At 36.0% G+C, this 139,781-nt stretch overlaps 15 protein-coding genes, 1 long non-coding RNA gene and 1 pseudogene across 23 annotated transcripts; 12 read left to right on the top strand and 5 right to left on the bottom strand.

Moving 5' to 3' along the window:
* The first annotated feature begins 13,082 nt into the window (after positions 1-13,082).
* Positions 13,083-15,332, top strand: LOC113764917 (exopolygalacturonase-like). The gene is made up of 5 exons (XM_027308961.1): positions 13,083-13,250; positions 13,554-13,874; positions 14,287-14,576; positions 14,739-14,955; positions 15,108-15,332. The coding sequence occupies exons 1-5, from the start codon at positions 13,083-13,085 to the stop codon at positions 15,330-15,332; spliced, it is 1,221 nt and encodes a 406-aa protein (XP_027164762.1).
* Positions 15,333-18,054: 2,722 nt separating this feature from the next.
* Positions 18,055-20,868, top strand: LOC113764815 (multiple organellar RNA editing factor 3, mitochondrial). The gene is made up of 4 exons (XM_027308821.1): positions 18,055-18,425; positions 19,374-19,471; positions 20,125-20,190; positions 20,294-20,868. The coding sequence occupies exons 1-4, from the start codon at positions 18,073-18,075 to the stop codon at positions 20,563-20,565; spliced, it is 789 nt and encodes a 262-aa protein (XP_027164622.1). The 5' UTR covers positions 18,055-18,072; the 3' UTR covers positions 20,566-20,868.
* A 1,348-nt stretch (positions 20,869-22,216) lies between these two features.
* Positions 22,217-25,666, top strand: LOC113765654 (uncharacterized transmembrane protein DDB_G0289901). The gene is made up of 2 exons (XM_027309888.1): positions 22,217-24,006; positions 25,226-25,666. The coding sequence occupies exons 1-2, from the start codon at positions 22,561-22,563 to the stop codon at positions 25,397-25,399; spliced, it is 1,620 nt and encodes a 539-aa protein (XP_027165689.1). The 5' UTR covers positions 22,217-22,560; the 3' UTR covers positions 25,400-25,666.
* A 2,220-nt stretch (positions 25,667-27,886) lies between these two features.
* On the top strand, positions 27,887-29,752 carry LOC113764824 (ethylene-responsive transcription factor RAP2-3). 2 transcript variants are annotated; one of them, XM_027308835.1, is made up of 2 exons: positions 27,887-28,173; positions 28,950-29,752. In XM_027308835.1, exons 1-2 carry the CDS (start codon positions 28,002-28,004, stop codon positions 29,552-29,554), a joined length of 777 nt encoding a protein of 258 aa, XP_027164636.1. In that variant the 5' UTR covers positions 27,887-28,001; the 3' UTR covers positions 29,555-29,752. The 2 variants fall into 2 exon arrangements, with proteins under 2 accessions (XP_027164636.1, XP_027164635.1); XM_027308834.1 differs by having other exon boundaries at positions 27,889-28,173; positions 28,944-29,752.
* A 4,017-nt stretch (positions 29,753-33,769) lies between these two features.
* LOC113765214 lies at positions 33,770-34,719 on the bottom strand. The gene has a single exon (XM_027309308.1). The coding sequence runs from the start codon at positions 34,604-34,606 to the stop codon at positions 34,031-34,033; it is 576 nt and encodes a 191-aa protein (XP_027165109.1). The 5' UTR covers positions 34,607-34,719; the 3' UTR covers positions 33,770-34,030.
* Positions 34,720-41,170: 6,451 nt separating this feature from the next.
* On the top strand, positions 41,171-54,226 carry LOC113765431 (phospholipase D zeta 1). 2 transcript variants are annotated; one of them, XM_027309604.1, is made up of 20 exons: positions 41,171-41,559; positions 42,288-42,389; positions 42,526-42,641; positions 42,746-42,887; positions 43,524-43,694; positions 44,346-44,519; positions 45,555-45,797; positions 45,885-46,001; positions 46,192-46,331; positions 46,466-46,615; positions 47,067-47,223; positions 47,299-47,823; positions 48,874-48,984; positions 49,827-49,973; positions 50,060-50,257; positions 51,177-51,278; positions 52,015-52,146; positions 52,416-52,481; positions 53,034-53,095; positions 53,168-54,226. In XM_027309604.1, the coding sequence occupies exons 1-20, from the start codon at positions 41,305-41,307 to the stop codon at positions 53,415-53,417; spliced, it is 3,360 nt and encodes a 1,119-aa protein (XP_027165405.1). In that variant the 5' UTR covers positions 41,171-41,304; the 3' UTR covers positions 53,418-54,226. The 2 variants fall into 2 exon arrangements, with proteins under 2 accessions (XP_027165405.1, XP_027165406.1); XM_027309605.1 differs by lacking the exon at positions 41,171-41,559 and having other exon boundaries at positions 42,298-42,389; positions 42,730-42,887; positions 53,168-54,212.
* A 93-nt stretch (positions 54,227-54,319) lies between these two features.
* On the top strand, positions 54,320-58,524 carry LOC113765449 (CST complex subunit TEN1). Of its 5 annotated transcripts, none has more exons than XM_027309635.1 (4): positions 54,320-54,649; positions 54,834-54,947; positions 55,540-55,690; positions 56,692-57,087. In XM_027309635.1, exons 2-4 carry the CDS (start codon positions 54,844-54,846, stop codon positions 56,794-56,796), a joined length of 360 nt encoding a protein of 119 aa, XP_027165436.1. In that variant the 5' UTR covers positions 54,320-54,649; positions 54,834-54,843; the 3' UTR covers positions 56,797-57,087. The 5 variants fall into 5 exon arrangements, with proteins under 5 accessions (XP_027165436.1, XP_027165437.1, XP_027165434.1 ...); XM_027309636.1 differs by lacking the exon at positions 56,692-57,087 and adding an exon at positions 58,430-58,524 and having other exon boundaries at positions 54,321-54,649; XM_027309633.1 differs by lacking the exon at positions 56,692-57,087 and adding an exon at positions 56,212-56,559 and having other exon boundaries at positions 54,328-54,649; positions 54,818-54,947.
* A 1,109-nt stretch (positions 58,525-59,633) lies between these two features.
* On the top strand, positions 59,634-62,529 carry LOC113765803 (probable protein phosphatase 2C 34). Its single transcript, XM_027310054.1, has 6 exons — positions 59,634-59,848; positions 60,779-61,047; positions 61,143-61,457; positions 61,579-61,696; positions 61,779-62,011; positions 62,174-62,529. Exons 2-6 carry the CDS (start codon positions 60,805-60,807, stop codon positions 62,393-62,395), a joined length of 1,131 nt encoding a protein of 376 aa, XP_027165855.1. The 5' UTR covers positions 59,634-59,848; positions 60,779-60,804; the 3' UTR covers positions 62,396-62,529.
* Positions 62,530-63,993: 1,464 nt separating this feature from the next.
* LOC113764722 lies at positions 63,994-67,221 on the top strand. 2 transcript variants are annotated; one of them, XM_027308696.1, is made up of 8 exons: positions 63,994-64,259; positions 64,368-64,498; positions 65,202-65,279; positions 65,372-65,416; positions 65,528-65,572; positions 65,680-65,731; positions 66,300-66,396; positions 66,691-67,221. In XM_027308696.1, exons 1-8 carry the CDS (start codon positions 64,001-64,003, stop codon positions 66,854-66,856), a joined length of 873 nt encoding a protein of 290 aa, XP_027164497.1. In that variant the 5' UTR covers positions 63,994-64,000; the 3' UTR covers positions 66,857-67,221. The 2 variants fall into 2 exon arrangements, with proteins under 2 accessions (XP_027164497.1, XP_027164498.1); XM_027308697.1 differs by lacking the exon at positions 64,368-64,498.
* Positions 67,222-67,319: 98 nt separating this feature from the next.
* On the bottom strand, positions 67,320-73,414 carry LOC113764721. Its single transcript, XM_027308695.1, has 7 exons — positions 72,645-73,414; positions 71,688-71,885; positions 71,333-71,605; positions 70,490-70,592; positions 69,611-69,729; positions 69,327-69,503; positions 67,320-68,346 (listed from the first exon to the last, which is right to left on the bottom strand). Exons 1-7 carry the CDS (start codon positions 72,945-72,947, stop codon positions 67,597-67,599), a joined length of 1,923 nt encoding a protein of 640 aa, XP_027164496.1. The 5' UTR covers positions 72,948-73,414; the 3' UTR covers positions 67,320-67,596.
* Positions 73,415-75,042: 1,628 nt separating this feature from the next.
* Positions 75,043-76,445, top strand: LOC113765220. The gene has a single exon (XM_027309316.1). It carries the CDS (start codon positions 75,237-75,239, stop codon positions 76,287-76,289), a length of 1,053 nt encoding a protein of 350 aa, XP_027165117.1. The 5' UTR covers positions 75,043-75,236; the 3' UTR covers positions 76,290-76,445.
* Positions 76,446-79,274: 2,829 nt separating this feature from the next.
* LOC113764916 lies at positions 79,275-80,327 on the top strand (annotated as a pseudogene).
* Positions 80,328-88,741: 8,414 nt separating this feature from the next.
* LOC113764915 (J protein JJJ2) lies at positions 88,742-90,287 on the top strand. Its single transcript, XM_027308959.1, has 4 exons — positions 88,742-89,179; positions 89,251-89,302; positions 89,396-89,463; positions 89,883-90,287. Exons 1-4 carry the CDS (start codon positions 89,033-89,035, stop codon positions 90,285-90,287), a joined length of 672 nt encoding a protein of 223 aa, XP_027164760.1. The 5' UTR covers positions 88,742-89,032.
* Positions 90,288-90,432: 145 nt separating this feature from the next.
* Positions 90,433-98,644, bottom strand: LOC113766858 (pumilio homolog 24). Its single transcript, XM_027311017.1, has 17 exons — positions 98,362-98,644; positions 98,007-98,060; positions 97,221-97,282; positions 96,978-97,059; positions 96,758-96,881; positions 96,474-96,557; positions 96,012-96,126; positions 95,429-95,579; positions 95,213-95,326; positions 95,010-95,081; positions 94,696-94,746; positions 94,554-94,604; positions 93,518-93,625; positions 93,205-93,384; positions 92,660-92,734; positions 90,929-91,176; positions 90,433-90,842 (listed from the first exon to the last, which is right to left on the bottom strand). The coding sequence occupies exons 1-17, from the start codon at positions 98,602-98,604 to the stop codon at positions 90,695-90,697; spliced, it is 1,962 nt and encodes a 653-aa protein (XP_027166818.1). The 5' UTR covers positions 98,605-98,644; the 3' UTR covers positions 90,433-90,694.
* A 12,639-nt stretch (positions 98,645-111,283) lies between these two features.
* LOC113766871 lies at positions 111,284-122,957 on the top strand. The gene is made up of 14 exons (XM_027311034.1): positions 111,284-111,554; positions 114,902-115,006; positions 115,782-115,931; positions 116,043-116,158; positions 116,621-116,775; positions 117,837-117,925; positions 118,062-118,608; positions 119,482-119,586; positions 120,081-120,244; positions 120,345-120,424; positions 120,682-120,793; positions 121,776-121,850; positions 121,940-122,096; positions 122,459-122,957. The coding sequence occupies exons 2-13, from the start codon at positions 114,917-114,919 to the stop codon at positions 122,075-122,077; spliced, it is 1,821 nt and encodes a 606-aa protein (XP_027166835.1). The 5' UTR covers positions 111,284-111,554; positions 114,902-114,916; the 3' UTR covers positions 122,078-122,096; positions 122,459-122,957.
* A 900-nt stretch (positions 122,958-123,857) lies between these two features.
* Positions 123,858-125,143, bottom strand: LOC113764914 (extensin-1-like). The gene is made up of 4 exons (XM_027308958.1): positions 125,022-125,143; positions 124,802-124,886; positions 124,338-124,724; positions 123,858-124,213 (listed from the first exon to the last, which is right to left on the bottom strand). The coding sequence occupies exons 1-4, from the start codon at positions 125,037-125,039 to the stop codon at positions 123,858-123,860; spliced, it is 846 nt and encodes a 281-aa protein (XP_027164759.1). The 5' UTR covers positions 125,040-125,143.
* An 8,266-nt stretch (positions 125,144-133,409) lies between these two features.
* Positions 133,410-135,327, bottom strand: LOC113765550. The gene is made up of 4 exons (XR_003467733.1): positions 135,140-135,327; positions 134,080-134,111; positions 133,844-133,940; positions 133,410-133,742 (listed from the first exon to the last, which is right to left on the bottom strand). It is a non-coding gene; the product is annotated as an uncharacterized LOC113765550 (long non-coding RNA).
* Positions 135,328-139,781: the final 4,454 nt, after the last annotated feature.

Genomic DNA, 139,781 nt, shown 5'->3' with positions numbered 1-139,781 from the left:
ATCTGATTATTTATTTTCTTTTCTTTCTTTTAATAATTCTGAATAATTAAAAAGTTAAAATCTAGAATCCACTTACGAGTCGTTTCAAATTATTCTGGTTTCGTCTATAATCATTTTTCAAAATTAGTTTATAATCTGTACATAGATGAAAGATTAACACAAATGGACTGAAAAATTGAAGTCGTCCAGTCTTCAACCGAACTACAAGGCATCCAATCCATTAGACACTTGTCATGTTCTATTCCACCGAAAGAGGAAAGACTCAGACCACCAAGTCCACCGCCAAGACCACGACCGTATAAAATCACTTTCCCTTGCCGATCAAACGGAATAATATAACCCTCCGGAATTAAATCACCAGGTGCCTCCCCCCTTTCACATTAGCTTTATGCCTTTGTCTCCCGGAATCGCCACATATTGGGAAGTGGGAATTTTCTCAGATTTTTCTTCCCACTCACTATGAGGTTGTGCTGCCAAAATCGAAACAAGGTGATGGGTTTTTTTTGGTTTTTTTTTGGGGGGGGGGGGGGGGGATAAAACATCACCATTTCATTAAATCTGCCAAAATCGAACCAAGGTGATGGCTAGAAAATGTAATAAGTTCATGTATACATTAAAGTAACCGCTTGCTAATGATACCGCAATGTGTGGGGTAATGTAACAAAGCTGTAAAACTGATGATAAAAGTTTTGTTTGTAGAAAGTAACTCATGAAAATTAAGTTGTTTTTTTGGACAAAAAATTTTAGTTTTATTTATTTTATTTTAGATGTAAGATTATGGATTTTATATATGTCGAACTGTGGTCTTTTCAATATACCTCGTTATAATTAGTTATCATATTTAATCATAGTTAGTTAATGAAAAAAAAAAAGATGTAGAAACAATTTTAAAAATTTGATAAAAGGAGAGACGCTGCAGCAAAAATGATAAAAATGTGGGGGCATAAACATTAGAAGTGATAAAAATGTTTGTAAGGTTGTGTTTGGATTGCATTTTTCAGAATTTTGTGTAGAAAAATTACTGTAGCGATTTGATGTATGTGAGGTAAAAAGGTGATAAGAAAATGTGTTCACAGAAAACGTAACAATTTTTCGACGGAAAATGGCTGTCCAAACACAGAGCTTACGCCTTGTTTGGATTGCGGTTTTCCGTCGGAAAATTACGTTGTTTTCCGTGATCACATTTCCCTATTACCTTTTTCCCTCACATACATCAAATCGTTACAGTAATTTTTCCATGAAAAATCATGAAAAATGCAATCCAAATACTTACAGAATCACGAAAGAAAAAAGATTAAAAAAAGAAGAAAGTTTGCAATTTGTTTCTGGCAAAAGCTTTGTTTGGATTGTGATTTTTTGCAGAAAAATATTTACATTTTCCATGAACATATTTTTTAATCATATTTTTACCTCACATATATCAAATCGCTACAATATATTTTTCCACCAAAACTCCTAAAAATCGCAACAGTACATCAAATTTGTAACTGGAAAATGCAACCATACTCAAAAGTTTACCAAGCTAGTGTTGTATGCAACAAAAGTATTACGGTGAGTTGTTTTGATCAGAAGAAAGACACCAGATCTCTCAGCTTCTATGAGTTGTTTTGATCAGTTAGATTTTGAATCCAAGCCTTGCCGTCCTGGCAAAGTATGCAGAGAAAATTACAATCTGTTGATTCATCGATATCCAATGGTATGTTTAGTATGGTATATTCAAAGGGAAAAAAGCAAAGAGATAAGCGAATAAAATGGATTTGCTTTATTCGTCGTCTCTGGATTACCTTTGAACAAGAAAATTGGGAAGATCGAGACAATAGAAAATTAAGGTGCAACTTAATTAACTGTCCATAGCCTTAAAGCTTAGATAAGTTTCATGTCCATCACAGTAGAAGAAAACGCAATGGCTACAAAGGGCATTTGAATGAGATTTAACGGGTGACTTCACGGTGAAAAAGCTCAACCTAAATATGGAAACTCGATTTGTTGGATAGCTAATTTAAGACTGAAAAAACTAACCTAGCTAAACATACTTGATAACAATTACTATTTGTTAGATTTCTTAAAATCAATTCAAACTTAAAACAGCCTGAGTTGGACTATTATTAGCTTGTCTACAATTCAGAGGGATGAGAGACTACTTTCGGCCATAGTTCAGCTCAGATTTGTTCAAAGCACGTAAAAAATCTTAGAAGGGACAAACTACACAATTTTAGGGTTTTAACAACCAAAAAATAAAAAAACAGACTGAAAATTTTCTTTTCTTGGACAACATTTTGGCAAGACCAAAAATGTTTTGAGGCTAATTATGGGCAAGTAAGTCTTGAGCACATTAAGCTAATTAATCATTTTTTTAACTCTAATGGTGATTATCTGAAAATATACCATTCAGTTTGAGTATATTACAAAGAATGTTGACCCAAAGCGCTTTTGCTCCCTCGCTCTCATTCAAGATCCATAACACGTCTAAATCACATCCCAAAGAAATAGAATTTGTTGAACTACATCACGAATTTGATGACGCTATTTAGCAGGAAGTTATTGAGCCAAGCAAAATTAATTAAGCTCGCATATGCATGAATTTGTCGATAAATGTGAAACTTATCATCAAACATTCTGAAAAAGAACGTGCTACCCAGCCAGGATGAACTTATAATGCGTCTAAATCTAGTTTCCATAAATTAAGTAGATGAATGAATAGAGTCGCAGTATCTGAATGTAATCACGAAATTTATCCTCGTTGGACCTTTTTTTTCCCTTTTTTGAGGTGGTCGGGCTGGGAAGGTGGCGGAAGGGAGGGAACGAAAGAGATTCAAAATTATATCAATAGCCTGCACATATTACAGATGCAGTACTTGTTACAAGTAGTTTTTGGTACTATATATGGGTAGTTATACATACACTTGCCCGAGTACCTTTAAATCTTTAATATTACATCTTGCAAGCCTGGCATATTATCAATATTAACCAGGAGGTACAAAGTACTGCCTTAAAACAAGCACTTTTAACATAAGCTCATACAAGAAGTAGCATACGATCAAGATTCAAGAGTGTCATCCTTAGGATAACAGATTAATTATAACGTATATGAAAAGGTGGCCCCTGATAATCCATCACCGGCATGTATTCGACAGACTTTACATATGCCTCGTATTGATAGCCGCTCACAACAGTTGCTTCTGTTGCAAAGGTCTTGTTTACTCGCACAGTATTGGATTCCTGGGGCCGATAAACAAGGTATGATTCTTGAGGTTGAGTTGCTTCTGTTGCAAAGGCCTTGTTTACTCGAACAGTAGTGGATTCCTGGGGTTGATGAACAAGGTATGATTCTTGAGGTTGGTAACGCTGGTAGCAAATTTGATGAGGATGATTTGCATGGAAAGTGGTGGCTGCGTTGGCAGCTGCAGGAGCCCTTTGTGGTGGTGGAAGGACTTGACGACTCGGCCTGCGTCTCCAGCCGAAATGTTCATCAATTATAGCAAAGCCCTCTTCGCCAATCTTAACAAGGTCTGGCTTGGATGCCATTGAATCTCAAAGGCTACACTGAAGAGAATAGTATTACTTAGCAAAAAGTAGTTGTGTGTTTGATTTCTGATGCAGAGGTAGGGAGGCAGAGGCCTTTATATAGAGGCTTTTTTTTAGATAATAAGGCTCCCCAAGTGGGGGCGGGGAAAAGTCGAACCATATGATCATGGCTGCTTCATGGAAACCGAAAACGAGATAACTTCCCATTAAGATTGTGCTTCTAAATAGATTAATTGACTGAACTTTGGATTGGTCTATCCTAGTCAGATGAAAAGAACCAAAGAAAAGCAAAAGGGAATTATCTCTTCCTTGACCGAATTTTCGTTATATCAATAAAAGATCAGTTGTTGTGTTTGTTTCAGTCAGAAGAATAATTCTGCTTACTAGTAATTGTGGCTGCCAAGCAAACAACCAGGCTTAACTAGGAGCTCTATTCATCTGATTATTTCTTTTCTTTTCTTTCTTTTAATAATTTTGAATAATTAAAAAGTTAAAATCTAGAATCCACTTACGAGTCGTTTCAAATTATTCTGGTTTCGTCTATAATCATTTTGCAAAATTAGTTTATAATCTGTACATAGATGAAAGATTAACACAAATGGACTAAAAATTGAAGTCGTCCAGTCTTCAACTGAAGGCCCCCTTTCCCTTGCCGATCAAACGGAATAATATAGCCCTCCTGAATTAAATCACCAGATGCCTTCCCCTTTCCCATTGGCTTTATTGTGCCTTTGTCTCCTGGAATCGCCACATATTGGGAAGTTGGAATTTTCTCAGATTTTTCTTCCCACTCACTATGAGGTTGTGCTGCCAAAATCGAAACAAGGTGATGGCTAGAAAATGTAACAAGTTCATGTATACATTAAAGTAACCGCTTGCTAATGATACCCCAATGTGTGGGTAATGTAACGAAGTTGTAAAACTGATGGTAAAAGTTTTGTTTGTAGAAAGTAACTCATGAAAATTAAGTTGTTTTTTGGGACAAAAAATTTTAGTTTTATTTATTTTATTTTAGATGCAAGATTATGGATTTTATATATGTCGAGCTGTGGTCTTTTCAATATAGCTCGTTATAATTAGTTATCATAATTAATCATAGTTAGTTAATGCAAAAAAAAAAAAAAAAAGATGTAGAAACAATTTTAAAATTTTGAAAAAACGAGAGACACTGCAGCAAAAGTGATAAAAATGTGGGGGCATAAACGTTAGAAGTGATAAAAATGTTTGTAACTTAGCATGGGAAGTTGTCTCGTTTCCATGAAGCAACCATGTTCATATGGTTCGACTTTTTCCCCCACTTTGGGACCCTTGCTATCTAAAAAAAACAAGTCTCTATATAAAGGCCTCTGCCTCTCTACCTCTGCATCAGAAATCAAACATACAACTACTTTTTTGCTAAGTAATACTATTCTCTTCAGTGTAGCCTTTGAGATTCAATGGCATCCAAGCCAGACCTTGTTAAGATTGGCGAGGAGGGCTTTGCTATAATTGATGAATATTTCCGCCGGAGACGCAGGCCGAGTCGTCAAGTCCTTCCACCACCGCAAAGGGCTCCTGCAGCTGCCAATGCAGCCACCACTTTCCATGCAAATCATCCTCATCAAATTTGCTACCAGCGTTACCAACCTCAAGAATCATACCTTGTTCATCAACCCCAGGAATCCACTACTGTTCGAGTTAACAAGGCCTTTGTAACAGAAGCAGCTCAACCTCAAGAATCATACCTTGTTTATCGGCCCCAGGAATCCTATAGTACTGTTCGAGTAAACAAGACCTTTGCAACAGAAGCAACTGTTGTGAGCGGCTATCAATACGAGGCATATGCGCAGTCTATCGAGTACATGCCGGTGATGGATTATCAGAGGCCACCTTTTCATATGCGTTATAATTAATCTGTTATCCTAAGAATGACCCTCTTGAATCTTGATCATGCTACTTCTTGTATGAACTTATGTTAAAAGTGCTCGTTTTAAGGTAGTACTTTGTACCCCCTGGTTAATATTGGTAATATGCCAGGCTTGCAAGATGTAATATTAAAGGTACTCGTGTATGTATAACTACCCATACATAGTACCAAAAACTACTTGTAACAAGTACTGCATCTGTAATATATGCAGGCTGTTGATATAATTTTGAATCTCTTTCATCCCCGCCCTTCCGCCACCTTCCCAGCCCGACCACCTCAAAAAAAAAAAAAAAAAAAAAGGTCCAACGAGGATAAATTTCGTGATTACATTCAGATACTGAGACTCTATTTATTCATCTACTTAATTTATGGGAATTAGATTTAGACGCATTATAAGTTCATCCTAGCTGGGTAGCCCGTTCTTTTTTCAGAATGTTTGCTGATATGTTACACATTTATCGACAACTTCATGCGTATGCGAGCTTAATTAATTTTGCTTGGCTCAATAACTTCCTGCTAAATAGCGTCATCAAATTCGTGATGTAGTTCAACAAATTCTATTTCTTTGGGATGTGATTTAGACGTGTTATGGATCCTGAATGAGAGCGAGGAAGCAAAAGCGCTTTGGGTCAACATTGTTTGTACTATACTCAAACTGAATGGTATATTTTCAGATAATCACCATTAGAGTTAAAAAAATGATTAATTAGCTTAATGTGCTCGGGGTTCCCTCGGGGTTTAGGTTTGTAAAAATTGACGTAAGCTCTTTGGGTTTCGAAAGAATGTGCTCAAGACTTACTTGCCCATAATTAGCCTCAAAACATTTTTGGTCTTGCCAAAATGTTGTCCAAGAAAAGAAAATTTTCAGTCTGTGTTTTTTTTTTTTGCGTTGTTAAAACCCTAAAATTGTGTAGTTTGTCCCTTCTAAGATTTTTTACGTGCTTTGAACAAATCTGAGCTGAACTATGGCCGAAAGTAGTCTCTCATCCCTCTGGATTGTAGACAAGCTAATAATAGTCCAACTCAGGCTGTTTTAAGTTTGAATTGATTTTTAAGAAGTCTAACAAATAGTAATTGTTATCAAGTATGTTGAGCTAGGTTAGTTTTTTTTGGTCTTAAATTAGCTATCCAACAAATCGAGTTTCCATTTAGGTTGAGCTTTTTCACCGTAAAGTCACCCGTTAAATCTCATTCAAATGCCCTTTGTATGTAGTCATTGCGTTTTCTTCTACTCTGATGGACATGAAACTTATCTAAGCTTTAAGGCTATGGACAGTTAATTAAGTTGCACCTTAATTTTCTATTGTCTCGATCTTCCCAATTTTCTTGTTCAAAGGTAATCCAGAGACGACGAATAAAGCAAATCCATTTTATTCTCTTATCTCTTTGCTTTTTTCCCTTTGAATATACCATACTAAACATACCATTGGATATCGATGAATCAACAGATTGTAATTTTCTCTGCATACTTAGCCAGGACGGTAAGGCTTGGATTCGCATCAATCTGTTTCTAAATATTAAATTGAAGATTTGTCCCAAGAGAAAACTCTTTAAGTGCGTGGCAATACTGAGCTGATCATGATTCATGATGATGGGTACCTTCATGAATGGCGATCAGATAAGTTTGCATCTCGTAGATTTAATTCCTGCGACAAGGTGGCATCTCCGGCTAAAGACGTTGGATATTCCCTTTGTGCATGAAAGTTACACTTCTTCATCTTCAATTATAACCCTAATTACCAGAGTGAATTCACACTGTTATTGAACCAGAAAAACCCAATCTGGTTTCTGTTTCGAATGGCCCCTGATTCCAGTACTGAGACATGTGGATCAAGCTGTCTGGAGTTGATGGCTTGATGCCACTGTAATTTATTTGCCTTCCATATGCACAAGATCATTCCCCCAGATAATTTTAATCTGAAAATAGCAAGTACACATATAGTTTATACTTGCGAGATTATTGGGGCATGCGGTGCGATCTTCTCATCCATTAATTAAGAAAGAATGACTTTCTTAGCCGCAATCGTATCTAGAAAAGAAAAAGTTGTGTGAAAAATCCCATATTTTAGTCTAAGAACAATGATTAGTGTTGTTTAATTACTGCACTATTGGCGAACCTTAAAGCTCAGTATAATACCATACTTTATATTCTGGCTTTGGTTAATGGATGCCTCTTTGATTTGATAAACTTTTGACGTCCTCGTACGCACAATAAGCAGCACTTAAAGCAAGGCACCAGAATCTGATTCGCGCTGTATTACTGAAGTAACAAAACACTGATACGGGTGATAATTTATTTAGATATATAATTGCAATAATTAATCTAAAAGGTTGGTCGACTCAGATTTCATGAAGCGGAAAAAATCATTAGTTTAGTACTTATAATTCACACATTAATTTATCCCACAAGCCAGATTTTCTTCATTATCTAACATTGCCGTACGTACTTCTACCAATCATCTAGGCAAATAATATATTGAACGATCTGGGTTGTTGAAATATTTCAAATTCCATTGACTTGTTGTAATTCGATACTGGATCATTTAAGGGTTATAGATGTTTTGAACCAGATGCTAAGTCGACAAACTAGTTCTAGTATTTTGCGTCATCACTTGTAGATTGAAACCAACGTGATTTCATATGATTGCCAAAAACCCCAGAAGAATGGACTAACTCACATACAATTCAGGGAATGGAACACGTACAGTTAGCCTTAGGTGTAATTGATCTGATTGTCGTGCTTCTTATCATGATTTGGTATACATTCACATAATTTTGTTGTATTTTATGATTTAGTGTACACTTATATAACTTTTATTATATGTCAAGAAATATAATAAAGTTACGTGAATATACACCAAATCACGAATAAAAAAAAAATACAACGATCATACGAATTGGCGCCTAAATAAATCTAGCCGTACCTGCCCGGTGATTCCCCCATTTTATGATGTACAACACATGAAAAAAAAAAGTTTCAAGTCATTTACCAAATTCATTGGCCTTCCTGAACCGTGAATATATACGTACAAACTGTAATAAAACATTTACATTGGATTTAATTTCAATGACTCTCAACACGTAGAATCTACACAACTTAAGCGTAGTACTAAGGAATATCTTCTAAATTCTTGGGTGATCAGTGATCAAACATTATCTCATCCATACTAGGTGGTGGTGGTGGTGGTGGTGGTGGATATGCATGTGGAAATTCCAGCAACTCTTTTACTTGGTCGGTCGACTTGGATATGAGATATAGGAAGCTCAAAATTCAGATCACCGAAAATTTATTTAAGATGAAGACAATGCTAAAGGAATAAAGATGTCAGTAGTAATTTCTTCTATGGATTCGTCCTGCTCAACAAGCTTCAAAGAATTGCAGATATAATGCTGAATCCATTTGGCAACTTTTACCGTTAACTCTAGAACACGCAAAATTACCATTTAGACGTCATTCAGTGTTACGTAATTCAATGACCTCATCCACCCTGTAATTATTGATTGACTAACAGAAAAAGCTCGAATTAGTGTTTATATACATTAAAAAAATAGTTAAAGAGATCTTAATTTACTGGCTAAGATTGAAATCATAGCCGCTTTTCAAACCTAACCCTTCTCCTATTAAAAAAAAAAAAAACTTAGAGAAAAAACTGCAAATTAAAGAGCAACGACAAAACAAAAGTAGAATGAAAAAATTTTTGTGGTATGTTTATTGTTTGGTAGATAACAACATTGAAAGCTACAACCGCAATTGTTAACTAGCTATTTCAATGAACAATCAAACTCGAATTGATCATTTTATTAATGTCAATCTATAGGCGAATCGGTATAATTTTTCTCTTTGGAGCTTTCTCCACTAATAAATTATTCACTGCCTCCGCGAAAACCTAAAGAGCCACCAAAGAAAGAATTTTTTTTTTACTCAATGTAAAGCCTAAAGAGCCACGAAAGAAAGAATATTTTAGTACATATTGCATAAAAACCTAAAAAGAAAGAATCTTTGACTCAATATCGCTCAAAAGCCATGAATGGTTAACCACACCCATGACCCAACTTGATTTTTGAACATTGAATATTGCCAATAATGAAGCTAAAACTAGCTAGGAAGTAAAGTACTCCCTCCCTTTTTTTATAACTGACGTTTAAGAGATTTACTCTAGTGTACTTTTATCTGTCGTTTTATTATTCCCATACAGTATTAATTATTTTTTCACAATTTTACCCTTTTATCTCTCTTTTCCAATACAGGGTTCTTAATTACTATTCCTAGTAATTATTGCTTCTTTCTTTGTAACAACCCTAGTAATTGGGTGAATTGAACAATTAATGAGGGTACAATTAATGAGGGTACAAAAGGAAAGTAGTGTACAGATTTAAGCAATGAAAAACTTTTCTTAATTGATGTGCAAAACCTTAAACGTCAGTTATAAAAAAAGGGAGGGAGTATATAGGCTACCATTGGCATGCAGGATGCGAGTGATAGATACTTTTTGGTCCTCTATATATAAGAGGTATGAATCCATTAGTTTTTGTACCAAGCAAAAGCAATCGAACTCTTTGCTCATCCGATCAGTATTTATAATTACTAGTATTCGATTAGCATCCAAATAGTAGTCTTTGGTTGAAATGGGACGTAAGAATAGAGCAAGTCTAGTGGAGATTGGCATGGAAGGCTTTGCGACGTTGGAACGTGAAGAGTACCGTGGTCCAACCACTAGGCCGCCGCCGCCACCTCGTCCGGAGCGTCAACAGCCTCAAGCAAATCGAATTCAGCAACCATTTTGGTCAAATCGAAGGTCCAACTTGCCATTGGTGGGTAATAACATTATTGATATTCCTACGAAAGAAAATGAAGCCATTGACTGTAACCAAGCTGCAAGAAAATATGGAGGGGTGTTGATTAAGGATGCTGGTAAGCGAAAATCACTCTTTGGTGTTCTCCGTGGCTGATTAATCCTGAGGTTTTCTTCTGCACCACTTGGGAAAATCAGACGAGTTAGTTATGGTACTCCGCTAGCTAGCTGCCGGCGTGAAGCATCAGAAGATGTCACTAGTTCTATACGTGTTACATATGCTTGTCTTCTAGTAGTATATATATTAGGTCTTGCATGAAATCGTTTTTTTTTTTGCTTCCTTCCCTTGTAATAGTACGTACGTAGCAGCGTGGTGTCTGGCTGTGGTCTCTCAAATCCACTGCTAGTTTTAATGGACTTCTAGTTTTAGTACTCTAAGAGAGCTCTCTATTTTTTCTAGGACTAACTCTAATTTGCATTACTAAGCTTATATCTTGTTTTCACTTTGCGCTCTAAATTTTAATTTTTAACATTTTACACGCCTAACTTCTCGCTTAAATCCAATCGTTAAAAGACATTAGCAAAATTACCTGTGCAAAGTGAAAGTTAATCTGCCCCCTCCAATAGCAATACAGTTGTTCATCATCCAGAATCTTAGATCCATTAGGAAAGTAATATCTAGATTTCAGAAAGTAATAAATTATACTTATATATATTTCTATGTATCAATCTTGATGAACCAAAGATATGCAAGTGTGTATCTCACAAAGATTTTCTTTTCATCTATGTTTTTTTCTTTATATCTTTTTGGGCGGCGGTGGGGTGTGGTGGTGGATACAGACATCTAAATTCCAGGACTTTGGAACTGGCCCACATAGATAAAAGTTTGGAATGTGAGGAAAGTTCATAAATCGGATCCAGCAAAATAAAGGAAATCCGATGTTTAAAACAGATAAAAACCTGACCTTCCTTGAAGTTTTTAAAAAAAAACACTAACCTCTCTTTAACTTAAAGTTTTGGTACCTAATCAGTCCAATTCAAAAAAGTACTATTAAAAAGTATTTTGAAGAGTGATCAGATGATAATTTTCTTCCATATACACCCTTTTCCATGATAATTGTCCTCAAGTTGTATTGGTAAAATTTGAAAAGTCAAGGGATATACGTAAAATTTGAAAAGATGTAGCAACTATAACCTGAAGCAACAATGGTCTCTGCACATAGCTAGTACAAATTGTAATGGCCATAATTTTTTGTCATTTGCAACTACACATAAAAGACACAACTAACTCTATAATGCTATTAAATTAGTAGTAGAAGCATCTGAATTTGGGTAAAAAATTAATCTTTTTATTTTAGTTGACGAGGTGAAAGGAAAAGTATTGGTGCAAAAAACATACAAGTCTTAGTCAACAAATCAACAACAAAAGGCATGAATAGTTTTGTCTGAACACAAGATTCAACAAAATAAGTCAATCAGAAAATTCTTCTATTTCTCTTGCTCATAAAATCTATTTGTGCAGATTATATAAGGTTGCATGTTCTGACCATTGTTAAGTGATATTAATCACAAAAATAGCGCCATCTTAGGATAGCAATTGATGTCATTTTTTTATTGTAATTATGGTTGCTAATTTGAGATGAAATAATCATTTTTTTGGTTTTATTAGTTAATCTTATTATTCAGTGCCCTAACCTTTTTTGTCAAATATCTATTTGTAATAATGCATAATGTGTTAGGGCAAAGTAGTATATTCACTATATCTTATATAAGTAATGGGTCCACATTTCCGACAAAGGAGGTTAGTATAATTTTTAAAATCTCAGAAGAGATTATTAGTGAAAGTGTCAGAAACCACCTCAGGGGAGATTTCCTTGCAATTATCCCCTTTTTATACGACATGGTTTATCCCTACATTATTCTGTTGTGCGAATAAATTTCGTTGATAATACACTAATTCGAAGTATGAGTACACTATGTCCGTAAGTATATGCCAGATAATAAAAAAAAAAAAAAAATACGACAACTCTATCACTTGTATCATGTTAATCATACTGGTCCCAATCCCATGATTATATATTTCCACCCAAGCTCCTTGTCAGAACAAAAATGTATATATATTGATGAGTGACGTATCCAAAACGCTTCCCATTTTTATGTCTACAAGATCAAAGAAGAGCAAGCTTTAATAGCCATAGTAATCATGAAAATTAATCATACATGCTCTTTGCATTTGGTTTGTTAATCCGAGCTTAATTAGCTGGGTAGGGCAACCGCAGAGAGGGAATTTCATAATCTCTCTGCATCATGTGACAATAGTCAACATATGACTTACCATGATCATTACTTGGTGACAGTCCACCACCATGTATGTGGCTTGAGACATGTATAATAAGGTTCTCAGGAAGTTAAAACTGGTGAGCGTTAATCTCAGTTATGGGTGGACTCGATGAAAATGAGAGGCGAGAGGTCAATTACCAAAGTTTGCGGGCGTGAGAGAGAAAGAGAGAGGTGCATGGCCCGGCGGCTAATAAATTAGTGCTATGTTTGAAGGAACTTGAAAGGGTGACTAAATAACAGCCCTCAATTTCGGAGGCAAGCCGAAACAAGAACAAAACGTAAACTTAAGGTCGTCCGCAGCGTCCGAACAGCCAATATACAGGCATTGCCGATAACCATGGAGTGTGAACAATGATTGCTTTTGAATTATAAAAAGAACCAAACACAAAGATATCGGAGAGAGAGATAGAGCTCTTGCCCTTTCAACATCTAAAATCCCTGGGGTGGGAGCAAACAAGCAATTTATAAAAACAATTGGAGGAGGAGACCAGTTTTTGAGGGTTGCTGCGGCAGGTAAAATGGCCATGGATAGAAGAAGCAGCAGCAGCACAATTGCTACGGTCCTTGTTTTATGTTCGGCTCTGGCTTCTTGCAATGCAGCTGGCGGCCTTCCACGGCCCGCCCCTCCTGCCGTCTTTAATGTGGTCAGCTTTGGTGCAAAGCCCGGCAATACAGATAGTGCCCAGGTGAATTATCGTATTCATTCATGCAGATAGTATTTATTTGGGTTGTAAGCTATGCATTTGCTATTGATTATGCAACTGGCTAGTGCACATCACCAATGATTTTCTGAATATTGGATTATGATTTGTCCTTTTACAGATTGCTAGAATAGAAAAAAAAAACAAAATAAATAGATGAATAATTTTCCTGCCCAACCATTACTTGATTGATGATGGTAATAATTAATGCATAATGTAACCATCTCTCGTTTTGAATTTATCCACATAAACTAGAGAATTAATGGTAGTTCCATAATTGCGTTCCAGCAGGCTTTCATGAGGGCATGGAATGCTGCCTGTAAATTCGTTGGACCAAGGGCAAGTTTGTTTGTACCTCCAGGGATTTTCACGCTCGGAGAGGTCACATTTGAGGGGCCGTGCAGCAGCCAAAGTCCCATCGTTTTCCAGGTTGCCGGAACCGTACAAGCCGTGTCTGATGTTTCTGCATACTCCGGTCAAGGCTGGATTTCTTTCGACACGATAAACGGCTTGGTAATTACTGGCGGAGGTACCATTGACGGCCGGGGCCAGAATGTATGGCAATACAATGACTGCAAAAATAATGGTGATTGTGTGCATTTACCAGCCGTAAGCACCTAAATAAACTCAGTCTTACGGGGTTGCAATTCTTCGTCCAAAAATTGTCACATAATCCAGCTCTTTTATATGCTATCCATAGAAAATCTCTCTCTCTCTCTCTCTCTCTCTCTCTCTTTTCAAAAAAAAAAAAAAGTCTTGATAAAATATTTTAGATCGTTAAACCCTACTACTAGTAATTTACTATTGGTGACAAAGAACTGACCGCAAATTATATCTGAAGAAAGTGCTGATAGATTTCAAGAAAATTTATCTTCATGGCCCCATATTATATCTTCGACCAATCATAGGAATTGGAAACTGAGACATTTGCATTTAACTTTTGTTGTCTCTTTCCCTTACTTTCCTCTGACTTTCCCTGCAAGAATCTCACATTTTATGTTTTTTTGATGAATTTGTGCAGTCTTTCCACTTTAATGGTGTGAAGAATGCAAAAATCAAGGGTATCAGCTTGGTAAACGCCATGGGATTTCACATGCACGTTACTAACAGCTACCTATTTAGAGCACATAGCCTCACCATTACTGCACCTCCAGATAGTCCCAACACCGATGGCATGCACGTAAGCAAATCTAACACTGTGAAGATAGCCAGAAGTGTAATCAGAACAGGCGACGATTGTGTCTCTATTGGACCGGGAGCCACTAATGTCACCATTAACAAAGTCACCTGCGGCCCTGGACATGGCATCAGGTACTTTTTGGCTTACACGAAAGTTGTTTGCTTAATGATGATTGGATCGTCGTGCGAATCAAAATCTAGCTCATTTTAGTGATTGCATTCTTGGTTAACAACCTTATTAACTTTTTTCTTTTTTTCTTTTTCGGGTTAACATTATTATTGTTCATGAAACAGCATAGGTAGCCTGGGCAAATATCCCAATGAATTGGATGTGAGAGGGCTGATTGTGAAAAATTGCACACTGCAAGGCACTACAAATGGCGTCAGAATTAAAACATACGCAGGATCAGGTCCAAGTGTTGCTGCAGGGATGCGTTTCAGCGATATTGTCATGGAAAATGTGTTGAACCCCATCATCATAGACCAAAACTATGGCGGATCCTCCACCCAGGTCGGTTAATCTCTCTCTCTCTCTCCAGCTGTGTAAACAAATTAAGCTACGGACCTCAATCAATGAAAGCCAATATGAAGTGATTAATCTCCCTTGTGAAGAAGAAATTAAAGAAATCCCAATTCTGATTTTGATTGTTTAATTTTATGCAGCCATCTCAAGTAAGAATCACCGATGTTGTCTATGAAAACATAAGGGGAACCACAAGCACAGAAACTGCTATCAGTCTAACGTGCAGCCCATCGGTTCCTTGCCAAAATGTGTATTTTACCAACATCAATCTCAGGAACACGAGGACCGCTAGACTTTCCTCCATTTGTGCTAATGCGCGAGTTATCTCTAGCGGTGTACAAACCCCTGCTCCTTGTGTATTATAGTTATATATATTTCCAGTAAAAAAAGAACAAACAGATGTGTAGGGAAAGAAGTATTTCTGCTTTCTAGAAGCTAAATCTTGATTTATTTATTTTTTTTTTCTGGGGATGGGAAGGGCTGATTAGGATATGGAGAACGGGGAGAATGTTGCAAGTGCTAATACACGAACAAAACTGAAGATCTTGCAAGGACGGAAATAGAGAAAGCATTCTTGTTAGGACAGGGAAATAGGCATCATTTACACAAAAATTATTTGTTTGTATCACAAACACATTTTTTACTACACATTTTTATTTCCCCAATCATCTTTTTATCTCACATATATCATATTCTCCAAATATAAAGTCGAATCCAAATACACTAATTTTAGATGCAATAGCTGCCCGGAAACAGCATGCTGCCCCTCATTAAATTTGCACATTCGCTCAAAAGACCCTTTTCGATCTGTTGTCTCTTATTGTTGACAAATTATATAGAGAGGCCAAAAAAGAAGGAACAAATTATGTCTCTCATTTCCATGCAAATTATGTGGACAAAGAATAGGCAAATTAAAACCAACATGGTTTAATGGATTGGTCCAAATAAACTTGGATTAATTTTGAGATTGAGCTGAGTTTGCTATCTAGTGCACATTTACTACATTTCTGTTCCCTCACCCTTTCATTGAAGCAATTTTCCCATTAATTCTTTCTATTATTATTATTCAGAAACTAACGCTATAGTTCTAAGTTCTAACATTAGTGTCAATTGGCCACTCATTATATAAATAATTTATTGCAAACCTATAAACTTTTTTATTTCCCATTCGTTGTCTTTCCACAGTACACAATCTCTTTCCATTCTTTTTGGTTTTCTATTCTGGGTCTGTTTGGTTGGAAGTAAAATGTTTTCCTTGGGAAAATATTTTCCGTGGAAGTAATTTTCCATGAAAATCATTTCCCTTTCATTATTTTCAGGTGTTTGGTTAGCTTATTGAAAATATTTTCTTACTTCATTTTTCTGGTGTTTGTTTAACTTTTGAAATATTTTCACTTTTATCTCTATCTTTACTTTCTACACATTATAACTACATACTTCTTCTCATGCAAAATAAGAAAATTTATCTCATTGTTTAACTTTAAAAAATCTTGGAGAAATGTATATATGAATAAAAAATATCTCCTTAAGCAATAAACAAATTGCTGGCCATTTAGTGTCAAATATCAATCACATGCAATGCTTATTGTGACATATATCTTGCACTCTCACTGCTGAAAGTTTCTCTAGAAAAGAATGTCCCTATTATACATAATTAATTACTAGCATAGGATGAGCAGGATGAGGTTTTTTTTTTATTTTGAATATACTAGGGGGAGGGTTGGGTTGGGTTGGGTGGTACGGGGGAGGGAGTGTAAGGAAGAGGTCTTGGGTTCGAGTCCTCCTGTTTACACTAAAAAAAAAAAGAACATACTACAAGATGTTTTGAGTAAGTTTGGAACATACTACAGACGGGATGCATGCATTTCAGAAAACAACTTCAGTAAGTTTGGAAGGGAAGTTGTTTTCCATAAGATGAGTGAAAATATTTTACATAGGAAAATGTTTTCAGTAACTTTTGTGCAACCAAACACGGGAAATTAGGAAAATATTTTCCTGGAAAACATTTTCACCCGAAACAAACGGACCCTCTGTCTAAGGGCAGTTTTCACATAAACCTTATTTTGTAAGAAAAATGTGTATGTGATGTGATCAATAATTTACTTTTAAAGAAGGTACGGTACCTAGTGTTGGATCCCTCGCCTTGTCTAATTTGGAAGAACAATTCAAAACATGAGAAGCAATTATACATGAACCAAGCTAAATGATGACATGCCTTCAGAATGTGAAAAAATAAATTCAGAAGACTAGTTTTAGCACAAATAAGCCAGGATAGATTAACCAAGCTACTAACTGCTACATGAATCAAGTTCAATTTAACACAAACTCATTTCAGATTAATCCGTTAACTTAATTAGATCAAATCTAAATAAAATTTATGCCTGTTAACATTTAGATTCGATTTAAACTTGATATCAATGAACACAAATTCATGCATTGATGGAACACTCCGATCAAATAGAACTCAAACTTATCCCAATAAAAAAGATAAAAGTTTGTATTCTTTATCCAAACTCCCCAATATTTTTAAGTCAAATTTACTCAGTGAAACTGTGCTTATAAACAATTAGTTAGTGTTCAGTATATACAACTCATTTACCTCCCTCATCAAAACAAAATAAAAGAACTAATCATTGATTGTCAAGCTAAGTAAGAAATTAATTATTGCTTATACACGAAAGCGTTCTACTTGTTTAAATTCAATTCTTGAAGTAGTATCAAGAATGAGTAAATGCTTGAAGTAGTATCAAGAATGAGTAAATTCAATTCTCGGTTGATCACGGCAAGCCTCCTTAGGAGCCGTTGTTCAGTCCTACCAGGGTTCGAGTCTCATGGTTATCGTGTTCGGGGGGATGGGCCTCTCCTTCCAGGCCGGTGGGAGATTAGTCGGGTCCGATTTATTTGATGGTCCGAATACCCCTCCGTCAGGAAAAAAAAAAAAAAAAGAGTAAAGAAAATAGCAGAAAAAGAACAAATCCAAAATAAAATAGCAGAAAAAGAACAAATCCAAACATGAAGGGCCAAAGTGCAATTTCTTCCGTGAGAAGATGAATAAAATAGCCCAACCATCTCGTCAATACTCGGTAGCCAGCAGCAGCAGCAGCCATGGCGCTATTCGCCTCCCGGCGCACATTAGCCACCCTTTTCAGCCGCACCGTATCATCTCCTTCTCGTGCCCGCCTCACTGTCCCTCTCCTCAATCTCCATAACGAAACCCCAGAGGCAGCTCCGATCCCGTATAACATCCTAACCCGGAACAGAACATCCGGGTCGGGCTACTCTCCCCTAAATGACCCGTCACCCAACTGGAGCAACCGACCGCCGAAGGAGACGATACTCCTCGACGGTTGCGACTATGAACACTGGCTTATCGTCATGGAGTTCCCAAATGACCCCAAACCCTCGGATGAAGAAATGGTTAACACTTATGTTAAAACCCTAGCCTCTGTTGTTGGAAGGTACAATTACTTTTTCTCGGTGGGCAACCACATGTTGCTTAGATTCTTGACATGATTATCCTTTTTATCCAATTATTTATGTTTTACTAGATTTGAACCGAGGCCTAGTAATTAATTTTTTGGAAAGAAAAATGAAAAAAAAAATTAGTTTAGCTTATGACGAAATTACAAGATTTTTTAGGGTATAATGCCCTTGAACTTAATTGATGTACTTGTTGTTAGTTTATGTGTTTTTAACTAATTGCTTGATGATAAATCGTTGACAAGAGAAAGGCAGAACCAAAAAAAAAAAAAGAAAAAGAAAAAAGGGGATCTTTTAATTCAGCTTGTAATTTTTTTAAATATACATTATGTGTGCTTTACTCAAGGGATTATCCTTGATATGCAAAACCCAAACTAGGAAATATTTATGATTGCATGGCATTGATTTTGTTGGAAAATCTTTGTATAAAGTATGATTCTTTAACCTGTTTACTTAAGTTTCCTCTGCATGTTTTTTTGTACTGGAAAGTGTGGCAAAAAAGAGGAATTCATGTACTCAATGGAGTTTCTTATCATACGTTTCTGGCATTTAGTTTTACCTGTTTCCTGTATGAATGTTGCTATACTTTTCCACTCTCTCATCGACGTCTACTAGTGCATGTACAATTTTCAGATTGAATGCATGTTTTTCGGTATAGGATGGTTAGATGGCATTTTGATGAATTGGCATTTCAGCGTACTGTAATGTTATCTGCCTGAAAATATAGTAAATGGAACTAATCATCAGTGTCAATAAGTTGTTTGTTAGAACTTCATGTACGTAACTGTGTGCTGCTTGGCACTAAGTTTTGGCCATTGGTTTTGGAGATGTTTCCCCTAGTTGCTTAATAGCCATAGTTTATCTAAAGGTTCAACATACAGTTGTTAATCTGAGATTGTGTCGGGTCTTGTTTGTTTATTATGCAGTGAAGAGGAGGCAAAGAAGAAAATTTACTCTGTTTGCACAACAACATACACTGGATTTGGTGCTTTGATTTCTGAGGAGCTCTCATACAAAGTTAAAGGTAATCAATGCCCCATGGTAATTGGAGAGATTTTGATATCAATAAAGTGTCATAGTTATTTTATGACTTGCTATGTCTTTTTGTGTTTATTTTTTCGGGTTTGGGTGAAGTTTACTTTGTTCTTGATCTTTCCCCTTTTGGAGGATCAGAGTTTGCTTTGTTCTAATAGTCTGAATTAGGAGAAGGAAAACATCATCTTCTGTAGCAATAAAATTCAAAACAATCATATGGCAACTTCTGTACAGAAGAAAATTGAAGAAGCAAGGGATGTCACATTGTGTTATGTATTCTATTTTTCCAACCTATTCCCACAGTATCAGGATCTTGATGGGGTTTAAAAGGTCTAGTATATGCTTATCATTTGTTTACAGTCGTAATTGTAGAGTCATTGCTTGAGATATTCAATTGAATGTACACTTATGGGAATTGTGTTCAATGTTCTACATTCTTTGGAAACTGTTGGCCGGAACAGTTATTTTTTGTTTCTATCTCCTGACTATCTGAACATGTTATTTGCTAATGTTCCTGGCTTAATCAAACTTTTGATTTATTTTTGCTAAAGTAATTAATTTGAGATTGGACAAAAAATAGCTTGTTCTAGATTACTTTTGAGGTTTTTTTGGACTAATTCCACGTTGCGTATCTTGAAATAGGTTTACCAGATGTTCTGTGGGTTTTGCCTGATTCATATCTTGATGTTCCCAACAAGGACTATGGAGGTTAGCAGAGTGGAAATTTAAATGTTTTATGTCCTTACATTTCCTCTATTACTTTTTCATGGTAATCAAACATTTCTTGGTGCTGTTTTTGGATTTGCTATAGGGGATCTTTTTGTTGATGGAAAGGTTATTCCTAGGCCACAATATAGATTCAATGAGAGGCAACAAACCAGGAACAGGCCTCGTCCACGGTATGATAGACGACGTGAGACTATGCAGGTTGAAAGGAGAGAGCCTATTCGAAGAGAGGCCTGGTCTCCAAGTCAGCAAGCAGCGCCGCAGCAGCCAACACCAATGAATGGCCAGAATGTACCTCAGAGTGGTGAGGGTGGTTATCAACCAAACCAGGGAGGGTTTCAGGGGACAAATGCCTGAAAATCATAGTTGTTGAAAGATGAGATTCCTCTGAATTTAGTTAAGCTTGAGGGATGGATAGTAATTTGGCCCGTCATGTATTGTCAAGTTAGCTGGTTAGGAAAGACTGCATGTTACCTGGCATGTCAGAACTCGTGTGAATATCCATTGGGATCTTTTGTAATTGGTATTTTACTTGATTTAGTAGAATGGCCCTTGAAGTAACTGAAACTTCAGCAGGCATTTTCTTTAACTGCAACTATAAGTTCCTTTTGAACCTTGAATTCTTGTCCGATTAATAAGAGATAGAACTGGAAATGGTTACGGTTGCTGTGTTTCTCGAGAAGTTAGATGGTGATGAACAACAAACATCTAAGTTATGTAGTCAAAACGGAAAAAATGCCTCTTCTTGCCTTGTACTGACTACAAATGTGTATTTGGGGATTGAAAAGCCTTGCTGCTCATCCTGCACCTTAAGGATTTGAAGAAGAGTGTCTCGAAGTGAAGCCGGTACGAATTGCAAGATATTCTTACCTTGCTTACTTTCCCCTTTGATGTTTTCGTTGCAAAAGTTGACAGGGAAAAATTATCTTTCAGCACATATGCTAGCTGATAGAAATACGATTGTCTTCTCTTTGTGACTATTCAGTAATATCTTGGCTACATTGTTCAATTTCAATGCTTTAAAAACTTCAAAATAAGTGTATATTTTCGTTTGTACCAAAAAAAGAAGTGGATAATTTTTGTGACTATTCAGTAATATCTTGGCTACATTGTTCAATGCCAATGCTTTAAAAACTTCAAAATAAGTGTATATTTTCGTTTGTACCAAAAAAAAGAAGTGTACAATTATGGTAATAGAGGATAACATCAACGTAAAAGCAACAAAAGAAGTGTATTTCATTTAGTTGGAGGTGAGATTAATTGCCAATTTCATGTGAGAAATGATAGTGAACCCTCATTTCGCTGCGGTTAGTCCATATATCAATCTTCCTGAGAGCTTAAACAGACTGCCCTAGAATTCTATCTGAATTTGAAAAGCGTACCTACATCTTTCTTGTAAATGATGGGTATTTCAGCTGCTCCTATTTTGCTTCAAAAAAAAAAAGAGAAAAAAAAAAGCAATTAGTCAATCACCTAACGAAACAATAAAGAAGCCTAATATAGAAAAACATTGCAGGGTAACACATAGTGATTACCCTGCAATTTTATTTGTTTGGATAGTGATTATTTATCAAAATTTATTTGTTTCTATCATCAACATATTTTTCAACCATCATTTTATTTTACATGCATCACATGAAAAAGTGCTGCAATACTTTAAAAAAATTATCTCAAATGATCTACTATTCAAACACACTCTTGAGATTCATCTGACATAAATGGAACTTGAACATGGTCAAACTACAAATAAATTGATGGATTTAATCCTTAAACACATCACTTTATGACTTTCGTGTATAATGGGAATCATTATTTAAATTGTTAAAGATCTCAAAAATAATTCCATGCAGATATTTACTAAACATTAACGGAAATTGTCATTTATGTTCAAGTTGCGTAGATGTACTCCTATAACATACAGGAGAAACTCATTGGGGGGATTTGCAAATTTTAAAAAATTTGTCTCAGTCGCTAAATTGGTAAACTGGATCAAACATGACAAATAATTAGCCAGCTCCTGCTCCAACTCGCGGTCCCGTCGCACTTCTTATTCCCTCCGACTTGGTTTCTCTCCAGCGGTGGCTCTGAGCTCCTTTCAGCCTTACGCGGTCCAAGCTTTTCTTTAACCTCTCTGCAAATTTCAGTTTCAATTCCAATTTTAACTCCATCAGGTATATACTGAGCCCATCCGAGATCCCTTCTTTCTTTCTTTCTTTCTTTCTTCCTTTCTTTTAGTAGTTCGTTGTTTGATCTATATTTTCGGATCATCTACGTTTAGTTTTCGTTTTTTTATCTGGCTTTGATTTGATTAGCCCAAACTTCCTAAACATAATTCACATCTAGAGGAGGAAAATGAATTCAAACTACGGAAAATCCAATAGCAAATCGGGATCCTTAAATAGTTTCGACTTCGATTTGGGTCTTGGAAAGTCGGGTTCTCGATCTCTTAGCGATCAAAAGAACCAGTCTTCTTCATATGGTTCATATTCATCAGCTCAGGCAAAGCCCAGTACGACGCCGTCCTGGACTCACCAGCCTATTAACAAACCCTCATGGACCCACCAACCTGCTGCTCCGGCTCAATCAACTCGGACGGGATCTCTATCGGGTCCCACTTCGATGGTGGGGGATATTTCTGGGAAGAGTTGGGGTTCATCTGCCCCAGCTAGCAGTTTGAATTCTGGGATTGGAGTTGTTAACAAAGATCCCAACTTGTTTGGTGATTTGCTTGGCTCGGCATTGGGTCAGAACAAGGGCAATAGTAATGTGCCTTTGAAAAATGCAGCTCCGGCGTCGAATAAGAGCTCATTTTCAATGGGGGGTATGGCGGATTCATTGCCCAAAACGGGTAATTCAACAAAAAGTAGCGGAAATTGGGGGTCTAGTGAAACTTTCGGGACTTATACGAGTGGATTTAGCAGTAACAACAGCGGTAGAGGGAATGTTAACTTGAATGGGAATGCTAGTAAAGGAACAAATCTTGGTGGTCCTTCTATGAAGAGTATGGCTGGAGGTGGAGGATTGGGTGGGATGGGTTCAAATAAGGACCCGTTTGGTTCCTTAGTTGATTTTTCGTCTAAACCGAGTGGTAATATGAAGTCAGAGAGTAAAGGAAGTGCTAGTAGTAAAGTTGGAGATGATGCATTTCAAAGTTTTCAGAGTGCTTCAAAAACAAGTGGAGTTGCACATCCTTCAGGTAGTTTTACCTCAGGAAACAACAACTCGACAGGATCAGGTGCAGGAGGTTCTTATTCGAATGTTGACGATTTTGGGTTCTTTAGTACTCCGTCCCAGAGTCAGCCAAGTAGTTTTCCTTCGGGGAACCATAATACTGCTGGGCCAGGTGCAGGAGGTTCTTTTTCGAATATTGATGATTTTGGGTTCCCTAGTAGTCAGCCTCATAGTCGACCATCTGGTCAGTCCACTGGTGTTGATAGTTTTGATGCATTGTTTACGACAACTCCAGGCAGCGGTGCTGAATTTAAAAGCCAGGATTCTTCTGGGCGCGATGACTGGGGATTCGAATCGGACTTCAATGGCCATGACACAGGTGGGACAACCGAACTTGAAGGACTTCCACCCCCACCTGCTGGTGTTAGTGCTTCAACTGCGAAAAATAAGGGATTAGACAATTACAAGCAGGGCCAGTTTGCTGACGCCATAAAATGGTTGTCTTGGACCGTCGTTCTTTTGGAGAAAGCTGGAGATGATACTGGCATCATGGACGTCTTGACATGCAGAGCTGCATGTTACAAAGAAGTTGGTGAATATAAGAAAGCTGTAGCTGATTGCACAAAGGTATATTATTTTTCTTCAAAATCATTTTTTCATGATTTTCGGTGCTTTTCCAGGTTGAATTGCTGTGCCAAAATAACTAGCCCTGTAATTGCACCTTCCCAAAATATAGCTAGTCTGAGCACTGAACTTCGTCAAGTAACTGGTGAATTTTGCGTTTTATCTGGCAGATAACTTCAAGAATTTTTATTTTATGTGAGTATAGGGGTAGCAGCTCTTGTTTCTGTGACATACTTAAATGTTGGCATGGCACTTCAACTGCTAAAGAAACTACTTGTGCAAGTTAGAGTTGAACCATCCCTCTTTCATAGACTAGCTCCCCGATATATTGGAGGACTAGTTAATTGGATCAAGAATTGTATATTTAGTCCCAAGTTGCTACAGTATGAAAACTGTTTTATAAAGAGACTTGTCAGGTATTTTTCTAGGAAGTTTTAGTCGGTCTTTCCATGACTAAATTTAAAGTTTCATACTTGATCAGCATGGATCAAACTACAGTCAAGACCTTTTAGTGAACAGTTTAGAGGTTGGTCAAGGGCTTGAACGGGGCATTGAGAGCCTTTGGAAAACGATACTGCTATTATAACACCCTTGTGTCTCACATTATTGAAATGGAAACTATTTAAGGCCCCTTTCCTTTGTATTTATTAATTATTATTGTTGCTATTGAGATCGCCTTGCCTAACTAGCCGCGTGGATCCATTCTGTTTACATCTATGCATGATACCTTTTGTTGGGGATTTTCGGGGTTTTTTTTCTTTGGTTTTTTTGGGGGCGGGGGGAGGGGATGTACGAGCAAGCTACTTAGGTATAGGCTTCAGACCAGGTCAAAGTTTTGTTGAACCTTTCTTTCTACACTTTGTGCTTCCTGTATAAGTTGATGTCCCTTCACGAGATCTGTATTTGCAGTTTATGGAAATAGTATGCAGTTGGCATAGCCACTTAGAGAAAACCTGTAATTTAAGATACTATTCCTTCTTCCCCTGGTTTATGCTGACAAAAATGTAGGTGGTGTTTTCTGGGAGCATCTGCAGGAAGGTAATGAAAATCCACGGGACACTGATGCATCTTTCTGTTTGTTCTTTTTCGTTTTTTTTTTTTTGAATATTAATTGGGGCTGGTGAATAAATATGCTGGTTCTTGTTTGATCTTTTAATATCGTGCTGAGGAGTTTTTGCGGTTCACTCCAAGTAAGAGACTTTTTGGCCATTGGATTGTGCAGGCGCTAGAACAAGATGACAAAAATGTGAACATCTTGGTGCAACGTGCTCTTTTGTACGAGAGTATGGAGAAGTACAAGCTTGGAGCTGAAGACCTCAGAAGTGTTATGAGAATTGATCCTGGTAATAGGGTTGCAAGAAGTACCATTCATCGGTTAACCAAAATGGCTGACTAGACGAGCTTGCAGATGTTGTCTCTGTGGCCTTTGGTGTACAACTGCGCTTTACATTTGATAATTTCCCACTTAATGCGATTTGTTGGAGAGATTATATATGTTAGTCTGCTAAAAGATTGCTTTTGTTTGGTTGATTGGGTCTACACCCATTATAGGTGATATTTTATAGTCATGTATAACACACATGTTTCATTAGATTGAGGCTGAGATGATGAATGAGGAACAAAATATTATATTGTTTCATGGAAAATTTATGCTATACATTCATTGATATCTTCATGTAGGTTTTATACGAAAGGGTGAGTACTAAATTCCACGGTGACCGAGTAAATTGATGGTATAAGATCCTCACAGTGTTGTGTTATTGTGACTTGTGAGCAAGGGATCAGGTCTTAAGTTTCCCCTCAAAAGTCCCAGGGCTTTGTGACAACGTATTCTTGTTTTCTGCTTATGCTAAGTTTGCCAGACCGCAGATGCAATCAGAGATCAACGAAATTATTGGAGTGATAGTTGTTGGGTATTATCATATCATATGTTGTGTTTGGGAAGATTATTGCATTGAAAGCTTGTAGGGTTGTGAATGACATAACCTTGGCCTCCTCTTAAGGAACGGTTTCCCACGGATGATGTGGAACTTTTGGGCTGTTTCTTCAGAAGAAGGCATAGAAAATGTTGGGAGGCAATAACAAAAGAAGCGTTTCTTTCTGTTCGAGACAAGTCTCAGCAGTCTAACCCCCGCTCCCTAAAAGCCATTTAGTCTGATGCGCTGTGCCTCGTGAAGTTTGCCCTTTTGCGGCACTGCTACATGCAGTTGATGTCATATTATTATATTTCCCGAAGTAAACTAGCCCTTGCCCTTGGTGGGATAAGAGAAATGCGCCTTGTTGATCTGTTTTCTGAGTTCTACTAATGCATTTTTTTTTTTTTTTGACAAGAAAGAAACGGAATTATTGATGGACAAATCATAATTATTGATGGACAAATCATAATATACTTCATTATTTGTCTCCTAAATCCATTTAAACTTTAATTAATGCTTATTAGATGATAACCCGTTTGGATTGTAAGTTTTTTGAGGAAAAAAAATATACCGTGATGCATGTGAAGTAATTAAGAAATGTGTCAAGAAAATATTTGTGGAAAACGAGATGGGTCAGCCCAAAAGCAAGTTTTTTGGGGCCTTCGACTGCGTGTGGCTTTTAGGTTGGTGCCAGTATGTCGACATTATTGATTTGGATATCCATATTATTCGACATTATTCGACTCGAGAGTTTGTTTGGATATTCATATTATTCCAAATAATATTTCGCTTGTATCATAAACACATTTTTCAATTCACTTTTTTATATTTTCAATCATCTTTTTATCTCACGTACATCACATCACAAAAAGTGCTACAGTAATTATTCCAAATAATATTTCAAATAACACTCTATCCAAACACATATCTCTACTCTTTTTTTCCTTTTTTGGGATATAATCTTCGATTGTCATCTTTCTTTTAATGCCTTTTTTTGGGGGGCAGAATTTTCTGATGTGATTATTATTTATATTATAGTGGCAATGCTTTCTTTCATATGGTCTAAAATCCAAAGAAAATAAACTAGTATTAGTACTATGTACCAGGAATCAACTCATTTAATATCACAATTTTATTATTTCAGAAAAAAATCTCCTAATTTTATTGTTAAAAAAGACCTCTCATAATTTGACGTATCCAAATCGGGAAGGAGGGTTGGGACCAACATCCCACACCCTCTTGCAAGGATGGGTTCTATGCGATAGGCAAAGCAATTGCAATTAATAATCCAGATGTGTTTTTTGTCTGAAAAAAAAAATAACCCAGATGTGCTCAATATAAATTTGAAAGATGAAATTAATTGTAACAAAATAATTCTAAAGTTGTTTTTTTTTTTTTTTACATGCTATAATGCATTAATATTTACATTTATTTATTTTGTCAGTATATCTTTTAAAATAGCCCAATTGCAGAAACCGCACCCATTGCGAACCAGCCTTTGAAATTTGGAACTCAATTAGAGTTATAAACAAGATTTAAAATAAAGTAAGCGAAATGAAAATCAGAGTTTTGAGCACCGAAATACGGTAGCTCAAATTTACCCAAATTTCCTTGCCAACTTGCAAAAATCTCAATACTGATTTGATGTGCATAATTTCATCACACATCTCATCTCATCTGGACCCACAAAAAAAAATAAAAGAAAATTTCCCCGTTACGTTACATCACATCATCAACATCAAATGGATGGGCCCTCTCTCCACCGTTTGATCCCATATATGTATATAAATAAAATATACAATCCGAATAAAAACAAAGTCTGGGTTCAGCTCTCCTCACTTGTCATTTTCCCTTTGATTATTGATTCGTAACCGTCCCCTCTTTCGTAAAATCACGTAACAAAACACAACACTAAGACCCTCAATACGTAACGCTTCTCCTTCTCTCTCTCTCTCTCTCTCTGCTCTATTTATTCCTCCTTTTTCATTTCATTTCCTCCTCCTCTTCAGTTTTCTCTGAAAACTTTTTTCCTACCATCTTCTTCTGCCAGACAACAAGAACAACCAACAAAAAAAAAGAAAGATGTGTGGAGGTGCAATCATTTCCGGGGGGTCTCCGATCAACCCCGGCCGGAAGTTAACCCCAAAAGAACTGTGGGCTGAGTTTGACACCATCTCTCCCTTCTGGGGCTTCGACCCTTCTGGCCAGGCTGCAGATACCAAGGCCACTGACAAGAACAAGCACCCAAAGAAAGGTCGGTCCACTCACCCCCCATTACCTGAACACAATCTACTGCCACTAGCTTACATATCTTTGAATTTTCTGCTGATACTATCATTCATCTTGGTTTATTACTACCACTTGCTACCTTTATGTACTTTTTTTCCATTTTTGGATAAATTACCAAAAAAATAATAATAATACTCCAATAATAAAGTATAATAGTTGTATGACGACCTAATTAATTGCGCGCTCAGAAAATGATTTATGTTGATGATTCATACGTACATGTAAATACATCTACTGCATACTTGGACGCTCCTATATTTTGATATGTATGTATGCATACTTCAGCAAGCTTACATATAATAGGCTTTTAGTTTCCAATTATTATTATCTACTTTCTTAGGGACTGCGTATTTACTATTTAGGATGGCTCTAAACATATTTACTAATAAGTATTTCTTTACCGTAACAACTCCATCAGGGTTTTCACAAATCCATACGTACAAAGTATTACTATATTATATCCACCTATATATTTTGATACGGTGTAGCTGCATGTATGTATTATGCATAGGTAATTCTGAGATTGACATATGTACGTGTACATAGTAGATCAATTTTTCATGCTACAACACAACCACCACCCCAATCCCCCTCCCCCCTCTAAAAATAAATAAATAAATAAAGAAAGGGTTGGGGATTAATGGTGTCTAGCAGGAATGAAGAATTAATGGTGTCTAACTTGAATGATTATTGATGTAGTATTAGCAAGAAGAAGTGATTTTTTTGGAAGTGTAGGAGCAGGTAATCAGAAGTCTGAGAAGATCAGTCAGAAGCCTAGGAAGAACAAGTACAGAGGGATCAGACAGAGGCCATGGGGAAAATGGGCAGCTGAGATTCGCGATCCACAAAAGGGCGTTAGAGTTTGGCTCGGCACATTCAACACAGCTGAAGAAGCAGCCAGGGCTTATGACAAGGCAGCCAAGCGCATCCGGGGCGACAAGGCTAAACTCAACTTTGTTGCTGATGATCAGCCGCCACCAACCACCCCATCACAGCCGACACCACCTCGGCAGCCACTGGCCAAGCGGCGTTGTGTCACCCCTGAGCCACCGCCGGCTTATTATCCTCAGCCTGATCAGGAGATCTTGGAGTCAATTGGACCAACCCCGCCAGTAGTGGACCCTGGCTTCCAACCCCAGCCTTACTATCCGTCCCAAGTGACTGATCAAGATTATCAGTATGGGGATCAATTTTCCAGCTTGGAATCTTTCCTGGGCTTAGAACCTGAGACGACCACCACAGCAACATCTCAGTTTGGTGGGATCACTGAATCGGACCAGGTTGATCTCTGGATGATGGACGATCTTGTTGCTACAGCCCAGCAGCCTAATAATCTGCTGTATTAAGTGAAATTTTACCATAGACTATCTAGATTAGAAACTGCGTGTTTTTCTCTCCTGTTTTGTCTTTTGCGTGTACTTTCAGACTTTTACTGCCTGATGTGGGATAATTTTTACTGCATTCTGTGGATGGTGTCAATATCATGGTACACTATAATAATAATAATAATAATAATGCTTTGGCATCAATTAATTAGCCAGCAAGGGTAGTATTACTACGTTACTATCACGGTATGATTAGAAGAAATGCTTCATTGCAAAAAATTTGTGTCGTATTCTGCATTTGGCTAATTAATAATGTCTGATTGGTAATGATGCTGTTCCATTCATCCAATCAAGACACCTTTTCGTAATTAAGCACTCTCAGCTCTTACATAATTTATTCTACAGCGTCGAGTATTCGTTTATTTCTGCTGTTGCCAGTGGGGGGCACAGAGGTCACTATTTGAGGAAAGAATTCCCTTTTAATATCAACCCGTTAACTACAATTAATACACCACTACTTGTGCTTGGTTGACGCCTACCAAATTAGGAGTTAAAACGGATTAGTAGTATACTACTGATTTCTTGAATCACCCATTGGGCCTCATTTCTTAACTAATGTTTGCTCCAATTGACCTGCGTAATTAGTAGTGGAGTTCACATTGTACTTAAGTCATACGTATTAGTGTAGTGATGACTGTATAAAGAAAGGACTTCTACCTAAATAATCCTTACTTATGGGGCACCTTTGTGATTGGAATCCCTTTTAAAATTGTAAGACTGGAACCCCTTTACACGCAAATTCAGTGAGTCATTTGTCAAGGGGAAACGCTGAAAAGAGCACCGAGCGGATCAATACAAATGTGATTTTTGTCTGCATTGTTTTTTCACGTCGGATAATGGCCAAAATGTCTCCTTTCTAAGCTGCAGCCTGCTCGTCTTCAAATCTTTCAACCAAATTTCGCAAATGCTACGGAGACAAGAGAACAAAAAACACCCAAGAAACGTCAAATCTTAGATTGTCTCGTGAACCCTTTCTTCTGGTAGAGAGAAGGATTCAGACCTCAATAATTAAGGGGTCAACTGTATAGTGCACACTAACTTTTACTGTGGCTGGATTCGGTAGTCCGTGCATTTAGAACATTGACTATTCTACATTCTATGACGGGAAAACGTTGCACATACAGGTGTTTTCTCTGTTTTTTTTTTCTTTTTTTGACAAACAATAATATTTGCTTACGACTATTCCTATAATAAGAAGAAAACATAGACCCAACTACGTTGTTATTGAAGACTCGGAAAATACTGAACCACCTCCAAGTCAAGACATACGGAGCCTACATTGAAATACAGAGTTGATTTGAATCATTTGAAAATTAGATTAGCCTTGTGACGTATATATTCTTTTTTTATTTTTTTAAGTGGGAGATTTTGGATTCAGAATCTCTTACTAAAAATCTCTCCTTTTTTTATTATTCAACTCAACTCTCCTTCTCTCTTATGTACATATTACCTTTATCAAGAAAATAGCTACTCATCACTAATCCCACTCTAACGAACCACTAACATCACACGATGAAATACCCCCGCCACCGAACTACAAATCAAAATCACATAAATAACTTCTTCTCCATCTCCTTTGTACGGAACTTTTTTTTTCTATCTCTTGCCATGAGATTTTGATGCTTTTCAATTGTTGAATACAATATCCTCTAGATGATTGTGGAGTTCCATCTCAATATAAGAGTACATTTAGAACAAAAATTTCCACTTCTTAAAAGATTCATTAATCAATCACTGCATGTGATTGCTTCTTTTAATTTTTTTGTTTGATTGTTATCATATTTTGTTGCAATAACTTTTTAAATTTACTACTTTTAAATTTTGTTGTCAAATGAAGGATTCTACATTCGTTATCTCAAACGAAGGATTCTACATTCATTACACACGCATCAAGCGTGCATCGATCGCTAATTTGATAGGAGTCCCGAATGGGTTTTCATGTTTACTCGTTTGTTTCGAAAACAAAAGGTGCTTGATACCAGTTTGGAATGGTCTTTTCTCGTAAAAAGACAAATTGTTTGGCAAGTTACCTAGGGTGGTGTGCTGGGGAAAAAATGTCCTTAAACTTTTGGAATTTCACTTTTCAGTTTATATCACACAAGTTAGTGCAATTTACTACTTGATTTTAACAGAAAAAAATCGCAAAATACTTCGGCGATCAAATTAAATTACGATAGAGTTTGTTTTCAGCTGGATAATCATCTGCATTCTTGAAATTCCATCTTACGCAATTTGAAGAAGAATTTTCATGCATAAGGCCATCCTATGCCTGTTTATTTTGGAAATTAATGCACAGGACTTTTATGTTCGGGTATTAAAGGGAAGAGCTATTATTATGTATAGAGCAGCCGTATCACCTACAAGGTACTTGGGAAGTTACCCAGGAAAATGCTCCGGAAAGGAGGAGTAAACGCTGAATGGGACCAACAACTATTTGGGCACTCTTTGAAATTTTCTGCACATTTCCGGTAACATCTTTTCCCCTTTTCTACGAAACAGATGAACAATGCCCTGATGTTTACTGCCACATCTAGCAGTTCAAAATCGAATATTACTGGAACAGGAGATAGAAGAGACACAAAGTAGTGAGAAAGATCCATATCCAAGAAGAAGAAAAAAGAATAAACCACAGACAGACAGACGTACGTCGGCAGATAGAGACTCGGGGTATTAAAATAATTTATCAAGTGTTTTATGTGTAATTGTAATTACTAGGAATAATTAGTCGATCGAAAGTGACTAAGAAGATGCATGAACCAAGTGCTGATTGTGTCACTTCAAATCTTAATGGGACATATGCGTGGGGCTTTTTCAAACTGCCATCTTTGTTCCTTGACAGTTTGCTGCCTAGTTCCCCCATCATGATCTGATACTTCCCTCCTATGTAAAAGATAAAAGGCGTAGAAAGTAGAAAAGTGTGATATGAAGTCGTACATAAGTTAGGTCCATTGCATGAGAGCGGCATGTCAAGAATTTACCAGCCAACCTGCTGGGGAACAAACAGTCTTTGAGGCACATGCCTCCAAACCTTCTGTTAGTCTTAATTTTAATAGTAAAATACTAAAGAAACTACAAAAAATTGCAACAGCGATTGTGCTAGAGAAATTACACAAGGAGGTAGCCAGTTGACTCAACAGTCAATGCAAGGACAAGCACCAAAAGAAGAAAAAAAATTGCAATCATACTAAATTGGTTCAGAGGCCGTGAACAAAACCCCCAAAAGAAAGGCACTCATGCTTCTATCAATCAGCCTGACTTCAAATAAAATAAAGAACCTGAAATTTGCCCTAGACAAATCCCAATTATTAGGGTATTCAAGGCCTCTAAGTCAGTAAAAGAGAGACCATTGGATGTTCCTTTGCAAGATAATGTAAATATAGCACTTCACAAGGCATATGATCGATATTCACTAACTTCATTGTCGTAAGATCTTAAACATAACAAGTTAAGGGCAGGGACATCAAAAGAAAGTTCGTAATTTCTGGCAGTAATAGGAGATTTGACTACCCAGAGGGGCCAAGCTAATTACTGGTTTCTTACTTCTGAAGAAGATAAAACCACCAAATGCTCCTTTTGAATCTTACTAGTTACAACATTTCTAGCCCCCTCAAACCAGAAAGAAATACAGCCTCTTTGGCTCTCATTAGTTACAAAATATTTGTTGTTGGTAAACCAGAAATGAAACAGGTGATCACAGGCTTCAGACACTTTCACATGGAAGTAATAACTATCCTATGAACTCCCAAACAACAATACAGCAACATACCATGCTCAAAGACTCGATCTTGCCATTCACCAGATGACCCAGAATACACTACGTAGACCACATTGAAAGGCAGATATAGGGAGGGGAATCATTTTTGAAGGGGAGATGTAAAGTCTACGATAATCAAGAATCACAAAGAAAAAGATACATCTTTAAGGCCAAGCAAATCTTCAAAATGCAAGAGCAAAAAAAATTTTAGGAGTAATTGATTGTGCTACCCTTACCATATCCAGCATTGTAAGTCAAGTAGCATAAAAAATCTCCAGCTTACACTTTTATTTATTTGTCAAGACAACTCAAATCTTTGCTCACAGACTTGTATGATGGAAGGGGAACACATCTCCACAACAATCATCACAGAACGTATAACAGAAGTATCACCAACACGCAATCCATGTAACGCAACTATATCAGTCGGTGGATAGAAGAATCATATAGAGTAAAGCAAATTCAAAATCAGTCAGACATCCATCGATGAATATTTACATTATTTACGCTGATAAACAATAAAAAGGTAAATGCAATTGCGAACTTAAGAAGCATAGTCCTAAATGTACTGTCCACTTATTTACATAATTTTTTTCCCGAAGAACATATAATCAAATCCTAAATTATGTGTATCAGAGTAAAGAGTTTATCTTTGCTTCGGGGAGTCAATTTCTTTTACCAATTCAGCAAACAGGTTCCAATCTCATCGGGACCTTCTCCCTAGCAGGATCACCAAATACATCAGCCACAATCCTCACAACCTTCTTAAACGCAAAATGCAAACAATTCGATAAAACAATCCACGACAACACCTCGTAAACAAAATCGAACGCTGGATCATTATACGAGTTGGATGAGTACCCTTCCCAATTTGCCCCTCCAAACCCACCAAAATTCCAACTACCGCCGCCGCCGCCGCCGCCACCATTATTAAACGGCCCATCAAAAACTCCTCCGTCGCCGCCAAAAAACCCGAAAACTTCTTCCCGATCATCATTATCATCATCACCGGTTGAAGATCTTCTTCTGGTACGACGCCTTTTCTTGATCAGTCTACGCGGTAAAGTTCTTGTCCGATTCGACTTCACCGGCGGTGGTGCAACAGCATCGAGCGGAAAAATCATGGCGGAGATTTGAAGAATTCCGGCGGATTGTTCAGAAGACTGATTTGAACAGAAGTTGAGCTTTGAAACCCCTAAGCTTAAACCTTGGGTTGAGGCCACTGACGTTAATGCATCGGAGATGACAGAGATTTCCATCGGGAAATTGAATGAGGGTTTGAGAAACGGGAGTAAATTTTCAGCTAGGGTTAGGGATTTTGGGCAGCGAAGATTTTCCCGGGCAATGGGAGGAGGGAAGGGAAGGGAATAGTATTTATTTTGTCTTTTTTTTTTTTGGAAAAATCGTCCAAAACGTCCCCCACATTTAGTAAAATGACTTTTTTCATCCCTCACTTTTAAAAATGTAATTTTATATCCCTTACATATTCACATCGGTCAAATTTAGTCCCTAACTAGGTTTTCGATCATTTTTTGGCCGGATTCAATCACGTGCAAGGCACGTGATCATTTTTGAAGGGTAAATTTGTCAAATTATATTTTACATAATCTAATCTATAGTCCTCCACATTTTATAAAACAAATTTTTTCGTCCCTCACATTTTATAAAATAATTTTTTCGTCCCTCACATTTCATAAAATGAATTTCTCCATCCCTCACTAATTATGTGTGTGAGGGAAACCCTTAAAAAAAATGTGTGTGAATACATTTTGTTTAAACACATGTATATGTCTATTTGATTTTGCTTAATAATACGAATAGCATAAATATATGTATGTGTCTATTTGATTTCATTTAACAATACGAATACCATATATTATACGTGATCATTTGATTTCATCTGGTATTAGCTAGTAAAAAATCTTGCATTCATTGTCAATTTGGCCAATAAAGCTATTTTCGGACAAAATACAATAAGAAAAAGCAAATTAAGGTTCTATTGATAAATATTAGTCATAATCATACAAAAAAAGAAGATAGCCCACAAGTTGGGCCCAATTACATACATGTGTTTATGCTATTATTATTAAGTAAAATTAAATAGATATATACATATGTTTAAAAAAAATGTATTCAAACACATAATTAGTGAGAAATGAAAAATTCATTTTTTGAAATGTGAGGAATGGAGAAATTCATTTTGTGAAATGTGAGAGATGAAAAAAATCATTTTATAAAATGTGAGGGACGAAAAAATTTATTTTATAAAATGTGGAGGACTATAGATCAGATTATGTAAAATATAATTTGACAAATTTACCCTTAAAAAATGATCACGTGCCTTGCACGTGATAGATTCCGGCCAAAAAATGATCGGAAACCTAGTTAGGGACTAAATTTAACCGATGTGAATATGTAAGGGACATAAAATTATACTTTTAAAAGTGAGGGACAAAAAAAATCATTTTACCAAATTTCCAATGCAATTTTTTTTGACATTTATGTAAAGATCTTACTCCAGTTCTAGTGACCTACTAGTCTATCTAGTAGTATTTAAAAGTAGTAACAAACTTCTTAAAGATCATGTACAATGCGCAAAATGATAAGTTTAGATTAGTTTATCATAGCTTTTGTCTTTGTCAACTTTTTTTTCGACACAGAAAATATCTCGATTTTTTTATCGATTAATCTCTCTACGCGTGTGCACCCTGCTTCCAAGATATACAAGACGGTAAGAGAGGCGACTCGAACACACCACCTTACGAGTCAACCCCGATGGGCTTGTCTTTGCCAATTCATTTCATGCATATTAGCAATTCCATTGGAAATATAGAAAAGAGAGTAGTGGGATGAGAAGTGGAGAACATGAAAGGGTCAAAATAGGCAAAATGATAGGACCTTTCTTTTCAGTGGTTTTCCTGAAAAATTGGTTTGTCATGTACAGGGTTTAGATTAGTTTATCATCATATAAAAAGGTTGCATTGCAATTTGCAAGCGAATGGAAGTTGGAATTTGGATGGATGAGTCAAATCTTTAATAATTCACCGAATATAATAAGCTTTTATTCTTGAAGTCAAGTTTAGGCTAACTGAAGTAGATAATCAAGTATAGAAAACAAACAAACCATTCAGTTGGTGAGAGTGTTCGCGGGGGCTAGGGCATCCTATCCCACATCGAAAGATCGTGGGGTCTTTACTCTGGATTTAAGGTCCACAGGAACCCTGTTCAGTTACCAATTGGCTGAATAGTGGTTCTTTGTGGATTCCCCTTAAATTGCTTTCGGGCTGTTCTTCGATTAATTCCTGCGTTTGTTTAAATTAGGTGGGTGTGTGTGTGGGTTATTTATCGATTTCGATTAAAAAAAAAAAGTAGATAATCAAGTGAGGTCAGGTATGTATTTGAACATTTTGGTCAAAAGCTCCTTGTGCTTGAATAGAAATTTTGTATTAATCTTAGAGAGATTTTTTTTTAAAAAAAATGTATTTATCTATTGCGTAGAGATTTCCAAAGACTTCAGGGTAGGTGAACTCAATTAAGAAAGGGCCAAAAGTCGAGCTCAATTAGACTTCTCCGGTTTTAGACTTTTAGTTCAGCACGAGCACCTTCTCTTTAATTAATCAATAAAGTTATCTACTACTACTATTTATTAATCCCCGATAACAACCCACCATATCTATTAAAGGAACTAATAAATCTAGAATCGATTGGAAAAGATTTTTAAGCCCAACAAGTATTAATCGATGGAAGATATCCAAACTGGATTGAAATAAGAGCTAGAAACAAGGCAACCATCCAGATCTGCAGGCTTTGCTTTGGGCCCAAACTGTTAGTGCATTTACAGGCCACAATAACTTTACCAATTTTTTGGATGTAACAAAGGCGCTTAGTATAGTTGTTAGGTATTAAAAAATACGTAATTCTTAACTGCTTAATAATCTCCATGGTAATCACTATTCAGTTTATACCATACTATTGTAGTAGTATAGTACTTATTAGAGAATGAGTCCAGCATTTTTAGCCCTCTTGGTCTTGGTTGCTTTATTTCTTCATTTTTCCTGCCTTTGCTTGGTGTGTTGGTTCTTTCTTCTTTCGAGAAACGACATTTGAACAATTAAACCTAATCCCAGAAGTCAATCCAAAAGCCGGCAATTCTTGGATTGCTCCCAGGGACTTAACTACCCAAATCCCAACCCCCCCAAAGCCGATGTGGGATAGAAACCCCGACAGGGGCCAAGCCCATTGGACCCGCTGCTACTAAGCGGTGAAGACCCCCACAAAGCCGATGTGTTGGTTCTTTCTTGCTCTTTGTTGTTTTGAAGCTAATGAACCTATTATTGCGTAGGCTTTATCTTGGACTTTTGTTTGTTTGCCCCTTTGAAAAACAATGTTTTAGCTGGGAAGGACCTTTGTTGATATATACTACCATAGCAGGAGCAGTTCGCACTGGCTCCACCCCACCCTTGGGTGTAATTAGTTGTAAGCTTATAGAAAGGAAGAAAAAGATCCCAATCAAAGTTAGATATAAATTGTAGGGGAACAAGCAAAAAGGTTGCCAAATTTCAATTTAGCTTTCAAAAAATTTACAGTCTTATCAATTTTTACGCTATTTTGTACCTAATTAGTGTGACTTCCAATTTGATATTGCTCAATGAGCAACTTCATGCAAATTTATAAAGTCAGGTGAAAATTCGGATAGACTTTTTTCCATTCTCTAGTACTATTGCCAACTATAAAATTGTTCTGGTAAATCAAATAGTATCTCAGAGAGAAAGTCTGCATGCTAACAACAAAACATATAAGGCTCTAGTAGAAAAAAAAAAAACTACTTATACTACTATTGTTTTGGTTTGCTTCATAACCACTAATAACAAGAAGCATGGGCAAAAGGTAAGATGTCAAACACCCTCAAAACATACTACTGATTGTATTTTGTAAAATTCATACTTCTAACTTCTAACTAGTTCCATAAATTAATTCTACATCTACATTGTTACAATTTTCCTAAGATAAAAAAAGATTTAGAAATACTAAATGACATTTTTATTAACAAAAAACGTCTCAAGATTCTATACTTTTTTTTGGGTGGTGGGATGGCTGATATATATATATATATATATATATATATATATATTTGGGTTTAAAATTTATGTCTTTTTACTACAGAACTAATGCTAAAGTTACTTAGACTACTACTACTAAAGTCATTCTCCACATTCTTTAGCTCCTAGCCTTCATTGGCAGCCCCGAAAGCCTTCTTCTCTCATCTCTAGTACCCATCGTTAGGCTTTGCTTATCTCCTTTATATTGCTGATGACCTCATCTACTGCATGATACATCTGACTCTCTCCATCTTGGAGCAACAAAATTTTTGCTTGCTCTCTTCTCAATTGAGATTTCACTCATAACAAAATGACTATGACTGAGGAGATGTTGTCGATAAAACTTTTAGTTTGAGGAGATCTCTTCAAAAAATGTACAAACCTAGCTGCCATGATTTGGTTTGGTTCAGAAAGAACTTAGGCTTTGAATGTGAGTTTTAAAAGAGCAGACGGCCTGATAAATAGTTAAACAGTGGGCGTTATTATACCTCTACTGGTTTTTTGGTGAGTTCTTGCAAAGGCTATGGTTTTTGTTTGCTAGACCTCTGTGTGTCCCTCTAATCTAGCCACCATTTTTTTAATGCTTTGTTGCTTGCTGTCTGCTCTTTAGTGCCCCTACTATGATTAACCATTTATTTTGGTTTTGCCCCATTCTTATTGAATGTTGTGGGAGATTTTTAAATATGTTAATTACATAAGAGAAGAGGATTATTAGAGCACACATGCATAAAATCCATCCATGTTCCGCCCGGTTTTTAGCAATTAACTGAGCATCTTGAGGTTATTTTTGTCAAATAATTGAATGATATATGGATGATAATTGGTTTTCTGTAAATAGATCATGGATTAAATGATCCAATATATAATAAATGGTTCTACGCATCCAAATGGATGATGGATATCTAATTATTCATTTAAAACCCATTTAACTAACCCATACCTAATTCTATTTTTTCATTTTTTTTCGTTTTCCATCTATATTTCCTTTGGCTGAAGAAGGAGGATTTAAAGCTTGCAAAGTATCTAATCTTTAAATTTGAACAAAATTGTCCTTCTTCTTGCTATTTTAGTAAGAATTTAATCTTTAAATTCGACAATTTGAGAAAAAATTATGAAGGATTTTGTGAAGAAAAACCTACTTCTTTTTTTCCCTTTTTTTGAGCCGAAGGTATGAAATTCCTGCATTAGCTTTATTCTTCTTCCTACCCTATGTACAGGCATTCAGTTTCAAACAATAAATAATAGCTACAAACTTGAATTCAATAGAATATAAGGAAAAACACACACTACTGTGTTTTTGATTGCACTTTATTGACACCTTATTTATATCCATTGATTTATTTGTGTCATCAACTTATTTTTTAATCATCTTTTTATCTCACGTATATCACATCAAAAAAGTGTTACAGTATTTTCTTTAAAAAATTATCCCAAATAATCTCCTATCCAAACATTTAGAATTTATATTTGTTTGGATAGGATATTATTTGAAATATTATTTGGAATAATTACAGTAGCATTTTTTCTGATGTGATGTATGTGAGATAAAAAGATAATTAGAAAGATAAAAAGCTGTATTGAAAATTGTAATGATGACGTCAGCAAATATAGTTGACCAAATAATCTACTGTCCAAACAAACCCGCCATATTAGTTGGTTTTTTTTTTTCTTCCTTCATTACAATAATCTACGTCAGCAAATATAGTTGACCAAATAATCTACTTCCAAACGTTGGTTTTTTTTTTCTTTTTTTTGCCACATTTCTTCTAATCAGATTAGCATTAACTCTCTCTATTCTCTAGAAATACCTGGCATATTAGTATTCCAAACTTGACACTTACGTCAGTTCCTAAGGGACGAAGCATACGATCAAGGAGACTTAGGGATGCAGCCAATTTCGAAATTCTAATGCAAATAATCTAGCATCATCAATTGACTCATAATTTTTATTTATATGAGTATTGATTAAGTTGCATAGAATTAATGTAATAGTACGTATTTCTTCTTTCCTGGTAATTGCTTTATCTGGGTCACAATAGCAAAACCTACCAGTCAAAACTCAAAACAAGAAACGGTTTAGGCTTTTGCATCCCAACGACCATCGGTCAAGTATAAACAATGGATCATCTGCTGATATGCTCCAAAGCAAACCGTAATTACCCTGTACTAGCCACAGATTTCGTCTTGTGTTCTAGAACCTAAATTGAAAAGGACCATTTGCCTAATCAAAAACATAAAACGGTTATCCCAACTTCCACTTGAACAAAATCATAGTTTCTATTTCCTAATCTCTTTGAGAATTTAAACTAGTGCTCGGAAATTTATCTCCAAATGAAGGCCAAAACTCACACAATTGTGCTAAGCTCGCGTAATTATCCTGGCTAGTGGCTAATCCCAACCAAAACCATTAAAAAAATTGTTGTAAAACACCCAAAAAAAAAAAGAAAAAAAAAGCAGAGAGAGAGAGAGAGAGAGAGAGTCAAAAAACGAAAACTAGAAGGCATAGACTCACTTGAAAAAAATAAAGAGAGAGAGACTTGTAATGCAATTCAAATCTACCCGGATCCTGAAATTCCGGACTATCCACAACCGACCACACACCAAAGTCCACGTAACGGAAGACAATAATGAAAAGTTGAAAACTACCAAACAGAAAATCCACACATTTCATCCCAAAAAAGTCAAATTCTAATTAGCCCTTTATTTTTCTCAAATTTCTCTCTCTCTCTATTTTGTTTCTACTTCTTCTTGATCTCTATCCGGAACAAATTAATTGCGTCATTCCTTTTTTGACATAGCTATCGATTGTACACGTGTTTCTGTATTTTTTGTTAAATCGTCAGTGGTGATCGGAGAGAATGGCGTCGACGGAGCACTTGGTGACCGGCGGCGGAGGAGGAGGAGGAGGAGGCCCGAGGTACGTGCAAGTGCAATCGGAGCCGCTGCCGATGATGATGTCATCATTCTTCTCCTTTCATCATCATCACGGAGCCGAGTCAGCTCGAATTTTCGATGAGTTGCCTAAGGCTACTATTATTCAGGTGTCCCGCCCCGATGCTGCCGATATTAGCCCTATTATGCTCACTTATACAATTGAATTCCAATACAAACAGGTATGATTTCACCTTGCCTCGCTTGCTGCCAATATTAGTTTATTTTTTGTTTGTTTCAATATATCAGGTAGAAATTTGTTTAATGGAGAAGTTGCTACTTTGAGTTTTATAGAAGAGACTAGAACATAAACAGATTGCTTATAGAGTGATGCTGGAATCAGCTCAAGTTTGGATTTTTGAGAACTGGATATGAATGGAAGTTTGTTCATTTATACCTGAGCTAGGAATCAGATTGAGGTGAGGAGTGTTGGCTTTGACAGGGAACGCCAAAAGGGTGAACTTAGAGTTCTTGTAGACGAGGTAAAAACTGGGGCTTTTTCGGATTTGAAATTGAGTGAGTTTGGGTTTTTGGACGTAATTAAACTAAATTTAGTTGTTAATTTAGGATGTTGTTTGACTGAAAATGAATTTTAGGAGTTATATTGTTGTTGTGACAGTTATTGTTACCTTGCACATATTTGGTTTTAATTATGGGCAGTATGTGAATTTTGATGGATTGTGCGAATTTTGGTAGTCTACAATTATCAATTAAAATTGGTGACAGGGGACGAAAAGATTGGTAGCCTATTTGGGTACCTTTCGTTACCGTCAGTAACACCTAAAAAAAATATTAATACTTGAATTGGTTGAATGGTAGCTTCAATATTCCAATAGTGTTTTTCCCCCCATAGGTTAGGAGGTTAGTAATTGATTGGATTCTGCTGGACTAATACTTATTCTTTCTTCAGTTCAAGTGGCAGTTAGTCAAGAAAGCTTCACAAGTATTCTATTTACATTTTGCGTTGAAGAAAAGGGCATTTATTGAGGAAATTCATGAAAAGCAGGAGCAGGTATGCTTAGATTCATTTGCTTCGGTGTGCATTTTTGCTGTTTATTTTTAGGAGGTTGGTTTGTTTGATCAAACTGTTGCACTTTTTACTCATGTTGAATCTGTGGTGGAATGCTGATGTGTTTTTAAATGTGAAGGTCAGAGAATGGCTTCAAAATTTAGGAATAGGAGATCATACACCGGTTATACAGGATGACGAAGAAGCTGAAGATGAGACCATTCCTCTGCGTAATGATGAAAGTGTCAAAAACAGGTGAATCTTGAGATTATATTGCTTATTGTGAAAGGGGAGGAAGTGTTACATACTGCGAGTAGCATCATAATTTGTATGATTCTTACAGGTAGTTTTTTGTTCAGAGATGTTCCGTCAAGTGCTGCCCTGCCAATTATTCGGCCTGCCCTAGGACGGCAGAATTCAATGTCTGACAGATCAAAAGTAGCAATGCAAGGCTACTTGAATCACTTTCTTGGGAACATGGATATAGTGAATTCGCGGGAGGTATGCAAAGTCTTACTCTAGAATTTTTGTTTTAGATTTGCTTGCAAGATAGTGTAGCAACTTTTGTTACAACCTAATAATTAGCACACTTTGTTTTCTTTAATGTTCATATTTTCATCCTTAGAATTTAGCAACTAACAGAAAGAGTGTTTTCTATGCATGTGTGCTTGCACCAAGAGCATGAGTCAGTAGCTTGACCCGGTAAATGAGATACCTTGTTTCTTAAGTTGCCTTGAATTAAATGAGCACCTAGAGAGATTTTACCTGATATTTGGCAACTACTTCAACCCTTCATGTTACATATACAAATTCGGTAGGGAAAATTTTCACAAGCACATACTTCCATGTTATCATGTGTATGAAATTCTCGCACATCTCTTTCACCAAAGAATAATTGATCATGGAATATCTGTGTGGTGGAATAGTAACTAACCCGTAATAGCACTAGGAGATTGCGATTGTTAGTCAAGATATCGTTGCTTTGATTTGTTTTAAGCTGAACTGTGTATTTAGGCTACAACTCTTATGCAGCTAATGTTTCCATTTTTTGAAAATTAAGTTGAATTCATGTTTTGGCTACTCCAGATTTCTTTCTCGGTATTTTTCTGTCTTTCACATTTCCCAATTATATGGCAGGTTTGCAGATTTTTGGAAGTCTCCAGGTTGTCCTTTTTACCAGAGTATGGTCCTAAGCTAAAAGAAGATTATGTCATGGTGAAGCACTTACCAAAAATCCCCAGAGATGATGAACATCAAGGCTGTTGTTCATGTCAGTGGTTCAGCTGCTGCAAAGACAATTGGCAGAAGGTAATTATCTTCGCTGGATAATCTACCATGAATCTCTCGTTCTGTTTTTTCTGATTTTTGGGGATAATGAAAATTGCTTACTACTTGAGAATTCCTCTTCTCATATTTGGATCCATTACTGTTTTCAACTACTGCATGACATTGACTGGTGACCTTTCAATTTTTAGTTGCTACAAGACCATTGTTGTTTTGTTTTACTTTTATTTCATGATGACTTTGGTTGGAGAATCTAAGAGGTCAGTGCTTGGGGTAGTTAGAATTTTGAGTTTCCTTGCATCCTGCTTATGTGGTTCTTATTCAGAGAATTATTAGGTTTTGTTATTCCTAGTCTTTTCTCCCTTTTCTTCATATACAGGTTTCGCAACCTGATGAAAAAGGTAGGCTGTACTGGGTTTGCTTTTCTGTATCCCTTACTGCATTCTTTTCGTCTTTTCATATTTTACAGCTTTCCTCGTTTGGTTCTCTCTAACACCAGTCATGTTCTTGAATGCTGAAATTGTTAGAACCTGCTTTCAGCTATCTGGAGTTATGCTTTCAATATGCATAGTTTAGTTTCTAATTTAAATCTGGTCATGCTCCTAATACCTGTATTGTAGTATCTAATTTAGATTTACTCTACAAGGAATATCACAGTGTTGGAATTATATGCAGGTCTGGGCTGTACTCAAGCCTGGATTTCTGGCCTTCCTCAAAGATCCTTTTGATGCGCAACCTCTAGATATAATTGTATTTGATGTACTACCAGCATCAGATGGTAATGGAGATGGCCGTGTATCATTAGCAAAAGAAGTAAAGGATCACAATCCTTTGCGCCATTATTTCAGGGTAAGCTGTTTATGCATGTTCTTCTTGTAGAGGACCCATTCTATGTTGACACTCTTCCTGAAGCATTACATTCGGAGTCCAGTCCTGAAGTATAAAGTTTCTTGTTAGTCCTTAGAGCATCTTATGGGTCTCTAAAGATAACAAAGATTTGCATCTTGTTCCTGAGAAGGATGTCTTTGGGAGTGTGTCTGTAGACAATCAATTTTCAATAAATAAATAAATAAAAACCTGTAGATGAATATAAAGAGGATTAGGATTCTAATTTTCCTTGAATTCTTGATTGTTGGAGACGGAATATTTTAGTTAAAGATACGGATAATGGGTTTACTGATCTAAGCGTTTAGGTTTCATGATTGAATTAAAAAAGGGACCAGGGATGATGCATTCATAGGAACAAATAGATATGGTTAAATGGAGTGATAGCATTATATGTTCTAGTGTCATAGTGCATCAGTATAATCAAAATGAAAATTTCAGGGTTAAGGCCACCTATTTGAAGAGAGATAATTTGGGCAAGTAAGGAGCTGTATTGAAATTGCTAATGATTTAGTCAACTAAGAAATAAAATGTTGACCTGAATTTGAACGAAATAAATGTTACAAAAAGTGAACAATCATAATTGTGTTAAATTAGAGAAAACTTGTTGAGATGGTTGGAGATCTGCAAAGAATATTTATGCTACTATTCCTGAAAGGATGTAGAAGGAGAAGAAGAAGGTCAATACCCAAGCAAGTCATTGTGGAAATGAAGCAACTCTAAAGGTTCATGGGTTGGGGGCCCTTTGGGTTTTTAATAAAAACCTATTCCTTTCCCAACTTTTCCACATCTCAGTGGAATATTTGGTACCATGCTTTTATGAGAATAACAAGAAAAAGCATCGTGATCTGAAGGAAGTTTGTAGCATAGACTTGTATTACCTTGCCTCTAGCTTCCTAGTCCCAGTTAAAATGATGAGTGATTGGTTTTCATCCAAGGTCAGCATTGCTATTTGTAAGAAGTTGCACTTTTTCTGAAGTTATTATGATGTTGTTAAAGGTATCTTGTGGAATCCGGTGCATCAAGGTCAGAACCAAGGCCAATGCTAAAGTCAAAGATTGGGTTGCTGCAATTAATGATGCTGGTCTTAGGCCACCTGAGGGTTGGTGTCACCCTCACCGTTTTGGATCTTTTGCTCCTCCTCGGGGATTGACAGAAGATGGTAGTCAGGCTCAGTGGTTTGTAGATGGTCGGGTGGCATTTGAAGCGATTGCTTTGGCAATTGAGGATGCAAAATCAGAGGTCAAAGCTTTAGTTTCACCTTCACAGATAATATTCTTCACTTTTTATTATATGAGCAAGTAGAATATGAATAGAAGTTTCCTGCAGATATTTATTTGTGGTTGGTGGCTCTGCCCAGAACTCTACCTGCGGCGGCCTTTTGATGCTCATGCATCCTCTCGGCTTGATGCTTTACTAGAAATGAAAGCTAAGCAAGGTGTTCAGGTATATACGCCTGTACATATGATTTACTTGTTATATGTTTCATACATGCCAATACTTCTGAAGTTCTTTGAAGGAAACAATTGTGGCTTTCATGAAAATGTGGCTGCATCTGAACATGGCTTGTCCCTGCTTTTGTTATGCTAACTGTATGAACTTTAATTTTGGATTCTTGAATTTTCTTTTCCTGTAGATTTATATTCTTCTATACAAAGAGGTTGCCCTAGCTCTGAAAATTAACAGCGTCTACAGCAAGAAAAAGCTTCTTGGCATCCATGAGAATGTGAGAGTACTACGATATCCAGACCATTTTTCTACTGGTGTCTATTTATGGTATGCACCTTATTGTCAAAGCCAGTAGCTGTTTAAGTTTTCATACTCTTTTCCTACAGATATGGTACTTGATTATTGTTTTCACTCAGTGATGAAACAGAAATTTCTGTGGACTTACATCTGCTTATACATAGGTCGCACCATGAGAAAATTGTTATTGTTGACCACCATATTTGCTTTCTTGGAGGGCTTGACCTCTGCTTTGGTCGCTATGATTCATTTGATCACAAAGTGGGCGATTACCCTCCCTGCAATTGGCCTGGAAAGGACTATTACAACCCAAGGTGCTTTCCCCGTGTTTTCATTACAAGTTCATTTTAATCTTGTAGCTAACTATTTATCCTGATTTTAGAAGTCAATTTAGTCTCAGAATTATCTAGTGGGACATGATGGTCTGCTGCATTGGAACATCCATAAATTACTTGGTCTTAATGATCTTGAAGTAGTTCTAGTTGTTTGTTGCTATACCTGAGTGAGGATTGTTGTTGCAAAGAACAAGTAAAGATGGATACTTTACATTGTTTACTTTAAGTATGAATAATTTGGATCTGGAACTTTTCTGATGTCAGTTTGCTTTTTGATGATAATGGATCTACAAATGTACCGACTCATTGTGTGATACATACATACATACACACACACACACATACAGTGATGAGATTGACTTTGTGGAGAGCTACAATCTGCATCGATTATGTCTAATAATTGCCTGTCCGATACCTAATAACAATTCAGAGAGTCAGAACCAAATTCATGGGAAGATACTATGAAAGATGAATTAGATCGGCAAAAGTATCCGCGTATGCCATGGCATGATGTCCACTGTGCTTTTTGGGGACCGCCTTGCCGTGATGTTGCTAGACATTTTGTTCAGCGTTGGAACTATGCAAAGGTTAATCTTGTTACAGTTTTAGGTATTCTCTGAATTTAAAAGCTTTGGTGATTTTATAGCTATAACATTTTTCAGAGGAATAAAGCTCCATATGAGGAGGCGATCCCACTCCTTATGCCACAGCATCACATGGTTATTCCCCACTACATGGGAATTAACAGAGACATTGATGATGAAATTAAGAATGATGGAAACATCCGTAAACGCACCAAAAAGCAAGAATCATTCTCGTCTCGATCATCCTGCCAGGATATCCCCTTGCTCATGCCTCAAGAAGCAGATGGGCTCGATGCTTCAGAGGGGCAATTAAAATTAAATGGTTTAAGTAGGGAATATGGTTTCCATGATCAAGCAAGCAGGCCCAGCAAAAGTCCTTTCTCTTTCCGAAAGTCAAAAGTTGAACCAATTAATCCAGATATGCCAATGAAAGGTTTTGTAGATGATCTTGATGCCTCACATATGCTGCAGGAGTTGTCTTCCATGCAGCCTGGATTCAAGCCTTCAGGTAATGAATGGTGGGAAACACAGGATCGAAGTGGTCAAGTTGATCTGGCAGATGAAAGTGGACAAGTTGGTCCTCGTGTTTCATGTCGATGTCAGGTGAGATCTAAATGTCACAGTGCCCCAGTTCTTTCTGATCAAATGTTTATCTATGATGAGCTACTTGAGTTCATGTATACATCTAATTTTATTGATCATTGAAGATGTAGTGTTTAGGCCATGCAACTCTGGCTCAGGATTTTGTTTCTCTAGCTGGGGTTAGATATAATTTCTTTAGGAGGTTGAGGATCTCTATACTGAGTGACATGCGTGCATCCATATTGTATCCCATCCGTGTATGATATAGAAAGTGTTGGTGATTATTAAGTAGATTAGGTTCCTGTCCTAATAGATGGGCATGATTAGTAACTTTTCCCACTTGCTAGGAAGGATATATTACATATTAAGATCATGTTTTTGTTTCTGTATCATGTAACAAATAAACATTAGACATATTACTATTATAAGCGTGATTCATATGCTGATGTTCTCATGCTATCCTCCTATGTGGGATTCATATTACGTTGTGTTTGGCTATATAAACAGAGCGGTGTGCTATAATCTCCAGGTTGTTTATGTCATTCTTTTTAGTGGAGTTGTGTCTGTTACTGGCTAATGAGCACAAAGTACAATTTGTTTAAGACTATTTAGGCTATGCTGGAATCTTTGCTTGTTCTACTTAACAAGTTCTTTTTGGGGGGCTTTGACCTACATACCTTTACTTGCAAGCAAATAGCGGTTATATATGCTACATGGGCTGAGGTAGAAGAACTGGTTCTGGTATGAGTATAGTTCACAATATTTAGCTTAAGACCTTTTCTTAGTGGGCGAATGTACTGTGATATCATATGAATTTCATTAAGATTGTTTTAATTGCTTACTTTTACATCCTGTTACAATGGCTTGTCATTGTGGAGGTGGTGGAATGTGTTTTATGGGTATATTGTGAAAAATGACCTGCAACTGTTTTTGGGCCTACAGCATCCCAAACATGAGCTTGTTTTAGAAGATTCTATGTAATATATCTGAGGATGATACTCTTTTAAAATTTTTTTCTTTTTTATGTTGGTTATTTAAATAACTACCGTTCTTTGATGCTTCCAAGTTTAGGTTATAAGGAGTGTCAGTCAATGGTCTGCTGGAACTAGCCAAATAGAGGAAAGCATTCACAGTGCTTACTGTTCTCTTATCGAGAAGGCAGAACACTTCATATATATTGAGGTATTCCTGTCCTTTAATAGTTTTAGTTGTGGTAAATTTTTTTTTTTTGATAATCAATGAATTAATTGTGTTAATCTAGGTAACTAATTTGGAGTAAATTTGGGCCAGTAGTTTCAGAAGGAAGGTAAATATTTTGAATGTGACTTTTCGTGCGGAGTGTTTAATATATTTGAGCAAGTCTTGGAAAATTGTGAAATATGGGAAGGTAGTATGGATGGGACTAAAGGCACAGCTAGAGGAGAATATAACTTGGAAAATAATATTGGAAAGGACCCTTTGTGCCACTAGTGTCCTGTTTATAACTGGAACACTACCTTATCCTTGGTGACTGCTAAGAAACTGCCTATGCTCGACTTTCTACAGCATTCAATGGGATCTACATGTTATGTCTTGATAGCCATTCATTTAGCATTTTCTGAAGCTTCCCAGGTTTCAATTATTCAAAAGTGTCCTTTTCGTTCCTGTGATGGATAAGGCAATTGATCTCTGAAGTACAAGCTAATGTTAGTGATGGTTGCACTTGTCTGTCTTTTTTTCTTCTGTAAGTTTCATGGTCTGGTTTTGAGGAAGTTGGTTTTCCTTTTCTACAAGGGATATCTTTTGAAAAAGATTACCGTGCCTGTGACAGGTCATTTGTTGAACATTCTTATTTTTTACTGAATAATTTTGTTGCTTTTTGATTTTGTATTATCAAATTTGCATTCAATTTTCTGATGCAATTGCCGTCAGTGTGAGTATTTGATTAGTCTTTTCTTGAGTGGTTTTCCATTTAAGGAGGCTAGGCATATTCTAAGCAGCTTTTAGTTTCTTGTCTGACATAAATTCCTGGAAACTTGTTCCAGAATCAATTCTTCATCTCAGGTCTTTCTGGAGACGAGATCATACGGAATCGTGTATTGGAAGCATTATACCAACGCATTATGCGAGCTTACAAGGAAAAGAAGTGTTTCAGAGTTATAATTGTCATACCACTTCTTCCAGGCTTCCAGGTACTATGCTTGGTTGTGTTCCCCTTGTCCAATATGAGTAATTTTTCTTTATTTATTTATTTTTTTCACTCTATATACTTTGGCAGGGTGGTGTGGATGATGGTGGTGCAGCATCTGTGAGAGCAATTATGCATTGGCAGTATCGAACAATATGCAGAGGACGTAATTCGATATTGGACAATCTTTATGATCACATCGGACCTCGAGTGCATGACTATATATCTTTCTACGGTCTTAGAGCTCATGGTAGACTTTTTGAAGGTGGTCCTGTGGCCTCCAGTCAGGTGACTGTGCAATTTCTTTTTTCAAGTTTTGTGTATTAAGAAGTCTCTTGCAAGCATCTGATTGCTAATTCTATGACCTTCTGATTGTTTAGTTGTTGATGGTATTTATGTGTAAATTTGACTCGTTTACGCACTTTACCGTTTAGGTGAGTGAACTGTCCATTTGTTAGTTATTAGACAGGCAGGACCTATCTTTAGTTGATTATTTAATAAGGATATGTTAGTTCGTTATTTGGTATACATTATATGTAAGTGTAGAAGTTTGCAAGTTGCATATTTGAAATTGGAAGAAATGCTAAGGTAGTCCTTTGTTATTTTTATTTAAGATTTTTACTCTAAAATATTATTTAATTTTGGTAACTTTGCATTGCTTTAACTGTACCCCTTGCAGCCGCAAAGACAACTCTCTTATTTATTTATTTATTGCTATCTGTCCCTTTATTTTCTTTTTTTTTTAACTCTTTTTTTCAAACCCTGTACATTTTCACCTCCTTTCTCTTCCACACCTTGGCTCCTGTCCACCTTTCTGGGGTTGCCCCTATCTTCATTCTATCTTGATGCAGAGCCACTTGTATTCTTCCGAGCAGAATTATGCACGGTAGAAAACAGCAGCCCGTACTCAAATGAGTTGTTTGTTTGATTGATACTACACATAGTAGTTACAGCTCATGAAGCCATGGAACTGCTTAGTATCTAAGAAGATGAAATTCATGGAAACATGTAATAGTCTGATGGTTACAGCACTTAAAAATAAATTTGTTGAATGTTTGGATAATTGCATTTCATTTCCACTACACTTGACTTGCAAAAGCAAATCAAGGGGATAAGAATTCACTGTTTCTATTCACTACAAGGTTCTCTTTTCTGCTTCTACAACATAAAATTGATGATGCTATTGGTGATTTTTTCATTTCTCTAGGTGTATGTACATAGCAAGATCATGATAGTTGACGATTGTATAACTCTAGTTGGATCTGCTAATATCAATGATAGAAGTTTGCTTGGCTCAAGGGACTCTGAGGTATATATTTTATTCCTTTTCTTTGTCTGTGGATTTTTTATACAGATTTAGTTGAATGTTCGGGGTGGTTTACATTACTCTCTTATTCTATATCCATTCTCTTCAGTCTTTATTCATGCGTTCTTACTTGAGTTTGTTCCTTGTAGATTACAGGTAGTAAATTGCATCTTTATACCTCTGTAAAGGACTTGTACCTTGCTTATTCTGGTCACCAGGCATCACTGTATAATCATTTAAGCAGAGTGATTGATGTCAGCTGCTTCGTCTATTTTATTCAAAGAATAATGGAAAGCACATACTTTTCCTTTAGCTTTGTTAGAAAAGGAAGAATACTTCTTCTCTGAGTCAAATTTTTCTTGGTCTTTCTCTAGCAAGCATGTTCCTGAGCTTCTTAGCCATTTCTTAGCATCCCAATAATTATTATTTTTCACGTCGTTCAGCCCATTCTTTTTGTTCTTTATGCATAGAAGTTTGTTTGGTAAGCTATGCAAGCTTTGTCTCCTAGCTGATAAAATGCACATCTAAATACATCTTGGTATGGGTGTTGACTTGTATGTCATATTGCAGTACTCTGAACCTCAAAAAATTTGTTGAATCTTACTTCCACTTCATTACATAATTTGGGATTGCTTATCACTAGGAATTTGGTTTGCTTATCACTAGGAATTTGGTTCTGGTTCGCATTTTAAATTATGCCCCTGGTTGCTGACCAGCCATGTTACTTATGTTGTTTCAGATTGGTGTACTAGTTGAGGACAAAGAACTGTTTGATTCATTAATGGGAGGCAAGCCATGGAAGGCTGGGAAGTTTGCATCGAGCTTGCGGCTTTCTCTATGGTCTGAGCACCTTGGTCTTAGAGCTGGAGAGGTCAGTTTCCATCACCCTTTTGATACCGTGTGATAGTCATATCTCTCGAAATCATTTCTTCTATGGAACTCCTTTTTTTCTTTTTTCTTTCCCCATTCTTTCTAGGAGGAGTATGCATAGCCAATTTATGTGTCATTCACATAAAAGCAAGTAGAAAAGGATTAGGTAGAATTAATAGATGAAAGATTTCTAACCTCTGGCCTCTGCATCTGTCGTTCATCTTTTTCTGAGATGTGAGATTTGGGTGATAATTGGTTATCCTCTTTTAGGTCCATCAAATAAGAGATCCGGTGATTGATTCTACATATAAGGGAATATGGATGGCAACTGCCAAGGTAAAATGCCATTTTCAAGTACGTCGTCAATGAAATGTTTGCTCATCTTTGTCAGGATATGGTTGTTGCCCATTACTTCTACTTGATTCTCAGTGTATAATTTTCTGTCTGCAATAATAAAGATGGGAGTTAAACTCCAGAGTATGATTTGATGGAAGAGTCATTTTAGTTACTTGAGCCAACAAGTTTGTAATCTTCTCGAATGTAAAAGAAAGAATTCACAATGAGTAAATCTTATATGCATTGACAGCGTATACACTATCACGATTGGATGCACGACACATGCAAAATTTGGGTTTCAAATTCAAATTCGGATTATGTGTCATGCATTTAATGGTGAAAGTGTATACACGGTCAGTGTATAGAAGACTAATCCATTCACAATGAGTAAATCTTATATACTGGCTTTTATTTACCTCCAACTAACTTCTCAATGTAATGAGTAAACTAACTTCTCACAATGAGTAAACTCATATGTGCTATGAGTTAGGGTTTGTAACACTGGCTTTATTTACCTCCAACTAACTTCTCTGTGTAATGTGATTTTGCCAGACAAATACCATGATCTACCAAGATGTTTTTTCTTGTATACCCAATGATCTAATCCATTCCAGGTGCGTTCCTTCTTTCAAAGATTTGTTTTTCTTTTTGTTGTTGATTGTATAAAAATCTGTGTAAGCTTGCAGGGCTTCTCTCCGTCAATGCATGGTCTACTGGAAAGAAAAACTTGGCCAGGCAACCATTGATTTAGGAATAGCCCCAAATAAGCTCGAGTCTTATCAAGATGGGGATATTAAATGCACTGATCCCTTGGAGAGGTTAGAATCTGTTAGGGGGCATCTTGTTTCTTTCCCTTTGGATTTCATGTCCAAAGAAGATTTAAGACCTGTGTTCAATGAAAGCGAGTACTATGCATCATCTCAAGTTTTTCACTGAGCATCATCTTTATTAACTACGGCTTGTATATAGCTGAAAATTATCTTCCACGTGTCTTTAAGTATGGTGAGACATGCACCTCAGGCGGAGAGTACACACACAGAGGGAGCCCCCCAACCAGAGAGAGAGAGAGAGATGGAAAGGGGTGGTGGTTGACCAGAAACTTCAGTTCGAAGCAAGAAAATACAGCAAGAAAATGGAAGTTATATATAGGCGCTCTTTAGCGGGGCTCTTAATGTTCGAGGAAGTGGAAGTTATATACAAGTTTCTCTGCTTAATGTTTCTACATGTATATGAATGAAATTAAAGTTTCATGATTCACTCTGGTGTTCCTCAAGGCATTAGTCCATTGTTGGCACCTGAACTATCATAGCTGGTGGTCTACTTTGACAATAAGCGCCGGAGTTTGCCAGTTGCGGGAAGCACTTTCATTAAGATTTGCAGTTCTGTTCATAGAGGAGGATGAGGATCCAGTGACAGAGAAATGATTGTTTCCGATCTCAACGGATAATATTCAGCACGATATCAGCAGGCACCGAAGATTTCTAAATTCTTCATGGGAGTGATATTTTATGTACTTGAAAGATTCACAAAAATTTGTGCACAAGACTTCTCTGCAATATAGATTATAGAGCAATATGGTTCAACCAACCTCCCCTCACCCCTAAAAAAATAAAAACCGAAAAAAGGAACATTTTGGATAGACGTTGATGACTTCTTTTTTTTTTTTTTTTTATGCTTCCTGACACATTGATAACTTGTTGGCCATGTATCTCAAATTAACTTTTACATAAATTAGTTCCTATAAATGATGAACGTATGCTCAGCAACGTCATGTTTCCCTTGGTCTATCACGCCTGGGCGGTGGAGAGTCTGGGCTACGTATGGTTAGTTTAGAAAGTGCCTTCAGATGCTCAGACCAACAGTCCGCTTTCTAGTTGTCTCCTGCCCCTGTTCAACTCAGTTCGAATTTCTGTTTGCGGCAGTCTCGCCTCCACTTTTGACCAGGTAAACATGTGGAAGAAAAGATGTATCGTCTACTGAAAAATGATGGAGCACATTGGACCTTAAAGGGTGTTAGTATAAGATTGATTAAAAATCAGCAATACAAACGGGCCCACGATGGAAAAATCAGAATCCAAGTGGCCGAATCGATAACTAAATTGGTCCAAACTATTTCCGGCCTTTTTAATTTTGGAAACCGAGGGAACATTTTTAATCTTCATCTGGAGGTAGCTTCTGAAACCCCAAACTAATCATATAATTGTCTTTTGTCTTTTGGAAATCCATGTCTTGATTTACTTAGTTGACATTGATCATGTAAAGTGTTCTCAAACTTTGGATATTTTTATCTTAATTTCTGGTTTACGATCAACAACACCTCAGTGAAACTCTTATAGCTCCGCCTGTTTGTAGAATTGCTTCAATGGCAACATCTGCTGTAAGTTTTGGTGCGTTGGTGACTCTTGAGGAACTAGTTCCCTCCTCCCCACAATTCACGCAAGGAGCATCGCTTCGAGTTACTGGAAAGTAGGTGTTTACGTGTTGCTCTTTGTTGCAAATGCTTCTTGAATTTTGTCTATTTCGATTTGTGAAACATATAGAGAAAAAGTTAATAAGAAGGGGAGAAAGCAGGGCCACTTCTCAACTCGAAAGTATGGTAGTGGGTTTTTCTGATAGGCCCTTTCATCGGCTCATGTCATGGTATCTTTGCACACTTGTTAGTGATAATGTTGCTTCTTGCATTTCTTGCTTTTCAATAATTAGCCACCATGCTGCTTGTTTTTTGCCAACACAAAATGTCTCAGTACTCCTGTAATCAGAAGTTTATTTATTTATTTATATTTATATCGATGTTTATCTGCAACTGTACTTCAACTTCAAGCGTGGTGGTGTCATCGTTGCCATTTACTTTTCTTACCATCATATCAATATACCACGGTAAAATTTCTGAGGCGTTTCGAGTGCAGAAGAACATAAAATTATACCAACTTACACGGGATTCTAAAGAAAGTTCAGCTCCTTAATTGTTTTATGATATTTTGTCAGATATGCCACTTGTGTGCTACAATCTAAAATCAATTATGCAGCTTTGAGAGGGTTAATTTGTTCTATTTTATAGGCTACAGGAGTATGACATAGAGACTGCAATTGCGTCAATTGTCGAAGGCAATGCTTCCTTAAAGATTGACACGCAACATTTGAAGGTCAATCTTCACATAGGTTCCTTGTACCAGTTCATTGGAGAACTGCTTATTGACCCCAGCAATCAGGTATGCATGTCTATGGTGATTTTCTTGTACAACTACATACAAATATTTGAGCAATCATTGAATTAATATCCTCCATTCTGGTGCCCTTTCTGTAAATCCCGATGACAATTTGATGTTTGGAATCCTTTGATCTCTCCATCTATAAGTTGAGTGGCTTATAGAGCAACAGGCTGCAGAGGATGATAAATAAGTGATGTTACATAGGAAAATTAGGAAATGGGTGTGATATTTGTGTTTGGGACATTCTTCATCTGGAGATCAACCTCTCGCTTTATTTCCACGCTTCATTTCTGTGATCAAGCTAAGTTTTTTGAATGTACCATGTGATTTTTGCTCTTAATTAATTAAATTGACCCTGCATGTTTGATTGATTGTGCTTACATATGCAATATATCTTACACAGCGTGTCTTTTGGCTTAAGCGTAATCATGGCACACATAAAAAACCTCTCGAGGCTTTTTAAAATTTTTTCTGACCACTTCATGCTTTTATTTACTGTGAGCTTTTATCATAAATGTCAGGCAATTTTGAGGGCGCGAGTGGGTAGGAATGTAGATGGCATGGATCTTAATCTCTATCATCAGTCTCTGCAGCTCTTGAGAGGCTTTCAAGCTGAGCAGATGAATAGCACGACGTCTTAGGGTAATATCTATTTATAGAAAAGATACAAGGTTAATATCAACTGTCAATTCTATCTGAAGATGAGAAAGATGAGAACAAAATATGGCTGTTTTTATTTTTCTTGCCTAATCGTACAGATGTTGGCTTCCTGTATCTATTTTGAGTGGAACTCAACTAGAAGCGAAGCAAAATATCTTTATGGAGAGGGAAATCGATTCCTCCACAAAGCTAGTTGTTACCTTTTGCTTGTTACCCATTCTCTTGCATCTTTTCATTGATTTATTCAATCAAATTTCTGCGATCTGCATTCTCTAGGTATCTATTGTATATTCTCATAACCGTTTTAGCCAAGAGCATTACTTATTGGGCGCATATTTTAGGATGAGAACATGGTCTTACCAGAAGTCTATTCCATGGTCAATACTGCTATACCAAGCATTACTTTAGAGTTGACCATCATGTTCAAGAACTGCAAGCATCACTGATAAGTTGTGAGCAGAAAAAGGTGTTGAGTTGGCAGTGAGGCTCAATCGCTGATCTTTGTTAATCACATCTCTTATTTGTTTGGAATGATTGATTGGCTAAGCATGCCAATTGTTTGTTTGAGTTTGATATCACTTGCAGCAATAGACTTAACAATTGCAGTTGGTTTGATGTTTGATAAATTCTCCTAGGTGGATTCCTATATCTTGCCATCAGGAGCTTTAAGATGTCTTCAACTTAAAACACTCCCCAAGTTTGTTTTCAATAGCTGTAAAAGTTGTGCAAGATTTGTCACTTGCTGCCTTGCATTGTATTAAAGCTAATGAGTAAAACCCCACCCCCCCCCACCCCACATCACATCCTGGTAGTTGGGGAAGGGATGGATTGGGTTAGAGGTGGCAATATGGATAAATGGTTCATAATTGGTTTTGACTTAATGGATGGTGGATGAAATTTATCCAATCCATTTAAATCCATTTAATAAATGGATCTAAATGGATTCTAAATAAGAACCAATTATCCATTTATAATCCATTTAAATATTTTTGTTACTTTTTTTTTGTATTACTATTTCTTGTAATATGAAGATACTTTTTTATGTACTTGTAAAATTTAGGTGTATTTGGATGAGAAAGAGGACAAATGAAGGCAAGACCTGATTGATGAAGCTAAGACCTAATTATCACTGGTTTAAAAAATGAGAACATTGAGCAGCTAAGACACCAGTAAATGAATAAGTCCAATCTGTTAGATAGCGAATTGATATCGTTGGGAAAAAGTAATGGGTTTGCTTCATATCGTTTCTTAAAGATAATAAAAGGAAGCCATGGAGCAGGTTCTTTTCAAAGCTACAAATATATTTGTTCGCTCAGATTCGGTCGCCTCCATTTTAAGATAGCTCCTTTTTTTAATCATTTTTTTTCATTTTTTTTATTTGGTTTTTAAGTAAATGGATATATGTGGTTTTTGTGGATAATCCATATAAATCCATTTAATTTAATGGTTTTACTTTGATCAACCATTTAAAACCAATACTATAAATGGATAATCCAAATCCATTTAATTATGGATTATATGGATGGATAAATGGATCTCGATCCAAATTGCCACCTCTAGATTGGGTGGTTTGAAGGAGAGAGTATAAGTGGGAGGTCTCGAGTTCGAACCCTCTCACTTACACTAAAAAAAAAACGAATGCTATTGAATAGTTGTTTAGATGCGATCATATATTGGGATCTTATTGAACTTGTATGTTTGTTGAGCTGCCAAACCTTTTTGTCTAAGCAAAATCCAGCTGAAAGTTGGAGCATTGAGTGCATTAGCAAATCTTTAACCAAATGGAGCATGTAGATTAAACGGTTGTGGCCTTTTCCCCCTGTAGAACACGTGTAGCATGTGGAACTGTCACGATAGTTCTTTCGATTTTGTGACTTCATATACTCGGGAGGAAAGAATCTCGACCTTCCTTGCTAGATATATATATATATATTAAAAAAAAAAAAAAAAAGACGTGTGTCTCTGTGGTAGAAATTGAACTGTATCATTGTTTCATGTAATCACTTCATCTAGTATTCTATTAGAATAAGACAACATCGTATATGGTCTGGTTTAACGTGAGTAATTTATTTTCCCTAGATATTTTCATGGGTTCGGTACTTGGATTTGCAATGTCAAGTAGGCACAAGGCGGGCATTCCAGTCCTAGACGGTAACATACTCCGAACCCCCAACACGTAATACACACAAACTTGGTGGCTCAGCCTCAGCCTCTCCAAGAGGAAGGAAAGTTGGAACTTTACGAAAGTTGGTTTTTATACAAACAAACTGGACAGAGACCTTCCAACTATGTAAATCAATAATTAGCTAGCTAGTTGGACGTGTTAACGTCTTCAATTCTTCTACTCGCTGGTTGCTGGATGCCGACATGCGCTATATAATCCATTTCTTCCCAGCTGCTTTTCCATATCATGGCCACTTACAAGTCAAATTATGCCTTTTGTTAGGCCTTGAGAATTCATGGTTTGACGATCCCCTTCTCCCTTCAAATTGTCATCAAACAGAGCACATGGGATAGAGTTGTTAACGTCCACATTACTTCAGTTAATCTCATCTTTCAGAGCAAATTATGCAATTTCAGCCGTACTGGAGGTTTTTATGTTCAATATATTCTAGAAACTCTAGCATCATTTTATCATGTTCTCATATGATGTCTGTCCTGCATTGACTTTGTCATACTCATTAACCTTTTGCTACGAGCTTCTAGCAGGAACCACCACAAACCAAAATGTTCCTATAATTTCAACCATTTTAAAATTAGCGCTTGATAAAATACTACAGAATGGTGATGCAACTTGTGAGACTGGGTATCACCCTCAAGTCTTTCTTTAATTACCTAAATAAATATAGAAGGAATACGGATATTAATATTTAATATTGAACGGTGACATATAAGATGTTACCAACTGCTCTTCCAATTGCGAGTCTGCAACATTTTGAACCACCAAGATACTTTATTTAAGTGCTTACCCCTAATATCCTATGCATTTGCATCATTATCCAAATCCATACCCATTAATTTATGCTTAATTGCTTGATTAAATTGTAATTAGCTTTTAACAGTGCTTGGTCGTTATTAATTTGACATCTTAAACTAGAAGGTTACTCCTACATTACCCTCCAGAAAAAGACTTAGTGAAAGAAGGCTTTTCCATAGGAAACGAAGAATGGTGATTAAGAAAATCATTGTTAAATTTCTAAAATGGCCAGCTTTTGATTGGATTTTGGCTGTTAAACTAGGGGTCGTTTTGTACTTCTATCATTCCCCGATGGCACGTCTGCATTAAAGCAATACATGACTCTATATATTACGCTGTAACGAGGAAGAGACTAGAATGGAGTGTAAGCCATCTCAAGGGTCTCCTGCTCCCTTACATATCAATCTGACTAGCCGAATTTTCCCCGGAGCTGGACGGAAAATGGGTTCTTTCTGTGGATTTCTAGAGTTTCAGAATTTCTTTCTTGGTTAAGTTCAAGAGCCGGCCGCAAGTAACAAGTGGTGCGTATCATCTGTCCTCTCATATATTCTTTGACTTCTAAGATGTTATGCATAACTTTCCCTATGTGGTTGATGAATATTCATTATTGTTTAGAATTGGATTGAGTGGTTTTTCGCTGTGAATGAAAAGCTAGACGATGAATTCATTTGTTGAGAAATCTTGGAGAAGAAGAGGGTAGAAGGTTGATTGGAAAATTACGAGTTCTTGCTTTGTTTTGAGAGTTCTGAAATTGAAGCTATCATTCTTTATAAAAGCCCAAAACAACCAAGTCTCTATAAAGTGTAAATTGGCACCTAGCATATTACTTTCTTCAAACATGGAGGTATTGGTAACATGAGTGGATGGTAGAACTATGCCTGCACAGTTTCTTTGCCAACAAAATAAAGGAAAAACAAGCATGCTTTGAAACTATAGAATTCCAGAAATTCTCCATTAGAACCTTGCTGACAGCTCAGGAAAAGACAGATGAAGAATATTTCTCATGTCCTCGTGGGGTTTTAGCTTATAAAGGCATAAACTTAACATGATTACTGAAAATTGATCTTTTTACATATCAAGCCCTTTTTCCTATCAGAATGGATGTGCAAAGATTGAAAGAAAATGAAAGCATCCATCACTTTTGCCTAAATAAAGTTCAAAGCACAGTCAACATGAATAGATGCAAATGGATCAAAGAAATATTTAAGCTCTTCAGCTCTTCGTTTTTCATCAATAAAATTGAGAGATAAAATTATCCCCAATCGTCATTTATTTATTCACTTTGGATTAATAGAACATGCAGCTGTCCTTGCCAATTCAGAGAAAAAAGAATCACAAATAGTTCTGAAATGAAGTTACAAAATTTTAGTGATCTCAACAAACTTTTAGATGATTTTTTCCAGTACAATAAGATCCATTTTCAAGTAAAGTGAATTTTGCTGTAACATCAGCTTGTGCAGGACAATCATTAGAGAAGATGGTGCAGTTTACCACTATCCTTTCAACTTTGGCAAAAAATATTTCTATTAGGAGTGGTAGAAAGAGTAGAGTTGGTGTTGGGAGGGAAGCCGCAGATACTTTGGCCAAGGAAGCAAGAAAAAATGAAATGATGTTGACTTCTTCTGGCATTGTCAATGCAAACAGGACCAGTAATATGGCTTCAGCTTATTCTAAGAAGGGGAAGAAAGGAATAAATCAGGATCGCTTTATTGTCTGGGAGGTATGTAGATTACAATCCACAATACACTATACTAATGAAACAATCTGTAGTTTTTAAGATTTTGTTTATTGATGAGATTGGGTTACCTTTTTTAGGAGTTTGGATGCCAAGAGGACATGATATTCTGTGGCATTTTTGACGGGCATGGTCCTTGGGGACATCTTGTGGCCAAGACAGTGAGGCAATTGATGCCATCCTTTTTGCTGTGCAATTGGCAAGAAACTCTTGCTCAATTTGTCGTGAAACCTGATAGTGATGAATTTGGATCATCAGATGGACGCCGCTGCCAGTTTGACATATGGAAGCAGTCTTACTTCAAGGCTTGCTCAGCAATTGATTATCAACTTGCTCAGCTTCCAGGGATTGATTCTTTTTATAGTGGTTCAACAGCTTTGACAATTGTCAGACAGGTTATCAAATTTATTGTTTTTGGATTTGTAAATCAATCAGAATATGGTGATGGTGACTTCAAATTTGTACATCCAATAGTGGATTTCTTATTTCTGAATCATTTCTTTTGATGAATTCCAGGGTAATCTCATTGTTGTTGCAAATGTTGGTGACTCTCGGGCTGTGTTGGCAACAACTTCTGATGATGGCAGCTTGGTTCCAATTCAGCTTACTGTTGACCTGAAGCCTAATTTACCTCGTGAGCTCTCTCTCGTACGCTCTCTTTCTTTCTCCATGAGTTTTCCCCATAGTTATGCAGGTGTTTCTTTCTCATGTTACAGAGGAAAGCGAGCGAATTACACAGTCAAATGGAAGGATATGTTCCTGTCATGATGAACCGGGGGTATACAGAGTTTGGATGCCAAATGGAAACACACTTGAAGGCCCTGGATTAGCAATATCAAGAGCCTTTGGTGACTACTACATCAAAGACTTTGGTCTAATTTCTGAACCAGAATTAACACAGAGAAGGATAACAGATAGAGATCAATTTGCCATTTTGGCAACAGATGGTGTATGCCCTTTTTGTTTCTTTACTCAGCATCATGTAAAAAGTAGAGACTTCTCTAAGGAGGAAAACTTTAGCTAGTAGGCTGGTTAAGGATATTTCTTTTTGCACTGCTCATACCACGAGGTTGGAACATAATCTAATGTACTCCATGTTCTCTTTTGGTAGGTGTGGGATGTCATCTCTAACCAAGAAGCTGTGGACATAGTATCTTCAACACCTGAAAGGGAAGAATCGGCTAAGAAGCTGGTAGAATCAGCAGTCTGTGCATGGAAACGCAAGAGACCAGGTATCGCAATGGATGACATATCAGCCATCTGCCTATTTTTTCACGACTCTTGTCCCTCACAAGAATTTGATCCTTTGAAGCTTAGTAAGAAACTTGCATGAAACACGAGGAGGAGGGATGCATTTGCTGCAGCCTCGCTTTCTTGATGTATATGAATTTGCTATCATTCCAGGCCTCTGTCTTTGTAAATACGTAGGAACAGTTATGAGCTGAATGACCCGAAAACATAAAAGTTCTGTGAAGATTGTGATGCATCAAGATTAAGGTAACATCACCAGTGAGCCAACAGGATTGCCAGGTCAATCCTATGCGTACAGGAAGGATATCCTCCGAATACGTGTAGTCTTTTCAAAAATAAAATCAATCAAGATCACTGTCCATGTGTTGAGTTCTCTCTACATCAAAACTCGGTCAAGAATAAATCAAGAATGGTGGAGAAAGGAGTTAATATGACATACACCATAACCAATCACAAAACAGCAAAATAGTGTAGCTTGCTTCCCTTGAATCATTAAGGTAGCAAGAAAAGACGTAGTTACTACTGCTTAATAAGGACGTTGACAAGCACATCACTCAGTTCATCAGCACGAGTCTTAATTCTAAAGGCTAGCAGCTACAACTATTATAAGTAGAAACTAAAAGTAGTTTATTGAATATGTATTCATGTTTCCGGAGGTCAGACAAACAAGACCCAAACCTCATACTATGAAATTGCTAGTTTTTGGAGTTTTTGTAAAAAAATATACTATAATAGCAATTTGGTGTACGTGATATAGATGTATTCACTATAACGATTTGATATATATGATGCAGATGTATTCCCAGAAAACGTAAAAATGAAAACTACAATTCAAACAAGGCCAATTCATGATTTGATAAAAACAAAAATGTACTAACAATGCACTAAAGTCGTATGAACCCACTTCTATTTTAGCATCAAATACCACTGGATAAATGATTTTCACATGTCTTGTAAAATGATTTGTCCATTAGATTCCATTAGATGAAGACATCTGCTCCTATCCCTTTACACTTCCACTATAATGCGTTGACAATTAAACCATAATTGACATGTTGTTAAAAGATTATATGTATCCCACTATAAACATCTATCACTAGGCAGGGGACCACGGGCACTAGATGCAACCGTTCCTAGTAGTTATATGCATTTTACACAGCGCGTAACTTTGTTTGTACATAGTATAATTTATTTTCAATAACGTGTAACTTTAGAACAAAATTTTGTAGGTCCCACACATATTGTTAAAATCGAGATACAAGATAAAATCTGTACCGTATAAATTTTTTTGATCAAATTTTGGCCGTGAACTGTTTAGAAATTGTCCTTCTGATGATCATTCCTGTCCCATTTCCCTGGGCAGGGAAAAGAAAAAGTAACATGTTTTTCATAGTAAAATAATTAAACAACATGCTAGAATGTACATGTACTAAAAAGAAAACAATTGACATATGCTTAGAAGAAAAATAGGCCTTTGTGAATCAGAAGCCAAATACTCTTGACTTGTAAATCAACAGTAATTTTGATTTGTGGATCAGCTAATACGACGTAGTTCTTGCCAAATACTAACGTGACTTGACACCTTCCATTCCATTTCCAGAACGTGATTCATATGCCAGAGAAAGATTTGAAGGGCGAGTCGAGTTGAGACTTGAGAGGATATTTACCAAATCCGCATTATATTCACATGTTGAGCCACGCGTGCCGAACACGTGCACACCTTCCTTTTCCCACCACCTCCTCCGCCCTTTTTCTGAAACCGCTCCCTCTCTCTCGTCCCCACTTCTCCCCCAACCTCTTCGCTCGTGGACGGTGGCGAACTCCCGCATCAATGTCCTCCGGCGACATCTTCTGTCCTTATCCTTTGGAACACGAGTCCGATTTCGACAAAATTGTCTCCTCCGATGGACTTGTTTCCGTTTGCGGCTTCGGTTCTCTCCTCTCCGGTCCGTATAGTTGCTTTAATCTGGCATTTGTAATGGCAGTAACTTTTTTGTTTTGTAGGGAGTATTCCGTATTCGCTTATTTTGATGATTACGTTGTTGGTAGAGCAGAGAGGAGTGCACGGAGCACGTTTCCGGAGCTTATAAACTTCAGAATCGGTAAACTGAGTGGATTCCGGCGAGTTTTTGCTCATGTTGCTCCGATTTTCTTCGAGCGTGGTATCGCGAAACCTGAAACTAAGGTTTCAGTTCTACATTTCACTTGTTCCGTGTTAGTACGAGGAACAAATGCGTGTTTTTTGGCTATTAAATTGATCATGCAAGTTTGGTATTGTGGATTACATTTCATGCTCCTAGTTTGCTAAAGTATTGATTTTTCAAATAAAACGAGATTTTACTGCAATTATATTAGCTAATAAAAAACAAAGGAAGTTTTGCTGTAATACGAAACTGATCAGTGTAAGCAGATATTTGGATGAGAGAGAATGATCCTTAGTCCGAAGTCTGAGTTAAGTATCTGCCATGGCATTAATGCAATCCATAAAAGACCACTGCATTAAATTTTGTTTTGATGTGTCTTTCACCTTAATTATTTGATACTTGTGATATAGAACTAGGATTTCCGACTTTATCACCGCAACACCACCAGGAGTTGAGGAAAAAGGATTCGATGAGTTGCAGTGACTTTCTTGATGCTTCAGTTTTATGTTCTGAACTTTTATGTCAATCACTAAATTATCTTGCTTGTTGCTAACCTAACGACTTAAAAAGCTTTACAAGTTGATTATTTGTCTTAGTCTCAGCCTCTCTTCCTTTACTTATTGTAAGGGTGTCAAGGAGAGATTTAGCTAAAAAGATGCTAAGGGCTTCATTTTCTTGCTGCACTTCATCACAATTTTGAAATGGACTTGGGTTCTTTTAACTGAATGCTGCTATATTTTTTAGGAGATATCAAGCTTGAGTGTGGAGCCCTGTGATGGTGAATCTCTGATAATCACTATTTTTGAGATCCCAAAATCAGAGGTATGTGTATACCTTTAGTTCTTGAATTGTTGAATTTCTACCATTAGCTTCAGATGTTATTTGAGACCTGATATCTTTATTCACAAATTCAGATTCCATCATTCATTGAAAGGGAGCATGAATTCCGTTTTTTAGTAGTGAGTTGCTTTACCATACCTTGTTATTCTTCATTTTCTGTTGAACTTATGGTACTCAATCTAAATATTTCATGATTTTAACTAAAGATTGATTTCTTTATCTGTCTTTAGGTAGTACCCGAGACAATAAACGGATTGTTTTATACTAATCCTGCGGTATGCTTGACTAGATTTTGAATCTTGTTCATGGATTCCTTACCTTTTTTGGCATAACTTGCCCATAAGTCTGTTCATGATATGTTCCACTGCTAATTTTTATGCAGGTGCTTTGTGCCCGTTATAGTGATGAAGAATATTTCCAGAATAGATGCAAAGGTGATTATCAGATATCTTTAGTGTATCGACTAGTTCCCAACACCACCCCCCCCCCCCGGGGCCCCCCAAATAAAACAAATTGGGGAGTTGAAAAGCAGTATGTTGAATTTTGTTTGTGTTCTATAACGTAATCCTCAAGTCTTTTACTTGATATGATGACATCCAACTACCATTGTATCCATGCATCAGACTTTGTGCTGGAGAAAGTGAATCTGTTTCTAACAAGCTGTTAAAGTTGCACAAAAATTTGACATGAACAGTTTGTTCAATTTGGTTATTGGGAAGTTTGGTGAGATTTGAGCATCTGTTATCTTTGATGAATTACAGTCCTTTAATTCTGAAAACTAACTGATATTTGTATCCTACTATGTTTATGGGTTTAATTATTAAAGTTAAAGGGAGTATGAATATCCTCTATATTCTAAATTGCACTGTGATTTGTCCTACTTGTGTGCACCCTTGACCCTCTTATCCAACTGTTCAAACATGTTTATATATGTTTCTTCTTTTGGTAAGCAACATGGTGTAAAATGAAAACATCTTCTGTCTTCTTGCACATAACTTTCAGGAAACCAGGAAATATTTTTCCAAAGGTATGGACGATATGGTATCCAAAAGATTTGGCATGATGATATACTACCTTGTCGTGTTTATTTGCGTCACTGGTGAGTGCTACTCAATTTCACTTTTCTTTATTTTCTTATTTTTTGGACAATAGGAACTTTTGTTTTTCTGGAATCTGATGTACTTATCGAATTGTATCTGTAGTTTTCAAGACCTTCTCAGTGATGGGTTGAGTGATAGTTCTGCATCACTTGTTTACTGCATCATACATTTACTTTTCAAGAATCTATTACTGCCATTAATCTACGAGAACTTTATTATGCTTGCAAATTTGTTGTGGCAAAATTATCTTGTTATGCTATACATGAGCCAATATTGATGGAAGGGCACCGCAGTGTACTGGCAGCAGAAAATCTTGGTGATCTGGTCTACAATAACTTTGTTGATCACACATTTCTTGCGGATCGTAAAACAACCATCCGTGACTACTTGGCAACAACTGGTTCAGGCATCATGGAAGAGGAGCCTCCAGGGCCACTAAAATTCCGCTATGGTGGTTGATACATCAAACTTCTGAGAGGCATTAATGGATGTTAAATCTAGCATCTTAAAGACTTCATTTGAAACATTATTTGGATAGGATATAGTCTCCAAATTTTGCTGGCTTCTTATAATTTCAAGAAGCCCTACTCTGTCTTGGAGTAGAGCTAGGCCAAAGCGGCAGCTTCTGTTGGAGCATGTAACTGTCTAATAGTGAAGTTGGTGCATGTTTTCAAGCAGTAGTCTAATAGTAAGACCTTCAGAAAGCTCGAATGGGAATTGGGTAGAGATAACCTTTTGAGAATCAGGGTTTTGGTCATGTTCGTGTATTCTCTTAGATAGGAGTTTTACTGAAGTTGGTTTGATCCCTATGATCAATTTATATTTCTCTGGCTCTTACAACTGATCCCTGATAAACATGTGATCAGGTTAAACCCAAAGGTAACTTAAAAGAAAAAGACAAGTACCTGAAACAAAAGAAGAATGCTATAAACTGAGGCTCGTTAACTTGCTAAACAGTGTACACATGCTAATTGTATCAGCTGGGGTTCAAGTTCTGCAACTTGTTGGGCCGAAAGCAATTACAATAGATTAATGCTGGAAAATTAAATTCTGGCAGTTAAAAATGGTTACTATTAATAATTCTGCAAAAGGACATCAAGAATTTGCTTCCTCAATGCGTCATTCATAGTTCAAGGCAAAGCATACAAGGGAATGTCCAAAACTATCAACAGGTAATCTGCAGCAATTTGGTTTCAAAGCTACACAGCCACGTCTTCTTCCTCATTTTCTAATTCCTTGATCAGTAGTTCCATCATCTTTTTATACATTGGCATGTAATGATCATTGATCATTGTCCTCGACAACCGTAGTTTGCTATATAATTCTCTAGGTGTTTCGTAGATGCCAACCTGCTCTGGTTTATGATCATCCTCGCCAAATTCACTTGCCTCAGAAGAAGGCACAGAAATAATGTGCATTATTCTGCCCGGAGGGTAAAATTGCAGGTTTTCTGAAACATCTAAAGATGAGATGGGTGTTTGACTCTCCACTGCATCAGCCAGCAACTTTTCCTGTTCTGAAATTTCTTCACCAGCAGCAGCTTCTTCTTCCTGGGCCTGAATATCAGCCTCATTCACCTGCCTCTGAAGCTCCTTTTCCAGTTCATACCACAACTCACCCCGAGTTATATCTTCCAAGGTAGATGTGGCAATGACTCTATCCACCTGAATAAGATCTTCCTCTTCATCAGTTTCCTCGTGTGCTGAACCACTGTTTGAAGAACAGAATTCCATCTTGTTTGACTCGGATTCTCTGTTTACAACTTCAGTCATACTAGATACAGACACTGTTTCACTAATAAGAGAAGAGGCTTCAGACATATCATTTGCTTTAGGGTCTGAAGGAGCATTCACCACTCGTCGACGTGGACCCATGCATGTCCATGATGAGAAAGAAGTGCGGGTCTTAACAACTGCTTGAGCTACATCTTGTGCACGCTTCATCACCACCTGTAATATATGAGAGTAAAAATCACCTACCAGATCCAAATAGTGCCCAAAAACAAATAAGGAACATGGACCTGGTTCAGTATTTTAATGAGCTATGCAAATTTTGTGAGAAGACAACCAAAATGACTTTCCACATTGTACATGCCATTCTTCAAAGGGAAAATGATGTGTTTCATCCTTCACATTTCGCAAAAATATTCTTTTCGTCCCTCACTTTTAAAATGAAGCAAATTTGTCCCTGACATTTAAATATTAAAGCTATTACATCCCTGAACCTAATTTTCAATCTGAACCAAACCATTCAATAACCCAGTAATAAATTTTGGAAATAGAATTGATAGATCACTCGGTCAATTTCATCATATTCACATGACATTTATTAAACCAAAAAAATAAAAATTATAACATAAAAGGCCATTCTTTGTCTAGGAATAGTAGAGTTTTTTTTTGGTAAATCTTTTCATACACCATTAGTATATCCGTTTGCGAATCTAGATGTGTATCATAAATATAAAATTTGGTGTTTAAATTTAAATTGAAATGATATGGCGGTACATAAAACCGTCAGTGTATACAATGATAATGTAGAAAAGATTAATCTTTTTTTTTATATTATAATTTTTATTTATTATTTTTGGGTTCATTAAATTTTACATGAATATCAAGTTAAGTTAACCAAGTGATCTGCCAATTACACCCCCAAAATTTGTAATCATGTTGATTGGTGGTTTGATTCAGATTGAAATTTGGGTTCAGGAATGTAAGAACTTCAGTTTTTAAATGTCAAGGATGAAATTGCTTCATTTTAAAAGTGAAGGATGAAAAGAATATTTTTATGAAATGTGAAGGATGAAACCGATAATTTTCCCTTCTTCAAAAGCAGATCTTAAGCATGCAGACAATGAAAAAACACGTTGCTATATAAGCAAATTGACAACAATTAGCTGCAAAATACACCAATAAGTGACACGACATCTTACCTTAGTGCTGCTTGAAACAGGCCGCAGAAATGCACCCGCAACTGCAACCCTTGCTTTGGCATTAGCTATAGATGGTAGGCGAGTCCCAACAGCAGAGGCAGATCGATATATCACATTTAAAACTCTGTTGTGCTCAACTTGATCACGCAGATCGCTTAACCAAGATGAAGCTGTCACCTAATGGGGTATAAGATGAGGCCCTATCAGCTGAGTCGGGGGTTATTTTCAGATCATGAATGAATAATATCCCATAAAAATATTTTCAAATGAAAATAATACCGAACCTCTGAACGAAGATCATCCACAGAAGCAGTTGAAAATGTAGGCACAAGATCAGAGCCATTAATTATTGTTGTAATGAAGTGTTTTCCTGACTCTGCCAACTCCCATGTCATGCAAGCAGCTGAAGAAAAGCAAAAACAAAGATGGCAGAATAATTGTCTCAATGTAGAAAAAATAGATCAACTAAAGTAACCAACTCATATTAAAGCAGATCAAATCAAGTTTCCCTAGTAAATCAGCTACACAAATCCAAAGCTTACTGCCCTAAAGGAAGAATTATTCACAGCAAACATCTTTACAAGTTCAAACATAGAAGACAATAGGTGAATGTAAACAGGTTCTATATGAACAGAGGAGCTTCAACTCATCAAACCGCATGTTTTTTAAGAAGCTTCCAGGATCCCAACTCTCCCTTCCTTTTAATTGAATGAAGAGGGCGATTGTACAACTTATAGTACTTCAACCAGTGTAGCTGATACAATTCTTTGACCTGTATTGGAATAGCAGGTTGATCTAACACACTAATCTTTATCTGTCAGCAAGAATGGCTTACATAATAGAGACACCTGATCCAGAAACACCTATTTACAGCTGATACACTTTGCCATATCCACTTTACATATTGAAGCTTGAATTAGAACTTTCCATTACTCACTTGATAAAGCCTCTGTAAAAATTTGACCAACAATCGAGCTAGCAGATGCAGATTTAAAGGCCAAAGACATATTTTATTAACACATCAACAACTCCACAGCAATGGGATAAAATAATTGGTAGAAATGTTTGGATGAAAAACAAAATTTTGCAGTAATTGACATTCGAAGAAACAAGCCTCTTTCATCAGTCAACACAAAAGTATACCCTAGAAGATCATAACATGCCTGGTGCAAAAGTGACGCACGTGATTGAGGATAATTCTTTCTGCTCTCGGAGGATATAGGTAAGAAGTGCTGCAGTGCCGCCTCCCAGTGAATGGCCAACAATCTGAAATTTGATATGCTTCATTACAATTATTTATGTCGAACTGAATACTCAATAGTCTAGTTTATGTACTGCAAGAGAAACTGAGCTCCCAATGGCTTTCTGAGCAAATTTGCAGATGCTCAAAGATCTTGGTCGATATTCAAAAAAAAGAAAGAAGTATTTCCTCTAATTTTGTAGGTTTCAGGGAATATTTATTCCTTAAACTACTCAAACCATCTGCAATACCAAAAACAAATCATCTTACATGCTACATGTTTTTTTTCAAATTTTTTCCAGCAGGGGAGGGGTGGATTTATGAAGCCGGGAGGGGGAATAGGTATCCATGCTAGATGGGTTTCGCATATAGAAGACAAAAATCATTGGGTGGCTTATGCAAGATGTCTAATACTCTTAAACCATCACAGTAAAAGAGTCAGCTTTACCGTGCAGAATTGCAAACTCATAGACATAGCTAGGAGAAATTTAAACTAAAAAGCAACTAAACATATGCCATAGTTCTAGTAACCCTGCACCACAATGCAACTAATTCTACACCACAATGCAAGTGCCATGACAGAGCACAAAGTCTGAAACTAATAACTTCAATGTAATTTAAGCGTCGTACATTGTTCGAATACATTACAGTTTAACCAAAGATAGCTCAAAAAGTTGTATTGCAAATTACGAGGTAACCATATATGAACAAGAAAAATAAATAAAATATTCAATTAGAAGAAATTTATAGTAAACATAGCACCTACCTTGACTTCATGGTCAGGATTTTCATGTAAAGCCTTCAGCAAGATGGGAGTGCTAAGCTTTGCAATCCAACGTGCAGCCGCAACCATTCCACAATGCGCATAGCCCAGCACTAGATTGCTTATGCCACCATCATCTAAAACTGAATGGTGAAAAGGGACCACTGCTCCTGTTGCTGCAGTTAATGTGTCTTTGATGCTATGAGTTCCTCGAATTAGAAGAAGGAAGCATTTTGAATCTTTATCACGTATAATAGTAAATGCAGGCTTCAAAAGCTGCAGAAATAAAATTTGGGGATGAATACTTCATAAAGCACCACAAACTATATAACCAGAGACAGCAAAAAATAATTCATACTCCTGCTTTGGCCTTTTGAAGAAGGACATCTGCTTGAGAATAACCAGCAGACTCCAAAAAAACTGGAAATGGTTTCTTTGAGAACAGCATACAAAGAGTCAGCAACTTCAAATAATAATACAACTGTGCAATTATTTCAATGCCTTTCAACTGTACAGAATCTTCTCCAGCATATACACTTGCAAGTTGTAGGTTGCCCTGCAAGAAATATATGAGCTATAAATTCTGAGAACATTGAACCTTGAAAAGCATAGCAAATTAGATCAACAACTAAACAAAAGCAAGCACCCAACAGGAAGGACTCAAACAAAGACGTTTATTTCGGTTTTGCCGTGTCACAACCAATGTGCATCCCTTGTAAGCCAGTTTGAGAACTTAGCCTTTTGAAGAACCAAATACAAACACTATAAAAAAATTAAATTAAATTAAACACTTCAAGTCAGAGAAACATCTACCATACAAATCAAATAGAAAAAAGAAAATTCCTTAAGAACAACATCTCATTTCCACACTATCAAGAACAAGCTGGATTTTTCGTCAAGTCAACAAATCCAAAGCACGCATAGTCCAGCGTTTTCCACAAAAACAGCATATTTGGAAAGTTTCAGAAACCAAAGTCCTTCAAACATTTTAGTCAATACTATAGCAATCAAGTATTTCCTATTTCAAAGTAAAACTTAAAAAATGAACCAATTCATCGCAGTAAGATTTCATTTCAGAGTTCAGACGCGATTTGTAAGGAACACGCATCAATTGAAGCTGGCAGAATCCCTTGGTAGCAAAGTCTTGAACTTTATCAACTAAAACAGCCTATAAATACACTAGCAAACGACAAAAATTGAATAAAAACGTATATATGCATACAATTTTTCAGAGGAATGGAAAAAAAAATCAAAACACTGGAATTAAGCATTCTATCATTAATTCGAGAGAAGAGGGGGAAGAAAAAGACTTTACCTGCCTTCGAATTAAATATTTAATTCCAAATGCTAAATCTGCAATTGGCCATTTCCCTAACGTCTCGGTGTAAGTAAACCTAAGCGTCTCCGACAACGTCATAATCGTCTCAAACCACGTAGCCGGAGCTTGAGCTACTGGCCTCCGGGTAGACATCCTCCGTCTGCCGGATCGCTTGGAGTACTCCTCGCCATTCTTACCAGCAACATCCTCATCCCCTCCTTTGGCCGATAAACGCCGATTGAGCACATAGTAGAGCAGCACAACCGCTCCAGCGGCGGTCGCCATCGTCGTGGCTGCCATTAGATCAAACACACTCTAAAACCCTATATACACTATTCATTCATTTCAAATTTACACTACACCGTGATGTGGCGTCTTATTTGGATTCAATCTCCAATAAAACAGAAAAGAAAAAGGTTTCAACTTTCAGTAAGGCAAAAAAAAAAATAATAAACGCGGAGAGAGAAATGGTAAGCTTGAAACTGAGATCAATATCTCGAAAAGATTAAAAAAAGGGAGTTAAGAAAGAAGGTGGAGTGAGGAAAAGGACAGGTTTGCCCTCGGTGAGGTGAGGAGGTGAAAGAGGAGAAAAGGGGTGGGAAGGTAAGTTTAAAGGGAAAGGTGTTGCAAAGGTCAGAAGTAGAAGAAAGGGGCTCCTTGTTCTTGGGTTTTTGGGTGGTCTGGGGAATATGAAGATTGGGGGAGATGCAGGAGGAGGCGGAGGAGGAGTAAAAGTGGCGGGTAAATGTGGGGCCGTGATTGTCTACGGTTATGGCCGGCGATAAGCGTGTATGGGTTTGTTTTTTTTGGTGATTGAGTGGGGTCCGGTATGATCGATCTCGTCCCTTCAGATTGAGTTTCGTTCATGGTTGGTTCCAACTAAGTAAGGGCTCGTGAATCAGCTTTCGGTGCCCCTCGGGTTCACTCGACTGGTGCTGGGTTGTCTCGTTAGGCCCTGGCACATTGTGGTTAAAATTCGATTCTTTTATCATTTTATATGTCCTTGGAGAGCGGATACACAAAGATAGGAAGATTAGTCTAATCAAAGGTTGGGACACTGTCTGCCGGTGTTGACAAAAAAAAAAAATTCAGCTCTGGATCAAGTTGATTGATTCTCGAATTTAAATAGGGGTCGGGTTCTGGTTTGCCGGACCCGGGTTTGGATAAGAGTAGCGTGCAAGGGGGGTCTCTCATCTCTGGTATTTGGTGTTGGCGAGGAATCGCTCAGCGTAATTGACGGTTTGAATTGGGCTAAATTTTAAATTGCTTTGATTATGGTCGTTCTTTTCATTCACAATGAACACTCCAAATTGAACTAATTTCATTAGGCCATTTTATGGTCATTGAACAGTACAATTGACCGTTTAAATTGAACTAAATAAAATTGACTCAATTATGATTATTCATTTAAAATGAATCGTGCAAATAAAATTAAATATTTTTTTTTAATTCTTGGCAAACAAGTTGAACGAACGAACAAATTTTATTGGACCCTATGAGAGCATCATTGATTTCATCTTGCAATTGCATACCACGTGACATCAAATTGATGTTTAAACTTTTTTTACATATTCTTCATATCATGTGATTTCAAATTCATCTCTAAACTTCTATTCTTAACTCGTAAATCTTTCCCTCTCCTGTTTTCTTTTCTTTTTTTTTTATATGTTATGGGTATAGAAGGACTCAAGTGTAGATTATGAGTTTTTTTTTTTTTTTTTTTTTTTAGCTTAACGGCACATCTAGCCTAGTCTAACCTACTCCTACTCCTAAGGGGAGGGGAAACCTACTCTATGGGGTGACCCAACTGAGCCGGGGGAACCTGATGGGGACTGAACCACCATCAGACCAGACGGGTGCACCACACACCCGTATGGATTTAGAACAAACCTCATATTGAGGGACATTGATGGGAGGCAAGGTTTGAACCCTTGACCTCCCACCCCACAATTAATGTTGTGGCCAACTCCACTAAAGGAAGTTGGTTAGTAGATTATGAGTTAGATTATCGAAAAAGTTTATTTGTGATAATTTTACAAATTTTCATATTCAATTACTTGTCTTCTTAAAGAAACCATGGAGATGGGAGATGGTTGGTCTTGAGGGAGGATGACTTGCTTCTATTTTGCGTTCTTTATGCACAAATAAAATACTCTAATGTGAAAGTGAAGCTCACCAAAGTTAACAACATCCCCCAAAATGCATATATTTTCTAGCAAAAGTGCCTCCCATACAAATTTTTTTTTTTTTTTTTTTAAAAAAAGATGCTATGTGCTCTCGCGGAGAATTGAAGAAGTCATCTATATATGTAGTAGAGCGGTGCACAAAATTCGTGAAGGACTAATGGATCTATGAATGAATGCCAGGTCAATCTATACAGTATATAGAGATTCCAGCCCCATGGCATAATGCGAATGGCCCATTATTTATTCCAACTAGTGGCATGCTATTACGCGGGGATTAGGTGCTCCGTGGTCGCAGGCGCAGGCGCAGTCGCAGTAGTCGCAGTCGCAGTCGTTTGTTTGGTCGAACGAAGCCACGAAAATAGTCAGCTCAACCAGTCGACAAGAAAAAAAATTCTTATCCTCGATGAAGACTCTTTCTTCTACCAGTAGTATCATATCATCTACCTATTCCTCCCTTCCTCTGTCATCGCCCAGCTACCCACCTTCTCAATGCTGCCGCCGTCGCCGCGCCTCTTCATCAATACATTCCTTGCCGTTCACCGGAAGGACCGTACAGCTCTTCCATTCCCGGAGAAGAAGCAGCACTGCTAAAAATGAAGTTCAGCATCAGTCAGCTGAAGACGGACATGGTCAAAATACCGACGAACCGCTGCCGGAAGATATCAAGTTATTAACTGCGGTTCGAAGCATTTACAACGACATTATGATTTTGGAAACTGCAGAGTCGAGGCTTTTGCTTCTCGACTCCAGCCACAAGATTCACAGCATTTTCGGCAAGGGCGGAAGTAAATGGACTGGTTCGTATTGGGACGAGTTCGCCAGCTTGCCGCGGATTATTCCTGCCGGTCCGATTGCGATTTTTGGCTTGGGAGGCGGAACAGCAGCTGATTTAATGCTTCATTTGTGGCCGTCGTTGCAGATCGAAGGGTGGGAGATCGACGAAATCTTAGTTCATAAATCCAGAGAATACCTAGGGCTCTCTGAGCTCGAGAACCGTGCGGAAGCCGGAGGAGGAGGATTAAGAGTTCGCATCGGCGATGCGCTCTCGGCGAATGCCAGTGTTGCCGGAGGATACGCCGGAATCATCGTGGATTTGTTTGCGGACGGAAAGGTTTTAAGGGGGTTGGAGGAGGTGAAAACTTGGGCGGAAATTGGAGAGAAGCTGATGCCAAAGGGTAGAATAATGGTGAATTGTGGGGGAGTTTCTTCTGATGCACGTGAAGAATTATTGGAAGGGAATTTGGAACTGGGTTGGGAACAAAATAATGCAATTAGAGCAATGAGGAAAGCATTTCCTGGTGCCGGGGAGCTGAACTGGAAGTTAATGCCAAAAGAAAAAGGTGCAAACTTTCTTGCATTGACAAGGGCTTTGCCTGATTTGGCTGCTTGGTCTTCTGCTCTCCCTGATGAATTGAGCTCCAGTGTTTATCAATGGAGGATTTGCTCGGGCTCTTGAATTGGAATAGAAAATTGTGTGTTGTATAAGGAATACACACTGCACTAGTACACAATAACATTACAGTTACTCGAAATTTGGGCAAATTCTTGGATTGAAAAATCAACGGTCAACCAATTCCTTAGATATAAAGATCAAATTTTGAGCGAGTGCCAATTTGTTTGATTTTCCATTTTTAGGACAAAGCAAGACTCCACCACCACTGGGTGCCTGACTTCCTTCAAACTCACCATCACTCACTACCTTATAATGTAGACCCATAACCATTGGGGAAGATGCTCGTGCATAAACCCAGCAAGGCGACAGGAGGCCAAGAACTTGGGCCTGCAAAAGTTTACGAACGCTACTTACAATGAGCATGGAGTTGACCATAGAATCAAGCCCAGTAAGAAATAGCACTTTAATTAGTTGCTACAGCTATCTTTAAAAAAAAAGAAAAATCTGGTGTCTCTGTTTTAATATACTAAGCTATTACAGTGTGATATCAAGATTAGGTAAGTTCAGCCGTCTGCTATCACCAAAACTTTGAAACTGGATTTTCTATCTAAACTATATAGTATTAAACAAATACAAGTTTTGAGACGTTTTTTGCAATCTGCCCAGAAAAAGGCGGACAACACAACAATGTACAGAACCAGCACCACCAAGCTTGCTATCCTACCATGAATGTCTCCAACCGGAGAGGCTGGAATTTTGAAGTATTGTGTTTCTTATGCACATATTTCTACCAATTAAGGTTGCCCCGTTGTTATAGAGTTTTGAAGTATTAATAAAGTATGTTATTCGCCTTTAAATTTGCATTTGGTAGCACGATTCTTGGTCAAATTTTTACAGAAAGGCTTTATTATGTGACAAACAGAAAATTTTAATTCAAGCTCCAAAAAAAAAAATAGTAATCCTACATGTAGTATGAAAAGCACTTGGGCAACAGCTTCGGCAAGCTTTTCGTCCGTCTCCCCGTGGCTTTTTTTGTACTTTTCCATGTCATGTAAATCATTGATGGAGCTTGTGGTACAATCTTTAAAGCAGCGGATGTTAGCTTGGGTTACTGATTTACCCTTTTCCAAGCTTTTGAAGGTTTTGGTCTGTCCAAGGTGGTTGGCGTTTTAGTAATTTTGTTGTCCATGTGAATCATTTTGTTGAGCCATATGGTACAACTCTTGATGGGAGATTCTCAGTTTGATTTTCCGATTTAACCTTTTGCAGCTATTTGGAAGTGTAATGGCCCACACAGTTATTGGTAGCCGTTGGGCCTGTTGATTTTTTTGGTCAAAGGTCAACCTCTTTATATATTGGGCCTCAAGATGTTTAGTCAGAGTTCACATTTTTGGTTGCCTTGGAATTACATTACTCCCTCCGTCCCATTTTGATAGTCCTGATTTTTTTTTCACACAGTTTAAGAAAAAGTAATTAATTTTATTGGAACAATCAATTTAGATAATTATTTTTTTAAAATACCCTCAAATGAATTAGAGTACAACTTTATGGGAATTTGAATTGATGGTAAAAAAATAATCAACTCTCATTAAATGGGGTAGGTTTATAGTAATAACAACTTACATTGAATAAGGGTATTTTAGAAAAATTAAAATACAACTACATTCTTCAATTGGAAAGTGGACTATAATTTGGGACAGACGAAAAAGGAAAACATGACTATCAAAGTGGGACGGAGGGAGTATTAACCTTTTTGCGTGTGGTAGTGGACCAAAAGTCTGGTATTTCGAAGACTAAAAGTTTGGGTGGAGAGGATCGTGGTCGTACTGATTTTCCAATAGGCCTGGTGCATAGGTGAATGCTATGTGCATAGTTTAAAGACATAAGGCCAATGTCAAATCCCACGATTAGATCATATAATTTCACTTATGAGAGAAGGTTTCTCGACACAATAAAGCACTTAATTAGAATGAACATATACCCTTGGATGTTTATAGCTGCATATCGAGTAATATCAGGGTTCAGGAATACATGTACCTAAGTTTGATCAGTTTGTGAAGACTAAGTACCACAAAAAGTTTGGTATTTTAAACACTTAGAAAGTGAGAATAAAAAATCTCGATATTTGTTTCTTATGATTAAATTAGGTTAACCCTATTCTAGAAAATTAGGGTTGGCTTTTTCTTTTTGAAATTAGGCTAACCCTATCATTCTAGAATTTTTCTAGTTGTACAACCCTAAACTGGAAACTTGGAATTTATTTTTAGAAATTTGGCTTTGAAACTATTTTTATTAAATATAAATAGAGGGTATTTCCTTATTTATGCGTAATATCTAAAGTAAATGGACATGACTTAAATGATATTACATGAAAATAAGTCCTGAATGCTGAGAAGCTACATGTGGCCTAAATATATAATTCCAAACATAAAGTACTAAAACTGCAAATATCCAAAAATTGCCACGTCTACCTCGACAAACATGTGTCATACCCCTGACACGTGTCCAAACCATGTGTTAGTACCACTTGACATGTCGCACATCACGTGACATGTATTGTGATATGAGTTAGCTTGACATTAATTTTAAGAAGGGAGAACTGCACCAATCGTCCCTCGCATATCATAAATGTGAAAATTTAGTTCCTCAAAGCAAAAATAATCAGTTTTAATCCCTAATAAACAAAAAAGATCACTTTTAGTCCCTTTTCACTTTTTCGAACAAATTTTGGCCGGAACTCACTGGGTCCACATGCAATGCCCAATTTTTAATGGATAAAAGTGGCAAATCATGAGTCAAACTCCCTTCTCCCCTTCCTCTCAAACCATTATTGATTTCCTTCTCTCAACTCTTTAGAAGGCCAAAGAAGAACCAGCAGTGGAGATTGGAGAAGCAAGAGAAAAGTTTGTGATAGAAATTCAGCAAAATCAGAAGTAAAAATGAGTTGGGCTTTCTTTAATTTATGTATTTGGTTTGTAATTGATTAATTTATTGAACGATTTTGTTCATTTTTTTGGTGTTTTTGCGTTCATTTTAGGCATTGTTATCATGACTGTTGAGGAGAAATCACAGGCAACTCAGGTGTTGGCTAAAGTGGCTGTTACAAAGGAAGAGGTTTTAAAGGAAGAAAAGGAGATGGAGAAAGTGCAGCAAGTGAAGGATGTGACTGATGGTGATGAATGCAAAGAAGGAAAGATGGTTGAGAAGAGTTCTTCTTATAGGGAATAAACTAATTTCCATTCTGATCTCAAAGAGTTTGAGAAGAAGGCTTTGAATGATTTTGAAGTCGAAGCTGGAAAAAGCCATTCTGGGAAACAAGCTCTTTAAGAAAGAAGTGGCTAAAGAGGCTCTAAAGGAGTCATCGAAAAAGGAAGGTGAAGAGAAGAAAGAAGAAACAAATGAGGCTGCAAAAAAAGGTGAAGAAAAAGTTAAAGAGAATAAAAATGGAAAGAAGGAAAATGAAGGTGATGAAGAGAAGAAAACTGAAGAAAATGCTGAAGAAAAGAGTGATGATAATGGTGAGGAGGGTGAAAAGGCTGACGTAGATGTTGAAATTGACAAGGATATCTCCATTTGGGGAGTGTCTCTTTTGGCTAGTAAAGGGCATGAGGGAACTGATGTGGTTCTCTTGAAATTTTTGAGGGTTAAGGAATTCAAAGTCAATGAGGCATTTGAGATGCTGAAGAATACACTTCAATGGAGAAAAGAGTTGAACAATGATTCAGTTTTGGATGAAGATTTAGGGGATGATCTTGCATCTGTTGCATACATGAATGGGATTGATTGCAAAGGCCCATCTATTACAACATTTTTGGAGTTTTGGATGATGAGGAGCTTTACAAGAAGATATTTGGGACTAAGGATCAGTTCTTGAGATGGAGAGTCCAGCTTATGGAGAAGGGGATTCAAAAGCTTGATTTCAAGCCTGGCGGTGTCAATTCCTTGTTTCAGATCAATGATCTCAAGAACTCAATCGATCCATCCAAAAAGGCAGTTCGTGTTGCTACAAAACAAGCTTTTGCTCTTCTCCAAGACAACTGTCCTGAATTTGAAGCCAAAAGTATGCTTCTTAGTTTTTGTGTTTTTTTTATGAATGTTTAACTAAAGTTTTGCACAGTCGGTCCCTCGCATAATTGATCAACAGTGGTTTGTCACTTTTACCCTTTAGGAATTGGGCATTGCATATGGACCCAATGAGTTTCGGCCAAAATTGGTTCGAAAAAGTGAAAAGGGACTAAAGGTGATCATTTTTTGTTTGTTAGGGATCAAAACTGATCATTTTTGTTATAAGAGACTAAATTTTCACATATGTGATATATGAGAGACGATTGGTGCAGCTCTCTTTCTTAAGGAATACAAATGGATGACATTACCAACGTAGTATCCAAGGTTCGAAGTTAGAAGATGCAAAATACAAAAACATTTTATGAATCTAAAATGTCTATCTATCTCTACCTTGTATATATGAAGAAAACCAAGTTACTATAACATCCCATCATTTTGGCCCGCGTATTGCCTTAACTTTTGACAAATGAAACCTTTTTTTTTGCTAAAATTTTCCTTCCCTTTTTCATTCAATTGGCCATAAAGTTTAAAATATCTTTACATTATCAAAAAATGCACTCCATCTCTTTTTCTTCTTCTCACTATCATCCCTCATTTTTTTATTTTTTATTTCTTCAAACTAATCTAGCTAAAAATGTTGCCATGTTCTTTTTATTTTTTTATTTTTTTCTAGTGATTAGTTGTTTAGCAATGAGAGGTCTTTATTTTTTCTTTGAGACCAGTTTACATTTTCTTTTCTTTCTTTTCTTCTTCATCTCTCATATTTGCTCTATTATTCTATCTTAATGTTATAGTCAACTGATATTCGTGTGCTAAATTTGAAAGATGATATTGTTATTTGATATTTCTTTATGGATAAAAGGTGAAATATTAAAATATATAAAAAGATCTTAGCATTAATTTTATGCCAGTGATCCTCTTCTATGAAAAATAAAACAAAAATTCATTCCTTTCTTTTCTCTTCTCAAGATTTGATTTCTCACTTCGCATTTTTTTTCTTTTTTGTTTTATTTTGTAATTATCTACAAATTTCGTGTATTTTTGTTAGGAGAAAAGATATCATGTGATGCTTCCACTGAGATAATTCTAACTTGGCATTCTTTTATCTCTGTTTTCCTCCATTTCTTTCTTGTTTTCTCCCTTTTTGCAATGACTTTATGGTCTATTAAATTCAATTGAAGGATCAAGTAAGATTTTGTATATATTCAATTTCTATTTGTTTTTTAATTACTTAAGTGCTGTAATGTCACTCTTATTGTCGATAACCATCTTACTTTTATTTTGCTAAGCATTTGATATTGTAGTTGACGTAGGAAGTTTATGTAGTATAATAATATGTTGAGGATTTGAAATTTATCATTCCCTTAGGAGGTTTCAAGACTTGATGGTCTTAGGTGTGAAAAGGCATAAAATTTGTTAAAAGAAAATTCTTTGCATGATAATTGCCTTGAAGAATTCCTTACTCAAACATAAAGTTGTATATTGACATGTCCTATATGGCCTTGCATAATAATTGTAGCAACTAGTTTGGGGAAAGACTTGTTTATCCATATATTGTAATCTTCCAGGTTGAGAATTTTGCATAATATAAAACTCTCTAGTTATTAAGATAAGTTTCTCTTATGATTTGCTAATTGTATGCATATGCTTAAATTGTTAACTATTGAAATTTGGACATACTCATTGATTCTATCAAATACAGATTACTATGTGAATGCGATCAAAATTGATGAGTAACTACTTTACATCAAAATTTTGGTCCTAAACTATGTATCAATCTAGTTGGCATACTGTCATCATTGGATTCAAAACTAAATACTGGAGGAGGGGCAGGACTGTTCCTGAAGCTTCATGGTCAATATTTGGCCAAAAAAAAAATGTAAGGTCCAAATTCCATCTTATACATCATTTTTTACACCATATGTGGAGTCTACAAAATTCTATTCTATAGTTACAGATTGTTGAAACGTATTGGCCATTGCGCCCGTTGCCCTTACCTTTATCACTTGGTGTTGTATGAAGCTAAGTTGATTAAGGCGCAATGGTTGTTGATATTATCATTTCGTGCACATAGTTTTAAAGTTCACCATTTGAATATGCTATTTAGAGTTATTTTAAATTTTTATCATTTGAATGGTTAACATTTTAATTTTTAAACTTCACCATCTCACCATTTCACGTTATCAAATCTTTGTTCTTTTTTATTTTTTATTTTTTCTGTTTTTATATTGCACAACAATGTTATATTGGTCAAACTATAGTTTAGATTAATAATTACTTTTTATGTGTAACTAACCACTGCCATGTATTTACTTCTGCCTCTATTCTTATCACTACCTACTACCAAATAATAATTTATTTGTATATATTATTTATGTAATTGTCAATTTTCTATATGTTTTATAAAAATATAAAACCAAATCTTATACAAAATAATTTCAATGATTATATTTCAAAGATTTTTAAATATTTATTTACTGTTGCACATTAAGATTTGGGGAATGCATTTTCTTGTAAATTGAATGAGATGTGGTTTTTTTTAATCTAAAAACTTCTCTTAAGGTTGAACATAAAAATAATTGATTTAGCAAATCTGTTTAGACATTTTTCTTACGTTTGAACATAAAAAAAATTAACCAAAAAGGCCACCGGGCTTAGTTTTCAAGTTTTTTTTTTAAAAAAAAAATTGCAGGCTTTAAGGCTAATAGCCTAGCAGTTTTTTTTTTTTTTTGAAAATTTCTAGTAGTTGTTGAGCTGACTACACCCAACAATCAAAAGAAAAATTTTTCTACCAGGCATTCATACGAGAAAATTCATAAAAAATCTCATTTTTTATGAATTTTGATTTTTTGAGTTTGTTAAATTTTTTGTATTATTCAATTAATAGTTATTGGATTTTAAAGAAACAAAAAAGAACTAAAATATGATATTTATGTAGAAAAAATAGCAATATAATAAAAAGTGAGACAGAGAATGGCATAGGATGTGAGACAGAAGGTCCGTTGGCGTTATTCTGCATCATCCCTATAGCCGCTGCTCTATCACCAACTGGCATTTACCCAATTTCAGTTGCTGAAATTTCTCCGGTAAGAAGAAAATTTCCTTCCTCGATCTCTCTCAAATAGATTATGATCAGTTTCCTACGTGTTTTTTTATTTTTTATTTTTTTTATTTTTTTGAGTCGGATCTAGAAGGTGCTCTACTTTTTTTTTGTGCTTTTGCTTTTCTTTTCTGATTCAATGTGATTTCCCGTTGTTTGGACGATAGCTTGCAATGCTATCTCGCTAGGGTTTTCTAGATCTATTGGTTGGGATATAAGTGCGGTTTTGATAAAGTTTTTTCTAGATCCGTTGCGATTAAGTTTGGATTTTTTTTACTGACCATTATTTTTATTCGTTTGGGCGATAAATTTTGTCTACGAATTTACGTTCTCGAAAACATTATACAGAATAATTTTTTTTGGTTTCAGGTCCTACTACAATGGCGATCAATGAGTTACCTTCCTATCATACAGAATAATAATATACAGAATATTAACAAGAACTTTTTTATTTATTTATTTTTTGGAGTTTTGGGGGGGGGGGTTATGATCCTCCAGTAGAAATGTTTCTAATCTTGGTTAGTTTGTGACTGCAGATAATGAAACTCTATTCATAGCGAGCGTTGGTTCTGGCTATGTCCTGGTCAAACTTGGATTCATGGCTTTTAAGAAGTGGTCTGGGCGAGATAAACGGTACAGGTTGGAGGGCCAGTACGATGGGACTAGCAAAGGGAAAAGGGTTTTTTCTAGGTTGCTAATGGGGCGATGAACTGAATTTGACATTCTGATACTAGTAGTGAAAGTGGTGGTTTTGTTGGCATAGATATGTATGTTGGTTTTGTGCATTTCTGGGTTCCTTTCCCCTGTTTTTGATCTGTGAATATCTGGACGCTCATTAATGCTTATTGCTAGCAACTTGTTTGTATTTTGGGCTGAGAGGGTTGAGCTGGCAAATGGCAATGACATCCTCATCCTCCTCTTCGAGAGAACGGTTCTACTCGTGTCTGCAGTCAATTTAACATCTCCCATGTCTCTTACAACTGATTCCAGAAAAAGATAAAAATGAAAAACAAAAGAGGACTCCTACACATTGAGGCCTCGCGAGCTTACTAAACCATTTAGGAGTGCTAGGTGATTTGTATCTGTCGGGGTTTAAGTTGTGCATTTTTTGGGTGTGGACGTGGACAAGCAACCAGCAATAACGACATGAACCGGCTAAACAGCAAACAATATAAATGTATCCGCTGAGGTTAAAGTTCTGCAATTTTTGGGGTTAGGGATAGGGTGGGTGGCCCCCAACTGCAAAAGAGTATTCTTGGGCAGCCACCATCAAAGAATTCGCTCCCCAAAACATCCCATTCATAGTCAGTCCAAAGCAATGCATACGAGGGAATGCCCAAAACCAAACCATTACTAGCAGGTAATCAAGCTTAAGCGGGAATGCACTTTGCAAAAGGAGTTGATTTTGTTGCTAATGTGGTGGGTTGCGGTTGGTGGAATTATGGTCGTACAGCCATTATTTTTCGGTTATTTGATTGCCTGTGACTGTGAATCAGAAGTTCGCGGATGTTGTACTTGTTATATTATAATGGTATCTTTTCAAAACTGCAAGCAAGAATTTGTAACCTATATATATATCTTACATATATATAAAAACCTAAGGCTTCTTCTCCCACGTTGATCCACGTGGCAAAACATGGGAGCTAAGCAACTATTGTGTTTTTTTTTTTGGCAATAACCTCATAAAGTGTACCCTGGTCTAAACAATTGATAACTATTCTAGGACATTTTTGTCCTTTTACTTAAAATTACTTGTTTGCCCTTCTAAACATAATAGGCTTCCAGAACAGTAGCTCACTATTTGGGCTGAATTTTGGTTTTTCACCTGCACTTGTTCTCCTGTTCATCCGCGTCTTTCCCTTCTTTCTCTGTACTATCACTTTCTGCTTCTTTTGACTTTTAGTTTTAGCCTACCATCTTTCTGCTTCATTCCTGTTTCTTTCCCGCCTATTTCTTTTTCCTCTCATCAGACGAAAGGCAGAAGCTGCAGTTCAACTGCTTTAGCAGATGATGTTTTCTCATTTATTCAATGTCAAATAAACTCCTTTTTTTTTTTTGTAATTTCTTGCTCAGAATTTGCTTACCCACAGGATAATTCTACTTGGAAAGAGGAAAATGGGGAACTTTTGGTTAGATTAGGTTGTACCTCTTGGCCAAAAAATCAGCAAAATTTTCCCCAAATTATGCGTAGCCTTCGAATTCATCTTATAGATAATTCTTACAGAATGGCATTTTGGGGAATATTATCCCCCAACTACAGCCGACTTTGTAGCCATGGGGATGCTTTTCTTCTTTGCTTGACTTTTATAGATAAATTTGAGTCTTGGTTTTGATTGCCAAAATTCATTTTTTTTTCTATTTTATTAGTTTCAGTGTAGCTGAATGTGTTCTTCTAAACTTTTAATACAAATTTAGCCCCATTTTTAAATATGATTATGACATGTTATGATCCTTTCGATATTACCCTAATGACTAAAATAAGTTCTTGAGTATTTTTTTTCATTCTCTAAACATTCAATGCATTGTTTTTTAGTTTTTTTTTCTCTTCTTATTTTATGACTGACGACATGGAAAATTTGTAGGAGAGTATTGGAGGATTTAGGTTTTTTTGAATTTCCTTTCTCCAGAATTCTGTTCCTTCTACTTGAAGTTGGCTTGAAGGTAAGATTTTTTTCCCCTTTTCTAACTCTTGAGAAATTTAGTGAATGACTTCTCTTTATGGAGACAACCATTCTACTAAAAGCAATTTGTGTTCTTTGTTCTTTGTTTTACAGATGGCTGGCTGCCATGGAAGCAATCATTCTACTGAAAGCCATTTTTACATTTTCTTCTCCATTGTACAAATGTTCCTTTTCTTTCATGTAAAAAATAATATTCTAAGCAGAAGGTGAATAAATGTAATCCCCAGAAACTGGTATCTTCATTGTAAAGGTGTATGAATTTTATACTTTTTAAATGGTAAAGATATTATGTAATTTAATTTAAGAAGTAAGGTTCTACCTTTGCTTCTTTATTCTTACTCTTATTGATTAAACATTTACAAATGCAACATAGTATAAGATCTTTTGAACATTTACAGATGCAACATAGACTACATAGTATAGGATATTTTGATTTTCATTGGAGAGATGCTACTGCTAGAAAGCAATAATTTACGCACTTAATATTTTTTGCATCTTGCCAGTAAACGTATTTGGCACGCTATGTTTACAACCTAATGACCAATGATGCAAGCAATCCACAAAAGTTTTTCAATTATACCACAAAATCACTGAACTTAATAAAATTTTCTACAAGAATATCTAATATCAGATTTCTTTTCAGCTAAAACTTTTATCCTCTAGCCTAAAAATGCTTTTAAAAAATTTTTAAACTTAAAAAGAAAAAAGAACAACAAATAACAATAGTATTTAGGTTGGTATTTCAATTAATAAAAAAAAAATAATGTTCATATCTAATATTGTTAGGATCAACATTTCTTCAATTTTAATAGGCGGGCGTGAGCTATGGTAAACACATTATTACATTATATACATCTACATAAGAATTATCACTACTTACAATTTAAGTGCACTGAATTATATTTTCTACACAATAGGTTGGGAATTGGTTGTGCTATTGGATTTAGATGAATGATTATTTAGTTTGATGAGAATTTTGAACCTTTTCAAATGGATAATTTATTTCTAATTTAGAATAAGAATTAGATACAATTGTGCCCAAGTTTAAAAATAAGAGAGCAAGGAATTTTTCAATATTTGTTACACAATAGATTGGGCATTGTACAGCCAGAGCCATTCTAGTATATATATGTGTGTGTAACCTCTGAGCAGTTATCTTGACAATTCTTTTGATGTCTTCATTATGGATGAGGCAATAGAAAATTTGGGCAGAAACCCAGCAAGACGACAGGAGGCCAAGAACTTGGGCCTGAAAAAATTTTACCAACGCTACTTACAATGAGCATGGCGTTGACCATAGAATCAAGCCCAATAAGAAATAATCCTTTTAATTAGTTGCTACAGCCTACAGCCATCTTTAAAAAAAATAATAATAATAAAAAATCTTGTGCCTCTGTTTTAATACACTAAGCTATTACAGTGTGATATCAAGATTAGGTAAGTTCAGCCGTCTGCTGTCACCAAAACTTTGAAACTGGATTTTCTATCTAAACAAATACTAGTAGTTCTTCACTATCTTACACCACTGGTTAATGTATCTAGTCGAGGGATTTTCTTTTTCACTTTTCCTTTTAAATCAAAATCTTACATTGAATGCAATTCAAAATTTTTGGGACGTTTTTTGCAATCTGCCCAGAAAAGGGCGGACAACACAACAATGTACAGAACCAGCACCACCGAGCTTCCTATCTTAACAGCATTCCATGAATGTCTCCAACCGGAGAGGTTGGAATTGTACATTTGCATGCGGGTCACATGCAACATCACGTTTGATTAAAGGATCCCTGTATTGGCCTAGCTCGTGAGGAATTAAATGCGATTAATCATCTTTAATGCAACTTGAAAATATAATACTGGTGAAACATTCATCATATGATGATTATGCTCTCATTGCATCGCAAGAGAATCCTCCTGTACAGTAGGAGCTACTGCTAGATTTATATAGTATTTAACCAATTCTTAGTTGGTAGCCTATTGAGATTTTAACTTTAACTTCTTCCATCATCTCGGCTCTTCTGTTTATTTGAATAGGTCACGGTGCTCTAGTCAATCTTATGACCCGGTTCCAATTTTCTGTTCCCTTATTTTCGAGGTACACACCAAAGAAAATATTTATATGTATATCAGCTCTTCTTTTAAGAAAACAAATACATATTATTTCTTTTTTCCTTTTGTTCTTTACATCGAATTCAGTGCACTTACCAAGTTCACTTTATTTTGTACTCTGGAGATGTTGAAAACTTGAAATGTGCTCAATCTTGAACTCCCCGATTCTAGAGCTCTGTCAAACATGTTTTCGAGAACAAAGATGCTTAAAAACCACATATTTTGTAATGCTAAACTAAAAGTGAGGAGGAGGACTCAATCCTTTGTGGCTCTTTTAACAATAGGATTATATGTTCATGTACTTGCAAACGTGTAGTAGTAACTGATGACCATGGAAGTCAAGTCACAGGATCTCTACTCATTGTGTACAGACCTAAGATGGATACAACGTACAATGAAGGAGGACTGCACTGCAATTAAGGGAAATGGCGCTGAGAATTGAGTCTTGCAAAAAAAAAATTTTTTTGAACAAAAAAAAAAAAGGGAAGAAAGAAGAAGACATACCCTTTATTGTAGGGCAATATTTGATTCTTATACTGTGCGAGCTTTCTTGCTGATTGACTCAAATGACTGCTTAGGTAGTCCACCAAGAAAATTTGTGTGAAAGACATTAACCTCTCCACAAATTCACCTTTATAGCTACCTACTGAGTAGTAAGTACTGATCCACTTTCAAAACCAAATTGTGCCCCGCAAAACAAGCCCTTTTTTCCTTAACCGCTCCACCCTACTAGTTATCTCCTTAAATGCTAGTAAATTACGTACATAGAACTCAATAAGCACTCTTACATTTCTCACTGTTGTTTTACTCTTCAGTTTCCAGGTCAGTTATCACCGGATTCATCTTTTGCGTCAATGGGAAGAGCAAGAACTGATTCAGATATCAAATCCCATTTGGTAACAGAAATATGCAACATATCAGACCGTGCTGTCACCTGCGCTCTTCAGCATCATTTCGGTTCCACTAATCCGCCTTTCGTTGATTGGTATCTGGTCCTCAAAGTATGTTTCAATACATCTTTTCCGTTGCAAGTGTTTTCTCAAGCTGTTTTTGAACCAACGATGGCTTACAGGTGGATGAGAATGCAGGGCCCGATATCATTAGGAAGCATTACCTTAGACTTGGTAAGTTGACGAAGTATAGTTCAAATTCGCCAATCTTCTTCCCCGTCTAGGTTTTACTCTACGATGGCTGGCGGCTTAATGCTCTCCGTGCAGCTTTGCAGCTTCATCCTGATAAAAACAAGCATCCCAAGGCCGATACAGCGTTCAAGCTTGTCTCCGAGGTAAAATTACGTCCCCCTGTTTATTCTTTTCAATTTCATATAGGTGACTACGGCGTAAAATTGCATTTTGAATTGGACATCATTTCTTCTTTCTTCTTTGTTTTGACTTGAAGCTTTTGTTCAGATTTATTAGAGCATACCCGTTCGTATCAGATAACAGCACTAGAATCTAGAAGTGATGTGCCAAAGCTTTAATGCGAAATCACACATGCGTTTGTAGATGTTGGATAGATTTTAATCCGTCTTTACATACCGCTGTCTTAGATAATGTCGCGTAGGTAGGTAAGGTAACGATATAGCAAACCTTCAAGCCAAAAACATCGCCCTTCTCCGGGCGGTGGGCGGGGAGTTGGGGTGCCTTCAGCTTTTTGAATTGTCATTTCTCGTTTAAATTATTCGTGCTACCACGTTCATCACAGGCATATGCATGTCTATCAGACGACGCGAGGAGAACAGCTTTCAATCTGGAGAGGCATAGGAACTTCTGTTTCAAGTGCAGCAATATTTCAGACGATTCCCCCATCCCGAGCAACACAAAACCCAAGAGAATACCCACTTCAGAGAGGACAAGATCTAATCATGCCTTGCAAAGGATGAAGGACCTACGGGCCAGATTTATGGAAGAGGCTACTATTATAGAGAATTGTCTGAAGGCCAATGCAGCATCAAGGGTATCAGACTCATCCAGGAAGGAACTACCCACCTTCAATCCTGCAGATTACCTTTCCCAAGGCTATCCTCACCGCACCACTAGCAATCACAAGAAACTGGAGCGTTCTATGTCCAGAAACTATGGGCTTCACATATTGCGCATGAAACCATAATCAGAAGAATGCAGATCAGAATGGAAAACTTGCTGTACCAACTTTAGCCAAACCTACAAACTTCGAGCCATTCAAAAAATTACAGCCAATACAGAAAACTTGTCTTGAATTTGGTTTTGGATTTGTTACTTATGAACAACCAGGATAGCTTGTAAAAGAAAAAAAATTCATTATCAGCAAGCAAGATTCATAAGCACCAAGTGATTTTACAATATCCTTCTAACAGATTAAAGGGGTTCCTAAGTCAAATATTTACTTTTACACCTTGAGTACAAAACTTTAGTGTTCACCAATCTTATGCAACTGGAGCAACTCATCAGATGCAGTTGCAAATGTTGGAAGACACTGAATGGCTGGATGAGTGCAATCATGCTTAGTTCGCTTGGACATAATCCCAATCTTGCTCCTTAATGGAAGTCCTGATCGGCTTTGGCAGACTCATTAACTGCAGGTAATGTAAGAACGCCACTATCAATTAAGGGTTGCAGCTCTTTCTTTGCTGCTTCACGCAAGGCAAGGTCTGAGGCCTCTAGGTATGCAGTAATCACCTTACAACTACACAAAAAATAACAGGATCATCAGCATTGTTTATTTGTTCTCACATGGACAGAAAAGCTAAGCTCTAAAGTAGTAAATTGAACCTGTGACCCTGAGCCCATATTGCACATTTGCCCTTTAGAGCTTTCTCCCACAACTTGGAAGCAAAGATAGGGCAATCTAGAATAAGCTTTCTAATGGTCCTGCTAGAATGAAAATCTTCAAGGAGATGGTCGTCTTCTGCTCCCTCTGATTTAGGTTCTGCTACAAGAGTTGCTATTACTTCATACAATTTTTCCAACTTTTCATCCATAGCAGGGTGAAGAACACCATCAGCACCCCCAGTTACTACCTATTTATACACATTGGTAAATCATGTGGAAAGTAAAAAGGTTACATGAAATCATCCACAAAAAGTTAAGCTGACAGACTACAGCTAAGGAAAGAAACAATTATAAAGCCAAATCCAAGAAAAGCAACAGCTTGATAAATGCAAAAATTATTTTAAAATCACTGCAATTCTCAATAACTATAATCCCAAAACTTTTGGAGGAAAAAGAAAAAAAGAAAAGGAAAAAAGAGTGACAGGTCTGCCTCACGTTTTGAGCTAGTTAAAAATGTAGATGGAAACAATTTAGGTACATCTATCTAGATAACTCCAAAGAGTAATGACTTAAAGTATGTCACCTAGGACTTAGAAAAACAATGGACCAAATTACATTGTAGAGCACAATGGTTCCTAAATCCTAAGGACCAATAAACATACTAAACTACAACATCTATAACTAGAATTGTCATGTAATTTTTTTCTTAACCTTCTCTCTCTCTCTCTCTCTCTCTCTCTACATTGGAAGTTGCACCTTTCACCTAAAACCACTCTTCTTTCTAGCCACACACTCATCTGAGATTTAGTGTAATCTAATTCATGAACACCTCATTTAAGATGATTAACTTACTTCTTTAGTAAAAGCAATTGAGAAAAATAAAAGAACTACTAGTGTAACTGTGCTCCTCATACAAAAAACCTGACATACCAGTTACCTAACAAGGCAACGATCAGTGACCAGTGATCGTTTTCTCTTAAACTTGGAAGGAGGATTAATTATCTCTTTCTTCCCTGAGTGACTGTCAGATGTTTTTCCCTTTTTAACATTCAATAGTTAAACTCACGCTTGGTTGAAGCATGAAACACAAAAGAGTGGTATGATCACAAAAGTGTTCTTTTTGTTGCATCACAACTTAGTGTCAACCCATGCGGCGACCAATTAAAGCCAATTGTTTATAGCTTTCTTTCTTGTCTGATTTCACGATCAAGGAGGATTTACATTAGGATTTATGTGCCTGCTTTGCAATACCTTTAGTCACCTCTCAGTGATTTTCTGTCTTCCACTGTGCAGGTTTTAATCCACTGAAGCACAGCTAAAATAAACTTGTTAGTAAGTTCCTATATGTTCCATAACTGAGATTCATGAACATCTCTAAACAAATTCAAGAAACTAGGTTATACAGTTTATTCTCCATGGTAGGCTGGCTATTGCTTAGACTCGTTAAGAAATGTTACATTTCTGTAGTAAATTCACAGATTAGGGACAACAAACTTATCCACTGCCGGAAGAGGACAACAGAATTTACATCTTTCATATAAATTTAAAGTTCCTCAATTCAACAAAAGGTGAGCTCAAAAGTCCTTAGATAATTGGCAATATCCCCCTGAAACGCTATAATTTCTTTCTACTCATTTCTGAATGGTACCTCCCCAAACGTAAAATCTCAGTCCCACCACTGAATTGGAACATGCAACTAAGTGTGGATCCAATTAAAACCAATAAACCTACCTCATAGATCACTTCCTTGCCAAACTTTGACCTTAGCAAATTTTCTGCCATCTCACTGCATACATCAATGAGTTTCTGCACCCCCAAAAAAAAAAAGAGGAAAGAAATAAAGAAAAGGAACAGCAGTAAAAATAAGGTAGGAATCAAAGCGTCTATGGTGAGACAATCAAACAGTCTGAATTGGGTAAATCACATAAAGGCTATACAATCTTAAGAGGGAAGTACAAAAATATAGGCTAAGAATATAGAATATCAGCAGAATCATGTAGTGTCATGCCAGCTCAGTTTCAAAGCCCACTTTAGTCCATATAAATCAATGGTAAACCTAGTGCAGAAGCCTCCTGCCATAAAAGTGTTTCAAGAAGGCTAGGAGAATGTAGCCTTGCATTTGCAAACAGATTCTCTGCTTCTTCCCAGTCAGCTCCAAGAAAAAAAATCAGAGCAGCCTTGCTAGTGCCCAAGGTTTGCCTCATCCTTGGCCTATAATAGTAAAAAAACAAATCTACAGGATCAAAACATAGATAAAAGTACAGAAAAACACGAACCTCGGCAAGCCCACTATTGATCAACAACTCTCTCCTTCGCGTTAAAGGATCCTTCTTCGCAACCTCATTTACATCTGAATTCTTCCCAGCACTTTTACCTGTATTTGCCTCAACTAAGATCTCACCATTGTCTCTCTTCTCCTCATCACTTGCTTCATTAACCTCAGAAGACTCTTTTTGCTGAGACAAGAAAGAACTTGTTTATAAGCTACCTTAATATCATATAAACAGAGCCAAAATACATCCACTAGGTTCAACTAATGCACTTATATGTTACAAAGTTCTCAACTAGCAAAAAGATCAAGCTAGTTACCTTCGTGTTGAGAGAGGGGATAGACAAACTTAAGGACATGAGATCATCTGGGCTTAAATAGCGAGAACAATTTGGATGAAGTAACTGCAGAAGCGAACGCCTTCCATTCTGAAACAAAAACAAAGTATGTTTAGGTTATATATATGCTATTTCACATAAACCTGTTGGATTCAAGATTTACAGATCTCTAAAAGTCCATGAATGAAGAAACATTTATGCATCTGGTGAAAGTAGTCTGAGCTAAAGCATTATCAACACTGTTCAACCAAAATGTGAAATAATTTAATGCTGATATCGATGCAGGAAGAAATAAAGTTTCAAAAAACTCAACTTTAGACCAAAGAAAGGCAGGCCTAAACATAAGAAATTACACAAAGGGAGGGGTTGAAGAATCACATCTTTGGTTAACCAGGAATCCAGCTTAGAAGAGAGTGCACAAATCACATCTGGAATGAACAAATGTTCCTTAACAGCAAATAAGCCACAATGTTCCACATCTCAATAAGGGCAAAGCAATCCTTTTTACTTTAACTAGGATCTTGCAGCAACTCAGTATACGTGGTGGTTGCCATGCTAAGCACATTAATATTCTAGTTCTAAGACAGCTAGCTCTTTCCAATTCAAGCTGAGACAGAAGACCTTAACTACAAATTCAGGACTTCTAAATCAAATTTGAAGGTCACTGGATTATGCTTGACACCAAGTCTTAGAAAAAGCCATTCACTTTTTCAATTACAAGGGAAGATAACTAATAGGGCATAGACATGACAATTAAGACTACTTGAACTGTTTTGCAGATCAACTCATTCCGGCGTCAAGAGAAACCCAGAATAATGAAGTTTATTGAAACTGTTGCAGAAGGTCATTACTCAAGTTGCAACTGCCTCTAGAGACAATTTTCTTGTAATTGAACCTTTTCTATTACATATGAAAGAAAGCTGACACTCAACTAAATTTGGGCCTGATTATAACTGCCTGAGAAGTGAGCGCACCAGAAGATTATAACAAGTTTAAGCAAGTCCTTTAAATTACAAACCTGATCTAGAACAAGTTCCTTCAGAATGCCCTCCAGCTCACGAACGATGATCTGTAATGCAAGATGCACTTCTAAGATGCCACCTAACATCACTGCTTAATAAAAAACTTAGTTGCTAGAAACCAATAGCTATGGAACCAACCTTTGATAAGAGTTTCGTGTCATCAACTGTTGAAAGAATGGAGACAAGAACCTGAAATTTGTATTAGCACGTTATACTTCCAAACTATCCAATATGAAAGTAGGGTAAATGCACTGAGAAGTCAATAAAGTTCACAACCAAATGGCCTATTAATGAAATGTGTGTTCGACAATCAAAATTTCTTGCGATCTATTATGGTGTAAAATGAATGCGGAAAACCAAAAAACAAATAACCAGGAGATTCTGAGTTCTTGAACTCAAAAAATGCAAATAGCTACAAAACAAAGACAAGTCAATAATAAAATCATACTCACCATACTCCCAAATCTGTCACGAGCAATCTTGTCACACTGACCTTTCATTCCTTTAATGATTTTCTTCCTCTCCTAAAACACACCATCAAAGAAAACAAAAACGAAAAGTAGATTGATCAACAACAGATGACTATACAAAAAGAACAGGGAACTTTTGAGTTTTTCCACAGAAGATAAACAAAAACAAGACTTCTTCAACAAACCTTTGCACTACCATGTTTGATGCATAGTATACCAACCCGGGAACCATCCCTAGTGTGTATCATCCGAACAAGAAGTGGACCTGATAACTGCTGAATTACATCTGCAGCAGATGACTTTAAAATACTTGATTTAGATATGTAGGATCACAAATAGACGCAACAGTTGTTAAAGTCAAGGTCATCTAGCAACAGAGCAATTCACATAGGAAATACTACCTGATCTGCAACAGTCAGATACTCCATTAGTGTTCTGTGTATAATGGAGTGGTCTAATATTCCTTTCTCCAAAATTGGTTGAAGCACTGAGCTCATGTGACGTACAACAGAAGACCTTTGCAACTGTAGCTTGGAAATTACATCAACTAATCTGACAGGAAAGGCATCAAAGTAAACAAGCCTCTATTAGAACTAAAATTCTTTTCAAATTTGGGAGCAATTATATAATTTAATAGCCTCATTAAATATATTCTTAGAACAAGATAATCAATTAGAAAAAAGCAAAACTGGTATTTTTGCAACCCCAGAAGACAGGACAAACCGTGGAGAATCACAACATCCAATGCAATTAACTTGACTCCTTTACTCAAAATTTTGAATTAATCCCTATCCTTACATAAGGAAAGAAAAAGAAAACTGTTCACACACTATCTTAGAAAAGTTTAGCTCTTAAAAGAACATCTCTCATAAACTTTCAAAAGAATAACAGCTCATATTAAAAAAAGGAACGTATCAGTATCTATGTATTTTTGTATGGATTTATAACATGAATCGCTAGAATTACTAAGCCAAAAATATTTACCTGGTTTCCTTCATAGAGACAAGATCTTTGAATAACTGCAGTTCGGGAGAGTATAGTTCCATAAGTAGAGTTTGTTTCTGACTTGCATTTCCCACATCATAGGCATGTTCAATAACTGCAAAAAATAAAGCAGCAGAACATCAGAATTTTCAATACTTCAATGCCATTGTTACATGTCAAGTTGAGGGATATATGTCAATGCTTCATCCTCAACATTTATTGCATTAAAAAAAAATCAAATCTGGCATGCAACTGAAATTCAGCTAAGGAACACAGCAAGGTGCACTTCAAATATCATGTTTAAAAGCATGACAAACACCTCTTAGCCTTCTGATTATGTAGAACCACACAAATTATCTCCAAAATCACATTAAATTCTAATACCATTGCAATTTCAAAATTTTCACAGGTTTTAACTAGTCAATATATCAATTGTATGTGCCAAAAAAAATTGGATCCTACCAAGTGAGCCCACCATGTGTCGAAGCAGAGGCGCAACATGCCCGTACAGTGAGGAAATAAACTCTGACAGCTGGTCTTTGGATGCTACAACCAAATAAAAAGCAAAGTAAGAAAAAAGGAAAAAGAAGCTTTGATGCACTTCATGATTTTGAAGGTTGAAACATCAAGCATAAAGCAATTCTTAATAAAATATGCAAAAGAACGTAAGATGATATGAATCATCCATCACAAACATAAAGAATCATCTTGTTAGAAGCAATAGGATAAATGCAACTTAATCTTACCATTATCTAACATCTTCGTCACCAGATGAACAGCATAAGTGTTTGTGGCTAGGCTAATAAAATGCGGCTGAAGTTCCATAAACACTGCACTCTTTTCTTCTTGTGAACAGTACTTAACACATGTCTAGTCAAGAGACAAAACCAACTTATGCTGTAACACACAATAATCCGGAATGTTTAAACACAGAAAAAAGGAGAAGGAGTATAAACAGGTTGTTACCTGAAGAACACGAGATGAAACATGAGAACTGGCGATCTCAGGAATCTTGCCCTTCATTTTTCCTAGAGCTTCGCTTGCCAATCTTTATGTGCATGTGTAGAGGGATGCAAGCAAAAGATAACCATTATTATTGACTGCTGAAAATGACAGAAGTAAAGACTTTTTCTTCCACTACCTGACAGATGAAGAAGGGACAAAAGCAAAATAGCAAATTAATTTTCTAATGTAGTAAAATTAACACACTTGGATCTATCTTCTTTCGCAATATCTCGACGTCGCATCTTCTCCCACAGGATTGAAAGCTCCTGTCAAAGAAACAATTTCAAGTATTGCTTAGATGTTAGGACTCCTATATTTGACAGCTACTGTCTGGTTGCATTGTCAGATAAAACTCAGCCATCACAAGGTTTCTAGCTTAAAAGTATGTATTACATATTTACATGTACTTAAAGATTTGAATCCAAAGGCATATGCTAAATCATAAATTTTTTGGTATAACGAAAACAGAATATTGAAAGTCTAGAGAAGCAAAAACCCAAGAAACATTCTACTCAGAGAATGAATCAACACCTCGAAATGTACACCCCCACAGACAAACTATGTGCGTCAGTTTAGAATGGAGGAGCGAAGATGATATAGACAAATGAAGAGAGAGAGAGCCAAAGATACAATAACAACGAATATTCCCAATTTCCACTGCACTCAAGAGTTTGAGTTTCTTGCTTGTGGCTAGGGTGTATTGTTGATGTTACAGCTGAATCGAAGATGGTAAGTTTCTTTTCCCTATGCAGCCAATGCTTTACCCCACCTGGTCCTAAGGAACTGGCCATTACCCAAGCCTAGTATTGGTTTGCCAAAGCAATCGAATTTTCCAAATCAGAAGCTTTGCTATCAAATAAAACTAAGGCACTGAGCATTCCAGGGTAGTTGATAGTTCCCCGAGTCATGTTCAATACCAAGAATCAAATAATCCTTTCATTAGCATGTCAACAATGATTACTGAGCTAAAGTAGTAGCAACAAAACATACTTGTTCCAGAGTGTAGTGTTTCTTCCTCTTCTTCTTTCTTGCTTCAGCCAATTCCTGCATCAAGTCCGTGCACCCAAAAGAGATTAAACTAAAAATGCAAGTTTTACCTAACCAAAATATACAATACCCAAGAAAAAAGTTTAAAGGCTTTTTCGATAGAATTGATTATTTACTTCTTCGAAATCCCAACTTGAATATGAAACCCAAAAAAAAAATTTCTGAATCATCAACAGCCAAAAATTGGATTAATTTCTACCTCCACCCAAGACCACCTTCTATCAGCTAGCAAAGTCCACAAAACAAAGGACGACAAAAAACCAAAAATGGTGCCCCAAAAAAGAAAAAAGAAAGAAACCTTTGCTAGCAAACGACGTTGTTTTTTGGTATCTGGTACGTGCTTCTGTGTCGGAGGCTTAGCTCCATACTGCCTAGATGGTGGTTGTTTGGATGCTTTGAATGGTTTCTTGGACCCCGACTGAGAATTATTGGTAGAAGGTGATTTCAATCTCTTGGGATTGGCTTTTCTTTCCTCTCCTTTGGGTCCAGCAATTCTCTTTCTCTTCTTTGAATCGTTGCTTTTTAGGGGCTTCGCTGCCATTTCTGAAGCTTTGAGTGATGGAGCAGTCTCAGGTCGAAGCTTTCTGCACGATGGGGTTTTTGCGAGAGGGTTTATAGTTGAATTGGTTTTCCTGGCAATAAGTTGGGCTTAGATATAGGCTTGGGCCAACATCTTCGATGCAATTTTTTCGTTGTTATTGTCGCCGGAGCCCAACCCACCGGTGCAATATGTGTTGCTTAAATGATTTTTATAGCACATCATTGAAAGTTGCTTTGTTTGCTTTTTCTCTGAATGTTTATGAAAGACAAATTAAAACAATTTAATTTGTTTTTAACTTTTGTTACCTTTTTCATGTAATAAAAGTAACTAAAAAAAGGAAGAAAAGAAAAAAGTGTATCAAATATTTGGCCAAAAATTATTTGCTTGTATGACAACACAATTTCTAACACACATTTTTATCTTTCCAATCACCTCTTTATTTTACATATATTTAAAAAAGGTATTACTTGCTAGTGTTTATGATTGTTGTCAGCTCTCAAATTTCTTAAAGATCTCTAATTAAAAATGATTGCAGCATTTTCCTTTTTCGTTGTTGGTAAAAAGTTTTTTACAAGCAATAACAGATTACTGGACTATATTAAAGATCTCAAATTTCTTATGCTCATCGGTTTACATTTTTTCTTCGTTTTTGGTATAATAAGCACATGATTTAAAACTTAAAATAAAGTACTAATTAACATGTTTTTGCACTATTTCAAAGTGATGACGTGGATTTAAAATATGTTTATCACTAACGTTGAATACAAATTAATACAGTTACTGCTCAACTTTTTGCAAGGAGTGAGTTGACAATCGGGACCGTTAATTGGTTCATTTTCTAACGTCCTAGGCCCTATGGTCTGCAGCTTTAAAAAGAAAAAAAAAATCAGTATACATAAAGGTAAATTTTTAGTCTAGATGCAAGTCATATGTATAAAATTCAATGTGGCATTTATCCATTGTCTTCATGCTTTTGATTCGTATTCTTAATCTATTCTTTGTGTTGTTTTCGATTAGGATGGCTATCTATTTGGAATTGAGGTTATCAAGAGAGGATCGGTGAACATGACTCCCTCTCCCAGAAACTGCTGAAGAGCGCCTGATACATTACTGCTCATCGAAGAGCGCTTGTAAATGGTCTTTTTGTGTTGCTAAATAACATATTGATATGGCTTTTTAGATGTTTTGGGGTTGGTGAGTTTGTTTGGATTGGTCCTTTTAACTGGAACTTTGCACTAGCATAACAAAATTTGCCTCATCGCCGTCGCCAAGCCCATCTTCGCCTTCCCCTCCCAGACCTATACTCTCTTTCATTAACCTATATAGTACTAAGGGCGAACGCCCGGTATCCACGTCGGACGTGGTCGTCCTCCGCGTGGCGGCATGGGATTCGTTTGATGCTGGCGTGGAGTGAATGCGTTGGTTGGCAACTGTTCTCATTGCACCGGATCAGTCCTCCAGCCGTGTGCCTGCTTTTGTCTCTTTATTTTTTTTCCACTGTTTTCTTCTTTCTTCACCTCTCTGCCACTTCATCAATCTCCTCTATACCGACTCCACCTACTCGAAGCTTTTCCTCCTTGTGCACTCTTCCTTGCACTCCAAGTTTTACCTCCTTTTGCACTCAATTTCCCCCTCCTCTCTGCTACTGTGTTTCCTCCGCATCCTCAGCCTGCTCCCCCTCACCTTGTTGTTCACTTTATGCCCTTACACGTCTTCCACCTTTGAAAACCCGTCTTTCGTTGGTCCTGTTTGCCTGCATCCATCAGGTTGCCCCCGTCAGGCACCTCTCTGCTCGCTGACTAAGTTAGTCTCTACCGGCTCCATCTTGCTCCTCTCATTTTTTCTCTTTCTTCCTCGACCACAGATTTCCTTTTCTTTCATCTTTCAGCTCCAAAATTTATCTTCTGTGCCCCGCATTTTACCAAATTTTATTTTTCCTCTTCTCTTCTCCTCTTTTTTTTTTTTTTGCCACTACATCCCTTTGTCCACGCATCTCTTCCCCTCTTTCTCTCCATCCTACGGCTGCATCACCTCAGCCTTTACTGTTCCTCTCTGTCCCTTACACGCCTTCTCCTCCTGCTGTCTCGTCCTGCCTGCTGGCGGATTAGATTGCTGCAATGATGACCCATGTAGTTGCTTCTCCTTACCTCTCCTCACGATTAGCCATTTGTTCTTCAGTTCCTGTTTTCCTCCTGCTGCTTCTCCTCCCTCCTTCCTATTTTGCTGCGCCAGGTAACCTCTCCTCCTCTTTTTTCACCTGTTTTTATCGCCTTTTTCGTTTCTCTTCCCTGTCGTCCTCTGTCCCTCTGATCGTCGGTTTGTCTTATGCATTTTCCTTTTCTGTACGATGTTTGTTCATTACACCTCCAGCCAATTAAGCCTCTCTTTTGAAGGAATCCTCCCCTCTCTTCTCCCCCTTCCCTTCTGATTTTTAGCTGGATCAGTGTGTGCTTCCCTCTTCCTCCCCTCCCCCCAAATTCCTCTTGTATGTTACTTTAGCGCCATCTCCTCGATTTTCTCCCCCAATTTGCTCTTTGCAGCTGATTCTCAGTCTTTCGTACAATTTCTTTATGCAGGCCCGTTTCAGCTGCTTCGTCTAGCCTGTTCTTTTGCTTTCGCCTGTCTGTTGCTTCGGGTAATTTCCTTTCTGCTTGGTTTTGCATCACCCTATTGTGTTTTTTTTATTCTTATTGTTGCTGTTATCGGTTGCTTTTCTGTTTGCTCCAACCCCTCCCCCCTTCTCTCTCTTGCTGCTTAGCTTGTTCCGTTCCATTACATGCTATGTTTGCTCTTGCAAACAGTGGTCCATGTCAAATCACATCCACCTCTCTTCGATCTTTTTTCACAAAATGTCTAAGGTTACAAAATTTACTATCCTCTCTCTCTCTCTCAAGACTTCCGCCGTCCCTCTCTTTCTTTTCTTCCTCTCAGTAGCTTGTCTCTTTTCCAGCTCTTCCTCTTTTTTTTTTCCTCCAAAAAAATACTCGCGCTTCCATTTGCTTTGGTAAATCATTATTTGTATCAAAGAAGGGCTTGAAGTTCTTTTTTTTTCAGTTCTTTCATTTTTTTAGTCGTCGATCTAACTATTTATTTTACTCTTTGCTGTTTTTAGGTTTGAAGCAAGTGTTCTTTAAATGGGTGATAATGCAAAAGAAGAAAAGGGATCTAAGGTAATAAATCTTTTTTTCTTTTTGGTTCTTTTTTGCCCTAATTATTTACGAGTTTTGTTGTCTAATTTTTTTTCCTTTTATGATGTTGTAATGTTGCAGGTGCAGATTTTCAAAATTTCCTCCACCATTCTCATGGGGTTTTGTAAGTTTTGCTTTCCCCTTTGAAGTTGGGTTCTAAGTGGTTAGTTTCTCGAAAAAAGAGTTATTTCTACTATTTTTTTTTCTCATAGTTGCTCTGTTTCATTACTTTGTTTTTTTGGGATTTTTCTTGAATTGCTTGACTTGAATGTTGATCAATCAAACAAGGCAAAAAGAAAGGGATTCGGAGAAGATTACAGCACAAGAACAAAAGAAATTCTAGTTTCGAATTCCTGTTGCTGCTATCTAGAATTTCCATCAAATAATAAGCTTGGTGAAGTTGGCTACGGTCCTGTTTCAAATCAAACCATTTTGCATGATGGACCTCTGGATTCTTGGTTGAGATGGTGGTGTCGTTTGAAGGTCAATAACCAATATCATGAATAAGGTATAATTTACAGTAAAGGTCTATGACTTTTGCTGCCTTATAAAGAGAGGCTGCTTTGTTTAGTCTAAAATTACTTGGACGAAACTTTTTATGAAAAATGAAGCTAATATATATGTATATATATATAGACCAAACTATCAAAGTTGTCTATCAAAGTGCATTCATCTTATTTTCTACTCTCAAAGTTGCAGACATAGAAGTTTTATGATAAACTGGTTCATTAATTTGCATGCTACTCGTATTATTTAAAAGATCCTCCTTTAAAGAAATTTTGAAAGTCAGTATTTACCAAACCTTTTTCATATGCCTATGAACTAAATCTTGGAGTGGAGAACTGTAAATCTCTCTCCAAGCATTCTGTTTTTTTATCAAGAAATATTTTTCCTTTTGGTTGAGTTGATATATGTACTTTATAGAAATCATATAAGTTCAAGTTAAAATATGTACTTAAAATTTTGTCATTTCACTTATTTATTTTGAATTCCTTGACTATGGTGGCTTTTGGTTGATTTTCCAAATTTTATTTTTTCAATTCTTGGCTGATAGCAGTCAGAATTTTAGAGTCAATTTTATCCTTCACTATGATTTTTACTTTTTCAGGTATGTTGCTTTGTTTCTCAGAGATCTGGTATTTGTTTGAACTGCAAAATTCTTTTACCCTTGATTGATTTTGGTAGATATGGGCCACTGCTCATAAATAACAGATTGTACCAATTATTCATGTGTATGCAGGTTGCTAAAATCTTAAAAGATCGGCCATAATAGTTTCGTGCTTGCCAAGCTGTGGATGTCCTTAATGCTGATATCTACTGGAAACGGTGGAACCATTGAACTTCTTTATATGCAGGTCAAAGTTTTATGTATGCTGAATTCTGTGATTGTCATCCACTGTTAAGTAAAGTTGTTTGACAAATGTAGTTCTGATTTCCTTGTTCAGCTCTATGCCCCTACTACTCTGGCACCAACTCGTGACTTTTGGCTATTACACTATATGCTTGTGATGGAAGATGGTAGTCTCATGGTATGTACCTCATAGTAAACTGGTGGAATGCAAAACGATCTTGTCTTACCTACTTTAGGTTGATTTATTAAATTCTTGAAAAACATTAGATCTGTGAAAGATTGCTGAACAACACTCATAATGGTCCCAGTATACCACCTGTTCAGCATTTTGTAAGTGCTAAAATACTGCCAAACGGATACTTGACCAGACCTTGTGAAGGAGGTGGCTCCATAATCCATATAGTTGAACACATAGATTTAGAGGTATTCTACTTAACATACTGGTTTCATCATAGAGTAGGCTACCCATGCTATAATAATCGTATTGCTTGTCAACAGCCATGGAGTGTGCCTGAAGTGACCCGTCCACTATATGAGTCATCAACGTTGCTTGCTCAGAAGACAACAATGGCGGTATGATATTTAGATTCTATGCAGTTCTTTCCTTTGTGCCAGCCATGCCATTGTATTGGTTTTAGATTTTAATCTCAATTTTTGGAATGTATTTGTGAATGTACTAAAGTATCCAAAAAGAGATGAATATACCATTTTGTTCTGGCTTTATACCAATTAAGACAGATCTCACATGAAGTTTCTCAGCCTACTATCACAATATGAGGAAGAAGACCTGCAGCATCACGAGCACTTAGCCAATGATTGAGCAAGTAGGTTTCTGAGCTATTGACATTACGTTCTGATGGCTTCTATTTTTTTATGTGAACCTAAAATTTACTTTATTTTTTCTCTAGGGATTTCACTGAGGCTGTAAATGGTTCCACAGATGAGGGATGGTCTATGCTTGACAGTGATGGCATTGATGATGTTACTGTTCTTGTGAACTCTTCTCCCGACAAATTGATGGGACTAAAGTTTCATATGTTAGCAATGTAGTGCTATGTGCCAAGGCCTCCGTGCTTTTACAGGTCAAGAGATTAAATGCACAGTAAGAAACATTATGAGGCTCCACTCGGATCTTTAGATTTTCTCTGAAAAGCAAAAGGAATTGATAAATGGATGAAAGTCAAGTTGTGGTACATATTGCCTCAAACTACAACTGTACATACCACAGTAAATTTAAAAAATACTTTTTTTTTTGTTTTGTAAAATACGATGATAAGTTCAAGAGTTGAAATTTAAGATAATCCCAAGAAATTTGATGGCTAGACCAAGTAACCATTACCTTTGTGTTTAATACTGTAGGTCACTATCTTTGAAAACTGAAATGAATGTTAAAATATAATTTTCTTTCTCACTGAATTTTCAGGTTACGTACATACATAATTTTCTGGCGGCATGCTGCATTTCCTGCTCTTTTAGTATGATTTATAAATCATGCAACTACTAAAGATTCCATGTTTTGGCCTTGCAAGCTTGTTGTATTGAATATATCATTCTGGAGAGTGATAACTTATCATCTCTGTTTCCTAATGCACATTTAAGCTTGGGAGGGCTTGAATTAATTCAAAGCACCTATTTGCTTTGCTCACTACCCTCACTATTCTTCCTACTGTTTGGATGCAAGATCTCACTCTACTTAGATACATCTCAGGTGAGTGATTTATTGACTAAGGAACTTTTCAAAGGAAAGAATTACAGATTTAAGGGAGTGAGAAAAGCTTCTGTCCAAAATCTCAGGTGTCTTTCAACTTTTCTCTGCTCTTTTTTGGTTGATCCTTGTCTTTTTTTTGGGCTTGTTTTTCATTACTGTCCATGTTGATGGTTTGTTTGTAGCCATTTTCAACCATTTTTTCCAAAGGGTTTTTGGTGATTGACTGTAGTAATTTTATGACTTCTGTAGTTGTCTGGTGTTGAATTTTTTTGGCTGATTACCAGGTAATTGCCTGTGAGTGCACTGATTTTAGTTAGTTATTTCCTTGTGAATGCACTGATTTGATGGGAAAATAGTTACTTTTAGCGTGTCAAGGGGTTAGATTTTTTCCCCCTTTTGTTTTTCTTTGTGCATATACTTGGTGAATTACTGAAGCATCTCACTATCTATATTTTCTTTCTTTTCATTATTTTTTCTTTTTGTGGTGCCTCTTGTGGATTTTGTTCCTCGCGTACCATTTTGTGTGCTTCAGATAGTATCATGTTTATTGAGAACTTTTTCCCTTTAATTCTTATATTCAATAGGTGAAAGCAATGATCCTGGAGGTAGAAGTAGATGATGGAGATGGAAGATTATGTGATAGTGATTTGGATGGAGGCTTCAATATTATTTTTATTAAAACCCTTGAGCAGCAAATTGTACCAATGCTTAAATTAGGACTGATTAACATATACTATTACCATATACTAATCAATGGTGAACTTTAATATGCACATTTATGATACACAAAGATGACTAAAAGTTTTCATTTACTATGGTTATACGAGTTTACTATTGCTATCCACAGATTTCTGATACAACTCAAGATTAGCCATATTTCTTACTCTAAAATTCTTGGAAATTTTTCTGACAGTATCTTGTTTCCATGCCTTTTACACATAGTGGTCAAGCCCATAAGAAAACATGGAGTGATACAAGTTTACTATAGTTCTGTACAACCCCCCTTCCCCGGTTTTAAAAAATTCTGGTTTTCTTGTACTCTATTACCTCAAAACTTCTTAATCACAAATCTGGTCTTATTAGTTGTTTCAGCTTAATGTTGGCTTGTGAATTTTTTTCCATTGGCCTAAATCTTTTCCCTCTGTTTGATGCAGGAATTGTGCCCAACCGCTGAATGTTATTTTTCTGTTAGAAGCTTTGTGTTTCTCTTTTACAGTTATTTTGGATTTTGTTCTGTTTTTTCCCTTTCTGTGTACATAGAAGTTTTGCTCCAAAGAAAACATGTGGTGACATGTTCACTGCTATTGTCCATGACTTTCCTTTTTTTTTCCCAAAAATCTGGTTTTCTTTCACTATGTTACCTCAAAACCTTTTATGTTGGTTACTTTTTTTTGGTGTAGTATTTTTTCCCCTGGACTTGAATAACAGTGATGCTGATATGAGGTATAAGCATGGATATAGTACTTGTAAAACTTTTTATGATGCTAAGATTATTACTTCGTTGCTGATCATAGTCTTGAAGACAAGCATTTTCTACACTTCCTTCCTCAATCTCGCACTTAATTGCTGTATCAATTTTTGGGGCTGCTAGAATAGAAATTACGTATTCCTGATATCACACGTTCCACATTTAGGTGTTACCTTTATAGACTCCCACTCATTCATGAAGTTATGCTTTTCACAAATCAATGATATACTATTTCTTTCTTCTTTGTAAATTTTATATGTATTTCAATAAGTAAAGATATGTGACACAATCACAATCTGCTCTTTATTCAACCTCTATAATACTTCTACTGAACCAAGACTAAATGGGCATACGTACTATCTATTCCACCGCGCTTGGCATACGTACTAAATGCGCATATGTATTGTCTATTACAACGCATGTATAATTACAACTTCTTGCCAGCATCACTACTTTTCACTAATATTCCTGTGTAATATAGTTCCATTTTTATGGTTCGCTTTAATTGTGCTACATTTCACTCATTTTAATTCTCACTAACATTACTAACTAAACGGTAACTGGTAGAGGTGGCAAAATGGGCGGGATGGGCGGGATTTGCTTGGGTTTGTGATGGAACCGAGTCATATGGGTTTGGGCCCAACCTTACCCATATGTATTTTGGGACTAACTTGGGCGGGATCACTTTGGGATGGGTTTAGATTGATCCCGCCCAATACCCAAATCTATTTTCTACATATTTTTTTTCCTTTAATTCATTTTTATTTTTTATATAATTTTAATATTTTTGATTTATTAAATTTTTTTTAGTTTTATTAAATAAACATGCAAGTGCTTTATACTCAGGATTCCCATAAAAAATTGGATTAACAAATAAAGGAAAAAATAGATATACAGTCATATTCCAACATATATCAAGATGACCAAGGTACTTAAGGTGTTGAATATTTATCCTCATCATTGTCCAAAGATGACAGGTCTAAATTGACTGAAATGTTGAAAATTCTTGTGGATAATGACTAGGAAAACTACTAGATTATATTCTCTAGTATGACTATAAAAATTGTTAAAGATAATTTTTTAATCTAAGACTCCGTTTGGATTGGCTATTTTTTCAAAAAATAAGTTTTTCAAATACAATGTTACAGTAATATACAATAACTCAAAAAACATCCCATTCATATTAGTATATCACATATTTCAAAAAAATTTTATAGTAAAAATTTTTCATATACACTGCTATAATAAAATATTTCAAAAATACCCCCCAAAAATAGCTAAACCAAACAGAGCCCTTGTTATTTGAGCCCAATGGGTACCCAAGTATTTCCCAAGTATTCCCATCAATTAATGGGTACAATTGGGATTTGTCTCATTTTAAACCCAATATCAAAATCCAATATCCATCCCGCCCAAAGTCCTCATGGGCATGGGTAATCCATTGGGACTTGGGACAAATTGCCACCTCTAGTAACTGGGCATATATACCACTGTGCGCCACCTAGTATTAGCTAATAGGTTTAAAGACACACGACGTCTGCATGTTTCTCCATTTATAAATACATGTTCTTTCTAAGATATCAGTATAATTTTTGTTTCTTTTTTTAGGTGAAAATTTTGGAAATGGAGTCATCCAATATACGAGATATATTGACTTCATTTAGTCCTTCCATGGACTTATTGGTAGAAGTATCACATAATATATATTTCATCCTAACAAAATTACACAAAAATTGTAGGTAATCACAAAATAGTACCCAAAAAAAAAGGAAAAAATGTGAAGTAAGAAATCAAATCCTGGGAAGAGAAAAGAAAATAATGAATTTTTGCTTTATTTTTCATAGAAAAAAGGTTACTGACATAAAATTAATCGTAAGATCTTTTCATATATTTTAATATTTCACTTTTTATCGATAAAGAAATATCAAATAATAATATCATCTTGCAAATTTAGCAAACGAATGTCAATCGACTATAATATTAAAATTGAATAATAGAAGAAATATGAAAAATGAGATGAGAGATGAAGAGAAAAGAAAATGTAAAATTGACTCAAAGAAACAATAAAGATCTCTTATGGCCAAACAGCTAATCACCTAGAAAAAAAAATATGGCAATAATTTTAGTTAGATTAGTTTTTTTTTTTTTTTAAAAAAGGTGAGGGATGACGTTAGTTATCGAAAGAAGAAGAAGAGATGAGTACGTTTTTTGATGGAACAAATATATTTTAACCTTTTTGGCCCAATTGAATGAAAAAGGGGAAGGAAAAATTTAGCAAAAAAAAAGGTTTCACTTGTTAAAAATATAAGTAATACATGTGCCAAAAGAAGAGCTGCAACGATAACTTGACTTTCTTCTTATATACAAGACTAGAGGTACCTCGGCTGTGCAACGCATAGCCAGAGCCCTCTAGAACATTAGTTAAATACATAGTAACAAATGTTTTAGTACATAATGAATAGAAATATAGAAAAAAAAATTAAGTATAAAAACAATTAAAATTTGCTGTGAAAAAAATTTCATATATAAAGTTAACCCCAATTTATTGTGATTTGGAAAAAAAATTTTAACCAATATTATGTGTTGGTAATAATACCAAAAAAGAAAAGAAAGCAAATCCATTATGAGTGCATTATCGGTTTAATAGCAGCATAGTTTTAGTTGTAATTAAATAAAGAGTAGTCATAATGTTTCTAACATTTTAATAATTAGAAAAAAATAAAGAAAGCCACAATAACCTGTCACTATCTTCAACATCAATAAAAAAAAAATACAAACTTGCATATTTTTCTTTCTTTTTTGAGAGAAAGAGCGAGTTAATCTATCCATTTAAATAATGTCTAATAGCATTACAAATAGATGAAAACATTATCTAACCAAATAGTTATAGAATACGTATAGCAAGTTAAAATAAAAACATGAATTGTTATATTTGTAAATCTACATATGCAAATTCAAATCCAACAATTTGTTTGATTGCAAATATGTCTTCTTAATCAAAATAGAATTTTCTAATAATATTTTGTAGTGTGACACTCTAAGCTAAAGACCTCAATACTAACTTCCACCACCAAATGCATTCTTTTGAAAACTGCAATTGTTTTAGCTAGTCAAATCGACAAAATATTATTAACTTCTTTAGTCAAATAGTAATGATATGCTCAGTTCTATGTCTAACAATCATCTCAAACTCTAATTACATTATCTATCATTATGGGCAATAAAAAGGGATAAGAGTACAAAGTCATATAGAACCAGTTTAAGTAAAAGATTCTGAAATCTAATTTTGCACTTCTTTTATTTCCAAGCTATCATTTGCTAAAATTAAAACCATGAAAATAAACTACCTATTATGGATACAAGCTAGTCATTCAAAATGTTGAATGAAGAGATATAAAATATTATCTTCACATTCAAAATTGCTAGCCACAACAATTATTTTACCCGTCATCCACCTTATCCAGTTTATAAGCACTTTTCACAATTAATAAACTTTATATAAATTAAAATATAATTACCTATCCATAAATTAAGAGATTCTGGTTAATTTTTAATTTAATAGGCATCATTTTTTTCTTCCTGATCATCGTTTACCTTGGATTTTCATTTATTAGATTTTTTCTCCTGTACTGTAGTACTATCACCCTATTATGAAATAACAATTTTAATAAATAAAAAATTAGAATTAGAATGAATCTGCATAATGGTGTTATTTATTTTATGAGGGAAAAGTAGTTACAATTCTTTCATTGTTAGCCTAAAAATTCTTCATGTAATCACCACCCGTCTTGTTGTCAGCCTTTTCCAAAAATAAAAAGATCAAAAAGTATTTTCAGAATAAATAAAATATAAAAAACAAAAAAAAAATGTTTCTTTAGATTTGAGGAAAAATATTCACAGCATCACATACCTATTTTGGGCAGAAAAGAAAGTCACATGAAAAAGAAATAGATGAGAAAAGCAATAAGCAAATGTTGCAGATCAAGACGCAAAAAATGAGAAAAAAAATATCAAATAATATATACCAAAAAGAAACATTAAAAGTAGAAGATCATGAATCATAATTATTGGACTATGGAAGAAAGGAAATATCAAATCCATTCTTGATCTCCGATAATGAAATCATTCATTTAGTTAATTATGGACAAAAATGAAAGAAAATGCATCAACTAATCCAATAGAGAAAAAATAGAATAAATGATTAATTAGGATGATAGGGGAAAAAAACGGAGTACAAAGTGGAAATTAAATAACAAACCTGCAGTCTACATGAGGATTTGTTTAATTATCTTTAATAAAAAAGGAAAAAGGAAATAAAGTGAACAAAAGAAAAAACAAAGCAAAATAAAGAAAAGAAAAGGAATGGGCCACGTGTCAAAATGAGAGGAATCCACTTGACAATAATTGGAGTTGCTATGGTAACTCCACTTTCTTCTTATATAATAGGTAGATAGAGGTAGATATATAACTTTTAGATTCCTAGAATGTTTATGTAGTTTGCATCTTATGGCTTCCAGCTTTGTATACTATGTTGGCAATGTCATCCAATTGTGTTTTTTAAAATTAAAAAAGAAAAGGTTAACAAAATTTGAATATTTCCTAGAACTAAAACTAAATAATACCAATTAGTGATTTACAAAAAAAAAAAATTACGAACTTGCTCCATTTGAATTTATCTATCTTTCAAAAACTAATTTTACGTTTGAATTGGCCTATCTTTCAAAAACTAATTTTTTAAATACAACGTCACAATAGTATATTAGGGGTGCAAATGAATCGAACTGCTCGCGAGCGAGTCAACGTTCAACTCGAGCTCGGTTAATATCGAGCCCGAGCCGAGTTCGAGCCATTTGTACGAAGACTCGTGAGCTCGCTACGTGAGAAATTATATAAATACCCGTACTTATTTAACTAATTACTAAACTAGAAACTAGATACAATTTCTCCAAGGACTGAAGGAAGGACCAAGACAGCGGACAGTGGACACAAACACACCTCTTTCTTCTTCCCACTCGGCTGTTCCGCGTCGGCATTCTTCTTTCCGCAAATCAAAAGCAAACCCTAGCCGCTGCTACCACTGTCTTCACCACTCACCAGTCAGCCACTTCTGCCACCACCACTGCCGCCCTTCAATTGAAGAGCCGTTTCTCTTCGAGTCCCAGTTTGTTGGCCAACGTTAGAAGCAGCTACGGTAGACATTTCATCAGCTCCATTGGTGGAGGGCCTCGCGAACAGGTTATCCATCACTCTTCTTCCCTTATTTTCTGTTTTTGTTGCTGTATAATGATGCTTGGTGGTAGAATAAGTGATTGTTTCCTGTCATTAAAGCCAGATGGACTTCTTCACCTCTTTCCTGTTGTAGAATGTTTAGATGTAAAATTATTACTATTAATTTCCTCTTTCCTGTTAATGGCAACGGAGCTCTCGTTAGAATTAGAGCGCCTCTTCCTTCCCATTTCCGTCCCCAATTTCAATCAATTAGCCGAAAAAAAAAATTCTCTCTTCTCAGGTATTCGGTGAATTAAGATTGTACTGATTATTGATTGGAACAAGCGTTTTTGTCAATGTACTTTTTTCTCCTTATTTTCTTTTTTTTTTGAATTTGGATCTGTTATTATTGTTAGGGACGGTTTTTTGAAGATTGGTAAGAATGTTGGGTTTCTTTTTTTAACTTCTTACATACATTTTCATGGAATATACCTTCTGTTTGATTGAAATACTTTTGGTTTGTAGTTTTTGATTGTTCACTTTTTATTTTCTCATTCTGGGATAATTTTTAGCTTGTCCTGTTAGAAAATGCAAGCTGGATTGCGTTTAAAAATTATGTGCTTAGTGAACTTAATCAATTTTTTATTTAATCCGTCTAATTGTAGTACTCAAGAAGAACTTGAAATATTTGCATGGCCTTTTCGGCTGTTGGTGATAGGAGAAAGTATGAATGTTAAAGATATGACAGATTTGTGCACTAATGGAATGAGTTTGATGATATTTAGTCAAGGGTAAGAGTAAATACGCAAAACTCAACTAAGAAGCAAAATGTTAAATGGTGACAACTGATGCCCGAATTAGAGATATCATCAAATCCACACTTATTACCTATACCTTGAGGCTTTACATTTTTTTAGGTAATCTATGTATTCAGCTTTTAGCTTGTGGCATATTTATAATCTTTCCATTTATGTAGAAAATGACATCGGTTATCTTGAGTTGATTATGTTAGTCTATTTTGCTTCAAATTGGGATTGATTATCTTGAGTTAGCTATGTTAGACTATTTTGCTTGAAGTCAAATGTCTTGTTTTTGTTTCTATTGATACTTAGTGCATGGCTGTGGGCGAAAGTATCCAAGACTCGAGGCTATTGGTTGCTGGAGGACTTAATCTAGAGTGATTTCAAACTATTTGTTCCTTGTTTTTGAGTTTGTTTGAGGTGTTGGACATTTGAATCGAAAAATTGTCTAAACAATTATGTATGTGGAGTTGTGGACATTTGTTTCTGATTTCGTGCATGTATTATTGGACAATGAAGAACTTGTTTGTTGTTACTTTTGATTCATGTTTGGAATTGTTAAATTCAAGTGTGCAAGGCATTGAATAGCTTAAAATGTGCTATTGGAGTCAGGTTAAATAAAGCTGGTTATGTTTAGTGATAGAAAATTTTGAGCTGAATTCGAGCCATTTTGAGCTCTTGTCGAGTTGAGTAGATCGAGCCTTATCGAGTCAAACTCGAGCTCAATTTTCTCGAGCTCGAGTGTACAATAGTCGAGTCTGACTCGATAAGTTCAATGTTCGACTGGACTCGGCTCGTTTGCACCCCTAAGTATACAAACAAAAATAAATTTAAAAATATCTTATTTATATAATATATCAAAAACAATTAAAAAATATAAGAAAAATTTTAAAAATAAATTTTACATCATATTCTTTTCCATTTATCATCACCACCCCTTATCACTACCGCCATCCTTGCTGACCAATGCCATCATCGTCTCCATCCTCCTCCCCCTCACTCTTTCTCCACTCCTCCCCTCTTCCTCTACTCCTCTTTCTCACAATTCCCTGCCTTTCCCTCTCAATTTGGTCGAGACCAAATTAAGGGGAAAATAGAGCGGCGAGAAACGAGACTGATGGAAGGAAAGAAAGGGAGGATGAGAAGGAGGAGAGAGGAGGTGATGGAGATGGTGAGTGGTGGCGATGGGTGGTAGTGTTAATTTTTAAAAATATTTTAAAAATTAAAATATTTTAAAATATATTTCAAAAATCATAAAACAAATCTATAGTAAATTTTTTAAATATTTATTATTATAGTAAAATATTTCAAAAACACTTAAAAAAACAGCTAATCCAGACCATTTGCTGATTTTTCGAAAAAAAATATTTCAAAAATATCCAAAAAAGCAGCTAATTCAAACCGTTTGCTAAATTTTTGAAATTTTTTTTGTCATGTCTTGTAAACGCATTTTTTTAATAACCTTTTACCTCACACTCACATATATTAAATTGTTATAATATATATATATCTTACATATATATAAAAACACAAGACTTTGCACCACATTGTGCCACATGTTCGAAGGAAACTGAGGGACTATAAAAAATTTGTGTTGAAATTGTGGCGAATGTCAATTAAGTCCTTGAGTTTTGATTGCTTTGGCAAATAGTGCTCTACTATTCATGGGCATTTTTTGTCTGTCTAAGTGTTAAATGTCCACTAAGCCCTTTAGGGATAAAAGGAGGCTAGAATAGTTTCTAACTGTTGGAGGGTACTATTGTAATTTGAACCATATCTCCTAGGGGTGTGCAAAATTGAAAAATTTCGACTTACCGACTGAATTCGAATTGAATTCAGAATTTTTGAAATCGGTAATTCGGAATTCGGCATTCGGCACTGAAATCGGAATTTTCGATTTCGAATTATTCGAATTTGGTAATGGAATTTTTGAAATCGGAATAATAATAATATTTTTTATTTCAATTTCGTTTTATAATATGTATATTAATATATATTTATGTACATAATAATATTTTAATAATATATTTATATATAATAATAATTTTTGTAATATATGTAATATAAATTTTATATTATATAACAATACATCTAACAAAAAAGAAAAAAAAAGAAATTTGGAATTTACCGAATTTCGAATTGAATTCGGAATTGAAATCAAAATCGGAACTGGTGAATTTGAAATCGAAATCGGTCGGTAATTCCTATACCAGAATTTAGAAAAATTGTGAATTCAAACTTCCGAATTACCGAATTCGAATTCAATGCACACCTCTAAATAGAGCTGCAAACGAATCGAGCCGCTCGCGAGCTGATCTTAGATGTCTGCTTGCTGCTAGCATAAATTGATCAGGTTTCCGTGGTTAAATTTTTGTTCGGAATGAATCCTGCTGCTGCTGATCTTAGATGATTGCTCGATTTTAGATTTTATTGGATCTGTTCTATTCGATAGTATTTGTTTTGTAGTCTTTTTTGTGTTGAGAATTATTTTTAATGCTAAAGGTAAGGATGATATCTTTCAATTGCGTTCCTTTCCTGACTTGATTGTCCTACAATTTTTGTTTCTTTTTTTAGGTGAAATTTTTGGACATGAAGTCATCCAATATAAGAGATATATTGACTTCATTTAGTCCTTCTTTGGACTTCTTTGCTATTACTACTGGTGATGGCCGAATTAAGGTACCCTTGGCTTATCTCTGCCTCTTTTTCTTTTTTTTTTTCCTTTCCTTTCTTTTTTATGTCTATTTGCTCTTCACTTTATTCTTGCTGAAACTAACATAAAGTGTCATTCTTGGAAGCTGGAAGAATATTTTTCTCAGGTTATAAATAGAATTTGATTAGGAAAACAACGGGTTTGTTTGGATTGCGGTTTATTTGCCAAAATATATTTGCTTACATCATCATTACAATTTCCAACGCACCTTTTTATCTCACATACATCACATCACAAAAAGTGCTAAAGTAAAAATATCTCTAATAATTCACAATCCAAACAAACCCAACATTAGCAAAGTTTTAGCTTAAAATTTGTCCCTCATACATGGTCCTGCAGCCTTGTCATTATTCATATGTCGGTGCATCCTTCTTCCTTGTAGATGGTTTTCAGTGCCATTGCCAATTTGAGACAGTATGTAATGTACTTTGAAAACTGGAGATGCTGCTTATATAGGGATGAATTAATACGTTAAAGCAATTTTTGGTGGAGTGTTTAGACAGTATTTTGCCAATTGCTATAGCTCATATTCCAGCTTGTATCACGCTTGATATTCTAACTGCTCCATCCTGAAAAGTCTCGATTGACTGTAGCTCCCCAAACGAACACTTAGTGCTGAAAGTCATAGGAGACAAAAGAGTCTGAATGATGTAGTTTTACCAATTGCAACAGTGTATTAACTTATGTTTTCCATTGGGATTAATGATGATTCGTGAGGTTTCTTTTTGTGCTTGCTGTTAGATATGGGACACAGTGAAGGGTCAGGTGCAAACTGAGTTTGCAGATATCATCTCAAGTGAAACAAGAAATGAGTTTTTTAGTAAGCCAGAAAGTGGTGGTCACCTTTCTGTGGACTATAAGTGTATGGCGTGGTTGTCCTTGGACAAGAAGGTAAATTTTTTGTCAAACAATTGAAGACGTAGTTTGTTTTGATTGTATAGTTTCAATGCGCGAATTTGGTGAATTGTTACATGTTTGTCTGTTTCTTCATCTGGTTTTCAGAAGAAAAGGAAACTTGGTACTTCGTTATTGGTGCTAGGAACAGGCAGTGGTGATGTATTGGCATTAGATGTAGCTGCTGGCCAGTTAAAATGGAGAGTCAATGATTGTCATCCTGGGTAAGTTGCTGGTTATGTGATATTTCTGATGTATTTGTTTTTCCTTGCCTTATTTCATTTTTCACATGAGGCTTTCTGTTGATGTACTTACTTTCATATGGAAATTATTTCTACGTAAAATTGTCCAGAGTTTTTATGGTGTTCTGTTTATAACTGATTGATTATTCAGTTATTGCTTGGCCTCAAATAGATTATGGGTATGTAAATGAAATGATTGTTTGTAGATTTTCACAGTTAGGAATCTAGTGCAAAATAATGTATGTTGCCTTCAAGTCCAATTAATGCATGTAGGATTTCGCTGATTTCTTGGAATAACATAAGTAAACCAGAAGCAAGTTTCTCTTATCCCAATTATTATGATTCAAAACTGTACAAAATAAGTGAACTACATAAGATAGACTACATAAGATAGATTGCATGATTAAGTATCCTAAGCTTCTCTTTTGAATTATATATGTGCAGAGGAGTCAGTGCAATTTCATTTGCGCCACATGGTTCATGCATTTGCACTGCTGGTGCTGATGGAATGGTTTGTGAACTTGACTCCATGTCAGGCAATTTGTCAAACAAGTTCAGAGCTTCTACAAAGTCAATATCATCAATCTCTATGTCATCAGGTTTGAATGTTTATATGATTTCAATAAGTAATGTAGATATTTCCTTTGCCTTATGAAAATCCTGCTTAAGTTGGTGGATCTGGAGAATTTAGGATAGTTTTACTGGTATTGTTAGATCTAGTCCTTTCAAGCAAGTTATAATGTCAAAAATTCGTTGTTTTGGATCCAAATTCAAACAATGGTATAATATACTTTCATTGATGTCATATAAGTCTAAATCCTGGAGATGATTTCAGCTGTGTGCGCTTTGGTAGGATTCCTAAAGGTGCTTCTTTTTGGTTGAGAATCCAACATAAGGTCTTCTTTAAAGCAATTTAGATTAAGTTTGGTGTTATGAAAACATCCAGTGTCTTCATAAGGATGATTGGTTATTTTGATTGATCGTCAAATAGCAGTTTAAGCTTCCTATAATGATCTCTCTCGCTAAAACTTGGGGGTGATATTTTTGCAATTTCTCGCTGTAACATCTCCTGTTTGTCAAAAGTAATTCTTGTCTGGAAACAAGTTTTCTAGTGACAAAGTACCAAGTTACATTAGTTTACTAAATGAAGGTAACGAAGAAGGTAGCGAAGCAACTTTATTTAAGTATATTCAATGGCAAGTCGTGTAATGAAGGCCTCATTTGTAGTTAGTTCATCGGTGTAATGGGTTTTCTGCACAGCTTCTATGTCCACTCTATGGATTTTATTCAGCTTATTTCTAAGGATTTCATTAAATTAGCAACATTAAAAGAGTGTCAAAAAATGTGAAAATGATTTTAGGGTGTGTTTACGATGGGCTCCAATCCTTAAAAATGTCCCTCTGAGGAGCACGAGTAGTATTATAGCCATTATAGCCATTATAGTTGATTGGATGGTTTACCCTGAATGACTTTTTTTTAGAAGTTCCAGATGATCTTGTCATACTTGGCTTGGTTGATTCCTGTTTTCATGAATTCAATAATCTGTGTTTCCCTTTCATTAGCTCAAGTGTCTATAGGAATGTTGCAAATGTGAGTTTTGCCTTTTGAATTTGTTTCTTTGAGCTAATCACTGTTTTCGACTTTTTGTTCAATGATTCAGATGGGAAGATATTAGCTACTGCTGCAGCACAGTTGAAGATTTTTAGTTCTTCAGATCACAAAAAGCTACAGAAATTTTCAGGCCATCCTGTGAGTTGTTATGCAACTTACTTTTGTTTTTCTGAAATTTTCTTTATTCTTTTGTTTTCTTTAATGGAAATAGTTTGTGCATTTGTATGGTATTGTGTCAATTAATGCACAGTATTCTCCCATTGCTTCTTAACAGGGGGCTGTCCGTTGTATGGTCTTTTCTGATGATGGAAAATATGTCCTTTCTTCTGCTGTGGGTGAACGATATGTTGCAATTTGGAGGATAGACGGGGGTAAAAAGCAAGCAGCATGCTGTTTTCTCTCAATGGACCATCCTGCTATCTTTTTGGAATGCAGGTCCATTGCTACTAGCGATTCAGATGATGCAGGCCTGTGTATTTTGGCCATTTCAGAAATGGGTGTATGTTACTTCTGGTATGGGAATAGTATAAAGGAATTGAATAATTTGAAGCCCACAAAAATCTGCATGTCTTATGATGACACGTTACCAAAGAAGCACAAGGGAGCACTGCCTAATATATTTGCTGCAAAGCTACAAAGTGTTGCCAAACCTGGCTTTGGTCATGTTTTTATCGCATATGGTTCATTAGTGAAGCCTTTGTTTGAAAAAATTTTGGTGCAACCTGGGACAGATGTAAAGTTAAGCAGTTCACTTGATGGATTTCTTCTACCAATCAGTCAATCACACAAATCTAAGAAAGCAACAGACAATCACAATCAAAGTAAGGTGGTTATTCTCTATATAGGTGCAGAAAATTGCTGTGAGCATCTTGGATTTTCATTATTTGCTTTTGTTGACAGTGATCCCAAGCTAGTTTCAGTTGTTTGAGATTACTAGGAATATAAACATCCCTAAATGTCACGAAATGTGAAATTATGTTTTTACTTCATGTCTAATTAAATCAGAATCTGCTAAATGAATGGTCTGTGAATCTGCTTTTCATTCATGATCTATCAACTGATTATCTGATTTTTTATGAAATTGCTAGATGACTTGGTTGACTACATGGTTCGTGCAAGTTATATTGCGTTGGATGCTTCATTTTTTATTTTCTTTGGGTGTCGTCTTCTGTGTGGGTGCTTCCTGCACATTCAGTTGCCACCATACATGATTACTTTTTCATGCCTCATAATTCAAAAGGCATCAAAACATTCAATATATTGCCACTGATTCAAACACAATTTGTGTACATGTAAAACATGATGCTTAGCTGAATGCTTTTGGCATTATTGGCTATTTCTTTGACTGTTCTGCATGACTGGCCTAATTGGTTTATCATCAGTTTTGATTATTAACAATTATTACATCTCATTATCTGATTGGTAATAGAATTATTTTTGTTGTTTGGATGGGCATAAAGACCATTAAGTTGGTTGAAATTAGTAATTAGCTCCCAAGATTATCATTTTACCCCTGTGACCTCATGATTTGTTGAAATAATTGTAGACTATCAATTTGTCATTATTTTGAGAGAATATGAGGCAAGCATGGATTCTCCAGTATATCATTTATTCTAACTTCTTTGTTCTTTGCAGATATCTATATGTATAGATGTTTCCTTTGCATTGATTATCATTCTTCTGATGATAAACAGTTACTGCTTTGGATCGTGCAAGTGCTGAAGATGCCTTACTTCCAATGCCTAAGATATTTCACCTGGTTGATAAGAATGACAGAGTTAAGCCTGTGGTGAGTAGAGGTATGTTGATCGATTCTACTTGAGAATTGATGTATATGGGTTCTGTCTTTTAACTTCTGTCTAGGTGTCTGGGGAGCAGACCTCTTCTGCTTGGTTGGCTTTTAGTAATCAATCGCTAAAGGACTTTATATTCACTCTACTGTGTTGGGTTTTCTCTCTCGTGTCTGTTTTTTTTGTTTTGGGTGTACGGCTGCAAGTACTGAAAATTTAATTGTCCATAACATTCATGGTCTGCAATTGACTTCGTGCAACAACTTTTGCTTTCTTTCTTTAGACCTTTAGTAAGGAATATCCTCCATATGTTACCCAGCGTTTCTTTCTTAACATTATAATTAGTACTGAATTATTCTAATAGCATTCCAGTTAAACTGGTTGATATCTGGAATTTTTAGCTCAAGTTTTGATATCATGTCTTTTTTCCCTCACTCGGTTGCTGGGTTGCAAAGATAGGATGGCATGTTTTGGCCCTTAAACATTATTGTGGGGTTTTGCAGATGCTTTGTGTAAATTGAATGTTGACCAAGCTACATTCTCCATGGAGGATCGACTGAGATCCTTAGGGATCCTTAACGATAGAGATGGCCTCACATCTAGCTCCATGAGTGATTCTGGCATCTTAAAGGATATAAATCTTGCAGTGAGCACACCACCAAGGAAGGTATGTTCGTCCTCTGTGGAGGAAGAGAAGTAACCCCTTTTGTTTTCCAAGTTGCTTTTTGCAAATAAATGGATTACTGATGACAGAAGAAATACCCCAGATGAAAGCAAACGTTGTATCTCTTGGAGCTAGTGAAGCGTACGACTTGCTCAAAGTCTTGGTGGCTGCGTGGCAATCCCGGTCAGCTTCTTTTTCCTAATGTCCAGTTTTAAATGATTTTTGTCAGAATAAATGTGATACTACTGTCAATTCACAATATGCTATTAGTCTAATGGTATGGAACTCTCGCCATGGTGCAAGTTATCAGTTTTATTAAAAAGAAAACTGTGATTTGGCATGGAGAATGACTCTTTGAAATGTGATCATGTTTCTTCGTCACTGTTTAGTATCATATCATATGATTTACATTTAATTAGTGTTGATTTTTCTTCAAACAGATCATGCTTTGGAAGATACGTGCTTCCATGGATACACTGTATATTGTTGAGTCACATTAAGTACGTGGTATCTCAGGAGCCAAAGACTCAACTTCTTGAGTCTTTGTACAAGGTTGGATAAATGTTTCTTTATTTAGTTTTTTTCCCCTAAAGGGCATTCTTTTGGATTTTCCCCTCTTTTATGATTGATTTTGGTTAAATATGATGTAGTTGCTGAAAGAATCCATCTATATGTAGTTCTGTTAATTTTTTCCCCTCTCATGTTCTACATCATTGTTGAGCATCCTAGGTTGAAGAAGTGGTTTTTTTTTTTTAACTGAAAAACCAAGTGCAATGAATGATTATTCTAGAGAAGAATAGGTGGTCATTTTGATAATTGAAGGCTTGTAAATTTTGCTTTCTGGATGTTGTATGCACTATGCATTGGAATGTGGATTCTGAAGAGAATCTAGTAACCTCACAGGCACACTTCAAGTCTCCAATATCCTTGAATATCTTTTACCTATCTTCAAGCTATCATCAGCTACTTAATTATCTTCATTGATTATTAGTAGTTCTTCCTTCTCCTTGGAGACAACTTTGTTGTTCCATAAAATTGTGCTGCTGGGCAATATGCATGTGTTTTGGTAGCATTGTGTGACAGAATGATGGGCCGTTCACAGACAAGTCTCCCAGGCAATGCACATGGATATTAATGGTATCTTTGCGCATATTAGCTGTAATAATACATCTTTGGATCAATGATTAGTTAACACAATGATAAGAAACACTAGTGCTGATGAGTTTGATTATCTAATTGTTCTATGACTGCAAAAGTTGTGCCTTAAGTGATGGAAATTTTTCTTGTTTCATTTACACTTCGGCGAATTTAACCCTCAAGTCTTTTTTGGTTTTTTGGGAAGTTGAAATTTGATTGGTTTTCACATGGAGTCTTGAGTGAACATTAGCAGTGAATGATTATATGCTCATGCGTGAATCATATGCATTTTGTTGCACCTGGGATCAATCTAAATGCTTCGTATCGTGATATGCATATGTTTTTTATGATTTAATTGTTTCTAATATGTAACTCCTAGGCTTTTTTTTTATTTCAGCTGTGCAAATCCAAAGAAACAGCTATGCCGTCATTATTGCAATTATCTGGCCGTTTGCAACTTGTGATGGCACAGGTTTTGTCCTTCAAAAGTTCCTTAAACTAGTTTTCTTTCTATTATATGTGTAAATAGTAGTTCATTATTCCTAGATACTGTCTTAACAGATTGACAAGGCTACCAAAAGCAATGAACCTACTTTAATACATGATGAGGAATTGGATGAAAGTGAAGATGACGATGTAGATGAAGTTCTTTATGGTGTAGATGAAGATTCCCAAATAGATAGTGATAGCGATGAATAAGTGTCTTTCAAAAGTAGAGGTAAGGTTATCAAGCTATGGTTTAGCAGTACCAAGTTTAGTATGTTACAGTGCTAAATGAATTGGGAATGGAGGTGTTCTATCCAGAATATGTCATGCTTTAATGATGTTGCATCGATTAATCTATGGGGCTGTATCTGGGAATGGAAATCCTTTTCTATGGTAGTTGATATGGTTTGTTATTGGTTGACAAATGCTTTGTTATTCTTGTGCACATTGGTACAACTGATAGTGCATTAACATGTTTATGATTGGCATAGTATGATAGATAGATGAGTTCTAGGTTCACTAAGAAACTGTTTTGCTAGCTTATCTACCTTTTTAAAGCTAGGAACTGATACTCTGATATGTTAAATCTTGCAGGACTTTCAATTATTTATCTGCCTCTGTGAGGCTCTCCAAGCCAATTTCTCGAGTTCTGGTCCTATGATGCTGATTTGCAGTCTTGGTGGCATCTAATTTGAGTTTTAACAGCATATTCATAACATCTTCCTTGAAGTTCAGAATTTCCAAGGTCCTGCACTTCTCTGCTAGGTTACGTATGTTTGACTTCCGAGCATCTTTTGGCAAGTGTGCAGATCTTTATGGAGGTATTGCACAGTTTGGACCGATTTTGTGTACCCATGCTACAGCCTGACAATTTTGTCCAACTATACAACTATTTCGCTGACGAGGCAAAATACTCTCTTTTTTCCCTTCTTTTTTTTTTTTTGACAATGAATTTGTAAATTCACGACAAAGGGTTTGTAGTTGAGTTAGTTCTTTTTTATTGGTCTTATTTCTAGATGCCCCACGATGATATATATGTTTAATTTGTTTAACTTCTGAAATGCAAGTTTTGCTATATTGCACTTATTTTTAATGTATGCCTTTGCTAATTGTCTTTCTTATGTGGATCTTTGTTGATTTTCTTTTCTTGTTTAAGCTAAATGAAAAGTTTTAGATATGTAGCAGCTTTTCTAAATGCAGGGAGGAGAATTCGTCTGTAAATAATGAGCATGGTGTTTCCTCCAAAAATAAATGAAAGTAGCTATTGCAATTGATTATTTAACTTTTTTAAATAATCAATTGCAAATTAGCAATTAAGACAATAAATTAGTAAATCAGGAAAAAGAGAGCCTAAAATAATGGCTTTGGAGTGTTTTGAGTTGTTTTCAAAGCTAGAATCTACTGCTGGAAAAGGGTAGTAGGACCTGATTTTCCTTGACATTTGAAAGGCTTCTTAGGTACTATTTCTGTGCTTTTTCTTTCCCGTGTATGATTGTCAGGCACAACGCAGAAATTGTTAACTTTCATGATTTGCCGTTTAAAGGATAGAAAATCGGTTGTAGTGCTGATCAATTATGATGGTTTCATACTTCATGTTTGGTTTGGTTCATCAGTGATCTATGGGCTGTGACCTAATATGACTTTTGAGCTTGATTTCTTCCTTTTTGACAGATTTTCAAGCCAAGATAATATTTAGATTGCATGATAACTGAAATAGAAATTTATCCCAAAACTAAAGGATATGGAAACCAATATAGATTGATAACTTCACAGGAATAAATGCTGGTTCTTTGTATTAGACGTCTGTCAAAAGTGGAATATGGGATATATGCTTCCTGCTCTTACAAGCTAAGAATCTGATTTCCTTCAATATTCCCACACATGCTCATCTTAGAAGTTTTATTATGGGCAGTGCGTAGTTTTCTAGACTAATTGTGCTCCATTGATGAGTTACGTCTCTCACATAGAACGAGTCTGCTTTGCGTGTAGCCTTCTAGGCTATTCTACACGCATTTGGATTTTCATCACTGAAAACTGAAGTAATATTTCCATTTCCATTGTTACCGTAATGATAGTCCTCCCTGTAGCGCTCTGGCCTGCTATAATGTGTGTACTGTGGTGGCAGCGGATAGCTCTCAGCCGGCCTGCTATAGTGCACACTGTACTGTGGTTGCTGATAGCTCTCTGGCCTTGTAGAATGTGTATATTGTGGTGGAGGCCTTATATACTCGTATCCAGTGACGTAAGGTGATGCCCTGTGTGTGTTGTAGCTATGAGTTACGTAAGTGGGTGGGGGTGCGGGTGCAGGTGCAGGTGCCAGTGCCGGTGCCGGTGGCTCGGGCCTAAATACTGGACCGGTGGGATAAGAATGCCAGTTACCCACTAATGTATCCTTGCCCCATATTTGGACTACTCATGCTGGGATTGTACCCGTATCTATAGCCAAAGTCTGGTGGATGGTGGGTTAAATTACATGAAAACCTCTTCAACATCTTTTGGTCCTGAGGATGAACTGGCTTGCTCGCTGGAGCCTCTGCAGCATCTGGTTTTGGACTTTCTGCTGGTGGCGGTGGATCTTTTGGTGCCTCTGCTGGTGATGCCCTCTTCAGTTGGTGGGCCTTCTGATGGAGGAGGGGTAGCAGACTCTTGTTGAGGAGGGTTGGGCGGACTCCTGGGGCGGTGCCCTCTCCTTGGTTATCTGGGTCTGATGGCTGAGCTTGTGGATCAGGTGGTTCTGTGTGGGAACAAATGATGGCAGTCTTTCTTGTCTTTTTTATGGCTTTGACTATTTTCTCAGGATCAGCACACCCAATTATAGTTATCTTTTGCTGAGGGAAGTCAATGTAGAGCTCATATACACCTGCAAAAATGCAAGTAAACCATTTTTAAAAATGATTGAAGGGACAAAACGATAAAAGACTAATGCAGATCACTTACCACTGATACCAAGAAGAGCTTTCTTGATCTTCTGTACGCATCCATTGCAGTCCATCCGGACCTGTATCTCAGTGACTCGAGGTTTCTGCATTTCGCCAAAAAACAAGAAGAGAGCTAGTAAGAAGAAAGTATTGAGATGCCTAGAATCTGTACCGCTGAACATTAAACCAGAATATAATTCGCATGTTTGCATGTGTAGCTTGGTGATTTTCTGGTATACCTCCAATTCTGGAACCATCACCGAAGAAGAAAGAAACGGAAAGCAGTGGGTTGTATGAGATGGACAGGGTGTAAGCGTTCTATATGTGGAGAATCAATCCATGGCACGAAGAGGGAATATTTAAAAGTTAGAAATGTGTGGGACAATGCAAAGAATCTCTCTTTTAAGGGGATGGGGATAGTTTTGCTGCTTGCTTGAACAGCTTTAACATGTCAATCTCATATTTCTAAAGAGGGGAGAAAGATAAAGGGTAGGTGGGGCTGGGTCCTCAGGAATGGAGCGGGTGATTTGTTTGGACCCTTGAATGTTGAGCCAGAGGCCAAAGGGAATTTGCTTTTAGGGTAAATGTGGATGGTCATTGCTAGGTGGTGGTGTTGCGTCTGCAGCTAGCTTTGTATATCCAAAGCCGACACTGGGAAAAAAGAAATATAAAAAGTGAAGCGCAGTATAGATCATTCATGCACGGCTAATTATGGGGCACTTCCTCTTACCTCAATGGTCAAACTGAGGAAAGTAGCTTTACGGGTGAAGAAGGATATCCACTCTCTGGGAATCCTTTTGTAACAAGCAAAGTTAATAGATTGATTATGTTGACAAAAACAATTTTTGTCTGTTCCATTTTCTCCATAAAAGATCGATGCCACTACTCAGATTCCTTTTCAAGGGCTTTTCGTTAATTGAGAGTTCTGTTCCATGTTTAGGAGCTATTGTCAACTAAATTCGCGCTTCTGCTGATGAAGTCAGGCTTGTTTTAAGGCCATAATAATTTGGGTTAGAGGCGAATCAATCCCAGATATCCCCTAGCTGTGGTAGATGAATTGATGATATAATCATGTTAATTTCTCTGATGAATTTGAATACCTTTCGGTTTATACATGCGTGGCAAAAACATCCTGGAAGACAGCAAAGATAGCACGTATGCAATGCAAGCAATTTCACATTCATTATTTAATTGATTCGAGATTCGACTAGGAAACCTATATGCAACATCCCTCTTTCACTAATTACAACCAATTAAGGCCTCATCTAAGCTAAGCTGTAATCAACCAAATCAATAATAATATTTCATGCTATCTAGCGGTCACAACCTTGTTAACTGTAATGTAGAGGAGCATCAGAGCCGCAGCTCTACTTGGTACTCTTTTTGGAAAAATAACCAAGTGAGATGGAACGCCAAATTGAGAAATGAGCATCAATCCCTTGGAATTCTTGACACGTAATTAATTGGAAAATCATTGAGAAATGGGAACTGCAATCTGCTAGTATTTTGGCAAAGTTGCTTTGTCGATTAACCAATATTCTTTTTCTCAGATTTAATCGACAAGTTAGGGAGGGGAAATGATCAAATCCCTCGAGAATACAAACACACGTGAACAAGCCGGCTACCCAAAGTCATACTCCCTCCGTCCCATTTTCTTAGTCTTGGTTTTTTTTTCACACAGATTAAGAAAGTGTAATTAATTTGGTTGGAAACATAAATTTAGATTAATAATTTCCTAAAATACCCTTATGCTAATGCATTTATCTATGTATTGGAAAAGCTCAATGCATTTAATATAGTGGGTTAGTATTTAATGACAATGTATTAATAACAAGTTATTTAATAAGGGTATTTTAGGCAACTTGAAAGATTACTACATTCCTTAATGGGAAAATGGACTACAATTTGGGACAGACGAAAAAGGAAAACAAGACTAAGAAAACGGGACGGAGGGAGTATTTAGCAAGTAATTGTTTGGTCCCAAGTGGAGTTGGGCATATGCAAAAGGGAAGAATCTATTTGCCTTGTTGTCAAGGCTTTTCTCAAAAGTCACAAATTATGTGCATGCTGCTGGCTAATAAAAGCACACCAAGGAATAAGGATTGTATATCATCGACTGCTATGCTATAGACAGGAAAAGGGTAAAAGGGACCCTTGCTTTTATCGCACCCCGATACCATTGAGTGATAACCTTGCGCTTAGAAGTTTTTTTTTTTTTTTTTCCAATTATTTTCTTAATTTGGAGTGTGAGGGGTTCATAAGGAGGAATCGGGAGAAAGGAACAGAAGTGGGGAGGGTCAAAATTAAATCACGTTTTAAGGATAAATATGGGCATGGAGGGCCAAGAATTGACCACTAATCAGATTCAAATTTATATGACAGCATTGTTAATGAAACGTGAATCATTAATACTAATGGTGCTCCATCTCTTAAGTATTTTGAGCCAAAGCACATGAAAAAAAAATAGTGTGTCATTTATTATTAACAAAAAAGAGATGCCAATAACATGCATTAACCTTTGTATAATTATGACTGATTTTTTCGTATGTATCTTGCTCTTTAGCTTAGTCCGTACAAGCATTGATTGATTCTGCATGAAAGAATATTTATACAGTACTCTCTCTACCCCAAGGAAACAGAAGAATTATTATTGTGTTTTGGTACCAAAAAACCAATTCGAAATATAAGAGAATGAAATTCGACAGAAAATAAACGAAATTGACTGAAGTATGATTAGGTGGTCTTTTATTTTTTAAGTAGCGGGGATAAATGTCATCATATGTCGGCTGTCATGTGTGTTTTTCATAGACGGAACAACCAATAAATCTAACGCTTCACAACAGTCGTCTTATTTTTAAGAAAACCCAATTTTTCATTTTTATAAATTTCTACAATTTCACGCTAGTTGTCCTCAGCAAAAACCTTTATGCCAAATGCACAAAATTTGAACAACTCTAAGAGCAATTCAAGAATTGAATAATGGAAAGAAATTAATTGATAATATTAGTAATTGTTCTTGAAGACTACAAGCAATAAAAAGTCTTATGAGTAGGCTTTATATCTTATATTGTAGTTTCATGGCAGGTTATTTGCTACAAACCATAAAGTATGAGGATTAACTTTTTATATAGCGATCATTTATAAAGTACAAGGATTAACTTATTATATAGTGATTATTTTTAGTTGATGAACTTTTTCCGGTAAAATAAAGACTCTAAATTCGAATATTGACCAATTCGACATGCTGAATTGGGCTTTGGTGAACCCGATCTGGCCCATTCAACATTTGTACTCCTAGGCTAGTCTCACGATCCGCACTAAAAAGATTAAGCTCTAGACTCCGCCCACCTTGGACATGGGCCTTGGGGCCAGTTCAACATTAGCAAAGTATGCCATTCTATGGCCATGGCTCGAAGAAGAGTTAACAATTCTATTTTAGTAGAACGCGTTAATTTAATCTTTTTGTATCAGGACTTATCAGCTACATGATTAATAATACGAAGGGAATTGGTGATGAGGAATATTGCTACATGGTTTAATAACAAAGTCCAGTTGTTTCTTTCTTTATTTTCAACGTTATAAACACGATGTGAAATAACAAAAGTCCTCCCTGAGATTTTAAGGAAAACATATTGTGTTAGTCTTGAATCTAAGTCATTCAAAAGCTAACTAGGTATAAGATCCAAAAAATTCAAAAAACTTATCGACCCAACATTTTTTTTTTTACCTTAATGGCATCTAGGTACATCTTCGCCTTCCTTTTTTTTTCTGCAATGATAATATTCTTATATCTTAATCTATCATATTCTACAAGGAGAGAAGCATAAAGAGACTGTATAAAGGGTTAGTAAGTATACTAGATTAAAGGTGCTCTAGCACTTCTTTTGGATTTTTTTTTACTGCAGGTGGGTTCTACAACCCAAAGAGGGAGTTAGTCCCTTTTTTATGGCTACTGAACCAAAACTTAGTGGTTCAAATACATCTTCTCCTTCACCTTAGCTTCCTTCTGAAAACTTTCTAGCTTCGATTTGAGACTTTTTTTGTCAGTCCAAAATCAAGAAGATGAGTATTGTTTGGCATGGATTTTCATCATCTCCTTCAAAATTTTGGCTACTTCTTTTTTGACTATTAGTATAACCTTTCTTTTCGCTCTTTCAGACAGCCTTCTTCACCTCTGTGTATCTTTTATCATGGTTTAACTCATTCTACTTATCAACATTCCTTTTTTGTTCCATTTGTATCACTGCTATTGAGACAGAAACGACACTGCTGGCACAAAACCTATCGCATTAGGACTAGACATCACATCACCTCCTTTCCAATTTTTTTTAGCTATGCCAAAAACCTTTTGAGCCATGCTATCAAAATGAGGAAGAACAACTTGCATCTTTTTTTATGCGTTTGAATAAGGTAATAAAAAGATGAAATTTTGGTGAAAAGTTGTCTTAGATGTATGAAGGATTGTATTTAATAGATAGAAATGGTTAGAAATGGTTTGGTCTAAGGGGGATTTTGATAGGAAGCTGAGCTTTCCTGCCTAGTGATCCGTGCTAATGCCATTACCCTAGTTGTAAAACACAACTTTTCCGTACAAAAAATGGCATTAACACAGCTATTTACATTTTGTAATACAAACAGTACTCTTTTTTTTGAGTCAATCAAAGTTATTAACCTCTGAGGAACAACTCTTCTTGTTGCCCCTAATTCACGAGGAAATATTTGTTGTTACAAAAACTTAAAAGAGCTCACAACCCGTTTGGATCATTATTTTTGGGAGTTTTTGTAAAAAAATGTATTGTAATGATTTGATGCATGTGAAGTAAAAAAATGATTGAAAAATGTGTTCACAAAAAACTTAAAATTTTTTCTGTAGAAAATCACAATCCAAATACTAAATTGTTAAACTTATATTAATTAGGTGAATAAACTACAAGCTAGTTAGTTTCGTAAGTTTTTTCACGTTTTGACTGTTGAAAAGGATGAATTTGGAAAATTTGAAAATTTTTCTTTAGACGTTTGAGATTTAAAACTCGATAGGCGCAAACATAAATGAATAAACTCTTGGATACTTCCTATGTTGCGGTGGATGCCATGCCCAAAAATCTTAAAGGAATTTGGCTAAAGATAATTGTTAATGGCATTCCATCTTTATATATATATATATATAGTTTTATATAGCAACAATGAAAAATAAATTATATAGTTTTATATATAGTTTTGTCTTTATATAGTTTTATGTGTATAGTTTTATATCTTTATATAGTTTTATATAGTTTTATATAAAAAATAAATTAGTGAAGATGCCATTATACAAAAGTTAAGGGTCATCAATATTTTCCATCATTTAGTTCTAAATTTACTATCCAAACTTCTAAAGTAAAAGATACCATCTTAGGTTTCGTTTGATAAAACTGAATCTGAATTCTGAAGTCTGAATTCTGAAATCTGAATACTGAAACAATTAATTTGCTGAATTTTAAACACTGAAAAAAATATATGAATGTCTGAAATTTAATGCTAAACCTATTTATACTGTTTGATAAATATTTATAACTGAATGCTTAATAAGTTTAATTTAATAATTTTGCCCTTATATCCTTTCATTCAAAAAAGAAATAGAATCTATGATTTAATCAGTTTAAATTTGTTAGGTATGAAAATGACAATATTTATTTGAGCCAAAGCACATGAAAAGAAAAATAGTGTGTCATTATTAACAAAAAAGAGGTGCCAATAACATACATTAACCTTTGCAAAATTATGACTGATTTTTTCGTATGTATCATGCTCGATAGCTTAGTCCATACAAGCATTGATTGATTCTGCATGAAAGAATATTTATACAGTACTCTCTCTACCCCAAGGAAACAGAAGAATTATTGTGTTTTGGTACCAAAAAAAGCAATTCGAAATATAAGAGAATGAAATTCGACAGAAAATAAACGAAATTGACTGAAGTATGACTAGGAGGTCTTTTAGTTTTTAAGTAGTGGGGATAAATGTCATCATATGTCGGCTGTCATGTGTGTTTTTCATAGACGGAACAACCAATAAATCTATTACTTTGACTTATTTCATTCTTGTAAAGCTCCACAATTTCACGCTAGTTGTCCTCAGCAAAAGCCTTTATGCCAAATGCACAAAATTTGAACAAGTCTAAAAGCAATTCAAGAAATTGATTGATAATATTTGTAATTTTTCTTGAAGACTATAAGCAATAAAAAAGTCTTAGGAGTAGGCTTTGTGTCTTATGTAGTTATGTTCTAGTTTCATGACAGGCTATTCGCTGTAAAGTATAAAGTATGAGGATTAACATTTTACATAGTGATCATTTATAAAGTACAAGGATCCACTTTTTATACAGTGATCATTTTTAGTTGATAAATTTTTTCCGGTTGAATAAAGAATCTAAATTCGGACATAAATTTTTGTTAGCCTATAGAGAGACTGATCATATTTGATAAATTCGAGTTGCTAGACTTGCTGAACTGGGCTTTGGTAAACCCCAACTTGGCCCATTCAATATTCATACTCTTAGGACTAGTGTCGGGATCCGTACTAAAAAGATTAAGGTCTAGACTCCGCCCATCTTGTGACATGGGCTTTAGGGCCAATTCAACATGAGCAAAGTGTGCCATTCTATAGCCATGGCTCGAAGAAAAGGACTTAAAAATTCTGTTTTAGTAGAAGGCGTTAATTTAATCTTTTTGTATCAAGAATGTTGCTACTTATATCGGCTACATGGTTTTATAATGCGAAAGGAATCGGTAATGAGGTAAGCTTCCACAATTTTGTGTGGAGTTATTGTAAAACTAAACTATTTTCAAAAACCTTTGATTTCTTCGTCTTCAAGGTTCAACCCTCAAAATTGCCAAATTCTGGGGTACCTGCAGAGCTCAAACTTGATTTCCTAGGCAACGTGTTCTTATATTTGACGGAGTACCTCGATGGACGAGTATGAGAAGTAATATACATACATACATGTATATGCCCATGTATATATAGGATAATTTTTTTTAATGTATAATTTTTTTTTGATATATGAATAAATTTAGATTATGTCACGTAATATGAATTCAGGTTTAGTCTGAAATTGTCCGGTGGAATACACTTTATCATCTGGGGCTGTAATGACTGAATAAAAAACTATTAAAAGGCTGTCAAAAGCGGGACAACCCAAGTCGACTCTCAAGTCTCAATTGTTCAATGGACCACAGTGTTGGGGAACTCGAGCTTACCTTATGTGGACTTGACTCATTGGGATTTCTTTGAGGGCTGAATTTGGAGTCCCCTAACATTTAGTCTCCTCAAGTAACTAATCAATAAATTAGCTAAAACAGTTAGGTTATGAAAATTTGGCAGAGTAAAAAGAACACAAGTCAAATGAATGGCCTTACTTCTTGGTCCAAGCATAAAGATGATAATTTCGCCTTGTATATCCTCCTTGGATATGCAATATATCATGATTTCCTTTTGAGTTTTTTGACATAAACAACAAAATCTTTGCCTAACAAAAGATACCAACCAAATCCTTAGCTACAAGTTATCGTAAGAAAATGTTATTAGATACCAATTTAGAGTCTAATGACAACTTTTACGTGACATAATATTCTGAACATGGCACGGTAAAGCCAAAAAGGATAAATTGAAAAGAATCCCCATTCCAGTAGATACCACTCTTTGGTCTTTATTAACCTCAATGGACATAAGAATTTGCCTGCATCAGAATTTTCAAGTGCAAAGTTTTTATTTCATCCCATTTTCAGCTTGCAAAGATTAGACAGCAACCTAGTCGTGCTAATTTAAATTGCATGCGAATTTCTGGTGTCCTGGCACATTTAGTTCCTTCTAATTCCAAAAAATCCTTTTTTATACATTTGGTGTTTTTCCCCCCATCAGGAAATTAATATATAGTCAAGGAATTGAATTAAAATACAGACCCTTAACAAACCAAACATTACCTCAAACATGCATTGAAAATAAACAAGAATTTCCATTATGTTCAACTAAAAGAAATGCTTAAAGTTTCTGCAATTATATTTTGTTCCTGAAAATGTAAATTTTTTTTTTCCAATTTAGTATAGCTATCTGTCGCTGTTCAATTGCAGCCGTACCTGGAATTCTTTTTGATGGAGGCTATCCAGAAGTCCGATAATATTATTATGACAAGGTTTCAACAAAATGGGTAATGACTAATGAGTTGGGTAAAAGGCTTGGTAAAAGCAAATACGGGGATGCAAATAAAAAGTAAAAAGCAAATAATGCCACTAAAAAGTATACAGTTGAGTGACGTGATATTAAAGTTTGTTTACACAGTTCAGAGATGTGATATTAAAGTTTGTTTATCATAAAATGTGGGTTTCTGTTAGCAGGTTTTGCAATCTCGGCACTAGCTATGAAGACTCGTTGCATGCAACTTGATACTTAGTACCTGCCACTTCATCGTGCTACTTTTCCAATCTTCACAAAATAATTCAAACCACTTCCTGAATCTACCCCAAAGGTGTTCTCTATTTTGATCTGCTCTTAGGGCTCGTTAACTAGTCTATTTTATTTTGCATCTTTCACTCAGCCAAAATTGCAATGAAGCAATGAGAATACGACCCCAGAAGGTCTGGAAATAAAGAGAATGGAATAAGCAGCTCTGTGATTCTTAGCGGACTCTGGTAAATGACGCCAAAAGGGAGCTTTCAATGCCACAAAAAAGTCTCACCAGAACAATTCTTGCCACAGAGTAGATTCTCACCACAGCATTAAAATCCAACATTAGCTAAGAGGTTAATTATACAAGCAGCCACTACAACTAGCATAATTTAGAGTTAACAATACGATAATATACTAATCCAGTTCATTCACCCATTCATTCTGGTGCATGGCAAGATCCACTAGTAATTTTCTACAGCCTTCTGCGAGGATCAGCAGCCAGAAGGTTGTCATGCCCAATCTTGGACTTGTCCGAACTGGAGAAAATCATCAAACATCAAATCAGTAAAGATGAACTCCAGACAGATCAGATCAGAGTGCAAGAGAATAAATTTTGGCAATATAGCCAGATTTTTACTCTTTTCTATTGTAATAATTCGCCCTGAGGAGGAGGTGGACGCAGTAGCCAAATTGCATACCCAGCAAAATTGAACCCGTAGGCCCAATAGAATTAACTGCCAAAAGAATCCAAACAATCATACGACGAGTTAATAGCAGGAAGTGCTAAAAAAATGAATCCAAAAATCACAACAAAGAAAAACCGAAAAACACAACACGGGTAAATTGTAGCAGTGGTTGCAAGTTGCAACTTACGGAAGTTCAAGACAGCCCCCATTCAGTAAGTCCTGTACACATCACCAAAGAAATTCATAATAAGCGCAGTTCAATTTTCTTTCCCCCCAAAAAAAAAAAATTGGGCGTCAGGAAAGCAACAAAAATTTATTAAAATAAAAATCTAAGGAATTGACCTCAAAAGATCCCAAGGAAAAAGCTACAAGCTACAATCTACAGAGGAGGAGGAGGAAACAAAACAATTTTTTCAAGAAGAAAACCAGAACAATCTAAGCCACAAAACCAACCAAATTGAAGAAAACCCTAAAAAGAGCACATCTCAGCCATATTTTTTAATTAAAGGCCCGTCTCAGCAAATAGGTCGAAAGACTGAACAAATATAAATTAAACAGAAAAAAACACGATTCAGGCAAGATATACACAATCAGTCAATAAAACGCACAAATCTCAGGTAAATACCACGCACCCACGAACTCACAAGGCAGAATACGAGAAGCGGAATCACACTGGAAAAGAATTAAGAAAGCAAGCAAACAAGCAACTAATAAGAAAATAAATCAAGCTAGCAGAAGCAAAATAACTATACTCGAAATCCAGTGGACGAAGAAGAACTATTCCTACCGAAAGGAACAACAAGAGAAGATCCCAACCCCAAAGAACAAAAATGGCTACGGGTCGCAATAACCATTCAAGGAATCGAAGATCCAAAGAGAAAAGATAGTAGTTACAATAAACACCCACGGATTTGAAGATCTTAAGAGAAAAGCTAAAAGCTACACCCCAGAACCAACCGATTTGCAGCAAACCCTAAAACAAGCACCTGCGAAGCAAACTGGTAGCCTAAAAAAAAAAAGAAAACAAACAGAAAGTGCGGGAAAACAGCACAATTTCAGACGACATATCCACAAAAACATCAGCTAAAAACCACGGATTGTCGAACCTATAAGGTAAAAAGACCAAAGAGGAACTGTATCAGAGAGAATTAGGGTTTCGCAAGCACGCAGCAAAAGAGAAAAAACAATCAAGCCAGTAAAAGCGAATTAATTCCGATCAAAATCAAGGGGAAGAAGATTTCTTTTACCGGGAAAGTAGCGGCAAGAAACCAAGAGATCTCGACAAAAACAGGGAAAAGTTAAAGCAGGCGAAGAATTGATAACTCTGGAGGAATTATAAGCGGAAGAACCGGATACGGTGGACATCTATACCAATATATAGAGCCGATAACTACGAAAGGCAGGAAACCCCTGAGACCACCAGCTTCTTTTTACAACAATGCCCCTCCAACTCCTAAGGGGCCTCGTTCCAATACGCCCGTATAAAAGTGTCCAACAAACTTTAGGAAAACCAACAGAGCCTTTTCCTTTTTTCATGTGTTCCATTTCCCCATTCTTAATTTTAGTTCCCAGGATAAGGATAAGGTGCTATGAATTTATGCTCTAATTATATCTTATATATTTTAGTCAAAGCATCTTTGGCTGCTCCCACTTCTTTTTTTTTATTAATATTTGTTAATAGGGGAGAGGTTGGAGTTGAGTAGATGGCCTGTTTGACTGTTTGAATTATTCATTTTTAGTTGCAAAACTAATTTTTTAAGTAATACTTAAAAAATACCCAACCTTTTCGAGTGTAATACTTATTCGTTCTCTTCCTTTGAAAAAAAAAAAATTAATTCGAGGAACTTGTAAGCCAGCTTGTTTAGATTACTTTTTTTTAGAGTTTTTTAGAAAAATGTATTTGTAACGATTTGATTTATGTAAAATAAAAAAATGATCGAAAAATATGTTTGCAAAAAATATAAAAATTTTGTTGGAGAAAAAATGGCTACACGGCTGCTTAAGCTGAAAATTTGAAAATTTCATTTTGGGTATGCAGCTTGTCATTCTACTAACTAAACCCATCTAGTAACCAAAAAAAAATAACACCGGAAACGAAACTGCTGATACTTTTCGATTTAATACTTAAAAATCGTGCCGATTTAAGCTCTAACCAAATTTTACCCCGAACATTTTATGTTTGGGTGATAACATGGGTATCAGGAGTGTGCTGAATCTAGTCGGGGGATCCACTCTTCTAATTGCCAATTCATCACAAGTCATTTTTAGTTTTTCAGCCCCTCCTTATTTGGGGCTGAATTGCCATAAAAACTTGATTGACCTTCTTCCGAGATGACATGTATCTGGCCTGCACAGCTTTACTTTACTTTACCTCTTCTTTTTTTTAAAAAAAATTTATTAACTTTATCGTTTTGTTTGAATTATTATCTTTAAGAAAACGTGAATGCATGGTAGTCCTACAAAAAATAAAAATATTCCATTTATAATGAGATTTTTTAAAAAGAAGAAAAAATTTGTTCAATCCTTTTTATTCAAATCTATGTCTGTCAATTACGCATTCCTTAAATGTCGCCTGAGAATGAGGCAATTTGCACAATTTTGAAACTTCTGTTACAGTCCTCGACTGCATCATTTCTCAAATCGTTGTCCTATTTCTCTTCGGTCTCCATGGCTTGCAATTACAGTCCTGACATTGTTGCTTTTCTTTCCCTACATATCGTCTTGCCAACAAACTTTTTTTTCCCTGTAGCTGTCCTTCCATTGACATGATAAGAAATGCGGGAAAAGAAAAAACAAAAAGAATATTACAACTTACTGGTGTGTTTGTATGTACCACATATACAAGGGCTAGAGAGCTTTTTTTCAAAAAAACAAAAAAAATTTGGTGCCAGCCTGCCAGGGCTAGAGAGCACAGACTAAAAGAGAGGACCGGAGGAGTACCAAAAACTTTTTGATTGCCTTCACGGTAAAAAGTCGTTGTTAAATGAACATTAGCTTAAGCAAAAGCTATTTTGTTTGGATAGAGTATTATTTAGCATAATTACTGCAACATTTTATGTGATGTGATATATACGAGATAAAAAATTGGTTAAAAATATAAAAAAATTGATTGAAAATTGTGTTTATGATGCAAGTAAAATATTATTTGGGATTAATTCACTATCCAAACAAACCCGACTCTGGGAGCCTGAAATAATTAATCACACGTGTTATTTTAGGTATGTATGGAACTGCTTTTAATAAAGAAATTTAATACTAGTGCAAGGCATTGATCCAATCCAGGGAAGACACGTCTTGTATTTTCTCTTTACGATTCAATGTATTTTTTTTTTAAAAATTTGATTTTTTCAAACTTTTTTTTTTTAACAAATTCTAAAAGTAAAAAAAAAAAAAAAGATTTGGCTTACCATCTTAGTCCTTAATATGTGTTAGGTTCTTATTTAATTAAGATCAAGCATTTGTTTTAAGAGTAACTTTTGTGCTTCCATAAATGGCAAAATTGGATGAAAATGTGAACAAATGGGAAATTGCAATGAGCATCAATTATACTTGTGAATGGCAACGGGGCGGGTTTGGGGTGGGGAAGAGGGAATGCCCCGTTGCCCACTACTTTCCCCCACCCCGCCCTACCCTGCTTCCTCCGCGGGGGTAAATAAAAATTTATCATATAATTTTATTGTAATCAAATTTTAGCAAATCATTAAGTATTAAAATATCAACATATCACCAAATCATTATCCATTGTAATTTCACAATTGAAACTCATAAAAATGATCAAACAAAAACTATTTAAATACAATCCTACATGATGAAACAAATACAACTAAAGTAATCAAGTTTTCACTTTTGTAATAAATACTATCACTAAATCATTATTGTATCTTTTTTAGAAAAAAAAAATGTTATTGTGTTAAGTGTAATTAGGAATTTAGTATAAATGTATTAATAAATTTAGTATAACTAATTAATAATTTCTATTAATAGACATGTATAATTATTAGTATAATTAATAATATCAATTATATTACATATATTAATATACATTATATAATACTTATAACTAATAATATCATTATTAAAAGTTTGTGACCAATTAAAATAAATATTATATGTATATATATATATAAATATACATACATATATATTTTTTGGCGGGTGACGGGGTGGGAGTGTACTCCCCTGCCCCGTTTCTTAATGAAGGGAAATATTACTCTCGCCTCGCCCCATTAGCCCCTCGAGAGCACCTGCTCCAATTGCCATCCCTAATTGTACTTTGAATATGGGACAATGTTAGAGTCCTTATCTTTGTTAACTATTGAATTACACTTTCTTTATACGAAAAAATAATATAGAAAGAGAAAGAGTAAAAATCTTATTAATCTTGTTTTTTTTGTATTGCTTTTATGAAGTTCAAATCTAATCAATTAGGAACTAATAGTAGTATTATTGGCTTATAAGATGATTTTTTTTCTTATAGAAGGGAAAGATTTTGAATCCTAAATTTCACTTCCTCTTCCCTTATTATCCAACCCATCGCACCTTCTGGGATGGGATCAGGTGTTATGTTTAATGTATACTTGCCTTAATGCAATACACTCCAAAAACGGAATGTTTGAAACATGGATGCCAAATTATTTGTCTGCTCCGCTTAGCTTTTCCTAAAAAAAGAAAAAAATTAACGTGACTCACATGTTTTTCTTAATAACCAACTGAATCATCAGGGTCGAGGAAATGACACGCTACGCCTGGTCTTGTACTGCACAGCCACTTTGCAGGCAGAACAGATATGGTGCTGATCCCTATATATATGCATCATCAATGCACCCTACGGAACTTCCCACTCGCTGGCAGGGCCAACCCAACTTCACAGGTACTAAAACACAAACCATACATTTGGAACAGTAAAAAAAAAAAATACTACTGTTACTTTATTCTAAGTTTTAGACGTGCTTATTATTATGCATATAAAGGGGGCATAAGCTAGTATGATGAAACACATGGCCATTAAACAGAAAATTTAAAACAAAGGGGGTATAAAAAAATTGTTGCTTGTGAGTAAATTTTTAAGTAAACAGAAAAAAACTTTGTATAATTTCCGCATTATGTCATTGACATTTTTAATATTTCATTTGAATAACCAAAAAAAAAAAAGAAAGAGTGTAGTGATTGAACTTATGCACCAAAGAAGTGGTCACAAAAGAAAAGAAAAAAGCGGTCGCAAACGAATGACGACATTAATTTGAACAAGTCTAAAAGCAATTCAAGAATTGAATAATGGAAAGAAATTAATTGATGATATTTGTAATTGTTCTTGAAGACTACGAGCAATAAAAAGTCTTAGGAGTAGTTTTTGTGCCTTATATTCTAGTTTCATGACAGGTTATTCACTATAAACTATAAAGTATAATAAATACAAGGATCAATTTTTTATATAGTAATCATTTTTAGTTGATCATTTTTACACACATATATATATATATAGATGTATGTATGTATATATGTTATTAAGTGTTCTTTGTTACGTATTTCTTCTTTGTAACCTTATTGAATATAAATTATTCTATATGTTAAACTTAACCGTAGTCTTCTTTGACTCTTCGGTACAATTTCTGTACCAACATCAGTTTGCAAATTAGCGTATTAGGAGATGGACAAGAATCCAAACGGACTCATAAACAGGGCGTGAAACGTGTCTTCCCTGGATTGGATTAATGCCTTGTACGAGTATTACACTTCCTTATAAAAAGTAGTTCCATGCCTGAAGTATTTGGTGTTTTTCCCCGTTTCACGAAATTAATATATAGTCAAGAAATTGGATCAAAATACAGACTCTAACAAACATTACCTCAAATATGCATTGAAAATAAACAAGAATTTCCATTATGTTCA

This window comes from Coffea eugenioides, chromosome 3 (assembly GCF_003713205.1).
Source record: "Coffea eugenioides isolate CCC68of chromosome 3, Ceug_1.0, whole genome shotgun sequence".
Lineage (NCBI taxonomy): Eukaryota > Viridiplantae > Streptophyta > Magnoliopsida > Gentianales > Rubiaceae > Coffea > Coffea eugenioides.
This window is presented reverse-complemented; position numbering and strand designations above follow the sequence as displayed.

Coding starts and splice junctions, on each gene's coding strand:
- LOC113764917 (XM_027308961.1), top strand. CDS start 13,083: ATGGCCATGGATAGAAGAAGCAGCAGCAGCACAATTGCTACGGTCCTT. Junction 14,577..14,738: donor GGCCCTGGACATGGCATCAG/GTACTTTTTGGC, acceptor TTCATGAAACAG/CATAGGTAGCCTGGGCAAAT. Junction 14,956..15,107: donor ATGGCGGATCCTCCACCCAG/GTCGGTTAATCT, acceptor AATTTTATGCAG/CCATCTCAAGTAAGAATCAC.
- LOC113764815 (XM_027308821.1), top strand. CDS start 18,073: ATGGCGCTATTCGCCTCCCGGCGCACATTAGCCACCCTTTTCAGCCGC. Junction 18,426..19,373: donor CTAGCCTCTGTTGTTGGAAG/GTACAATTACTT, acceptor TTTATTATGCAG/TGAAGAGGAGGCAAAGAAGA. Junction 20,191..20,293: donor TCCCAACAAGGACTATGGAG/GTTAGCAGAGTG, acceptor GATTTGCTATAG/GGGATCTTTTTGTTGATGGA.
- LOC113765654 (XM_027309888.1), top strand. CDS start 22,561: ATGAATTCAAACTACGGAAAATCCAATAGCAAATCGGGATCCTTAAAT. Junction 24,007..25,225: donor CTGTAGCTGATTGCACAAAG/GTATATTATTTT, acceptor TGGATTGTGCAG/GCGCTAGAACAAGATGACAA.
- LOC113764824 (XM_027308834.1), top strand. CDS start 28,002: ATGTGTGGAGGTGCAATCATTTCCGGGGGGTCTCCGATCAACCCCGGC. Junction 28,174..28,943: donor GAACAAGCACCCAAAGAAAG/GTCGGTCCACTC, acceptor TTGGAAGTGTAG/GAGCAGGTAATCAGAAGTCT.
- LOC113765214 (XM_027309308.1), bottom strand. CDS start 34,606: ATGGAAATCTCTGTCATCTCCGATGCATTAACGTCAGTGGCCTCAACC.
- LOC113765431 (XM_027309604.1), top strand. CDS start 41,305: ATGGCGTCGACGGAGCACTTGGTGACCGGCGGCGGAGGAGGAGGAGGA. Junction 50,258..51,176: donor GTCCTGTGGCCTCCAGTCAG/GTGACTGTGCAA, acceptor TCATTTCTCTAG/GTGTATGTACATAGCAAGAT. Junction 52,147..52,415: donor TTGGTCTTAGAGCTGGAGAG/GTCAGTTTCCAT, acceptor ATCCTCTTTTAG/GTCCATCAAATAAGAGATCC.
- LOC113765449 (XM_027309633.1), top strand. CDS start 54,844: ATGGCAACATCTGCTGTAAGTTTTGGTGCGTTGGTGACTCTTGAGGAA. Junction 54,948..55,539: donor TCGCTTCGAGTTACTGGAAA/GTAGGTGTTTAC, acceptor TCTATTTTATAG/GCTACAGGAGTATGACATAG. Junction 55,691..56,211: donor TTATTGACCCCAGCAATCAG/GTATGCATGTCT, acceptor CATAAATGTCAG/GCAATTTTGAGGGCGCGAGT.
- LOC113765803 (XM_027310054.1), top strand. CDS start 60,805: ATGGTGCAGTTTACCACTATCCTTTCAACTTTGGCAAAAAATATTTCT. Junction 61,048..61,142: donor ATCGCTTTATTGTCTGGGAG/GTATGTAGATTA, acceptor TACCTTTTTTAG/GAGTTTGGATGCCAAGAGGA. Junction 62,012..62,173: donor CCATTTTGGCAACAGATGGT/GTATGCCCTTTT, acceptor CTCTTTTGGTAG/GTGTGGGATGTCATCTCTAA.
- LOC113764722 (XM_027308696.1), top strand. CDS start 64,001: ATGTTGAGCCACGCGTGCCGAACACGTGCACACCTTCCTTTTCCCACC. Junction 64,499..65,201: donor TCGCGAAACCTGAAACTAAG/GTTTCAGTTCTA, acceptor TATATTTTTTAG/GAGATATCAAGCTTGAGTGT. Junction 65,732..66,299: donor TTTCCAGAATAGATGCAAAG/GTGATTATCAGA, acceptor CATAACTTTCAG/GAAACCAGGAAATATTTTTC.
- LOC113764721 (XM_027308695.1), bottom strand. CDS start 72,947: ATGGCAGCCACGACGATGGCGACCGCCGCTGGAGCGGTTGTGCTGCTC. Junction 71,606..71,687: donor TTCAAAAGGCCAAAGCAGGA/GTATGAATTATT, acceptor TTATTTCTGCAG/CTTTTGAAGCCTGCATTTAC. Junction 68,347..69,326: donor CTGTTTCAAGCAGCACTAAG/GTAAGATGTCGT, acceptor CATATATTACAG/GTGGTGATGAAGCGTGCACA.
- LOC113765220 (XM_027309316.1), top strand. CDS start 75,237: ATGAAGACTCTTTCTTCTACCAGTAGTATCATATCATCTACCTATTCC.
- LOC113764915 (XM_027308959.1), top strand. CDS start 89,033: ATGGGAAGAGCAAGAACTGATTCAGATATCAAATCCCATTTGGTAACA. Junction 89,303..89,395: donor GAAGCATTACCTTAGACTTG/GTAAGTTGACGA, acceptor CTCTCCGTGCAG/CTTTGCAGCTTCATCCTGAT. Junction 89,464..89,882: donor CGTTCAAGCTTGTCTCCGAG/GTAAAATTACGT, acceptor CGTTCATCACAG/GCATATGCATGTCTATCAGA.
- LOC113766858 (XM_027311017.1), bottom strand. CDS start 98,604: ATGGCAGCGAAGCCCCTAAAAAGCAACGATTCAAAGAAGAGAAAGAGA. Junction 96,882..96,977: donor TTTCATCTCGTGTTCTTCAG/GTAACAACCTGT, acceptor TCTCTTGACTAG/ACATGTGTTAAGTACTGTTC. Junction 95,082..95,212: donor TCAAACATGGTAGTGCAAAG/GTTTGTTGAAGA, acceptor GGTGTGTTTTAG/GAGAGGAAGAAAATCATTAA.
- LOC113766871 (XM_027311034.1), top strand. CDS start 114,917: ATGAAGTCATCCAATATAAGAGATATATTGACTTCATTTAGTCCTTCT. Junction 115,007..115,781: donor CTGGTGATGGCCGAATTAAG/GTACCCTTGGCT, acceptor GCTTGCTGTTAG/ATATGGGACACAGTGAAGGG. Junction 120,794..121,775: donor TTCTTGAGTCTTTGTACAAG/GTTGGATAAATG, acceptor TTTTTATTTCAG/CTGTGCAAATCCAAAGAAAC.
- LOC113764914 (XM_027308958.1), bottom strand. Junction 124,725..124,801: donor AGCTCTTCTTGGTATCAGTG/GTAAGTGATCTG, acceptor GCATTTTTGCAG/GTGTATATGAGCTCTACATT. Junction 124,214..124,337: donor GATGTTGAAGAGGTTTTCAT/GTAATTTAACCC, acceptor CCACCGGTCCAG/TATTTAGGCCCGAGCCACCG.